The sequence below is a fragment of the Cyrtonyx montezumae genome, unplaced genomic scaffold (assembly GCF_038088225.1).
Source record: "Cyrtonyx montezumae isolate F1298 unplaced genomic scaffold, pur_monq_1.0 scaffold_0, whole genome shotgun sequence".
Classification (NCBI taxonomy): Eukaryota; Metazoa; Chordata; class Aves; order Galliformes; family Odontophoridae; genus Cyrtonyx; species Cyrtonyx montezumae.
This window is the reverse complement of record NW_027071824.1, coordinates 35,544,219-35,667,198: the sequence shown is the minus strand read 5'-3', so window position 1 is coordinate 35,667,198 and position 122,980 is coordinate 35,544,219. Positions and strand designations below refer to the sequence as shown.

Sequence of the window (122,980 nt, the reverse complement as noted above, 5' to 3'; positions counted from 1 at the left end):
AGCTGGGAATGGACTTGGCTCAACTCTCAGAGTATATATCTAGAAAGTTTTTGTTTGAGAAGATACAGGAAGTACAAACATCTAGGATCAAGCCCATCTAGTTATTTCCCAGTGGGAAATGCTTGTTTAAGATGCTGCCAAAACACAACTGGGTGTTAACTCTAGAAGAAGAAGTAGTGACCACAGTGGTGCTCTTCTGCTATCATGCAGGAGAATGAAGCATGAAAACCTGTGAAGGTTTTTTCAGGAATGGGTTTGATTTTTCACTATCCAGTGTGGGTTTGTGAAGGGCAGGTCCTGCTTGACCAAACCGATCTCATTCTATGATCTAGTGACCTACCTAGTGAATGAGGGAAAGGCTGTTGGTATGGTCAACCTTGACTTCAGCAAAGCCTTTGACACTGTCTCCCACGGTATTCTCCTGGAAAACTGGCAGCCCATGGCTTGGACAGATATGCTCTTTGATGGGTAAGGAATTGGCTGGAGGGCCTGGTCCAGAGAGTGGTGGTGAATGGAGTTAAATCCAGCTGGTGACTGGTCATGAGTGGTGTTCCCTGCGAGTTGGTACTGAGGCCTGTCCTCTTCAATATCTTTATTGGGGACCTGGATGAGGGCATTGTGTGCACCCTAAGTTTACAGATGATACCATGTTGGCAGGAAGTGTCGATCTGCCTGGGGGTAGCAAGGCCCTTCAGTGGGATCTGGACAGGCTGGATCACTGGGCTGTAGTTGATGGGATGAGGTTCAACCAGACGAAGTGCCCAGACCTGCACTTTGGCCACAGCAACCCCAGGTAATGTTACAGGCTTGGGGCATAGTGGCTGGAAGATTGTGTAGAGGAAACAGACCTGGGGGTGCTGGTCAGTGCTCAGCTGAACATAAGCCAGCAGTGCACCCAGGTGACCAAGAAGGCCAATGGTATCCAGACTTGCTGGTGAGGGGTCTGGAGCACAGGCCTTATGAGGAGCAGCTGAGGGAACTGGGCTTGTTCAGTCTGAAGAAGAGGAGGCTCAGGGGAGACCTTATAGCCCTCTGTAACTACCTGAAGGGATGTTGTAGTGAGATGGGGGTCGGCCTCTTCTTTAGTGTAACTAGTGATAGGACTTGAGGGAATGTCTTCAATTTGCCCTAGAGGAGATTCAGGCTGGGTGTTAGGAAATAATTATTCTGAAAGAGTGGTAGGTGCTGGGAGGGGCTGCCCAGAGAAGTGGTGGATTCACCGACTCTGGAGGTATTCAAGGAACATTTAGAGATTTTGCTGAGGGACATGGTTTAGTGAAAACTACTGGTGACAGGCTGGATGATCTTGTAGGTCTTTTCCAGCCTTATGATTCTATGATTTGTCTGAGTTAGGTGGTCAGGTAGGGAATTTCCTTCCATCCCCATTGCTGCTGTTTCGTGTGCTGGGAACGAGGTAACCCTCACCCCTGCATACCAGTAGAGGAGGGAAGAAATGGGAGTGATGGGCTGGGTCATACACCTTGTGCCCTGCAGTAAAAATATGATCATTCTTGATGTGAGTGTGGTCCCAACAAACTGAAGATCAGAAAGTGTTTGAGTATACTTCAACAGCAGATGAGTCTGGGAAACTGAAAACCAGAGTAAAAGGCTAACCTGGTTAAGAGGCACAAATTGTGGAAGAGTGAATGCATTTTGGGAGATATTCTGCATCACAGCATATTAACACAGGCAATGTTAGGGAAACAATATTCTAAAAGCAAACAAAACAAAAATAAATGGATTAGTCAACCTGTGCTTTTGGTTCTTAGTACAGAATGAGCTTATTTTAATTTAACTAGTATTAGGTAGAAAGACTTTTGTCAAATGAAAGGAGACAGGGAAGCTGGGGTTGGATAAGCAACAAGATGTTGCAAAGCAAGGCACAAACACCAGTGGGTACACGTGTGAATGAACCTGGCCAGAGGAAAAGTGCTTGAGTTGCTTCTGTTTAAAATTTACTGTTGTGCTCACAATGAATATGATCTGTGTGGGGGGAATCCTCTAGCAGGATGTGGAAGAGGCTAAAATTTCAGTATCGTGATTCATTTCCCCAGTGGTTGACCAAAGGTGAGAGTATGGTGGGAAGCTGCCGTGAAAAATACTTCCATTGCTGCTAATAAATGGCAGGGAACAAAAAAGAAAAACAAAACACCACCAGTATTTCAGAAATCCTGAACTAGCTCTTTCGACTGACATGTGAAACCTCCCTGAGTTCACTACTGCAAATGTGAATTTCACTCTTTGTTTCCAGGGAAATATTTGAAATTTTTCAAATTTCAGAAGATTTTGGGACACTCTGTGGTCTCACAGCGTACTTATTGCTCATATATCTGGGTGAGATGGGGGGTGTTTTGGCAAGGGTATATTAGTCTGACTGTCTTGACTCAGGGAAGGAACTGCAAGATGAGAGTTGCACCAGCCTAACGGGTTTGACACAGGCTCTTCGGGTTGCACATGTATAATGTCTGCATCCTTAGATGAAGCAAAAATCAGTTATGAGGAAAATAAAAAGCAAAAGTATGGGCTGCAAGTCATTAGTGGAAGAAGAGGTGCTTATTTCTCTGATGGCTCTCTGTTACTTCTACCTACCTTTCAACCTTCAACCCCTTGCCACCTTCTCCCTTTGCTGAAGCTCAGTGGCCTGGGTGCTGCATGTGCACTCAGGCAGCAACTGGATGTCTCCCCTGGTGAGCACCTTGGGTGGGTTCTACATTGTGGAATGCACTATTGTGTTGTACAGGCTCATGCTGCTTTTGTTCTCTAGGGCAAACAACCATTCCTTATGTGAATTTAACAGAGCAAATCTGATGAGAGATTCTTTCCCAGTCAACAGAAGGTTTGATTCTTCTTTTTATTTATTTACTTTTGTCAAATCTGATGTGTTTGGTTTAATAGAGCCATTCTTGATTTATGGCTACTGGGGTGAAATAAAAATAGGAACTTGTTGATGAAGGGGATTCAACCAAACTTCTGAACAAATGAGAAAGGGAAATTAGAGAAGTAAAAACAGGCACTATTTCTTCATCTCTGAGCACTACACTAAGTAAATGTACATTCATTTTGCTTCTGTGTGTTCATTTGCTCTCAGCATACATCTGGAAATATTTAATATTATTCTCCTACAAGTTACTAGACAATGAGAACATCTTGAACTTTCAAAATGTAACTGCAGTTAACCATGTGAAATGCTTGCTAACAAGCAGCTTCTTACCGTGTTGTGGTATCTGAGGAAGTAACATCTAGCTTTTCTGTTCCTTCCTACCCCTCCCACTCTAAAACCAACACACATCACATCAGGTGGCTTTCAAAATGATGAGCTTGCCACTATATTCTCTTGTCATTGCCCTGTTCACTGCAACTTTTGAGAATAATTTTAAACAGATATATAAAGGCTGGAGATGCTGGAGTATGTAAACATAAGTCAATCTAGCTGTTAATAGGTTTGAGAACTGGAAGTCCATTGTGAAGTAACAGATACAGTGCTGCATTTTAGATGGAAAGTTATTCTTCGAATAGAAGTTGTTTTGATATGTACTCGGACTATTAATTATGCTTTCAATTCAGAAATGCACAAAGCACCATTTGTGTGCATCTTCAGTGAACTTCATGTGGAAACACTGAATCATCCAAATCATCTTAATGATGCACCCTATTCAGGGGCTGTTTTCTTCAGCAGGCAGCTGGTGATCTCTCTTCCTGTATTCATGGGGCAGTTTTGGGGGGGTGGTAAGAACAGGAAGAGAGGAAGGAGCCTTGAGTGTCAGGGCAGCCCTCTTGGTTCACATATGCAAACTTCATGAGCGATCTCTAGACTTGTGGTAACTTAAAACTATATTCAGAGGACTGAAGAAACAGTGTACATTGCAACCAAGTTGTACAAGTTGTTTTTTGTTCTAAAGTAATGTTTTATACATCTTTCAGTCATGATCTGCTTAGTGTAAGTTGTTTTAAGCAGTGCTTCCTGAGGAGGATGTGGGAGTTGTGCAAAGGCAGGAGATCCCTCAGATGGGATGGGTTCTGTGTCTCTTGCTCCCATCCTGAAGTCAGGAGATTTGGCACTGGCTGGGAAATGGAAACTCAACCTCTTGTGCAGCTTTAGTTGTATGTGTTCAACATACTAATTTCAGTTGTTAGAGGAGAGTTATTTAATACAGGAAAAACTAATGAGAAATAATTAATGAGACAGAGACAGAAATAATTGTATTGGTTTTTGTTTTGTGTTTTTTTTTTTTTTGGAGGTATATGGGTTAGAGGAGGCTGTAGTTTTGCAGATACGCTCCTTCCTATGCATTAGACAGCTTTAGTTTTCTAGATAATAGGATGCATCTAGTTTTCTCTGGGATATTTTTTTTATATTGCCAAGCAAGCTTGCTATGTTTTTTTTTATGTCCCTTTCTTACACTTTCTTATTTAGATCGTGCACATTTTGTAATAAGCAATATTGTACAACTATAATATCCACAGCACACTGGATCCATGATTTAATTAACTTCTAGACACTTCATACAAAGAAAATTTAAAAAAATCTCCTAAATGGGAGAAGTGTCTGGGTTTGAAATAGAAAAAGCAGCGCAGAAGTGCTTTACAGAGAATGCTGGCTTGATATATACATACATACATACATACATATGTATACTTCTAAACAAAGAATGGTGAAAGGATATGGGGCTCTTGTTTTCAGCAGGTTCTTCCAGAAAATCTCTAATTGACCAAAGTAGTGGAGAATTTCTATTCCTTTTGGTTACTCATTTTAGGGCCAGCAGAGCCCATCACTTAAGATGAGTACTTGCCACAGCTGATAATTCTTACAAGGTGGGGCAACAGCGTTTTTTAAGGCTTTTTGCTTAGGGAGTGTCAGCATCTCAGGAAATGTTGAATAAAATGGTCTTAAGTGACTGATTTGTTGTCATAAGAATAAACATGATAAAGATTACTGAAAATAAATAAAAATTATAGGGCAGACTTTTGTACTTCAAGAGTCAATAGGCTTACATGGAACATGGAACTGAAAGTTAGTAGAAAAATCTATATACTAGGAGAATTAAGCACTGAATTAGAGATCTAAAGGAAGCTGTGATGCCTCCATTACTTGGTGCCATTAAAAAACAGGTTAGATGACCCTCTATCAGGAATAGTCCAAGTATAACTGACATGATGGGAGAGACAGACTTAATGATCCCTTGAAGTTTCTTTCCAGGTTTACACATAAAGCCTGTGGTTATAAACCATATTGGTGGCTTAGATTGGTTAGATTGGTTAGATTTGAGGAAACATTTTTTTCTCTGAAAGAGTGGTCAGGCACTGGAATGGCCTGCCTAGGGAGGTGGTTGAGGCACCATCCCTAGCGCTGTTCAAGAAGCGTTTAGATGAGGTGCTAAGGGATTTGATTTAGTAGTTGGGTAGGGATAGTGATAGGAGGATGGTTGGACTAGATGATCTTGTAGGTTCATAAGGTTGGAAAGGACCTATGAACCTACAGTGCAAGTAATCAGTGACCAGAATCTCCAGACAGCAGCATCAGATCCCCTGAATTTTTGGCTTGAAGGTCTGTCAGAACCTCCCAGAGAGGGTATGCATGTCTCTTGAAAGCAGTTTTAGATCTACAGAACTCTATGTGTACATGAATGTGACAGTTTTCTTCAGTAAATAACATGAGATGGACTGCCTTTTCCTTCTCTCAAAGGAATGAACCATCTGCTATTCAGTATCACTGAACACTGTCTAGTTGGCCATCTTTATCTCTTGTATGGACCATACATTTTTTCCCATGAGTATCCCATGCTTCTTCAACTGTTACCTTGACTGTGATTCAATGCACGTGGGAAAGCATCAGTTATTTCAGGAAGTAGTAGAATGTGTGCATATAATTCCAAGATTAGTTCCAGGATACATTTTCAGGTAATTTATGCAATTAAAATGTTTGATGATGTGAAGTGCTAAGTTACTGATAAACAACTATTAGTCATGCAAATAAACACAAGTATTTAAATTAGAGCAATTTCAGTATGACTCATATTGTGAAAAAGAACCTGTATAAAGATACGGAATACGCAATTTCTTAGTGAGAACAACATTTGATGAGGAGAGTTGAGTTTTAAATTTATTAGGGAGTATTAATACACAGCTGAGTAGCAATGTAAAAGAATAATAGTCTAAGTTAAAAAACAATGATTAATAATCCCTGTATTTCAGACACGTAGGGAACTACAAACAAGATACTTATATCTTCTCATCTATACTTGAGTCACACCACAACACAGAGTATCTTGGGAATGCTCATATATGTACTGCCTGAAAGATGGCAACTTCTTCGGCTGGTTTGAGTCATGACCTATGGTGGTATGGTAGTTTTGTGTTAGGATTTACCGCCACTTTTCTGCCAAGAGCCTACTTTCTTAAAAAGGTTTTCTGTGGATAATCTGCCACCTTTCTGACTGTGAGTAACAGAAAGTGGTAGGAACATTTGGCATGAGGCCTTCTGCTATGAAGGAGATAACTTGGCAAGATTTGACACATAACAGTCACTTTTACATCTATATACCATTATGCAAAAGGTGAGAAGAAATGAAGTGCTATGGTCAAGGCTTTGTTCTGCTGCAAAGAGAGAGCGCTTTGGGAAGTTAGAGCCAGATCTTTAATGCTTTTGGTTACGGTGGTATCTTCTACTTCCCTTGGAAAGCAGGATCAGGCACCTCTTCTGTTATTATTGAATGTTATTATTTATACATGCATGTTCATCACCTTTGCCAATATATCTAGACAATGTAAGTGATGACTATTTGATGGTCTACAGGAATGCATTAATGAAATTATATCTTCTTGTTTCTGGTGCCAGTAGTTGTTTAAAGTGGAGTGTGCCAGAAATCAACTAACCTTCAATTAAAAAAAATCAGGAGAAGGAATGATTTTCTTCTTGGTTTATAGAGGCACTACGTAGTGCCTCTATTTACCATCTGCAAGTCAGCATACCCACTGTCTACTTGCTTTATCAATAAAATATGAAGGATCAAGTGAACTTTCCAGTCTGGCTTCTTAGTTTAAGTGGAACTTGCTGAGCAGTATGAGTGCATTTACATGTGTATGTTCGTGGGTGTTTGTATACCCATATTTTTTTAATCCTGCTCAAATTTATACTACAAACTACTCTGCAGTGAGTTCTTAGAGATGAAATTGCAGGACTTGTCAGCTCTTGCTACACCTCTCCCGGAGAGCATATAGTTGTAAATTCAACACACAGATCTTCCAGTTGCCATGTTTCCCTGTCAGCACAGCAACTCCTCTCAACACAAAAAGAAAAAAAGTCAGGCTCAAGTCAAACTCTTGGTGCAAGTTACACGTGAGATGCAACTTTATGCCTGTATGAAAGAGAGATTTCTCTTGCTTTTTTTTTACCCTTCCCTTTGAACTGAGAATGTACAATAAATTTTCAGTCATTGAGATTATGATGCCAGGAAGGAATCCTGAAAATGTTTTTTGTGGTTCCCTTCGCTGTCCCATTGGCTGACTAAAAACTTGCAGTGTGAAGCATCACGTTAATCATTGCTGTTCTTTTTCTCTGAGTGCAGCTGTGTCTGTCTCTGCTTTTAAAAAGGGGTCAGATTGACTTTTAAAGTTGAACTTCAAAAAAAGCCTGTTGTGACTTCACGACCTTCCTTAAACTGGTATTCTTTGCATTTTAAACAGGAACTTTACCTTGGAGGAATTTACAACTTATTTTCCTCTCAGTCCTCCACTCCTAGGTCCTGGCTCTGTTCCAGATAGTAGAAACTAGATTTGCAATTGCCTTATTTACAAGGCAGAGTTTCTTTCCCCCCCTCCCTTGTTTGCCTAACTTGACAAATTGCAGACTATCAGGCGCCATTTAACCTTTTAAAAAAAAAATCTTTCATTTCAATTTTTTTTTGTCTTTACAATGCATTCATCTCTCAAGAAATCCTAATCAGAATGAATAGAAAAAAAGAATATTTTGGATTAAAGTTGTAATTATCAGACAGCAAATCAAATTATGGGCTTACAAGAATTAGTTGAACTAGGCACAGTTTGACTCAAAATTTCTGCTTATTTTTTCCAATGAATTTTGCAGATTAGGATAAAACTTCACGACAAATCATCTGATTTTTCCAGTCCGAACTTAAAACAAGTCTCACACACAGTATGTATTTAAGGTAACAAAACTCTCACCCCAAATAATTCCTTGTTTGAGTCTGTAATGAGAGACAGTGGATAAGAGGGGGTCTACTCCAGAGCTTGGCTACAGGAGGGTTAGTTGTTTGTCCTCCCTATGTCCATAGATCTTTGCTGGGCTCTTCCCTTTCCAAGAAATGGTTGCAGCAGCTGACAGTCCCTGTTTGCATGGCTGGAGATTGTGACAATTCTTGCACTAACTGGTTGAGGTTGGGAGGGACTTCTGAGTCTATCTGGTCCAGCCCCACTGTGGCTTATGAAATGTCCAAGGAGGACATTCCACAGCCTTTCTGGAAAACCTGTGCTCTATCATCCACACAATACAGACGCATTTCCTGACATTTCAGAGAGAACCTCCTGTGTTTCAGTTTGTGCTCATTGCCTCTTTTCCTGGCACTGAATACCACTCAAATAAGCCTGACTCTGTCTTCACCTCACCTTCTCTTCAGATGTTTGCATATGTACATAAGAACACCTTGAATCTCCTCTTTAGGCTAAGAGCTAGTTCTCTCAGCCTTTCCTCATAGAGTTGCATCTCATTTGTGGCCCTGCTCTTTGTAGTACCTCCTTTTTGCTATGGCAGGGAAAGGACTGTGACTGGAGTGTCTGTTGGGTAATTCAGCAACTGTACATGCAGTGTGCCAGGGGCACTGGCTGTTGCTGGAGATCCTTGATGATCTGTAAACTACAGCAAAGAAGGCACCCCACACCAAAACCTGTTTTATGTGTGCAAGGTTCAACAACACAACACCTTATTAATGTATGGGAAGCCAGCACAGAGGCTGAAACTTAGGCTTCCTTACTTCTCTGACACTGACACCAAGTGATCTTTCTGACATTGGTGCCCTTTGGCACTATGCCTATGATGCTAGCCTGAAGAAAAAAGAAAAGAAATAGTATACTCCGCAAAGAAATAGTATAAATGATGGTATATTTTGAGTAGTTCTATATAGATAGGATACAAATAATACAAAAGAGAAGATGGCTCACCTTCAGAATGACAAGGCTTGCAGGGGACTCCATGTGGAAGGGATCTCCAAGAAGAGATCCTTCCCTGGTGGTGGTCAGCCCTTAAATGGGGTTTGGGAGAGGTGGAGCCAGGCTCTACCCCTTCCAATCACACAGGTATATCACCTTCACCTGTGCCCCCATGGCTGACTCAGTGCTCACCTCAGGTGACCAATCAGTGGTTCAGGCCGTGATTCAGCAGTTCCCATACAAAAGCTGATTTATTGTCCTTGTGGATGAATGCAGATATTCATACAAAGAACACAAGCAAAAATCCACTCAGTATAATAACAGTGAGAAATAAACATTACCATGTGAAGTTGAATAGATAATCTTTCGTAAATCTGGATAATATAATAAGGCTTATGGCATCTACTAATTGAGACCTTGGTCCTGTAAGCTTTTGTAAGTGTGTAAACACATTTATGTAGCCTTACTGACTTCTAGAGGACAACTAGAGTTCATAAGATTAGTCCAAAGGCTCTACCAAGGGATACTTTGTTAAATCTCATCTGTTTTTAATGTGTTGATATCCTCAGGCTATGGTCATACATATTTTGTATTTCTTTAGTAGTTTAGTAGTTTGACTGACCTTTGACAGCCAGGCTGCATGTAGCCTATTGTGTGGTTAGGGTGCGAAGCTTGTTATAAAGAAATACCTTCGGGGTTTGCCATCAGGAATAACTTTCAGAAAGACTTTTTGGCCTCATCCACAAGCTGAAACAAAATGATAAGAAGGGCTTTGTAGTAAAAATGACTGTTAAAAACCCTATGGTGGACAAGATTAAATTTATTTATTCATTTTTTTGAGGAAAAAAAGATTTTAAATTTATGATATGATAAATACGATGTCAACAGACATTGACAGTCATGCATAGTTATACCTCTTTTTGATAGACTGAGGAACTTTCAGCTGTGATTTCTCAGTAAGATACTGAGCAGAAGGATAATACTCACTCCTGCACAACCAATGCTGTTGAACCAAGTAAAAAATGAGAGTCCAGATGTCTCTTAAGGGAGTAGTCTTGTGCTTTATCACACATATGTGTATTATCAGAATTCACGTCTGAGTTGATTCAATGCCAGCGCAAAATAATGTACAACTGGATCTTAATGGAAAGCTGGATACAATGAATAATGAGAGGAGATTCCAAAGGAGAAAATGGGAACAGGAAGTCTAAGCTTCAGCTTTTCTATATATAGAAAACACCTCAAGGGTAACCACATACTGTTTTGTATAAATACATTTAAAATGTGTTTGGTAGGCACATATTTTCAATGTGCTGTAATGATCGGAAACACATGTCCACTCTGAAAAATTATGTGAACTATGCAGAACCCTTTCCCATGCACATAAGTAAATGCTATTCACGGGGTGTGTGTGTGTAAATATTTAGCTGGAGTAACAGCCAAATGAGAACTCTTTTAGAATAATCCCCAAGTCAGAAAGCCACATATTACAGGTCTGAAATTTACCACACTGTGTGTCTACATAAATAAAACCAACTGGAAAGATAGGAGGGAAGAAAAATACATTTAAAAAGACTATCAGATTAGAGAAGAAGAAAAATGCTAAGCCATTTTCTTGGCTGTAATCAGAAGGCAGGAAGATTAGTACATGCAGGAGCTTAGACTTTGCTAAACATCTTCCTGTTCTGAGTCTTGATTTTTATTTACATGTTGCACACAGACAAGGCTTTAAGCATTCCCCTTCACATAATCATTATTTTGATAGAGGCCAAGAAGGGGCATGGTTGGATTTGTTTATTTTCCTTCCAGGAACAACACTATCATCTAACTCCCTCTTTATCTTTGCCAGGTCTTTGGGATGGGATGATGTCACCTTCTGTACTTATCTGGTATCTACCCTGATGAGGCCTTGATCCTGGCTGAGGGTGTTGGCTATTTGATGAATGCTGAATTGGGAAGCAGCCATAGGAAATCTGAATTTCTGATGCACTCTGCAACACTTGAGCTAGAGCAAACACAACTGATACTTATTAAACCACCAAGACATTTGCTACTCATCACTAGGTCTTAGACAGTCATTGGTACATCTGTTCTCTTCCAGTCCTCCCACCCTTGGCCTGTGACAGAGCAAACTCCTAGTGCAAACTCCCTGCTTATCTGTCACACTCACAACCTGGACTGAGATGCTCTGGGCTTGGAAGGAGTTGGTCAATTCTAAGATCAAGGATTTTCTGACTCTGGAGGAAGGACAGCAAGTAAAACAAAATCCTTTAAGCTGAAGAGTTTGAAAGGGAATGCTGCTAGGTCCGAAGAGAGAAAATACAGCATCATCTGTGTCTGTCTGGAGTTGCCTTTTCCTTCTGACTCTCTAAAGAGAATTGCCAAGCAGAAGTATAATTGCCTGTGGTGCGGAACATCCCCAGGCAGTAGAGGCAGTCTGGCTCTTGCCTAATCTCTCAGCTGGGTCTGGGAGCTCTGCATCACTGCTGGCAAGCACAGAGTAAGGACTGGTGTTCTTCCTCACACAGGCTTCCTGGGGCTTCATCCACATCTCTTGCTCCATCAACTCAGAGGATGTAAGGGAAAAGAAGAGAGTGCAGTAGGTGAGTTGGGGAAACTCCCTTATTATCTAACTATGTCTGAAATTAATAAATGGGAGGTTGTGGAGGGGGAGAAATGCAAATTTTTTCTTGAGACAGCATGTTGTGAAAGTAGAATTGGAACATGCGGGCTGGGCTGTGCTACCTGGCTTCTCTAGAAAGGGAACATAAATTTATTCTGTAAAGGCTTGGAAGCTGTTGAATTGGTGTGGGAAACTCATTTATTAAAGAAGAAGAATCGGTACATTTGGGATGTTTACATTTGTCCTTGGGCTCTGCAGTCAGAGGTTGTTAAGTGGACACTGCATAAAACCCTAAGGAAAATTACTGTCAGGAGTAAATTTGTATTAATGCTATTACATAGCGGCTTGTGGCAACTGGAGCACAGGTACCACCTGGACCAAAGGGACTTATTTGAGAAGATGCCTTCTGGTCTCACACTGAGAGCTCACTTCTGTGTAATAGTAACTGTGGCTCTGATTTTTACTAACTTAAAATCATGAGAGTTCAGTCAGCAATTAGTGGTGTTTGCCTCTTTTTAGTTTATCTGGTGGAAAGGTTAAATGCTGATACTAGTGTGGTGGATGGCTTCTGTTGGGGTCTAATAGCACATACTTGCTCTTGTTGGTGCCTGGAGGCTGCACTCACAACAGCTGGGGAGCCCAAGTTCCTCATATCGTTCAGTGGATTTACATTTGTTCTTCACAATGTTTCCATACGTGGGAAAGAATCTCTGTTGCACTGGGTGATAAAGGGAACTGAAATGGAGGTCAGCTGAGTTTGCTCAGAACTGCAAAGCGAGTTCAGGAATGGAAGCTCCTAAGTGGTAAAGTAACGCTCTCATCCTTATAGGCTATCTTCTCTGCTGTCAGTCTCTAAACTGTTTAGTGTTTTCAATCACTAGTACATGGTGGGACATCTACTAGCTATCTGGTCACTGAAATTACCTTTGCTTGATTTGGTTCTTGTGCCCGCAGAAAATTAATCAGAATTGTATTTAATGAAGAGTACTAAAAACACTGAGAAAAACATCTGGTTTCTCTGTCCAAAATAACTTCTAATTTTCTTCCAAGGTTTTTAGTTACCACTTTGATCTTTTAGAGTGACTCCGTTTCTACAGAAAAAGAAACTGTCAGGGTCTTAATCTTATTTCTGTTCAATTCTTGGATTAGAATGCCTTACTGAATAAGAGGAAGTAAATGGTTTAATCTGAGGTACAGACAAGTTGTGTAAGAAGAGGTACATGATTAGCTATTTGTGATGTTTCCTCTGCCTACCTCCATTGTGTGGTCTCTCAGAAGGAAAGGTAAATTTACAGTTGTCTTCTGCTGCTGCAGAAGGCTGAGTAGGCTGCTGCAGGAGGTAGAGGCTTTGCTGGATTGTAATGCTGAGAAAATTCTGTTCTCTTCTACAGATTTTGGTTTACTTGTTTGTGGGACATTCAAAATATCTTTCTACTTATTTCTGAAAATATATTTTGTTGGGTGTTGATTTTGTTTTTCCCTGTGTGTGATAAGTCAAGTTTGGGAAAGGACATCTAAATAACTAAGCTGACTACTGTTAATGGGATATTTTAAACAACTGAATGCTGTTCCAGCATGACCATCTTCTACTTTGCTTTCGTTACATGGAGTTTATGCACAGAAGCTAGATGTCTCATTAGGGCCTTACTGTCCTTACCTATGCCCTGAGTATCAAAGGTTCAAGGGAGCCTCTCACTGAAACCTGAGCTCTCCACAATGTTAGCACTGCACAAAAACGTAGGTCCTTGTTGTCCCTTTTTCTCTTTTCTAGGAGGTCACTCTGCCAGCTGTCATGTCTTGAGAATGACTTCTTTAAAACATCACTATTCCATGATGCAGTGGCTGGAACAGGATGTGTGCTATCAGTGTGCATCTTCCATGGTACAGAGAGGATCTAATAGTTACATGCTGCATGGCTGGAGGGTCACATGCTGGTTCAAATTTTTATGTGGGCTTAGACTAGAGAGAAATCTTGAGCTGGGATTCTGTATTTCTGTCAGACAGCCTAAGGGAAGGGGTAGAAAGATTTTTGTAAGAATACCACTGCACAAATATATGTTTAATATGTGTGCATACATAATATGTATTAAACAAGTAGCTTTGAATAATAGGAGAGCAGCTTTTGTGCATGTAGCCGGGGCATGGCACTTCTTCCCAGATGAGTAGGGCCCAGACCCTCACCTGCTGCAGGGTGAGCTGTGCTCCAAGCCTTGATCCAGGATCATGTCATTGCTGTTCTTGTTTTTATTATTGTTATTATTATTTATTAATCTTCCCGTTTGGAATTTCCGAGAGAACAAACAGCATTTAATCAATATTTTCCTTCAAAGGTCTGTAAGGGGTGGATAGGAAGAGATCACCAGGCCATAAGAAAAAATGTTAAATGAACCCTTATAGTAAATTTTCCTAGAGGAATTTTTTTGTGTGTGGGCGAAATTGGTGGAAGTATCTCAAACTGAAATACTGTCTGAGAAAGATGTGGAACTGTTGGAGAGGGTCCAGAGGAAGGCCATGAAGATGATCAGAGGTCTGGAGCCTGCAAAGACAAGCTGAGGGAACTGAGTTTGTTCAGGCTGGAGAAGAGAAGGCTGCAAAGAGAAATGGTTTCACACAATAGACCAATCTAACATCATTCAGTGATAGTATCCTTTGAATAAAATTAAACTAGGTGTGCTCCAGGAGTGTAGTGCTGGTCAGTACTTGAGACTATGGCTACTACTCATCAGCAATACTTGTCAGATCCTTGACTTTTAATTTACTCTACAGACTCACTGTCCTATTGCACTACTTGCTGATGTACACATAAATACAGCAGACTTGGATTTCCAGACATATCAAGCAGAGATATTGCAAAAAGGTTTGTGGTGGCTAGTCAGCCACAAGATAAGAGAAGTGTCTTTTGTGGGTTAACAACTAATTAAAATATAGGAAACAAAGGTCAGAAACAAGGTACAGAAAAGAGGAGCTAGAGTTTTAGTGCACTGGGACTACTCAGTTTCAAAAAGAGGACTGAGATGTAATTTGATAAAGGACTGCCAGTTATGACAGGCACAGAGAAGGTTTTCTGGCTATGAATGTTCAATTTTCCTCACATGAAAATTAACATATTCCACCTAATTAAAGAAAAGCAAACAGCATGTTTAAATAAAATGTAAATACTTTTTTTTGCGCTCCACATAATTAAATTTGGGGACTTGGTATCAATTTTCTTTTGCTAAATGTAGAAATCTTTCCAAAAAGCAAGAAGTATAATTTAATGGAAAGAGAGGCAGTTGAGAGTTGTTATACACAGCAAAGCTGTGCTAAAGTTCTCTCTTTGTGTTTTTCTTTGCTCCTTTGCTCTCTGCTTTGTCACCTGCTGTTGGCCACTGTCAAAGAGTGGGTTTGGGATTACTTTGGCTCTCATCCAAATCAGAAGTTAGACTAAAAAACTGTTTTTATTTCCTTTTCAAACCTGGCATGTGACTAATTTAGGAAGGAAGAAAAAAAAACACCAACAAACAATCCAAAACCAAAACACACATAAAAACTCAAACCCATAGGATCTGTTTTCTTCATTTCTTTATTGAAGATACAGATACTTCACCTCCTTCATCCCCTTGGAACATTCACATTATCCATACTTCTTTTTACATAGCAACCAAGTTTCTACAAAAGAAAGTGTTGGGAATGAAATCTGTTTCTCAGTCTTCTTCTCAGTCAGCATGGACTAGCATGGACTTGACAATGTTCAAGGAAATTTGTTTTAATTCTGGCAATCATGCTGATGTCATAGAGAATTGCAGAAGGGCCTTCTCTACCTTCCTGTGCTGTTTGTAATTGCTGCTTGTAATCCTTGCAGAGCCATGCTGTAGCATCCAGCTGCACCAGGTGCCTGGCTCATGGTGTCTCTTTTGATCCCACTGTCTCTTTTCTGATTAGACAAAAAACAGCAACTAGTGAAACTGAAATATGTAAGGTGATCTGGATGTGTTTGCTGAAGTGCTGTTATGCCCAAAGCCTTGCGTCATGAGGTATTTGGGTCTCAGCAGTTGTTTCTAGTGGTAGAATGGTTCTGTAGGAGTGGTGGTGGGATGGAAGAGCTTTGAGCCCTGTTTGAAATGTCGGGGACAGTGTGTAGGAACAGCACTGAGTCATGATGGCTGCGCGGGTGGACAGCAGTGGATGGGCTCTTTGTCTTCTCTTTGAATTGCTGCTTTCAGATGAGCTTGCCCAAAGAACGGTCCATTACGGTACAAAAGGAATATACATTTCTGCTGGTGGTGACGAAAATGAATGAGTTAACAATAGTGTAGAAAACATTGTCTCCTTAATCAAGGAAGATTTGGAGGGCTTTTTTGAGAGTTGGTTAAACAGTTGCTCCCCTCTCACTATGCAGAAACCAGTGTGATATCTTCAGTGTGCCTGAATGGGAAGGTTTCTGTGTTCCTGCACTGATTTGGTATCATTAGCAGTATGGAAGTGCTGGTAGAGTTACAACACAAGTTCTTGGTTGTTTTGTTGTTGTTGTTGTTTTTGTTTTATTTTTACCTTGCTTGTTCAGTTTAACCACCAGGGTACAATCTTGTCCTAACTTTATACAATTGGCTCAACGCTGAGCTGTATTCCTCAAGTAGTTTGGAGATCTGCAGATGTAGTACCACGGTGAAGTGCCATACCGAGGCACATGTGAATCTAGAGAAGAATCAATTAGTAATATTTAAAAAAAAAAAGCAAGTTTTTTTGAATCTTACTGCTTAAATACTAGCATAAGAAGCTTATGTAAAATAGAGAGGGAGACTAATCACTAGACCACAGTGACTCAAACATTTATGATGATGTATCACAAAGTGCTTTAATTTTCTTATCTTACCTTAATATGACTGGCTGTTGGTGATGAAAAACGTAGATAGGGTGAGAGAGTGGAGGAATGTTAAAAGTTGTAGCAAGATAGGAAGAGTGACTTGGGAAGCAACATTCACCCTTCCCATGCTGATAGATGTGTTGCTGTGCTGGGGATGACTGCTGTGGGGGTGTAGGAGAGAGAAAGAGGAAGTAGCAATTGCAACTGCTCTGCAGCCTCAGCGCAAAATGCCAGTGAGAAGCAAGCACGCATCTGAGGTCGGAGCACTTCCTGGTAAACACGTTGGCACTGCTGCGTGACACCATTTGCCTGAGAGTCTGGGGGCTTAGCAGCTGGCTCATAACAACTCACAAAAAGTGTAAGATTTGAATTTGATTCAATCAGTCTAAATTATAGAGATGGTGTGTTTACACCAAGGGACAGTACCATTTCTAAAAGCAATTACTTGAGAAATCAGTGTGCAAGCAAAAATATGGCAGTAGGTCAGCCTTTTCTTGCTGCTATTTCATAAAAGAACTTTTTGCAAGTTAAGATCTTTAACACAATGAATAGGCTTTATGTTTCATTTAGCTGTTTAAGGACAGTATTTGCCTTTTAAGTGCAGCAGATCCCTAAGGATGATGGAATTCAGTGCACTCTGGGTGAGTTACATCCAAGTTGCTTATTATTTATTGATAAATTGCTGGCAAACTGTTAAATATGATGATAAATAATCACACTGGCATTTTATGTATTTGTTGATCTTACACTTGGGATGAAACATTCTTCTTCTGTGTTCTTTACAATAATATAGATGTGCTAGCCTTAGGAATTTCAGAGTACAACTTTATAGTATGTATTCTGTTGGTTAATTTTTCCTTTTATTCCCCTCTCGAGGAATTATTACATTTGTTGCATTACATCCAACAAATCCCCTCTTATCCCTAATTTTTTAGAATGAAAATTTATATATCATTGTTACTTTTTCTTTCTGTTCAGCTGAAATATTAATACTGCAACTGCAGGAGGCTATTTATCAAGGATGAAAGGAAAGTGGTGCCATAAAGTTGTGCATTGTGCAAGAAATGACTTTGAAGCAAAAAGTAGGATTTAGAAATTTGTACATATGCTAAACTCCTTGATTAGTATAGTGCTGCAATAAAACCATTGTATAATGTTTAACTTTGGCAACCATCTGTTTTCGAGTCACTTAAACAATTCTCTGGTCACTTTTCTGGAAACTGTTCTGTTTCTCTTTTCCAATAATGGTGTCATTAAGAATGCAGAAAATATACTGACCTCCTGTGAAACATTTATTTTGGGGAACTCCAAACACTTCAGAGGTATTAGTGAATTTTTTAACATTCTTCTAATGTAGGTGATTACTGTATGCTGCCCTTAGAAGTGGGAGGTAGAGATGTGGAAGTGTCGGTTTATAGGCAAGAGGTGAGCCAGTGCCAGAGCTGGGTAGGAGCTTCTCAATGCTTGTTTCTCCCTCAAAGTCAGCAAGTCCTTTGGAGTCCATCAGCATTTTATTCTCAAAGTTAGAAGTAAATACACAGATGATTTCCCATTTCCCTGTAATTCTGCAAAATCATACCCCCGCAATATTGATGTCGTCCTGGAGAGAGAGGAATAGAAAGCTGGAGTGATATGCGTGATATCTCACTGTTCTCTCAGCACGAGTGCTCAAGGGCTTCCTAGTTCTCTCAGCTTCAAATTCTCTTTGTTATAGAACTAGTTAAAATAGAAAAAAAACCTTCACAGAAGTTTACTGCTTGGGAGGAAAGCTTCTTGGTGGTGGGAGTTGGTAGCTTTCTGTCATAGATGTTAAGCACTAGCAACAACTGGTTTGCAGGTAACAGTTGGGTATGGCAAGTATGAATCATACTACTTGACAGAGACACATCTCTTCCCACTTGTGGTCTCAAGCCTGAGGCAGACATCACACAACCAATATATATGTGTATATTTTAATAAGAGAGATGTAATCTGCTTTCTGTGACTTTCCTGTACCTTTTTGTACATTCATCATATACTTGGCTGAATAGGCAAAGGAAGGCTAAAATTATACCTTATTTTCCTACCTGGTAAGAAACAGAATTTGACAGAGTAATTTTAATGAAAAAGATACAGTATCTAATGAGGTTCTATTGCAAATAATCTGTTACTTGGGTCACTTTTATTTCCTGATTCCTTTGCTGCTCTTCCCAAAGAGAAAAATAAAAGTACCACATCTTGAATTCTCAGCATGGTGAACGTTTCCCCTATGCAATATCCTAATCAAACAAATTTGAAATCTGCTGCAGGAAGAGAAGTAGATTAATCTGTGGACTGCCCCCATGTTCCTGGCACACACAATTTTGGTCATTCTGCTTCTTCAATCCTTCATTTCTTCACAAGGAGGTTGCCAGATTAATGAGAATTGGGAATTCCTACATAATGCCCTTTTCAAGTTTTTGTGTGTCCTTATATTCATATTGGCATGGGACTCGCCATGGGTCCCAGGATTCTAGAAATCTCCCATCTGCCTCAGTCTCCCCCACTCCCTCAGACAGTAGCCTAATGATTTCTTCAACATATGCATGCACAATTTTCTGCATCGCTTTTTAACTCTTTGTGTTACTCAACCTCTTGAACTATTTCTTCCTGTGACGTGCAACACAGTTAGTGATAGTAATCACAGTCTCTTCATCACCACTTTGTAAGAAGCTACTATTACTACTACTAAAAATTTCCTATGCCATGTTTATGTCAACCAAACTTTTCATGGAAATAACATTACTTGTGTACACAAATGTACACAGTAATTCAGTGTTTTCTCTGCTTCACAGAGTAATAACTTCAATTCTGCACCAACTTTCACACTCAGTTTACTGCAATGATGATTTTTCAAACTATGCCAAAATCCCCTTCCTTCAGTCCATCTTGCTCATCACCTTTAACTGTTTGTTCCTTCCTCTGCCTCCTTTGCTTTTAATTTCATATGATTAGGAAAGAGATGTATTTCCCAGTCTAAATGATATTTTAAAAATATTTGTTAAATCTCTTATCAGTTGTTCCACATTACAAAGCACTGTTGATTTTTAAGTTCATTTTGATACAAGACTTTTTTTCTGACAATTCTTGATCACTCTCTTCACTGAAGTTTAGTCTCACAATATTTTTTTCCATTATATATTGGTGAAGATTATTTTACATTGTATTCTACAGAGGGCTGTGTCTTTGATTCACACAAAAGCATTCCTACACTGATTATGTTACTTACCATTCCCTCCCTTGTTCGTCTGAACATTTTGTTCTGCTTTTGACTACAGTTCCACCTTAAGAAGAAGCTGTCTTTGAACATGTTCCACTCCTCTTTTAAGTTGATGTTTTCAGCAACAGAACCATTAAGTTAATCAGTTGAGTATTTTCCACTTCAAATGTTATTAATGGAAATTTAGCAGCAAAAATTCATACACTTAACTTTGTCTCACTGTGTATCTTCACATGATACATTGGAGAGAAGTTTTTACAGACATCATCTTAGCTGTTTTGTGTTAGAAAAATTGGAAAATGAGTGGTAAACCGCAAAGAAAAGAGAGAGAAAAAAATAAAGTTTATTAGTGTATTCTGAAGGATTAACTAGTGCTTCCCAAAGTTGAAGCAAAGTACCGTATGCATATAATGAAAATATCAGTCACAAAAGTATGTAATGCATATGGTTATACAGTTGACAGCTAAAAAGTAGATTTAAAGCAAAATGATTTATTTGTGCTTTGTAGAGGGGATTAAAGAAAGAGACAGAATGCTTGCAGCCTTAGTGGAAGCTTTCCTAAGATTTGTGCATTTGTGATTGGTGCATTGGCTGGATGCTATTGAAAATATGGCAGTTCTCTTTTGGCTAGGGAGGCACAAGGTTTTAAGGTGGATAGTCAATGAGCTAGTTGCTTTGGTATGTTCTCATCCCACAAAAAATTAATCTTTGTGGCAAAATATCTTTGTCTGGGTATATACTGGGGGTGTATTGAAAGCAGTGCATGTTGCCCAGTGTGAACCATGCTTTCAAGTTACTCCCTATAGACTGACATGACTCATCTATTTTCTATCTACTTATGCTTTTGCCAAGACTACTAGAAAGCCTTATAATTATAACAACTGGCATTTGAGGCATTAGCAAGGCCCAAATTAAATTTCTTAGGGGTTTCCTACAGGTGGCACTGTAATTTCACCGTGTTGAATAGTAAAGCAGTCAGACCTCTGGGTGGTTCCTATACCTCCCTGTGGACCCTGGAATTTGCCTGCTACAGCAGAGAGAGATCTGAGGAAATCCTGGGCATCCCTAGACAGCAGAGCTCTGTGCTGCTTTGAAGAAACATGTCTGTAATATTTTAGAGAGTAGAAAGGAAATTTACTTCAAAGCATGAGACAGTCTACCTTATTTCTAACAACGTTCATCGCTTTGAAAACTTAACAGTATACATTCTGTCATTCTAGACCAATTCAATACGTGAAATAGGTAACGAGAGGAATTACTTTTTGTGTGTGTGTGTGTGTGTGTGCTACAGTTAATTGTTGATTCATTCTGGAAGTCTACATATCAATGACTGAAACTATTGAATGCATAGGCGTGGAAAGACAAAAAAGCATCCTGATCTGTAGGTCCTGATTATTTTCTTTGTCTCCCAGGACTAATAAAAATCTAACTTACAGAAGCAGCTGCCCCATATTTTTTTGGTAGGGTTGTTCATTTTGATTTGTCAGTGCATCAGGTACTCATAAAGGGAAAATAGGAAATAAAAATAATTGGTGCAAAACTGTTATAACCATGTGCTCTTCTGCAGACCTTGGTGTCAGCCCCATCCCTATTTGGATGCTGTTTCCTGGGACACACCTTGTAGGTGACCCAGAAAAGAAGAACCGGTTGTGCTTCATGCCCAACCTTTCTTTTGTCCTGAGGGTTTCTCAGCATGTCTGGGCTTGGGCCACCCTGTGCCCTCGGCACCTCTGGGTACAGGGTTCTCCTCTCCTGGAGGACCCCTGGGAGAACAAGGCTGAAGGGGCACCTGGGGAATGGGTCAGCTACTGAGTCTCTACTGACTAGCACAGTGGGATTTGTTACAGAGCACCTACGCCATGTTCTCCTGTCTCCCACAGTCCACTCAGAGCCTCTTCTCAGAAATGTTTGATCCAAAGCTTTTAACCAATATCTATTTGTGAAACAAAATATTTAAAACTAGCTAACTGAAAATATTTCTAACTTTTTCATTCCATCCTCCATTCCATTTCTACCTAGCGTGGTTCCAGTGTTAATGGCTCTGACAGGCATGGCTTTTAGTGCTTACTTTGATGCCTAGCTTGTGGTTTGCATAGTCATGACTTGTAAAAGACACACCAGTTTCCTCTTGGGCAATTTCAGCTTTGCAACCAATTCCTGTAAGAGTTTCCTCTCTGCTTTGTGAGGGATGGGAGTTGACAGGACAAGTGTGGCTCTTCGTCAGAATTCCCTGTTGGTAAGGCTGTGGCTACTTTCTTTCCTTTTAAGTGGTGAATGTACTTATTTCTAACTAGGTTTTTTTTTTTTTTAATCCTTTTTAAGAAAAAAAAAACAAAAAACCAACATCAGTTGTTGTTGATGAGAAGTAACATTTACTTGATACAATAAGGGAAGTTCACACTGGCACGTAATTGCTATTCTTTATAAATGGCTGTGTAAAAGATCTTATGCTTCCCCTTTTCCTCTGCTTTAATTTTAAAAAAGCAAATAGGTTACCTAAACATGATGAATTCATCAGAAATTACAGTGAAGATTGTTTGTGGGGTGAGGACAAGTGTCAGGATGCATGTGAACAATTTCTACTGTGGACAAGTTCAATTCAGTTATGTTTCAACAAGATCCAGCAAAGGTCAGAGTGACAGCAAAGTCATTATTGCATCAAGTAAATCAGATCTTTGTGAAGAGAAGTACGCAATATGGAAACAGTAGTTCCTTTACTGATAAAGATTCTTAAAGATGTACAAAGCTAGTATCATTTTAAGAATCTTTACTGTGCAGTACAGGGCTAGAATGTAATGTCTTATAGTGACAACACCGGGTAGGTTGACTTCTATTTTCAATATGAAAAGATTTTGGAATACATTATCATAGACAGATGCAAAAAAAGTAATATGTGAATAGGTTTACTCTCACTAGGAAAAATAGGGCATTTGGAATTACCATCCTCTGTCCTTTGCCCTGAAGCACAAAACCCAAAACACTGACTATGTCTCCGGACACCAGTTTTCCTGCACAGAATGTGCCTTTGGTGTAGGCTGAGATTAACACTTTATTTAATTATTTCCTTACCTGTTTGCTTCCAGTAAGTCATTTTTGGGGTGTGGGTTGAACCTTTTTTATTTATGTATTTATTTATCTATCTATCTATTTATTTATTTATTTATTTATTACTGAGGTCAGTTATATTAACTGGAGTTCTCAGGAGGCTTATTGTCTCTGCTCAGGAGCTGCAATTCAATTCAATAGGATTTCTTTGTCTGCTAGTTACTCCATTTTTTAATGACTTGCAACTACTCATAAATGGGAGAGGAACTGTTTTGGCATCTTCTCATGAAATGTTCTTTCTGTACCTTCCCCCTCTGTGGTGATTTTTTTTACAGTTTCTAGAGTCTTTCTGGTAAGGAAACTGTGCCCCTCTCTAGGTGCTGACTTTGGTGATATGGGTGCGCATCATTTGAGCAGGAGGCAGTCCTGCCGTGTGCCTCCAATCAGAGGTTTTGAATCTCTCTGCTTTCAAATGCTTCATCATTTTGACTTTTCCCAGCTTTTTGTCTCACTGCCACCTCAGAGAGAGCAGTTTGCTCCTCAAAGCAGGAGTGGGGTACTCACCTACAGTGCTCCAGCATATGCTTTTCATTTATAAGTCATCCTGATTTAATAGCAGGGAAGGGTGAAATGGCACATTAAAATGTATACTGCCTGTAAATGTGTACTCCAGGACTGCACCTGCATGGGATCCTGAAAGAAATAGGGTGACAGAAAGCTCTGTTTTGTTCCATAAATTGCATGAGCCAGTTATATCAGGCTCCCAATGTTCTCATGAGCTTCTTGTGCAAGCTGCCTGTTGCTTGTCCCAGTGTTTTCTGGGAGATCTGACTTCTTATAAGGCTGACCAGTGGTCAGAAAGCAGCATTTGCTTCTCAGTTGTGAGTGTTTCCCCAAGTGGGTACAGTAGCAGGGTACTGCGTGCTCAGCAGGACATGCTCTCCACTGTCTGTGTGTTTGCTATACAGGCTACTGGGGAAGGCATTGAGCTGACATGGGCTAGAGAGCTTCAGTGACAGTTAAGCTGCTCTGGTCTATTTTATCCTTGTTAATTCCAGGTGGCAAAGTGATCCCTCCTAACCCTTTTGTCCACCTCTTCTTCACTCCTATATGTGCTAAAAAAGTATATAGTGTCTTGATTGTGAGAAAATGGGATGAGGATTGGTTTGGATAAAAATGCAGTGGTAGCACAACAAGAAACTGTATAGAAGAAGCATTATGCACTCCCTCTAATAAATGGTATGGGCATGAAACATGCTGCAGATCAGCTTGCCATGATGAGGTTTGAGCAGACTCTCAGTTGCTGTTGGCCCTGGACATAGAAGCAGTAATGCAGAGGGCCTTGCAGAGGGCTGTGCTGGTAAATGGCAGGTTGAATAGTTTCATTATTTTGTGCAAGATGTCTTTGAAGGATCACTCAGCCATCTGCTAAGGTTCCTAGTACTACTTATGGCTAATGTAGCTAGTACTATTTATGGGCCTGGACAAAGGGTCCTGCCTGCTGCACCACTTACTGCTAATGAAATCATGATGTGTATGGTTATACAATCACTGCGCAGGGAAATGGTCACTGAGGTGTAATATATGTATATTACCCCTTTCTGCATCTCAGTTTCTCTCTTGGTTGAAGCACAGCCATGTTTCTGTCTTTTAAGAATTTTTCTGAAAAGCCATGTATGCAGTTAAAGAAATAGCTCATTTATCTGTCATTCTCAGAGTGTCTATCTATATGTGTTTATGCCTCAGTGACATGCATTTCTAAAAATATTTCTCTTCTCCAGCCTCCTCTGCTCTCTAATTGTTCCCTTTTCTTTCCTATCATCAAGTTTCAGTCTGGCTGCCCTCCAGCATCTGCTTCTTCTGCTTTTGCTGTGGGGCATCTCTGGATATGTTCCATGAATAGACTGAATTTCTCTGATAGAAGCATGTTTGTTCTCCTTGAGCTTCATCCCCTGCCTCTGGCATAACCAAGTCGTACTTGGTTGTCTATATGTACTTTTCTTTTTCATCTTCAAACAGGTCTTGCTGATTGCTTCCAAGAAGAAAAAAATCAACCAAGTGGCATAGCCTTGTTCCACCTACTAGCACCCCTTCATCAACTGCTTCACCTGCAGATATGGCATCCCCATTTGGGGAAGAGTTAATCTTCCCTACCTTCCTTTTCCCTTAGACTTCCTTTAATCTTTCTTCTTTTTCTCAACTAGTCTATTTTTATTTCTTTAATTAAATACAATCAACAAAAAAACCTCTGCCTTCTGTCATCATTTTATCCTGGCACTTATATTTTATTATTTTTCTGAGAATCTCTACTTAAAATTGTACTGTCTGTGATTCTGTTGGCCATTGCTTCTCCACCTGTTTTTTGAGACAAACAAATTATCTTTCAGGAGATGCTGATATAACCCAAAGTATTGTCTTTGGTCTGCTAAAGATCCTGACCTCTGATCCGTTTCTCCTTTGCACTTTGAGTGATTTTGTTCACAAAGATCAGCTTGGATTCTCCATCCTTACAGAGAACATCTACTCCTATAATGCAAAGTTGTCTTTTTTTTCTGAGAGAGTTTGGCTTGTCTCTCTGGTATGTTGTGGCTCAGCCCTTAGCTGGAATGAGCATGATCAACTGCTAAAGCATCCTCTCACTTCTGATGATGAAATTATGTTTCAAGTGCTTTTTTCAGTTTTCTTTCTTTATTTCCGAGCTATGGTTAATTTTGCACACTCTTTCAACTATCTTTACTCTCCATACCCACAAAGAAACTGTCATCTAAGTTGTCATTATTTCATGTTCCATTTACTGAACTCTCCAGTTCTCTGGTCTTGACATAAACAGTTTCCCCTCCTCATATAAACTTAGAAACTCACTGCAATGGTAATTTTCTTCTCAGCTTCTTTGTTTAAGGACTTCTGTTTGTAACTTCCTGTGGTAACCTGTCAGACTGGAAGCTGCTGGGAGCAGAATTACCTTCTCTTTTCCTCTGTGTTCCTACAGTACCTCACACACAGTCTATTATAATGGAAATAAGTAAGTTGCAATCCTCTTTACTAACTATTCACCAAAAAAGCTGTTTTAACAATATTTTGCGTGGGAAAACTGTAAATGATCTTACATAGTTCTCTTATCTGGTACGTTGTGTAGCTGCTTTGTTATCCTCATTTCTTCTTGCAAGGTCTCAGGAGAACTCATTCTTCGGTGTGTTGAAGTCTATGAGTTTCCTCTAGGAATAGCTTTTTGGTTAAAATCACATCAAAGTACTTATTGAGCTGAGTCATGTTAATTGTGCTTATTTTCTCTTAATCTAAATCAAATGCTACTGCTAGGTAATTTAGTTTAGCTTAAATCTCTTCCATAGTTAATATGTCTTATCAGAAACATACTAATTTGCTTGTGTGCGTGAGCTTTCTGTATCTTCCTAGTACAATCAAATTATTTGATTTCAAGGAGAAAAAATATGATGTCAAATAGTCAGATTTTCTCAGAAAGAAACAGTGTGAAGATGTTTGTGTTAAGGAGGAAACTGCATTTCCAGAATTTGTTGCTGAATATCTTTTCAGTTAAGAACAAATAGGAAATTGGGAAAGGAGGTAAAGGGGGTGGAATGGAGAAGCGGAAAGTGTTATTATAATTATGTACTAGCAATTTAATGCACTGGGGGGGTTCTTTTCAGGTGTGATTTTTGCCTTGTGTCTCTATCTGGAATCTTGTGGATTGCACCCAGGGACACAATCAGAGCACTTAAGCACTTTCCCTCCTGCTGAGACTAAGATTGAAGCTGTGCTCTGAAGTGTCGCATAGCATGCTCAATTGCAGGGGGATGCAAGGCTCTCCACTATTGTCTGTATTCTGAATATGTTCTCTGTATGCAGAATAAACTGAGTTACCAGTGAAGATGCATTGTGGAGCTGGAAGAGTGGATGACAGCAAAAGAACTCTGAAGTCAGGTTTTTGCAACAACAGAAGAGAGATCTTGTTCTTTTGTCAGCTAATTCCTGAGTCCATAGGGTTTTCTCCAGTTCCCCTACTTTAATGATTTCTGACAAGATCCACTTTCAGATAATGGTTGTGTGCTAGCCTGTTTGTCTCCTGATGGAAACATTTGCACTGCTTTAGAGAGAGCTACTCAGCACACCAAATTATTTTGTTCCTGTTTTGGTCCATTACATTGCTTTATAAAATATTCCACTGCATTACATTTGGGCCCTTTATTGCTGTCTGCAGTGTATGGATACTGGTTGCTCAGTTAAAATCTCTTATCTTTTCTCCACTGTTTCTCGCACCTTCTTTCAATTTTAATGAAGTCATTCAGTATGAACATACTGGTTGCATGTGCAAAACTTTATGAAATGTGCCAGAACTTTCACTGATGTCCAGTCTAAACAGCTATTAGAACTACTGACCTGACTTGCAAAACCCTGTGGAGTTTCAGTCTTGGCTACCTTGAGTTCAACCTTTCAGCATTCCTTTTTCTTAATACTTGTGGTTGGGGTGTTTACTATTCTAACCTTGTGAATTTGTGTTTTACAATATTGATCAGTTGTTTTCAAGTTACAAAATATAAATACTTCAATAGATTTTGAAGTACAAATATTTTAAAACAATGACATAATGAAATTTAGTTATGGTATCAGCCCTAAGAAGAGAAGACTCCAGGAGAAGGACCTTACAGTGGCCTTCCAGTGCCTGAAGGGGGTCAACAGGAAAGCTGGGGAGGAACTTATTTTATAAGTGCATGTAGTGACAGGACAAGGGGAAATAGCTTTAAACTGGAAGAGGGCAGATTTAGAATAGACATAAGGAAGAAATTCCATGCTCTGAGGGTGGTGAGACACTGGAACAGGTTGCCCAGAGAGGTTTTAGATGCCCCCTCCCTGAGAGTATTCAAGGCCAGGCTGGATGGGGCTTTGAGCAACCTGGTCTAGGGAGAGGTGTCCCTTCCTATAGCAGGGGTTTGGAACTAGGTGATCTTAAAGGTCCCTTCCAGCCCAAACCATTCTAAGACTGTGATTAAAGTTTGAATCCACTTAATGTTTTTGTCATCCTATCTTGGGTATAGATTTGGACAGGAGGAAAGACAAAAAGGAAATATATTTGTGAAGAAATACTAGTTGGAAATGTTTATTTAGACTGTTTAATCACTATACAGTTTAATCAAATCTATGTTTATGGATGAAACCCCACCGCCACCAACCCCCCTTTTCTTTTTCTGTGTATTCTCTTATGTTAAGCTTATTGTTTTTTAAGATTTCAGATTTATTCAATGAAAACTTTGTATTCTCTGAGACTCTGTGGAAGAGAAGTACCAGGACTAATGATATCCTGAAGATGAAAAATATTCTGTTGTCATTGTTACGGTGTCATCATTTTAGTTTAACAAAACTTTCACGTTAGTTGATAGGATTTAAGGTTGTCTTTTTGGCTTGTTAAGTTCTCTTGAGTTTGGAGCTTATCTTGCTCTTATTTAGACTTCTTTCAAGTCAATTCTCATTACTGAATGTAATGTATTGTGTGTAATTTCAGATTTTAAGGAATGGGGAGTAATGGATTTCTCAAGAAAGAGAGTGTTCACTGGTATTGTGCAAGATTCTACATTCAGATAGCACCCTCAGAGCTGTGTCTCCTTGCTGAGGTGTTTCTGATTGTGCCCATGTACCTGAAAAGCACCATCACCCATTTTGAAGTAGTAACTCAGTTGTGTTTTGACAGTGATGTGCATAGAGGAGCTGTATACAAATCTTTTGGAGGCTTTTCAATTTTTTCAAATCTTTCCAATAACTTTAACAGGGCAGGAGAGTTATAACCATGTTGGTCTTGATAATGATTGCAAAATTATGTCCTAAATTGTGACATATAACCAGAAGGCACAAGAAGCTATTTAGCTGCCAGTGCAAACAAGATGTGCTGTGGGACCTGAGAAAAGCATGAGAGATCAGAAAAAGTGTGTGTTGAAAGTTGTGTCATCAAGTGAGTTGATTGCCAACGAGACAGTTTAAATTATGGACTTTTAAAATCCTCATATTAGGCTCAGACTCTTCACTGGTATAAATTATAGCTCTGCAAAGGAAAATACTGAGCATGTGGCAGCTTTTCTCCAGGCATTTACTTCTCACTAATTAGTTATTCAAACATGTTTGGTTTAGTTACCAAAATGGCACATGGCATGAGCAGGAAAACTCAAGTAACAGTTAAAAATAATTTATTGAAAGAGGATCATAAAAGTAAGATTATCATTGAGGCTGCAATTTCTGTGAGCCATAAACTGTCACTAAATATTTGATAATGCTAATTTTATTTTGCATTTATTAACATTTGTTATCAGTGGAAAATCTAATAGTTATTTTGGCTATTTACTTTTCTTCTGTAAAACTTGAAATATATCTGTATAGGAGTAAAGTTTTTAAAAAATAAAAATGAGATACTTTACATCAGACTATGCTCATCCAAATTAAAAAAAAGAGATGAACTGCATGGTACTAGTTCATCAGAAAAACAGGAGAAAGAGAATCCCTCCTTTGAAGGAAAGAGACAGGGACTTGAAATGGCCTGAAGTATTAGGAGAACCATAATGTGGTGGAATTTAGAGGGAAAAAGTTTGGCTGAACACAGATTGTGACACCTTAAATTCAGAATCTTCTGAGAAAACTTAGAGATTGTTCTTGTGGAAAGTGCAGTTTTTGTTTTGCTGTAGACAGTTCTGCTGCAAACAATTCTACTGCATTACCCACTCCTTTAGAAAAGTGCTCCCTGCTTTACATTCACGTTTTACTGCATTTTAGGCATATAGCCCCTCAGAGAAGTAGTGTGGGTGTGTTCACTTGTGTATGTTTAAAGAAACAGAAGCAAGTGTCTAATATGGTCAGGCTTACATTTAAGGGAGTATCAAACTGTCCTTTTTAATGATGCATTTCTGTGTGCAGATGTTCTGGCAAGGGCTATAGTGTTAAAGAAGCAAGAGTGACAGCAAATCCTGGATGCCTAGAGATGCTGATGTCTGCAGAAAAGCACTGTAGCAAGCATTTGCACCCAGTAATATATTTTTCTGAATTTTATTTCATTTCCTGGGGCCACTTAGTCATGCTACTCATGGTGGACAAGGCCCTTTTTTCATGCTGGTGGAAGGCTATTTCTAGCAGATATTTGTTACTGTGCTCTTCTTATGTGGGTTTCTCCTATTGCTCACTGCAAACATAAGTTAAGTTAAAAAAGAGATTATAGTAATTTGAGCATATAGTGGGAGTTCACATTATTAACAGAAAATGAAATCTACTACTGTAATAATCTAGAAGCAGGGAAGCCACTGTTGGTTAAGTTGTATTTGCAGGACAAAGGGTTTGTAAGAGCATTTTTCTTGTAATACCTTTGAACTTTTATCCCAGAGGTCCTTTTTTCACCTCTCATCAGTCTATATTTGATCTAAGTTAGAAAAATACACGGGTCTCCCAGCCTCACACCCAGCTTGCTGGCCTCCCTTTCCTAGAAACTCTGTGTTACAAGCTGGCATGTGGACCTGAATGTTGAATTTAGGAATCAATACCAGTTAAATTTCTCTGGTAAAACATGGATTTGAGCAGTCCAAATTTTTTTCACTAACTTATTTCTGGAGAAATGCCCCTCACCCATTATGAAGGTAAAGAAAAGAGCATACACATTTTTTTTATGGCCAACCAGTCTTCTTTGTAGACCAGGAGCAATTTCATTCTCCTGCGTTACAGTCTGTCAGGACACTTTGCCATTGCTGTACCACTCATTAGGATTGCTCTATTGCAGTACTGTGACTTGAGTACCGCTTGTGTATGTTGTGTACTGTGAAGGGTGGAAGGAGTATAAATGCTTCAGTGCTCCTGACCCCTTAATGAAAAATCAGGCAGGACTCATGATGTTTTTTTTTGTTTGTTTTTTTGTTGTGAACTTTCAACATGGAGTGGAAGTCTTTGATCTCCTGGAAAGAGTCCAGCGCAGGGCCACAAAGTTGATAAAGGGCATTGCTCTGATGAAGGAAGGCTGAGAGATCTGGGTCTGTTCAGCCTTGAGAAGGCTCTGATGGGATCTGATCCATGCCTATAAGTATCTAAGGTGTGGGAGTCAATGGGATGAGGCCAGACTCTTTTCAGCTGAGCATGGTGATAGGATGAAGGGAAATGACCACAAACTGATGCATAGGAAGTTTCACGCAAAGTGTACCTAAGAAATTCTTCACAGTGTGGGTGACAGAGCACTCATACAGGCTGCCCAGAGGTTGTGGAGTCTCCTGGAGACATTCAAGACCTTCCTGGGCATCTACATGTGCAACCTGGGCTAGGGAGTTGCTTTGGCAGGGAGGTTTGACTTGATGATCTCTAGAGGTCCCTACCAACCTGTACAGTTCTCTGATTATGTGATACTGTGATACTGGTACTGAATGTCCTTGTTTCACCTCTTGTCAGGGCTGATCATATTGCTCAGGTAACTCTGGTTTTGGGACATAGGAGAAAACTCCATCCGTGGTGCCCTAGAGAGAGAGGAGTTTCGTGCATAAAATGGGCCGGCTGGCTTCTACCCTAGTCTTGGCTCCTTGTCCAAAAGTCAAATGATGGTTGCCCACACACTTGCTCTGCTGGTACTAGAGTGGATCTTTTATGTCCTCAGGCAGTCTTGCATTCATGGCAGGAGCATCTAGGGGAATCTGAGCCCTCTCCACAGCATTTCTCTCTGAGGCCAATTTACACTGACTTGGGGTGAGGAGAAGAATTAAAAATTATCCAAAAAAATATCCCACCATGTTCTAGAGGGAGGCCCTAAAGCTGCTTTGTCTTTGGGGAAGCATGGGGCAGAGCAGGAAACTAGGATGTGCCAAGTAGACTCTTTTCCTGTTCCTCATGAAAGGGTACTGAAAGATGATGGAAGCACACCAAAGGAAATGATCAGCTCCACTTGGAAGATTTTTTTTTTAAACTATTCTTGATTTAGCAAATTTTTTTCATTTTGATGAAAATACCTTTACATTTTTTTTCCTCTGAATGTTGACCTCCACATTTACAAAATGTTTTGCATAGACTATTGCTGTCATTTCCTATTTTTTAATTTTTCATTAAAAAAAAGTGCATAAAACCTTCTGCAATGCTTTCGTAGTAAATGTTTTTCAGAACACACTTCAGTAAGGATGGCTCAGGTTACTGCCACTGCTACCATTTACATTTAGCATTAATGCAATTGTTCTGGGCCTTTCTGTTGAGGAGACACCCCTCTTGTTTTCTCTTTAGGTGCTGGGCCTTGCCACATTCCATCAAGCCTGTGTTTGGTGAATGGCTGATCTGAAAAACAGAGAAGAGAATGATGCTCTCTCTTCTGTTTTTGTTTGTTTGTTTGTTTGTTTGTTTGTTTTTAATATTTGGGATTTCCTTGACTTTCCAAGAGCAGAACAGCACTAGGAATCAGCTCAATGTTGTAAGGAGTATGCATGCAAATTCCTATTTGTGACATAAATGCTTTACTAATTTCTGTGTTCTCCTTTTTCCACCTGGGAGGCCCCAGAGGAAGCTGGAGCACCTCTCTTCTATCCAACCTTGTCTCTCTTCCCAGCCACCCTCCTTCAGAAGGCAACTGCTTTCTTGGAGCTCTCAGTGCCTGTCCCCCAACACTCACCCCTGGCTCCCTGCCTAAGCTGACCGAGGTTGGCTGCCATCCCATCAGACTGATGTCTCAAAATTCTTTTTGTCTCAGAGGCAGGAGCAGTGAACTTTGTTCCAGTTTGTCCTAGCTCTCACCCAAACAGAGCCAGAAGCTGTCTTTTTGAATTGCTTGCAAGTGGGGGGAGTGAATCATTTTCAAATGCCTTTAAAAATAATATTATAACTGATAGGATTATCAGGTGGGAGGTGCATTTCCTTACTGCTAGGCCTGCTAAGAAATTATGCATCTTTTCAAAGGTTAATTTTTATTTAAGATGCTTAAATTTATCCATTGTGGACAATACTGAAAATATTCCCTGACAGTTAGGACTTCTTTTCTAATAATTGTACTTTAATAGATTTGTTCTTTTCAAAACCAACGGTGTAGTTTCATCTACATTTGGAAATAATGTATGTAATGGAAACTCAGCTGAGGTGGCACTGTCCACAAGCTTTTGTGAAAAGTGCCTCAGTGCCTGTTTGTCTTTGTCCTATTGCACATCAGCAGCTCAATACCTGACTTTCCTCACGAGTTGGGAAATGAAAAAAAATCTGTAGATCACAAATCAATTGTGCAAGTAGGACAGTTGATTTAGACATTTAATTAACCAGTTAAATAACTGACTAGATCTGATTAATTAGTAGCTAATGATAAGGTTATGTCAGATTAAATTGATCTCCAGTAACCCAAAGGACAATTACTAATCATTGTGATAATTTTTCCCCTGCATTGTTACAACAACCTCAGTTAGAGGTAGTGTGATAATTTAGGTTTATTATATAAGGCTGTCTCCTTGACACAGGACAGTGCTTCGAGCGCTGCTATAATTAATTTGAGGCAATGTTATTGCTAATGCTTCTGAGTGAGATCAGTGGTTAAGTAATCATTGATTTTCTAGGCAAATTTTTGTAGTGCTATTGCTAATTTCATATTGCCTGCCAATTCATTGCCCATTGAAGTGCAGACTGGGGCAGGCAGCCAAACAGAAAGACAGCAGATATGTTAAAGATGGAGAAATAGAAGGCAAAAAGTTTATTTTCCAGGTATTCTTATAACCTCATCACGGTACTTGGTAAAAACAGAATTTTTCTGAGGAGTTTGTGTCAATGCCATCTGAATAGAAACCGAGCTATGTACATTTTGGGTGCTTCTGTAGTGCACATGGTTTGATATTGCATATCGCAAATATTTTTCTCAAAAGCAGAAAAGCATATGCCTGTACTGGATGTCATCTGAGAGATGTTTGGAAGGCATATCTGGCAGATTTATTCCAACGTAATTGTAATAACCACTAAGACAGTGCCAGGACATGTAGATTTTGACTTCCACAAGAAGAGTATTACTAATGGATTAAGATAGCTTATTATTATTATTATTATTACTTTCCCAAAATGACAGTCATTGGAAATTCAGTGGGCTATTTTTCTTTCTTTTTTTCTTTTTTCTCTTTTTTCCCACTTAACTTTGCCTTTGATCTGTAACAGCGAGATTTCTATTTATTTCAGAAGAGATAATGTAGTCAAATGGAAATGTTTGCAAGATATTTCTGATAAGTCACTTGGTGTGTTTCCACATTCATTGCAAAATCTATTTCTCATAGACCTACTTGTTTACTACTCTTGAAAGAGCAGGAGTGAAGCTGTACTAATAAATAAAGCTATGCAATCTGATTTTGTAGTTCAGCCATTGAATCAAAACAAAAAGCCCTCAGAAAATCAAATTGGAAATCTTCTACCTGAAACCACTTTTTGACATAATTTATTCAATTCAGACTGAAATTAAATAACATCTCTAAGTAACACCTCTAAGTAAATAAATGTAGGTTTACAAACTGATAAAGCCATCCTATTTGGATTTAATCCTGTAGAATCATTACATTTTATCCTTCAGGATGTGGGAGATTAGCTTGTTCTATCCTTTATAAAGCCCTTTGAAGCGGGAGAACTTTTACTGTGTTTAGTTTTCTTCTCCCTCTCTTTCTGACTTCATTTTCCACCAGCATCCACCACAGCTGACTGCAGTCCTGGCGCATATTTTCAGTGTGGATGCCTCAATCTGCAGACTGTATGGAATTCCTCTCCTGTTTCCTGCAAACAGAGAGACTTAAGGGGAGGACTGGAACACCACGTCCTCACTTTGATGGTAAGGGTACCCCTTTGCAGGTGATAACCCACTTTGGATTTAATGTCCACATGAGTCAGGGCAAGGATATGCATATACATGTCTGTAGTCTTTAATGAGTGCTATGAAATAAGGTGGTATGGGACACCTGTTCTCCTGCTCCATTTATTCCAGTTAGGAATCAGGGCAGCCTCATTGCAGTCTGAATTCCTACTGTGTTGTTAACTTTGTCTCCTACTGGCTTGTGAAACTCCTGGAATCAGAGGTCTTAGTGATCTTAGTGCTCTGGAAAGCCCTTTTAACAGCAAAACCGACAACTTCTGGCATGCTCCTGGACTATTGTAAAGCCTGTGGAATGGTGTGACCCCCTCATATTATAGGGTATGTTTATGGCTCAGCAGGCGATCCTAGCTCTGTTGTGTGTGGGAGGAAATTTTGGTGGTGGTTTACAGTTGCCAGAGACATCCCTGGCAGGCTTGTAGTGGACTATCCAGTAGGGTGGATACGACCTACCTCTTCTTGTGTGGCTATATTTATCCAACTCCTTCTCTTAATCCATTCATCTATTCAGAAAGGATAGGTGCTTCTCCCATAGCACAGCTGTGAAGAATTGAAAAGAAACACTTTGCTATACTGCAGAGATAAATAGGGCATGCCCTTCTCAAATATTGGTTTAGCATCAGTTGAGTACACATGAGTAGGCATAAAAATCTTAACACTATTTCACAGTGTAACTTATCTCACTCAAAATAGGTCTATTTAGGGAAAATAAATTTAGGTTATCTGTGTGAGAACCAGTCTTCAGTGAACATATTTTTATACCTTTCCATACACAGGGAGTAATAAATTTTATGCTTAATTAGAATGAGTCAGAAGTCAATACTGCTTTTGAAATCTGAATTCTGGCTCAAAGGCTGCTTAGTTGGTTTCTGGAAACCAAACAAAAGTTTGAGTAAAGTCACTGAGAAAGATCTGCTGGAAGCCATTGCAACTCCTCTGGCACAAGTCACACAGGCGGAAGCATTTCCTTGCCAGTTAACCACTACTTCTCCTCTCACTCCTTGTATAGTGTTCAATTCAAATTTGTGCAGTTTGTGTAATTATACACACTCCCCTTACCCTACAAAACCCCAAAGCATACATGAAATGAAAAATTGACAGGAAAAAAAGCCATGTCACAATAATTAGCATAATTTGGTCTGTTATCCCACTGCTTTTTGGCTCAGCATTTGAAGTTGATGTTAATTTGCTTGTATAAGTAAAGGTGTTTCCTCTGCTTGTTTATAATAGCTATTATTTCTTAACATCCTTGAAATTATTTGCAATAAAATCTTTCCTCAACTTCATAATACTTCAGTTTGATCCACTTTTAGAAAGTGTGTCCTTCTATTTTTGAATAGAAGCAGCTGGGAGCCAGAAAAAATGTGCATTTGTTTGTACTTCTATTTTTGGTTTGAAATTGCTGGAAGCCAGTAGGTGGATTTTTATTTCCTAATATTTTATTTTCAAAATAAAGCAATTATTATGTAGGAGGAATGGCACATATCTTGAATTATTTGTTTTAATAACAGGAAAATATTGTTAGAAGTTCTTCAGAAGAGTCTCTATATCTAGAAATCCATTCATGCTCATCTCAGCAGTATTCTACTCTCTTCTGTTTCACTCATAGACACAAAGATGAGTTTTATAGGAACTTTACTTGCAGCAAAGCAGTTGGTATGTTTTCCTTTACTATCTATGCTACACAGATTCTTTTGTTATATATTCTTTTTACCAATGTAAGGAAAATCATGTAGGGAATTGACTACTGACTGTATATTCTTAATGAAATTATAATCACAAAGTCACTTGTTACCTCTTTATCCTTGGAGTACAGCCCCTAGCATATCGGACTACACAGAGTTTGCTCTCCAGGTTGGAAAGCTGCAAGTTGTTATAAGATAGTGAACTATTAAATCCCCTGCATTCAGGAGAGGAGAGAGCGCAGATTAATCGATTCAAATTCTCAGTAAACACTGGGAATAACTCATCTGAAATGGCAATAAAAATTCTTTTGATATCTTTCACACTAGGAAGGGAGGGAAAGACACTCCAAGATTTACTTATTTTCTGTTCATTTTCTTAAAAACCACCTTAAACAACCAAACAAAAAGACTCTGAAAACAAACAAACAAAAAAAAAACAACTCCCATCCAACCATATTAATGAGGTTTAGTATGTTTATTTAATAGAAAAACTTGGTTAATATTAAGTTAGTGGTTCTTATTGGTACTTGTCTTCTACATCAGTAGAATTATTTCAATATAACATAACATTTCCTTATAGAAAGGTGTATTTTTGAAGGAAGGAGGAAAAATTTGGCAAGTCTAATCACATTAAACCTCTTTTTTTACTCTGCTGCCAAGAGTAATATTACATGAAAATATGATGAGGAACTAAAATAAACAAACCTTTTCTTTTACAGCTTTTTCTCTAAACTTTGAAACCATTCATGGAAGCTGATGGGAATGCCATTGTAAGTATATCTAAAGTGATGCCAGTTCCTGATTAGTTGAAGAGGTCATAGGACATCAATATTCAAACAAGATCTTTCTAACGGGCCAAGTGGTGAGATGGTCACAGGCTGCTCCACTTTTACTCTTCGGATGAAATAGAGTCTGTTGTGTAGGCCTGAAGCCAGGAGTTCCTTATCTTTCAAGTAATTACTTAGGGCACGCGAGCTTAGAAAATTATTTTTCTTAGACACACACCTGGAGAACCCTTGAGATTTTAGGAAAGTATAGCTCTGTAGAAGATTAGCTGTTGGTTATAGCCTTCTATATCTTCTCAGGCTCATAATTCATGACTTGAACTTCAGGAGACATGAAGCCTGGTCTTCACTATTAAAGCATTGCTCCATATTTTACTCATAGAAGAAACTTTTCTTTCCCCCACAAACATCCTCATGCAACCATTTCACTCCACTTCTTTCTCCTGGAGCATTTGCAAGCTGTAGCCTGCATGGTCTCTAAGAAGTATCTCCAGGACAAGAACTGATTGCTTCTTGGAAGTTTCCCAGAGGGATTCTGCCCAACTGAGTTTCATTCCCTGGGATAATTGCTCAAGATCACCTATTTGGAGAATATGCTAGGAATATGTGACAGGGTGCTTTATACTTCAAATATTTTGATAATTTCCAAACAAACACAGGATCTCTATACAGGCAAAATCTCTCATTTAAGGTATCACTTTCCTTTTCATTTTTTGCTTATCGCACAGAACTGGTTGAGAACAACACCCAGTTGTTTGAAGATGGCCCCTGGGTGTATTTGCCAAGTGGAGAAGCAATGGGCAGCAAGCTTAAAGCCTGTGTTTTCATGCAGCATCAGAATCCTATCTTGTTCCAGCCCTTAGATATTACTAAATAGATGAACAACCCAAAACCTACAAAGAAAAAAAAAAAAAAAAAGGATGAGATGAAAAGATACCCAGTATATTGATAGCCTTGTATAGAAATTGCAACTAAAGTTACACTAACTCTACTGTTTTGCATTTGTTTTGCACCCAAATGAGGATTATTGTTTTCAGACTTTTCCTGGAGATGTAGATTTTTTTCTTATTTCTATTTTGCCCTGTTTAAACTTTAATAGTGAATATTATTTGCCACCAGGAAATTGAGCTTCATAGAGAAACATCAATTGTTGTCAGAAGTGTGGTAAAATCATGATATTTAGTTCAGTTACAGTTCGTGTTCCAGTGATAATATGTGCCTGGAAGTCAAAGTGTGTTTGCTTCTGAGACTGCTGTTATACCCCTTGTTGGAAGCATTGGTTTTACTGGTAACTCTGTATTCCATGTTAAAACTTTTCTCTTTATCCTGAATTGGTGCTATATCTTGCTAGGATTGAAACTTAAATGTATCTCTTAACCACTGTTCATCTGGGTTCACTGAAATGATTTTTGCCAATTTTCGGAGGAAGAACATTTAATTTACATTTTGGGGAAAGTTTTTCAACTGCAGATGTATTGATGTTCTTATGGAAAATTGAATCTCACTGGTGAAACATTACATGAACTTTATGGTAGATTTATGTAAATATATATTTTTTCTGATTGCTTAAGATAAAAACATTCTCACTTTTTGTTTTAAATCTTTTTAATTTCATAAACTATCTATTGAACCTCAAACACTGGTGCAGCAGAGAAAAAGATTGCTTTAGGTTTTGTTTTGTTTTGTTTTTTAAGATCTACAATGTTTATGATGGCAATTTGGATGAATAATACTCAATTTTGTAGCCTATTCCTTTGTTGCATTCTGGAACTAGAAATTCCACTTGTGAAGAACAATGGATATTTTTTCTGGGCAGAACTAGAAATATCATAAAGTTGCTGAATTCCTATTTTGGATTAATTCATTGAAAATTTATTTTCTTCAGGAATCCTGTAAAGAAAAAGATAAATTGAACTTAATTCATGAAATTTCACTGATCAATGATTTTATTCTGGATTTGTCACTGATTTTATGTAAGCAAGCTAAATATAATGCTGTCTTGAGAAACAGCCCTTCCTCCTCTGATTAGTCTCCCAATTTCTCCAATGAAATGTAAAGAGACATAGATCTATCACCCCTGTCAACTGCCAGGAGGAAACAATCATTGTCACTGAGTAATTAATGCAATAAAGATATGAATTATTTTTCTACTCCAATCTCTTACTGAGTAATTGTTTTCCTCCTCAGACTACATATAAAGTGGACTCTAGCAGAGATTTAGGTAATATGGTTGTTAACCTTCTCTTTACTAATGATCCATAGGCCATCCTATGTTGTGTTAGATCATCAGTATGGCTAGTGAGAAGACATACTTCTTCCTCAGTTTACAGAGAGCCACATCCTGTGTCAGGGTTTCTTTTACAATTGTACAATTTTATATTGGTTGCAGATGTAGTGACCCCTCTGTACTATATTGACAAAGGAAATATTGACATATCACTCTGCTTTGTAGCTTTTGCTCAAAGATAACTAACTGTTATTTGCTTTCCTTAATGCCACCTTAGTAGCACTGAAGGAAAGTGTGATTAATGCGACTGCATGACCTACTGATGCACTGAGGCTGTGTGTGATTTCCATGTACCCTAAAATAGAGCATTACTTTTTTTTGTACTGAAGATATGAAAGTTGGCCCATATAGGATAGGAAAATAATGGAGGTTCCAGTACAACTGATGTGTTTTCTCACTGCTTTTCTTTGTTGTCATGGAGAATAGTCAGAGAGACTGAGAAACCATGGTAGAATTAAGAAAAAAAAATAGACAAGCTGGGAGAAGAATATGTGATGATTAAGAAGGAATCTGAGATTATTCATTTCTGGTTAAGCCTCAGGTCATCTCAAATAAGCAGCAGGTAAGCACAGGACTTTGCGATATGCAGTTCTGTGCTCTAATATATGCTGCAAGGAAAACTGATTAGAGAATGCTCCAGCTCTTGTAAGTACTGATACCAGTGGTCTCTTATGATATTGTCTCCAGATAATGTAGCTTTACTCACTTTTAACTCACCTGTGAGAAGCGCTATCCAATCCTTCAAGAATAACACAAAGAAGCTTTTTGTTTGCTCTAAGACTGCTTGTTAGCTTGAGAGACTGCATTAGGAATGTTCCTAGCGTAGCTCTGCAGCGGATCAGGTAGTTACCAGCTTTGCATAGCAACGTTGTGGCCGAGCATATTAAAACCATGCATCACCTTATCTAGTGTTCATCATCTGGAGGTTTCAAAACCTTTCTGAAAAAATAAAGAGGTTGAAAGTTTTTGTTCCTGTGCGGGAGATGGAAAGGTTGAGGCCAAGAGAAGTGCTTTGCTCATAGTCAACCAGCCTGCTGATGGAGGATTTGCTCTAAAAAACAGACCCAAGATTTCTGATGACCTCTTTTTCAGTCTCTGATCTTTTGTTTTAATTTCATTTTCTGTGTGATTACATGGGATGAAGTATGTACACTAGAAAAGAGTAAGTGTAATTCAATTATATTTTTGCAGTGAGAAAGGTTCTTGTGAATGGTGTGGCAAGACCCTGGTGTATTTGTGCATTATGATTTGGATAATCTGCCAAACTCCTGATTTGTTTACTTTTCTTTCCAATATCATTAAATTCTTACTCATGTAGAGAGAAATACAGTCTTTTTACTAAAAATATATATGATAAAGAGGAGTAAAAAATGATTCTATTTTTCTTTTTCAGGAGTGCTTAGAAAGTGCTAAAGGACAATCGAATTCCTATTATGTATTTTTTTTTATCACAGCATATTGTAAATTCCCCTCATTGTAGCATTAAAATGCTGAAGTTCTAACTTTTATTTTTTAACTTTGCATAGATTACAATTCGGGCAAGAATATAGCAAAGAAGCTGCCTGTGAGTGTGAAATGGGAAGCACTAGCAGACAGACACGTGTAATAGAGTTACATTTGCTTTTGTTCAACTGCACATACATCAATTCTAATTAACACGTTTTCTGCTTCAGCTACTAACATCCCTTCAGCAACGAGTTATGTATTTCCATCCTGCACACACACACCACCAGCATCACCACCACGTCCTTCTCTAGCATCCCCCTCCCCTTTCTAGACAAATGTTGCAACACAATCTGATATTTCCTCTTTTCTTTCCTTCCTGCATTTCTTACAGGTTCCCTTGCGTCAGAAGACAAAAAAGAAAAGTCAAGGTAATTAGACTTTTTTTTTCTATTCTCTTCCTCTTTTGTTATTTTCTTAAGTATATCTTGATCTTGGGAGGGTGAGGATTTTATACTGCTGCTCAGCTGCTGGAGGGCTGCTTTTTAACTCCACTGTTTCTTGAACCAATTCTGGAAAAAAAAATGACAACATGCTGTTCTTTTGGACAAAATCCTTGTGGTATGTTAATTGATTCAAAGCTGGAAATCAACGAGGTAGAATCGGGCAGATGCATGCATGCACACCAGCGGTTTTCATGTACTTGGCATAATAGTTTTCTCTGCTGACTTAAATAGATGTATTGCTTTTCAGTATAGCTGTGTGGAGAGGAATACATGCATGCTTTTCTTAAAAGGATCAAGGAGTATATATATGATTTACAAAAACTTGAATATGGTTAACTTAACATTAATTAGTATCTGTATCATCTATGGCTTACTATTTTTTTATGCACATCATAATGCTTTTTCAAATGCATGTGTGTTACTGTCACAGCTGTTACAAAACAGAATGACTTCTAAGTATATTTTAAGATATGCTTGGATGACTTGTTAAGATCACTAAATAAGCCTGGTATCTTTAATTGTCAGCAGCGTTTTTCCTGGTAATTTTCTTTTAAACAAATATAATACTGTATTTTTACTGGCTCAGGGTTCTTTATAATGAGTCGACGGAGGATATCGTGTAAAGAACTGGGGCAAGCAGATTGCCAAGGGTGGCTCTACAAAAAGAAGGAAAAAGGAGCTTTCATTGGCAACAAATGGAAAAAGTTCTGGTGTGTGCTGAAGGAGTCATCACTGTATTGGTACAGCAGTCAGCTGGTGAGTATTTTGTCTAGTGAGCTCTGGGGATGGACAAGAGGCATCTTCTGGGACCAAGTTAGGGGTGCTGGGGTCACAGTTTAAATAGTTTGTTTCTCAGTCCTGACATTTCTTGTAAACTAGGAAGTGTCTATACAAATGTGAAACGTTCAGAAAACTGCATTTTCTAGTACAGTGAGTACTTGAGAGATGTTAATTTGCAGCTTGCTCTGCCCTTTGAAGAGCTGATCTTTGCAGGCTCTGCTGGCATTTGAATCTGGAAAGGTTTTCCTGGGTCATGCAGTTTGTAGACACTTGCTACCAAGACTCAAAGCAGAAATGTTTCCTGACTTTTAACTAGCTTAATTTTCAGAAATTGATCTCCTGCTTCTTTCTGCATCTGATTCCATGCTGAGATTAATTTGTCTATTTGTTGTTTTATTTTTTGCTTTTTGTTTGTTTGTTTGTAATTGCTTTTGTTTGTTTATTTGTTTCTCTGTTTGGACTGATAGGGTTGCAAGTATTTGCACTGGCACTTTGTAGTGACTTTCAGTCTCATCTGGCTGATGTCTCATTCAGTACATTATAATTAAAGGCACTCATATTCTGCTGATTTTAACTTCCTGCTCTAATGAATCAATGCTAAAAGTCAAATGTCAAAGAGGAAAGAGTATTTTGAATGAAAGATCCAGCTTAGGGTTCAAGGGATGAGCTTTCCTCAGGACAGCTTGCACAGATAACATTTCTCTTCCTGATAACACAGCCTGAAGAGCCTACTCCACTTACAGTATGATAAGGAAATAGACTGAGAAAAAGAACAATAGGCCCTGAATGTGTTTAATCAATCAAAGAAACTAAGAATTAAAAACTAAAACGGGGGAAAAAATGTCACAGTGAAAAACTCAGTTACTGGAGTCCTTTCTGTAGGTGGCTGTGCTGTGCACCTATCTGCAGCACTCAGAGCACTCTGCAGATGTGTTACTGGGTTTTCAATGGGAAGTTATGGCTGAGTGTAAGAGCCAGTGGGTCCCAGGGATCAGTTTTTTTTTTTTTTTTTCCAGGCTGTTTACTACACCTCAACTTGCCTGGGCAGAGATGGTGTCTTACATGCCCTAGGAAGATTTAGACGTTGTTTTTCATTTCACTTTCTTGCACTGTTTCTTCTAAAAAAGCTCCTGTTGTATTCTACGGATAGGCTGGCAGAGCCCGGAGTTGAAGTGTGCAGAACATTATGGGGATGCTAACATTGTTGATTGAAAAGTGGAAGATTCAGTGCAGGATTGTGAATATTAGATTTTGTAAATGTATATAGGCTGCTCTGAAAATCAGGATGTCCCTGATCTTACAAAGGATGAAAGATTAAATAAACCTGCGTTAGTCCTAGAGCATTTTAATAAGTTAAACACAGCATGGATCTTTCCACGTGTTTATTCGTATAGCAATAATCCTCACCAAAATCTTACAACGTATCTTGTTCAAGGTACAAGTAAAATAGGAAAAAAAAGAGAAAAAATTAAAACTTCACTCTGATGAAGGGTGTTTCTTATTTTCCCTTTAACTGCAACTTTAATGTGGTAAAATGTGTAACATATTTTTTAAAAACTAAATAGCATTTGAAACTGGTATGAAATATTCTTTTGGGGGGTAAAGTGAAAGCAACTCTACTGGTTGTGGGTTGTTGTTAGTGGTGTTTGGTAGTCTGATTAAACTTCCTTTCAAGACCAAGTGCAATGGTTATAGAAAGGTGGGCTGGCTGGCTGACTGGCAGGCCTGTTTGATGTGAGAAGTGTTGAACTGAAAATAAATGATTCTGAGTAATAATCAAGATGGGAAGAATTAAAATGATGAGGCAATATATAGCAAATATTCAGTTCTGGAGGAAAAAGGGGATAAAAGTTTTCCGCTTCCTTTTCTTCTAATAAATTTGTATCTCGGGATACAGAGAAGACAGAATTATGCATACTCCAATGCTTTAGGGCTGCATTTGCCACTTAGGTGAACTCATCCTTTTAGTCCATGACTTCTTCCCCATTGTCACTGACTGCCCCAAGATAAACAAGGTCGAAGAGCAGGTGGCAGCCTCTTTCCAAGCAGCTACATTCACTCTGAAGAACTCATACAGCTAAAAGTACTTTTGACTTCTCACCTATCACTGTACTTCTTGGAAGCATGCTAGCTGGTAGCACCTCTTTGCTTTCTACTTCTGCTGACGCTCACGCACTATTTTATGTTAAAAATCTAAAGGGCAACTCAAAATAAAACCTCTGCATGAATTTAGATTCAGGCAACATTTGCAGAACCACAGTAAATGTAAGGTACTGAAAGTAAGGGAGGTGTCCTTTGCTAAAATACACTTACTTAAATTGATGAGACCAGAACCATGCTTAGTACCACTGCAGGAGTTACATCTAAGATGAATTTGACACACTGTATTTTCAGAAACGTTTTCCCCTCTAGATTTATAAAGCAAAAATATTGTTGACATTCTCACTGGCTTGTTTGTTATTTCTTTTTTACTTCTGTATTTGGCCTGCCTTTCATACCTTTATCTTCAGTGGAGCTAATCCTCAGTCAAAGCAGGGCAACCAACACAACACACCAGGGTATGTTGAAGAAGGATCCCTGTAGTGGGCCTCACAGTCTGAAGTGAAAGGCAGTGATGAAGGACAGGGGCTGAGGTCAAGTGAACTGGGTTATGCTGACTGCTTGTAGCTCTGCCTGACCAGTTTCGTTTTGTGAGAAACAGGAATGTTTTGTTAGTGCCTGTGCAGAAACTGCAGTCAACCAGACACTGGCAACTGTAGCATAGCAACAGGGTGCTGGACCTAACCTTTTCTTTTCTGATGGAGCTGGAAAAAATAAGGAGTGGGTGGAATTTTTAACTGAATGCGTGCTATCTCAGATTTGGGTGGGTAACCTCAGATGACATCATGTTCTTGGTGAAGTCTGTCTTGAGGCTGTCTCTGAAAATCTTGAATTTGCCTTTGGATTACACTGATTCTGGATCTTTCATATTAGGCAGAGTGGAGACGCTTTGGGTGACATCTGCTGACAGCAACTCTTTCAGATTAACATAAAATAATTAACAGAAGCCACAGCCCAAAAATAAAAATAATAAAATGCTGAGAAGTGCCAGAAATCAGATACCACCAGGGTTCAACCTTCTCATCTACTGAAAGGAAAGCAGAACGCATAGAAAAATCCAAACAATCTTTTCAGTGGCTATCTGAAGTATTGAGATTCATTAAGTTAGGGCACCTGTGGGCTCAGCAGACTTGGGCAGACTGCTCAGAAGCATCTTCCCACACAAACTTGCTCTTTTTATGATGCACAGATATCCTATGAGATAGATAAACTCATTCTGTCATTTATTTGCAGCATGGATATTCCCACAGACTGGGCAAGGAAAGCTGTATGGTGTAGGGGAAAACAAGGAAGGGCTCATTTTGCAAGGGAGATACAGAAAAAATCAGAAAACGAATTTGAGCAGACTTTTTGTATGCATTCAGGAAAACCAGACTCCTTGGAGAGCTGCTTTCTTAGCGTTTGCTTCCCTTTTTTCACCACTGTTCTCCATAGTCATATGTCTCGAAAAAGGGTTTAAAAAGGATGGTGTTTGATCCTGTCCACCCTCCAGTGGTTTTAGTTCTTTCCTGTTGACTCATACTGAAAACCCTGAAGAAATTGGTACTTCTGCATATGAAGAGGGATGACGGGTGAAGTTTAGCCAATATAATCCTGGGTTCCTGGCTGATCTTGTACTTGTTGCAGCTACCTGAATAAAGCTGACTGGAAAGAGACAGTGGACCAGACTCCTCTGCTCCACGTGGCTTTAAGACAGCTCAACTGGTTTTCCAATTGAGCTTGAACACAGTTTTGCAGGATGTGTTAATGGTGGTTGTCATGGGGATACAACTGAAAAGAAGTATAAATATGAAATCAAAAGGTTGCAGGCTGTGATCTACTGTCACTACTTCTCTTTGTTTTCCCGCTGCATTCACTGTGTTTAAATTGGTCCCCACTCACAGAGCTTTGCCAGGAGCTGTATAATTGCAGTCTTTTGAAAACAGGAACCTTTCACCTTTGAGTCACAGTAACTGCTTGCATGTATGATACAAAGCCACTGATGTCAGCTGATTGTGCTAAGAGCTTTGGGGACCTACGATCCAATATGTTACACAAATTATTCACAACTCTGTAGGTTGCCTCACTTGGCAGAGTTAAAAAAAAAAAGACTAAGTATGCTTGAGGACTGAACTGCTCCTCCAACCACCATGAGATCTTCTGTGGGCAGTGCTGAAACACTGTAAAGAAGCCGCCAATAGTACCTTGAATTGCAGCTCAGAACTGTTCTTCAATAATGAGAGATTTTCACTTTTCAGCACTATTTATTTTTAAACTGCTATTACATTCTTTTTAAATATTGAAGATGATCTATTAAATGATTTACTAAACCTCATTAATCAACAAAAATGCATACATTTTATTTAGAAGCAAACCAACAATGACATTTCCTTCATTGTATTTCATTAATATAATTGTTTTGGGTTTTTTGTACTGAAAAAGTGTGGGTTTTTTCCTCTTTTTGTTCCAGGCATTTGCATAGACAGTTCTTATTACTAAAATTTTGCTTTCTACAGTGGAGCATAGCAAAAAGTCTAGCCATGTATGTTAAGCCAATGTTTAAAAAACAAACATCAACAACACAATATCTAACAGCTTATTCTTTTTAAAGTCCTGATGAAATAGCAAGCAGGACAATGTTCTTTTAATTTTAGCTTTTATGGTGTTTTTACCAGTAAAATCCTAAGGAAATTTGAGTGAAATGTGTGAGTTAAATAACAGCATGCTTAAAATCACATGAAAGATAACATTTCAGGTAAAAGTAAATAATTAAGACTTCTCTGCACTTTCAGTGTTTTAAAATGTTATATTTATCCCAATGACTACCAAGATGGTAATCTTATAATGTTAATAGAAATTATATTTTCTGACCATAATGACACATAGGAAAAACAAAAATAACACTTATAACCTTTTTTTTCCCCTCTCCTTCCTTTTTCTGATAATAATGGAGCTACCTATCCATCAAACACCTGTTTTCTATTACAATGATGGCACACCTGAGGTGTAATCAATAGTGGAAAAAAAAAGGTTCCTACAGTTCATGCTGTTGTCTTCTTTCCTTTCTCCCATACATAAAATGAAACATTAAATTTTTCTTATAAATAAATGTATTGCATTAACATAAAGCCAAAATACGATGCATTAAACATAATCTATTTTTTACTAAATGGAAAATCCCAGATGCTACATAAGATTGGAGATTTCTCTACAGTAATACTGTCATACGAAATCAAAGCCTACGGGTTTATTTCTACCAAAAATTTAGAAAGTATTCTTTTAAATTAGATGCTAATTTAATGTGCCAGTGATTCAAGTCCAAGTCCCTCCTCTGCATGAATGGAGCACCCCAGGTGTGTCTCCACACTGAGTTACTCAATGCAGTTGATTTAATGGCCCGATACATAATCTGAGTGCTCTAATTCTTGTATAAAGTGCTTATCTAAACTCCTCATGAGTTTCTGTTCAACATCCTAAGAAATTTACAGGATGCAGCCTATGGTCTCTCAGGAATAATGACTAGAGTACCAACAGTAAAGCTAGCTTGGCTGCAGCTGCACATGTATGTCAGGCCAAAATACCTGAACCCGTGCTCATCCACTCTCACATCTGTGTAAACTATACAGATCAGCCCATGTGTGGATAAGAAGGTGGCCTGGTACATTCCTTTTCAGCGTTTTTTGGATCTCTGTGTTTTTATACTGGACACTACTAATTGATATTCCAGACTAATAACTTGCATTGCAGAAATTTCTCGTGCAGTAATACAGACTTTGATACCAATAAGCTGTTTTTGAGGCTTGTATCTGCTGTTTGTAGACTGGTCTTGGGAACCAAATAGGGATTTTAGTGTTCTTGCTGCACTTGGTCTGGTAAGTGACCACTCTTTGTGATGCAGGAACAGGATAGTATGTTCTTTATCTTCAGTGCAGTGTACCTCGCGAATAGCATTCCTATTTATTCAGTTACTCACCCACTCATCCCTGTATGCTTGCTGTACTATGGATGTGGGGTGGAAATAATAGCTAAAGGTATAATTGATTGAAAGACAAATGTTTAAAGTAAACAAACAAAAAATTTAACTTTTTTTGCTTAGTCAATTATTATTTTATCTCCATGAGGTTAGCCTCACTAAATTCCAGCCTGTGGAATGGAAATTAAAGCTCCATAAGACAGGCACTAAACAAATCTGACAAGTACAAAAGTAAAAAGTTAAAGAGCCACAATAAAATACAGGCACTTTTATGTACAAATGAAGCCACATCAAATTTCTTTTTCTGCTCATTTGCAGATTAATGTTTTTCTTTTCTCTGTACTGAAAGAAAATATAAAAAAAAACCTACCAAAAAACAAACAAACAAAACAAACAAAAAAACCCACCTTCCACTGCTTTTGTGTTCCTGGTGCAAGCTAAACTTTTTAGCGGTGAAGATGTAACATATAAATCTCTGATATGAATATTTAATGTATGTAAACTGGATGAATGATTGTTATATTGTGATTTATCTTGTGGAAAAGAACAGATATACAGAAGTACTTGGAAGCAACTCAATGAAACACCCATTCTGTATCCATATTTAACTTTTCAGAGATTTTCCCTTTCAGGAGTTAAAAATCTAAGACTTGATGAATATCTTTTTATAGTCTTTTCATATTCATGCATAATGTAACTTCAGGTGCTGTCAGTCATCTCCATTTATCCTCTGTCTTTGTAGTTGTTGTGTATATTTTACCTCCGTTAATTCAGTGTATATTTTCAGAATTATAATGTGGCCAGGGATGAAGGCTGGGAGCAGTAAAGAATTTATTTAGGAGTTAATGTTGTCTGTATTTTGAAAGTATTTTTTTTTAAATGTCATTATATGCTACAGAATTTTGTCTACATTATTGCACCTCTTAGGAGCAGTCCTTGTCTCTTGTGACTGATTAGGTGAATGTAGATGTAGTAAAAGAGAATGTTTCTGCTGTAGACAGCAAGAAAAGTGATTAGAGGCCTACAAATAACTTCAGAATTGCTGAGGCTGCTCTAACAGAGTCCAGCTGAAAGGGACCAGAGATGTTAGTACTTTCCATACGTTCACAGTGCTTGGCTGGTCTCTGTTGAACAGTATCTTGTGATTATGAATCGCTGAAATGTAGTAGGTTTTCTCTAACTGTTACTTTTATTCCTGATTTGATCAAAACCTAGATTTTGCCCTTCACCATTTCAGACTCCACACTTGACTTACAACTTAATTGTGCATCTTAGGTAAGAGCATTCTAGATTAACAAACAAGCAAAAAATACTCTGTGGTCAGGACATGGGCTGATGTACCTCAGGATTATTATATGAACTGAAGATTTATCCTTCTTCAGATTATTTGATATTTGGAGGTATACAACAAACCCTATTCTCACATTCTTACACAGATGGGAGCAGTGGCTTTCTAGTACTTAGACTTGCATGAAGAGTATCTGGTATAGGAAAAGTTCCCCAAATATCAGCTGATTGTTGAGTGTTAATGTATCCCCATGGTGATGAGAATGTATTTTTATAGGATAAAAAAACCTGTTAAAAACAGGCACTTTTATGTTAAATAACATTAAGCACTGGAGTCTGGTAGTTTACCAATTGGTTGATCTGACTTTATTTATTTATTTACTGCAGGCTGAAAAAGCAGAAGGATTTATCAGACTTCCAGACTTCAGTGTGGACAGAGCAACGGAGTGCAAAAAAAAGCAGTAAGTTTATCTTTTAGCTCTGGTTTTGCATGATTTTTAATGCTGATGCAAAGTACGGAATTTCAGTAGTGCCTGACAGTGAAGCTGTGGGGAGCTCTTCTGTGTTGTATAAATAATGAGATGCTGAGTGTGTTGCTGAAAAAAACCCCACATGTAACAAATACATTTTTGAAAATTCTCTGGCAGATGTGTTCTATTAAAACTGCTATTAAAAAGTAAAATCATATGCCAATTTATTACTACTATTATTTTTGTTTTCTTCTTTGTTCACTGCTCATGAATAAATGACTATGTTAGATGCCTTCTCTTCAGTGGGGAGTTCAACAGTGATTCAAGTAATGATGCTTACATTTCAGTGGAGACTATTTGTTGGACTGCTATGGTGAAGCTTTGGGCTGTACTTAAAGTCTCTGTGCAGGGAATGAAAACTTCGTTTAGCAGTGAGCATAACTAAAAGTATTCCCTTCAAACTCCACGTGCAGCATTGACTTCCAGCTGCTTCTGAGTACACTTGAAGAGTTGGGAGGGGTGTTGCTGCTGTCCAAAGCCTTTTTTGTTCTGGTCACATGCTGTGCTGAGCTGTATGTGTTCCTGAGTTGAAACGAGTCCCTCAGGGAAATGAGTAAACGATTTTGAATACTAGGAGCACCATTTTGTTTTGTCAGACAGAAGATGGTTGAATCATAAAACACAGGACCAGGAGAAAATGTTTTCCCTCACTTGTGTATCTGTTGGCTCTCTGTGACTGAGATGAAGATATGTTTATCACTTTCTGTGTATGGAGTAAGTTAGGAGAGGACTGTGAGGACTGATCTGGGCTGCTTGGTCAGGTGGGACCCTGACAAATAGTGTGTACTTCCACAAGGTAGTGTTATGTCACAAGGAACGTAAGAAGAAAGCTATACAGTCTCAGAGCTGATTGAACTAAAGCATGGTGCAATGCTGAGACAAATGGGTCATCCAAATGAGCATGGGACATGTAATTCAAAAGCAGTGTTGTCTTAAGGGTCACAATATCTATAGTCACAACAGATCTTGCCCCCCCACTGGAAATGTGTCAGTGAAAATAAAAAAAGCTAAAGACCTCTTTCATTCTACATTGCTAGAATGTTTCAGATGGCTAGCCTGTTTTCCACCATCTTCCATCATCCTCTGTTACAACTGTTCATGATTTTTTGTTGTTAGGGTTTTTTAATTTTTTTTTAAGGTGCACATAATAGGGAGTCAGAGATCACTAATTCTGTGTACTGCAATAAATAATTGGTTATACTAAGTTTCAGTGGCTTGAGGCATATCTCTGTGGATCTTGTCTTTCATTCAGGAAAGTTACTCTTGCACTTTAGTAGAAGCTTGAGTTGTGGCAAAAAAAAATACAGGGAACGAAGAGTGGGTTTCTGGGATATAGGACTTTTGATTCCTAAAGGAAATCAGTCCCGCTTTTTAAATTTATGTATTCATTTCATTTCCTTTAGCATGTCTGTTATGACTGTCGTTGTGCTCTTCCAAGTATGTTCAGTAGCTGGTAAACTACAAAGCAGTTGAAATCAGAAGTAAATTTCCTTTTTTCTTTCTCCTTTTCTTGGAGGAGTCAGCTTCAAAACACTTGTTAGTATGTTGGAACAATATATAAGACGTATATATATGTCAGTATTTAAGGTAAAAATGTTTTTTTCTGAGTTGGTGCTTCCCTCTCAAGACAGCGTTAAGAATGAGCACACTGGATCAGATCAAAGCAGTCCAACCTGGTATCTTGCCTTCTGAATTGGCACGAAGCAGGTGCCTAGCAAAGATTAAAGGGGAAGAGAAAACATACAGTGCTATTTTCTTAAAATGCTCCTCCATACTCCAAACAATGAACCAATTGGAAGCTTCCTGAGTCAGAAGTAGGTCAGTGTATTTATTAACCTTCTGTAATTTCCAACAGTTTGAATTCATTCAGGCTGATTTAACCGTATTCATGGGACAAGGATCTACAGGCATGTAAAGTCACTATCTCCATTTGATTTTTTCAAATCAGCCACCTAATTGCCTCTTTGGTGACTCTTAAAACTTGTAATGGAAAAGGCAGCAAAGTTTCAGTCCCTATTTACCTGCTGCATGCTATGAGTGATGTTACTGTATCATACCTACCTTATTTTTACCAGTAGTTCTATATGCTGTTGTAAGGTAAATAACTCCCAATGATGGTACTCCACAAGGAGATAGTATAGAAGGTGGTATATTTTAAGTAGTTCTATATAAACAGTATACAGATAATACAAAAGAGAAGATGGCTCACCTTTATGATAACAAGGCTCACAGGGGACTCCATGTGGGAGGGATCTGGTGGTGGTCAGCCCTTAAATGGGGTTTGGGAGAGGTGGAGCCAGGCTCCACCCCTTCCACTCACACAGGTATATCACCTTCACCTGTGCCCCCATGGCTGACTCAGTACTCACCTCAGGTGGCCAATCAGTGGTTCAGGCCATGATTCAGCAGTTCCCATACAGCTGTGCGTTCTTAGACTGCTTAGTGATGCACAGAATATATGCTCTATCTTGAGTCATCTCTGGTGCTTTTCCTGAACCTTTCCTAAGTTTAATTTATTTTTAAGTTGGAATATAAATATTCAAGTTATGGGCACACAACAGACATATGGAGTGACATAATGAAAGCCTTTGCTTTATTCCTTATTCCTTCATTTTGTATTCATGCATTTTATACTGAATACTATGTGGCCTAGGAAATGAGCTAAAAATAATCTTGAAATAACTGTATGGATGGATAAGCTGATCTAGATTAGTATAGTGGAATGAATAAATATTTTAAATATTTAAAATCATTCAGCTATTTTTTTTTAAATGTAAACTAGTTCTCTTCATCTCTCTTTCATTTTTTTTTTCTTCAAGTGCTATTAAGATCAGCCACCCACAGATCAAGACATTTTATTTTGCGGCAGAAAATGTTCTGGAAATGAACACGTGAGTAGAGAGTGACTGGCCCTGTTTCATTCTGTCTCACATCTGAAAACACTTTGAGAGCTGATTCTTTCACTGTTAAGCAGTTGTTGATGAAGTTCTCCAAGTTATGACTAAGACTTTTTTTTTTTAGTTTAGTTTACATCACTAAATAGAAGGAAAATACTACTATTTGTTCACTAATAGAGTTTAAATCAGAATCTCATTATTAGTGTAATTTTGCTACCAGACTGGAAATATTTGAAGGAATTCTTTCCCAGTAAAGAGGTGCAAAAGTTTTCTAGCAAGTTCATCACCTAGGGAGATGTGAGGAAAAAGAAGAAAAGTTTCATGCAGCTTTGTTCCAGAAATGATATAGTGCTTGAACATAGTACAGTTTTCTTTCAGAATAGCATATCAGTTAACAAGGAGAGTTAAAGGGATATAAAGAGCTGCTTTTTTTTGTTTTAATTAAACTTTTGCTTCAACGCCAAACTATGTTGCAGTTAAGCAATCTTTATTGCACATTAGACATTTTCTTTCTACAAATGCCTGTAGGAAAAACAATTCATTCATGCAGGGTTTTTGTTTGTTTGTTTGTTAGTTTTGTTTTTGTTTTAATGAGAACAATAAAAATGGGTGGTTTTTACTGCCATTTTAGGAACTATTGAGCTGTCAGAAGTACATATTACTTGCAATCAGTCCAGTTTTATACATCTCATATCTTCCTTGTATTTGTTACCTCAGAATATAGTCTGTTCACAATGGTATTTCATTAAATGGCAAGAAACCATATGAATCAGTATAGCTCAAATAGGAATAGAGCTCTTATGATAGATAGGTTCAGATTTTAATCATGACTGTACTGGTGACCTTTGTGAGATTCTTCATAAAGAGTCGACTTCATCCTGGAGTCCTCAGACCTTCAGCACAACAGAAAGGAGAGATATTGAGAGAATGCGTGAGACCTTCTGAAATAATTACAGAGACAGAAAAGTATCTACTGTACTACAGTAGGATACATACATATCTGTTAATAAATTGGTACTGTATAGATACATACATGTAAATACAGATGTAGGAACATATTGCCCTTCGCAATTTGGAGAAGCCCAGAGCATGCTGTTGGGGAGATGACCATCTATTTATGGCTGCATTTCCTACCAGAGTTCCTTAACACAATGAGGGGAACATGGGCTGAGGAAGACTGAAAATGAAGGGCTGTTGGCCAGAAATACTTCTGTAGAGAAACTGACTGACTGACTGAGAGAGAAGGAAGGATGTAGAGAGAAAGAAAAAAAAAAAAATAGAGCTAATGGAGGACACGTGAGTTAACAGCTAGCTTGGAGGCCAGCTGGAAACTGTTGGTGTCTTAATGACATTTTGGAAATGTTTAGTCTTGTGTAAGTGAGTGATTGATATCTACACAGGTGTCTCCTCTCTTATGCCCCAGAATGATTTTCTTCAAACTCTGCTTCCAGAGTAAATTTCTTATTAGCAGAAAGCTAAGTAGCCTAGCACTGGAGCAGCTTGTACTATACTATAATACTCCTAATTCCTCACTGTTGTAACTGATGGTGTTTTCCTTGGCAGAGTATAAAATACATGGATTTAATACATAAAGTACATGCATACTCACGCATATGTCAAAACAAACTAAGAGACATCTGTTCTCCTGGCTCCAGTCCCATACATACATATGTATGTGAGTGGCTTCACTGAAGATGCTGGGGCACTCTTGTGTGTTAAGTTACTTGTGTACTTAAAAACTTGGTAGATCATGACCTTTTGTAACTCTCCATGCATATATATCTATTAAAATACAGTGAGTTTACTAATTTAATCACTTCATTAATTCAGGATTTGTTTCTCATAGTAATGAAAATATGAAAAGCAAATTTGTGCTGTTAACTCTATGCACTCACCTGGCTAAATGCACACAATTACCAGTGGTCTGACTTACCTTGCTTTAATTGAAATCTTGTATTAGCACCATTTTTCTTCTGTTTAGATTAAAAAACAGTAACAACAACAACATTCTGTTAAAGCTTTCTGTTAGAAGAAAGAAATTAGTCCACTTTTACAGAAATTGCACGTCTTCTTCTGAAATTTTTGTGCAGCTCTATTGTGCCTGTGTCAGTCTAAAAATCCAGTTATATTGCCATTGTTTTAACCAGAAAATTTTTCAATATTCCAATACTTCAGTATAATAAAGATCCAACACCATATTTTCTCCAAGTTATGCATTTTAATTCCTGCCCTTCTTACGTCCCCTATTTAGGCCTTGAGTTTTAACTTGAAAGGCTTTTTCAGTTATTAGTTTCTTAAAACCTGGATAGTTCCAAATGACTTAAAAGCAAACACAGTGCACAAAAGGTATTGCCAAGAGCAGCTGACATCATCTTCTATGGCTCATTTGCCTTTTGCATCACCTTGGATGAAAGATAAGTAAGTTGCTGATATTATGTTATAGCACCAATAGTTTTCCTTTCACTTCCAGAAATGCAACTCTTTGGTCATCAGTGGGGCTTTTTTTCTCAAGATCAGAAGGAAAAAAAATGTCCCAGGCAACTAGTCCTGCTTATCAGGTTTATCCTGAGAAAACACTAGGGCTGTAAAACAAGACTACACAGCTTGCTGTAGTATACAATTAACACTAGTTCAGAAATCCATACATAGAAAAACAAAGCTATTGGTTGTCTAGTATGTATTACAAGGTGACCCTGTGAGATGCTCAGTACATTTCTCCTTCTATTGGCAACTTAACACTACACAGTTGTTAAAAGGAATGGGAATGTTAGGTGTTTTCCTAGAACATATTCTGAGATATAGAAAGAAACTCTAGCATTCAGACCTTGGGTTAATGAATATATATGTTTAAGGGAGAGAAATACTCAAAACAGCTTGTACATATTGCTAATAATATATCCTCCCTGCTTCAAACACAGGTGGCTAAGCAAGCTGGGAATGGCTGTAGATCCTCAGGCACCCAATGGGAAGAGTGAAGAAGGTATTGTTCTTATGTCTAACCAGATAATGTCTTTCACAGTTTTTGATGAGCTGAATCTTTGTCAGATCTTTTCTTTCAAATTGTCACCTTGAGTCCATTTGGCTACAGAGCCCAGCAACACCACACTGACACAGCACAGAGGAGCCGTAGAAACACCGGTGAGATACAGTGTTGCTGAAAGAGGCCTGCTGATCTTTTGAGTTGTATTGACTGAACTGAGAGTTATAAAACCTGATGCAAAATAAGAGAGCAAAAGAAATAATTTAATAAAAGTAAAATATGACACAGATGTTTTATCACAGATCTTCCAGAATCTGTCATGTGTGGGGTTTCAGAAAACCACTGACGTACTTGTGTGGATGTGCCCTTGCAGAGGCAGTGCTGTTACACACAGCCACTTTTCTGCTCCCAGCAACCTGATTATCCCCTCTGTGTCACACATCATAACTTTTTGGGATGCTCTTTAGTGTATCAGAAACAGCTGTTACCAGGAGTTACTCAAGAACACATCATTCATAGAGTGTTAGAATTTGATATGGGCTGTACTGTAGCCATTCTCAGTCCTTGATGCTAAGATGTGCCAGCACATATTTTCAGTAAACAAAACTACAGCCATGCTCTTAAAAATCCTATGGTTCTCCAAACAGTACTGAGAGTTTCATTTTTTAATAACTTAGAAACTTTTCTCCAGTGTATGCAATTTTTCTCTCTTGCAACTTCTTTTTCCTCCTGACACAATGGTTATTATAACCCTAAAATTACATGCGTGTCAACATTAATTTAATTGGAAGACATAATAATGACTTACGATTGGATAATAATACAGTCTGAATGGTTGATGCGTGCTGGAAGATTTCACAGAGAGAAGTGATCTTTTCCAGTGGTTACAACCAGGTCCTGGGAATAGAACGCAGCAACTTGTTGCCTCTCATTATTGTGTGAGTCTTGTTTTATTAGTGATTAGCACTTCATGGGATCCACTGTTAAAAGCAGCTGAAAAGTGTTGGAAAATACCTCCCTCTGCTATACATGTAATTAAATAGTATGTCTGCCTCTCTGCCAGCTCTCAGGAGATTCCAGGTCTCTGACAGTACTGTGTCTACTTTTATTGTTAGCTGTGCAACTGTAACTCTGTGCCACATGGCATGCCAAGATGTGGTGACAAAAGTCTCCTGGGGGCACCTCATGATTTCCAAAGCATCATGTGAACAATCTATTTTTTTTCCAGAATTGTAGCCAAAACTCCAATGCCTGTTGCCAGCTTCAGAAGAATTTCCTGGTTACAGAGATTAAGAGGCAGCATCTGCTACATGCAACAGGTCTCCCCAAGTTCTGTCACAGATGGTGTAGCATTTCATTTTAAGGCTGCGAAGTGATGAAAAAAGAGCCACCACTTAGTAGTAAAGCTATCTAGAGCAGTGACATCTAATGTTTTCAGCTATAGCAAGTTTTGAAATAATAAAAAAGAAAAAAATATTGCTATGAAGCAGCAGAGGATTATCAAAAGTGGGCTAATTTTCAGCATAGGAGACAGTAGCACCTTGTAGTCTGTAACGTTCTACTTGGAGAACTTTGGTGAGCACAGCACTGTGAGGAATAAATGAGTTTTGGTTTAACACTTTGTTTTTGCTCATTTTCCATGTCTACCTCAGAATGCTATAGTGAAAGTGAACATGATGACCCAGAAATAACAGACACACCACCTCCCCCATACATGGCCCAGCCACCACCTCCTCAGCTGGTAAGTGTTACTGTAATTAGGTCTTACTTGCTCTGCAGTTGGAACAAATCATTCTCCACGTGGTGAGCTACTGGCTGGTAACCTATACCAGAGGCTGGAGACTTTCTCTCTGTATGGCTATGAGATATTGATGCACTGTTTCCCCTCTCCTCTGGCTTGTGATGGTTCTCACAAGTATTGTAGCCCACACTGCTGAGAGCCTTACACTGGCTCCTTCAGAGGAAGGCATATTTTTTTTTGTTTGAGAATGGAAGGTGTTACTCTGCTTCATACATAAGCTATGTCTTTATTAAGTTTTTAACATGCTGTTGTAGCCTAGTCTCCATAGGATTTATATTTTTTAGTTTCATCAGAAGTCTTCTTTTGTTTCGCGATGCTGGTGGCATGATACAACAGATTTTTGTTTATTTATTTGAGTGAGCTCTTTAGACAGCTGAATTTGAAAATGCTTTTGTGGCAAAGAAGAGAAGTGACGAGAAGTATCTTCTAACATGGACGATGTCAGTTCCTTTCCTTTATACCTCTGAAAAAGAGGTTAGAAATAAGAAAGTAATTATACTCCCAAACTCTATGCTGTCCTTCTACCTTGTTGTGGAGCATGTCCAGAATATTCCCTACTGCCTAGCTTCTTTTCATAAATTAAAATAAGCAGTATGAACACATGTGTGTGTAATCAAGTGCCTCTCCTATTTATTAGCCTCTTATTGCTCTATTAGTCTTGTTTTACTATTGGTGCTCTTCACTATGATCTCATCTCCACTCATATGAGCTGCAAGGTACAAGGTTTACCTAATTGTATATTGGGACATGAGTAATTCAGTTTGGGATGCTATTACAGCTAAAATGAGGAATCCTGTGTTGAGGATTTTCCTCTACTGGCTGAGGGTTAAATCTAGGTATGTTCATATTCAGTAATATACTTGTTACCGAATGATCTTAATGCATCTCATGGATGAAGAAAAAGTGCAGCAACTACTTTATTGGTGTAGTAGAGGTTCTTCCACTGGTGATACCTTAAAATGACATCCAGTGGTTTAGGTGGTCATGCAGGCAGTGAAGAAAGCAAAAAAACATATGAAAAAACATATATGAAAAATGTAGATGAGCTGGAGAAGCTTGCATGAGCACAGCCAATAACGAATGCACAGATCTGCCTGTCTGGCAATCTTACATAAAGATTGGAGTCTATGTCATATCGTCATCTATTTGCCCTGTCTGTTTCTGTCAGATAAGTCAGTCTTTACTTCCTCTCCTTAAACTGTTGAGCAGCATGAATCACTGTAAAACAGTCCACCTGGCACTCAGAGGATGCTCTACATAACAGGATTCTTTATTGCCTGTATTAACTGAAGGTTAAACGTGGCTGAGTGGCTATAAATATTGGAGAATATAGGAAACTTGACAATATATCTCCAAGAGTTATTCTGGGCTGAAGGCCGATTATGAAGCATCTTGAAATTTATACCTCAATGGCTCGACTTCAGGAGACAGTAGATGTCTTTCCCATCTGCTCACCTCAGAGTAGACACAGGCATTTTCCCAGATGATGAGTTTCAAGCAGATGCTATTTCTCAGTTTGCTGTTTTTCTGGCTTCCTGCTGCTTGTCAGTGTATTGCTGCAGAGGTGATCTCTGGTTGTCTTCCTCCTGTATGTTGCTCTTGAGAGCTGCCCTCAGTGTTTTAGCATGGGACACATGGGAGGCAGGCAACAGTGCAGGTGCTTGAGGGGTCCTTTTTTCTCAGCCCTTTCTATTGAAGGTCATCTTCCCTCCAGTCTCTATGTCTAGCAGCTGATTTCCTTTCTCCTCACCCCTATGGGTGAATGTTGGTAACTCCTCAGTAAATCAGTCAAATTTTCACCCCAAGGAATGGAAACTGGAAAGATCTCCAGCTGCCACTGGTCTGCTCCACTCTTTGAAGGTACAGCTTATTTGGAAGCTCAGCTTGGATCTTTTCAGTTTCCTACTGGCAAAGATACATCTCCTACACTGGAAGCTCAGACTAGCATCATAAATACTGCAGGTTCTTGACTGGAAATTTTTATTTATTTTTTTAATTTGTAATTTTGCCTTCCATATGCCAAAGATATTTTGCAAAATAAAAATAAGGAGCTATGGACATTTGGGAAAACCTAATCTATGATGTTTTAAGTAGAAACATCTCTAACATTCTTGAGATCAAGTCAAGATTGGAAACTTAGTCTGGAACAGCCACACAGGTGCAGATTCCGTTAGGCTTTAGAGCAGCAAACAGTTGGATGTACTTCCTGAAAGAAACTTGAGCTGCTGTTCAGTTCTCTGCTGATAAAAAGTGTTTTGAAACTTTAAAAGCAAAAGTGACTATGAGCTTTCAAGTTTTATGAAAGCAAAGGAAGAACAAATAATTTTAACATCTGTAGGACAAAAGCTTAACTGATCATCTGTGTTCATTTCTCTGCATGTGAATGGCTCAAAATCAGTAGCTATACTGAGACAATAGGTTGCAGCAATTCCGAAGTATCAATTGAGGTGTTTCACGATGATAATTTTTCTCTAGATAAATGCCTAGAGACACACTGATCTGCAGTGGAATCCTTATGATCTGCCAGCTCAGGCATCTGCTTTTGAAAGTGTTCCAATGTAGAGATTTATTATAATATGTATGATTACAAAACTTCCAAAGGAACCACTCTGTCACTTAGGTAAACATTCATCATATGAGGAAAAAAACATATGCATGATTGTTGAAAAAGAGAAATACATTGTGGCAGTCTGCTTTATTCTTTCACTGTTTTTTTATTTAACAAAAAATGAAAATGGGAACAAAATTATACAAAAGATACAAGAAATTCCATTCATTGAGGCAGTTTTCATTTTAGCATCACTTTCTTTTTCATGCAAGGATGCCATTAAAAAAAAAAAAAGAGATGAGATCTAACATCTTCCTCTTAAGACTTTAAATAACTGAAAATAGACTATCAACACCATATGAACAAGGGCTTTTAATTTTTGGTTCTTCTATTTGACTGTACAAACACTTCAACAATTTGTCTATTCAATATGAACTCTTGGACAGATGAACAGGTCACCTTTGCTCACAAGGGCATTTTTGTTACTCATAAATGTAGTTCAAGAAAACGCCTTCTTGCCCACTGCTTCAGGGTGAGTACATGAAGATTTCCTTTTTAAAATCAAACATGCAACTAGAACACAGTGATGCCCTTATTGTAATAGGGATGTAAATAAGATCAATCTGGAAGAGTAACTGAAAATTTAGAGAAATGAAGAAAGAGAAATGGTGAACCACAGTCACCTCATATTAAGTGATTAACACCTACATGAGACTTCTAGATTAGAAACACAGGGAAATGATCTTGCATTTCTTAATGTAGTAAGGAAGTAATATACATTACAGCAACACTGAATTGCAGAAGCATATATAGCATAATACAAAATAAAGTCACTTTTGGTTTGTTTTATATGCATACATCTTATTTCTGATTTACCAGTGGATAATTGATAGATATTCCAGGTTAATTTCTTAATTGTGTTTGCAGCTTGTTTGGGTTTCCCTAGCAACATGATTTTGTTAATTATCAGTACTTCCACTTTAGTTATCATCTATTTTAATACCTACAGAGATTTGTTCTGCATATGAATTGAGAATATAAAACTGCCAGAACTGCAGTCCATTAGGTTTTCTGATTCTGAATCCTTCTAGTAGTGGTTGATCTGAGTAAATTTCTAAAGCAGCAGGTAGAAGATGTTGGTCTTTTGTATTGTTTCTCCTCGTGGTTTCTGCTAAGGGTTGCAATCTGAATCTTTATCTTCTTATGCCTTCAATTGTTTTATTTGTTAATCGGCCATCTTCCAGTTAATTTGTGCATATATTTATGTGCTTGCCTGTGTGTTACTGTGAATTTGACTATCTTGGCTTATATTCTAGTGATTTTTAGTGGCTAGAAAGTGGAGTAGCACTCGTTTTTGTTGATTTTCATGATCAGGTAATAGTACAACTCAACCAATGCAAATGGCTACTGTAGGTAGAGATGTTAGCTTGTAAGCTTTGTAAGCAAAGATATATTTGCTTGTTTGGGAAACAATATGCTTCTCAAAAGTTTTTTTCTTGTCTAAATTTTCCTTATGTAGAATCATACATATATCATACCCTCACTCATTTACTGCCTCGATCCTGCTGGTGACAGCTAGCTGTCCCTAGGCCTGCATTAACTGTGAGGTGGGGTGATGAGTACAACATGGAGAACTCTAAGATGTGCTTAATTTTAATGCATCTCTAGTGAAATTTTGATCTCTTTTCAGATTCATTTGCTCAAATATGAATCTTGACAGATGAATGAGCAGGACAAATGTTGTACCATTCTACTTTTTGTGCCCTCTGCTCCACAGCTGCCTAGAATGACCTGATTGAAATGGCTTTGGTGGCTGAGATCATTTCAGTGCTGTTCTAACACTCCTTATGTTAAAACCACACCTCTGTGGTTATGACATTGATGGAATTACTGAGTACTTCAAAACAGCTTTATGTTTGATGGTTCAATGCCTAATTCTGGATTTTTCTTTTGTACTCTTGTTTAGAGAAACAAAGTACATGGAAAAAAGAGTGAAAATGACTGAGACATGAAAAGATGCATTCAGCATGGTGTTTTTTTCTCACTCTGTTGCTTCTAGACCTTCTAAAGTGTTTTTTATTTTATTTTATTTCTAATTTCCTTGTGACTTAGTTTCTGAAGTTGTGAGAGATTGGTTGCCTTGCCTCAGGCTTGTTTGAATGGATAATCAACCATATTATGTTAGTTTTTGGCTAGTTGTCAATTTAGTTGAAATTATAAGGTGTAGAGCCTAGGAAAAATAATAAATTGGAAATATTTATTTATTTATTTGTTTGTTTGTTTGTTTGTTTGTTTGTTTGTTTGTTTCTGGAAAGCAGGATCAACAGAAATCTTCTTTGACATCAACTCTGTCAAGCGAGGCATCTTGTTCTCTCTCCTCTGCTGAAAACACTTTCAATTCCCAAGAATCATCATCTTCCTTGACGTCCAAAGTGTTTTATTCTGAGAGGGAGTCCCTGCTTGACCTTGTTAACAACTCTGCCATGGAAGAGAGTGATCAGCCTTTGACTTTCTGTGTACAGATTCAATCTGATGAGCAGCCAGAAGTAGACTGTGAAGAAACAGCAGAAAGCCAGATCTGTCCCAGTGGTGGACTCCAAAACACGTTGTTAGATCTGGATACACATTGCCTAATTGTGCCAGATGCAGCAGGACAGAAATCACTAGCCAAAGGTAAGCTAATGAGAGATGAGGTTTTGTCTGCGGAACCATACGCTGTAGGAGTTTGGGATTTTCACTAGCTTTCTTTCCTCTCTCTTCCTTCGTGTTTCTGTTGAAAAGTTTTTAAGTGGCTTTTTATTTTCCTCCTTCCCTCCCTCCCTGCCTCCCAACAACAACAACAACAACAACAAATGTATGGTTTATTGAGTCTTAAATGTTGAACTTACTATTGAATTAAGTACATTTAGAGTTTTTTCTCAAATTTTATCTATAGGTTAAAATCATAGCCTCTGTATAAAATCTTAATCTATGTTTTTACTATCTTCATTTATTTCAGTGTAGCTGTCATTTATTTAGAGTTGAATTCAAACATTAAGAAAGTTTCATGACATAAAGGCAGAATCACAATATATGCAGTGTCACAAAACTGACACTCTAACCAAAATATATGTATGTAAGAACTGGTGGATATGGGGTTAGGTCAACTTACCTTTAAAAATGTCAACAGATGTGTTTACTTCCACTATATATGCATTATTCACTTAATCAAACTTCTTTGTAAAGAAGAGGTAACAAGTGCAATCCTGAATCAGAAAGTCCTTAAGGACTGGATTTTGTTTAAGCACTTGAGTATCTGCATAGGTATCTTCTTTTGAAATGTATTGTTAAATTAAAACAAAAAAAGTGGTAAGGTACCAAAATTTGGCTGTTGTTACTATTTACATGGCCATAGCAAGGCACTGTGTCTTGCCTTCTGAACAAAGCTGTATGTTGAAGTATAAAAGGTGTTTCTTGCATGCAACATGCTGAAATGAGAAGATGCTCAGTCCATTACCTAGAGAGGTAACATATAAGGAAAGAATGATGCACTTGGGCACTGCCTCTGATTCAAAATCCTTGTAAAGAGTTGAAGGAATTAAAACTGAGTGAACATGTGTCTTATTTCTATGTTGTTGAAGAAAGTAAATGTTTTAGAAGAGTTCTTTTGGAATCTGAATACCTGATTTCCTGATGGCACTGCAAGTAGTAAAAAGGCTGTGCATGGTCCCTAAAAGATTGTGACAAAGACATAAGCAAGTGTTCTGTAATTTGACTACTAGGGTTAAATCTGACCATTGGAAATTATTCTTTGAATGGACTGAGAGACACACAGGTTGTTTGTGTACACGGGAGCCTATAATCAGTTGCATTCAGGTGCATTGTTGGATTGTAAGCCATAGAGAGTACAGCAGTTTCCAGATCCCATTGAGTGATTGCTTTATATTAGTATAATCTTCAGGCTTTGCTCAGAATATGATACTCTGATACTGTCACCATTTCTGCAACAATGCTCAGGCTAATGCTTTTTTGTCATAACTGTAAGAGTGACAGGTACTTCTATGCATGGTGAGAGATTTAATGTGATGCAATCATAACCATTTAAAGCAGAATTTTATAGGTTTGTATGAAGATATAGTAATTCTTACCAGTAAAGCAGGATTAAAATGTAAATCAAGAAATATTTTGGTATGTTTCTGCCATTTACAGGATGGTTTAATTGTCCTGAAATTATTCCTGGGGAAACAAATTCCTTCACTGTTCACTGCTAAGCCAGCCCTGATCTCAGAACACATCAGTTTTAACCATGCTGCTAATCTGTGATGGAATTCCAGAAATAGATCATTTTAGTGAGACAGTCACTATAGAAACTGTATAACTTCACTACTTACTATCTGCATGATAACTGCTGTTGAGCAAGTAAGATGTATACCTTACATTTATTATTCTTTATCACTCTGCATAGTATGAAGAGAAGATGGAGAATGTTGGCAATCTTTTTTTTTCTTGTGATAGATGCTGAAATACTAAATGAGGAAATTTGTAAGGAAATTACTTAAGCTATTTCAATTTGGGATCGAGGTGAAAAAAGGATTAATTAAAGTAGCAATTCAATTCCAAATGGAAATTATCAAAAATAACATAATTCTGTATCTGTGGCTTATGCCTCGAGAATTTCCCTCTGCAGCTAGTTGATAAGGATGTGCACAAATGCTGTGAGATAATTTCATGTTGGGGGATAAAAACTACCTGTCAAACCCTCATGATTTACAGTAACTAGAAAGAACACCATTGTAATCTGATGTGGAACAAGAGGGCATACGTCAAAGACTTGCTAGTGTAGCCCATCTTACTTTGTAATGCTTCTAAATAGCACTTTGCTGGCAGCTCTTCATGTATCAGTGTAATGGGTAGGAGTTGGTACATCTTGCATTGGTGCTTGTTCTAAAAGTGCATATCTCATGGACATAAACTAAACCTGCTATTATCAGAACAACCCTATGGTCTTTGAACTCTCTGCCCACAGAGCCTTTGCGTGTTTATATACTGTCCTTTTCCTCATGAAGACAAAAATCACTTGTCATACATTCTGCTTTGCAGCAGCCTTGTTCTGCTTAGAAAAATCCCATGAGGAACTCTTGGTTGAAGCTGATAGCAGCCAAGACCTGCAGGAAAAGTTTTTCAAAAACCTAAGAGTGTTTTTCTTGGCAAAAGTCAGAAATGGAGGCTGATGGGAGAAAAGTTGTTACCTAGAAAAAAGAAGGAGTAGCTGTAACATTAGTGGGAAGAGGGAAAGTAAAGAACCTGTAGTGATGAGATAGACAAAAGTTTCTCAAAGAGGAAAATGGGTGAATCACTGTAAGGGAAACAAGTTCAGATAAGTGATTATAGGCTTTTTTTTTTTTTCCTTCGATGAAAATTTTTTAAGGAGAACTGCTAAGCAACTGTAAGCATCTTGTATGAGATGTACCAAATAATATTTAAAAAGAAACTTTCCAGCAGCTCTTACTGTTATGAACGCTCTCAGATTTACTGCTCTGCTCTGATTACTGGGGAGAGGTTACATACCACAGGGTGGCATAATAGTATATAAAAAGAGGATTATATTTCCATTTACTTAATGGGAATATTTAATACTTCAGTGTTACAGCCTCTTACATGTACAGTGACTGAGGATTCAGTACCGACACAAAGAAGCTGATAGGCAAACAAGAAACAGTAAAGAATACAAACAAGTATGTGACTACGTGCTCTGTGTCCAGAAGCTGTTCTTGTCCCATCCGGGATGGCTAGACACACTCTGCAGCCAAACTCCATCTTTTGTGTTTCTTCTGGCAAGTTTTGGAACAGAAATATCAGACCATGACCCAGCTACACCACCACTACTATCAAAAACAACCATATCAAAAGGAAGCTGTAGAAATTGAGAGGTCACTGCAAGTCAACAGGAATGTGTGTTTTATTTATTTTAGTATCTTCCACTGTAGCAATAACATCCTTCTTCTCTGTGGTTCCTGAGGGTTTTATAATCATTGTCACATGATCTTAATGCATCTTGGCAAGAAACTTTTATGGTACCACTTCTGGTTTACTCATTTCACTTTAGCCCGTAGTAGCTGGTGAAATGGCTGGTGTGCACTGATATTTTGGGAAACGTGGAAAGATTTTTGAAAACAATTTGAATTTTTTTGTGGGTTGTTTTTGTGAGTAGGAGTTGGTTAAATAGGAACTGGATGTGGTCAATTCCTTCTTTTCTCAGAATTAACATCCTTTTCCCCTCTTGAATCTGCCTGTGCCACTAATAGCCAGAACAGATCTTCTGATGTACTCTGACCCTTTTGTTCCTTCTGCAAAAGTCATAGTAAATGCTGTATTGTGGCTGAGACTATCCAAGAAATGCACTTATAGTGAGCAAGCATAACTGTGTGGAAGAACAACTGTATCTGAATGATTATTTTGCTTCTGATCAAAAAGGCTTTAGGAATCATGGTAAAAATTATGCTTTTCTAATTTTCTGACCTTAAAAAAGGAGATACTTGCTTGTGCTGTTTCCAGTTTATTTGAAGCTTGTTAAAAATGGCACCCCTCTCTGCTGAACTCACTGTTGTAATCAAAAGCTTCTGACTTTTAATGATAATGTAATTTTCCTGTTACTTCTTCCTCTCTCTCATGTCTCTTGGTTTTATAGTTCTGCATTAGCCAGTAAGGAGTTTGTTTTAAGACACATCCTTCTAGTTCATGTACTTCCTGGTCTGTGGTTCTGTCAGAAATGTGATTTCCCTTACATGTCATCATATTCCCTTTGGAAAGGCCACAGCTAATATGGAGAATGGATGATGATTGTGTGGGGGGTAGGTAAGGTCACGAGTGGGTTATAATGCTTTCATCTCCTCTCTCCAGACTGGGTCTATACAGTGCCCCCTTGCTATCAGAAGGTTTGGCAGGATCGGAAACAGGAGAGGTGGAATGAGAAATTTGTTTGCCAAGAGAACAGCCATGAGAAGTTTGTTAGCATAGCAATGACAGGAGGAAGAAGCAGTTTTTTTCTTTTTTTCGTGGGATTAGTGCACAGCTGGAGAGCTTTGACATCACAGAGAATGGAAGAATAACTTTAAATTTCTGTGGTTCAGTTTAGAGTTAGTAATAGATATTCCATTGGAGATGATTTTCAATGCAAAATATTCTTTATGCAAAACATTGGCAATTTCTATTTCTTCATCAATGGGAAGCAATCAGCTTGATTTTTCACAGCTGCTGCCTGAAAACTTCTGGATAGTTTCATTTTTGTGGGCTTAAATAGTCCTATATCCAAAAGTTTTCAGGCAGGCTCCTGTATTGCTGCTGCAGGGTTGGGTGTTTCTATACTGTAATGTCTCCCACCTGTGACAAGTTGACTGACAAAGATGCAGAAACCGAAAGCTGAGGAGGTGCAAAACTGATGTGCTGTGCCTCTGGCAACATGCTCTTGTCTGTGACATCTTCTGTTAGGTAGAGAGAAATTCCAGATAGGTCGCAATAAGCCCATAAAGATCTGTTTTACTCTTCCTTAAATGGAGTTGGTAAGAAGTTCTGTCCAGCTTGAAATATCACTTTATTTTCACTGTCTCAACATAGACAGTCTCTTTCTCTGCAATGTTAAAATACCTCAAGGTAGGAATTTCCTTTTCTTGGATCAGTACTGATTCCTTTCCGCTTTCCTCACTGGGGAGTTCAACAAAGTTAAGAGAGCTATATGTTACTGTATGACATATCCAGAAGTGCTGGGAAAATGAAATAGCTGTTTTAGAGGATTGATTCTTTCAGTGGCATCACACAGTGGAAGTACTTTTAGTTAATGTTGCCAAGGGAAGGGAAAAGGATATAACATATGGTGATGTACATGTTCCAGTGTGCATAAATGCACACAATATGTAATATCCTTCCACTGCTACTGCACGTTCTTTACCCCAATCCTTCATTGAGTCCTGAGAGAAAAATGAATGTATTTTATCTTTTAAAGAGGACAAAATAAGTAAGTGCTATAGTAGCATTTCAGTTTGCATGCCTGAGACAGGAAGTGTTTAGCTTGAAATGTGTATGTGGAAGTTGCAGTATCTTATTTTGAAGTGACTGTGAGTATACTTGATGTGTGAACTGGCTCTGGAAAGGCTTATTTCAGAGCAGTGCTAGTGGGGTCCAACTTGACCATTTTATGAAGGCTGCTCTGAAAGCAATGCCCCCATGTTTGCCCACAACATCAGAGCAGATGTTGGTGGTATGGCAGAAGAGGTTGAACCTTCCAGCAAATATTGCATTACATTTTGTTTCCATGCAATAGATGGCTGCAGAGGGACAGTCTGACAGAATGGTATCTGGCATGGAATTGCATATGAAGCAAAGGTGTGGAAATGTCCTCCTCCATGAGGAAAAAAAATTAACAGCTATTGACATTCACTGACACTTGCTGAACATCTGTATTCTAAGCAGTGCATGTGAGCGCAGTGAGGTGGTGCATGGTGTGTTTCAGAGATGGTGGCAGTAAGGTGAAAGACAAGCCATGTTCCAGAGAGCCATCAAGATTTTTATGAGCATAGAATACCAATTCTTGTTCATTTCTGTGAAAAATTGCTAATGGTGGTGGCAGTGTTGAAAAACAGTGTTTTTTTTCTGATAATATAATAAATAATGTCATTGTGCTCTTTGTATTACTTTCACAGCAGCATAGCTTCTTGTTTAGCAGACTGTATACATATCCATCATCATAAACCCTCTGAGCTTAACGAAGCTCAGCAAAGGGGTAGCTCATTTTTCTTTATGAGTCTGACACGGAAATCTGTTTTTACACTCATGTTTGAGCTTCAGTGCTATATGCTTTTTGTGTGAATTTTTACTTAGCGATGTAAAGCAAATATTTTGTAGCAATTCAGTAGTAGGTCCAGACAGGTAAGATTTCATAGGAGTCTGAATCACTGATGCCTAGAAATACAGACCATGTGAATTCCTGTGCTTCTCTTAGACTTGCTGATGGTTGCTGCTCTGTCTTGAGGTGCAGAGGGCAATAAACAATACGAAGTTCTGTGCAAATGAGCTTTGAATGTTTGAATCCAGAGAAAGAAAAAAATCCCAGTCTATGCTTAAGCCTTGAGTCATGTTACTTTATTTCTGTTATCCAGCATTAACTTTCTTTCAGGTGTTTTGCTGGAAAATCTATGGGTAATGCCTCATTAACTTTCCTCTCGTTAAGAAGCTTGTAAATTACTGCACTACACCATTGTATGAGTAAGAAGAAATATGTTTTTTTTTGTTGTTGTTTTTAATTACTAATAATTCTCTTGGTCTTGTTAATTGATTGCAGGACTTAATGCCTCTCTTCTTTCTCCATTAGCCCTCCCCTCTTCAAATTTTCACTATGAATGCTCACTGAGAGCTTCAAGCATGCAGAAGGTGGGCTTTTGCTTCTGTGCTTTGCTCAGGGGAGCACAGGGCAGTGGAGTTAAAAGTCCATGTATGTATCAGATATTCTGGCCTCTGTTTATTGGTGAATATACTCTCTGTCTATAGCAACAGTACCTTCATTATAGAAACACAATATTAAAATACCATTTTGTAATTCTTTACTTGTTGTGGAGGTAGCTCATCCTCATCAGCAGAAACAAAGGTGGAATCCAAAGCATTATATGGCTCACACCAGGCTGCCTACACATTTCACTCGCCCTTTTTTCCTGCAATTCCATTTGGCTACTTTGCTGTCATTCCCTTTATCAATAACTTATCTGAAGAATCCAGTGTTTCCTCTTCCTCTGAAATTATCTGGTCCTGATCAATCCTTCTGGTAATGGGAATAGTGGCAGAATAAGTAATTGGAGAGGAGTTTGAGGCTGCAAACTTGTAAGGACAAAGGAGCTAAGTGCACAGTTCTGATCACGAGCATGAACAAGGAGCCTTCTGCTGGGCTTTTCTTACACCAGCTCCTTCTTTTTCTGTACTGAGTGTCCCTATTCTCCTTACCTTCACCGACAAATGCACAGATGATATCAGTGTACTTAACACAGAAGACACATGTTCAGAGATGTGTTTTCTCTTGTTTGCCTCTTTGTAACATTTTTAGAGTTAGCATCATGAGTTAGACTAAAAAAATAAATGGAGTAGTGAATTCACATTCATCTGGTCCATAAATTATTTTCTGTTGGTATGCTCTTTCTTGGATATCTGATAAAGATCAATTTATCTCTGCAAGTGATGCTGTGTATAGTCTTGATGGGTGAGGACTGCAACATGGCTGAGCTAGTGCTGTGCAGGAGCTGGCTAATGGAACAAACAGCTGCTTCATCCCAAGTAAGTAGGCAGGAAGCTAGTTATAATTTAGTTATAATTACAAGTCTCATGGCATGAGCCAACAGTTTTCAGGAAATACTACTGCAGCATATTATGCCTTACACTTGCTTTTTTTTTCTTTTTTTTTTTTCTATTTCTCACAGCTTGTTAAATATACAACAGCTCTCCCCTTCTTCTCTCTACTGTACCAATGATGGAAGCTATATTTAGTCCTTGTCAAGTTACAGCAGTTTCTACAATCACAAAGAAGTGAAAAAAAGGCCAGCAACAGAGTGAAGACAAATATTTGTAGCATATCATAAACCTTTCCTGTAACCTAAATATTTAGAAAAAAGAGGAATGTAGGAGGATGCTGTACTTTTTAAAACATGGAAAAGATAAGGAGCAGACTCCTTTCTGAGTGTGCTGACAAGCTGGACAAGTTTTTTTCTGTAATAGGAGGGAGCAAGAGGACATTTTCCTTTTGTTTGCTAAAGATGATTTAGAAAAGTCAATATTTAACTTTCAATTAAAAGAAAAAATGCACTGTCAGTTCATTTGGCACATGGAGGACTGCATTTAAGAAGAGCTGCAACCACCGTCTCCAGTGTAATAAACACGAACATCAGTCCAGTGGCTTTTGAGGGACTCACTGGCATCCTGAAAGCACAGATTCTATTAAGATTTTCCTTTAGCAAAAACTGAAATAGAAAAGTCTTCAGTGTGTGGCCCGAGGAAGACGAAATGGCTCAGTCTTTTGCTGAAATGGCCTTCTGTCAAAAGTAGATCTTCCAATCTATGATTGGGAAATTTTGAGCTTCCGATTCTTCATTTTTAAGTTGTTTTACTCTGAAACTCTGAAACTCTGAAACAATACTGCGCAGAGGAAGCAGTCCTTGAGATTTCTAGAATGTGTGGATGATTGCTTCCTGACTCAGCTGGTGCAAGAGCCTACCAGGGGAGATGCCTTGCTTGACCTACTTTTCACTAACAGGGAAGGACTAGTAGGGGATGTGAAGGTTGGAGATTGTCTTGGCCAGAGTGACCATGAAATGGTGGAGTTTGCTATTCTGGGTGCCGTCAAGAGGGTGACTAGCAAAACTATTACCTTGGACTTCCAGAGGGCAGACTTTGACCTGTTCAGGACACTTGTTGCAAGGGTCCCTTGGGACTTGCTCCTGAAGGGTAAAGGGGTCCAGGAAGCCTGGATGCTCTTCAAGATGGAAATCTTAAAGGCACAGGAGCAGGCAGTCCCGGAGTCCTGTAAGTCAAGCCGGAGGAGCAAAAGACCAGTGTGGATGAACCGGGATCTTTTGTTGAGACTCTGAGAGAAAAGGAGAGTCTATGTCCTCTGGAAGATGGGTCAGGCTACTTGGGGTGACTACAGAGAACTGGCCAAGATCTGCAGGCAGAAAATTAGAAATGCTAAAGCCCAGCTTGAAATTAGGCTGGCTACTGCTGTAAAGGAGAACAGGAAACCCTTTTACAAATATATTAACAGCAGGAGAAAAACTAAGGAAAATTTCCCTCCTTTACTCAACGAGGCAGGCAATATAACCACAGATGATAAGGAAAAGGCTGAGGTTCTCAATGCCTTCTTCACATCTGTCTTTAATAGACAGGACAGTTATCCAAATGGTACTTGCCCTGACCTGGAAGTCTGGGATGGGGTGCATAATGCACCCCCTGTGATTCAAGCAGAGACGGTCAGAGATCTTCTCCTCCATCTGAACTCCCACAAGTCCATGGGGCCAGATGGGATCCACCCAAGGGTGCTGAGGGAGCTAGCAGAGGTGATTGCCGAGCCACTTTCTGCCATCTATCAGAATTCCTGGTTATCTGGAGAGGTCCCACAAGATTGGAGGCTTGCCGATGTGACTCCCATCTTCAAGAAAGGCCGTAAGGAAGACCCGGGGAACTACAGGCCTGTCAGCCTGACCTCGGTATCAGGGAAAGTTATGGAACAGATGTTATTGAGGGAGATCACACGACACGTGCATGGCAATAAAGGGATCAGACCCAGCCAGCACGGGTTCACCAGGGGCAGGTCGTGCTTGTCCAACCTCATCTCCTTCTATGACTGGGTGACCAGACAGGTAGATGAGGGAAAGGCTGTTGATGTAGTCTACCTGGACTTCAGCAAGGCCTTTGACACGGTCTCCCACAGTATTCTCCTAAGGAAACTGGCAGCCCGTGGTGTGGACAGGTTCACTCTTCTCTGGGTGGAGAACTGGCTGGAGGGCCGTGCCCAGAGGGTAGTGGTTAATGGAGTTAAGTCCAGCTGGCGTCCTGTAACGAGTGGTGTCCCCCAAGGGTCAGTTTTGGGGCACATCTTGTTTAATATCTTTATTGATGACCTAGACGAGGGAATTGAGTGTACCCTCAGTAAGTTTGCAGATGACACAAAGCTGGGAGGATGTGTCAAACTGCCTGAGGGTAGGGAGGCCCTTCAGAGGGATTTGGATAGGCTGAACAGCTGGGCTGAGAAAAATGGGATGAGGTTCAATAAGACCAAGTGCCGGGTCCTGCACTTTGGCCACAATAACCCCATGCAATGCTATAGGCTTGGGGCAGAATGGCTTGAAGAATGTAGAGAGGAAAAGGACCTGGGGGTGTTGGTTGATGCTCGGCTCAACATGAGCCGGCAGTGTGCCCAGGTGGCTAAGAAGGCCAACAGCATCCTGGCCTGTATTAGAAATAGTGTAGCCAGCAGGAGCAGGGAGGTGATCATCCCCCTGTACTCAGCTCTGGTACGGCCGCACCTCGAGTACTGTGTTCAGTTTTGGGCCCCTCACTACAAGAAGGACATTGAGGCCCTGGAGCGTGTTCAGAGAAGGGCAACAAAACTGGTGAGGGGCCTGGAGCACAAGTCTTATGAGGAGCGGCTGAGGGAGCTGGGATTGTTTAGTCTGGAGAAGAGGAGGCTCAGAGGAGACCTTATTGCACTCTACCACTTCCTGAAGGGGGGTTGTGGTGAGGAGGGGGTGGGCCTCTTCTCCCTGATAAATAATGACAGGACGAGAGGGAATGGCCACAAGTTGCGCCAGGGAAGATTTAGATTAGACCTCAGGAAGCATTTCTTTTCTGAAAGAGTGGTCAGGCACTGGAATGGCCTGCCTAGGGAGGTGGTTGAGGCACCATCCCTAGCGCTGTTCAAGAAGCGTTTAGATGAGGTGCTAAAGGACTTAATTTAGTAGTTGGGTAGAGATAGTGATAGGAGGATGGTTGGACTAGATGATCTTATAGGTCCTTTCCAACCTTATGAACTTATGAACTTATGAACTTATGAAACAAACAAACAAACAAAAAAAAAAAACCTTTGGTTAATTTTTTATCTTATTTTATCGTCATTAATTCTCAACTGCTTGACAACTTTTCCTTTGGTGTCCTCTCTGACATGGAAGAAGATGCTGCAGCTTCAGTGCCATATAAGCAATTAAGTGGGGAGTAATTAAAGCTTTACTCTGAGACAGGACAAGAAAATGTTGTGCTGTGCTCTCTGAAGCTTGGGATTTAGGCATCAGATGATCCAAGGCATCCTGTTCTAATCTGCTTCCTATGGACCTTATCTTGTAGCCTCTGACATATTTCTGTGTTTCATTTTTTTGCTGTATTTTCAGTAATTATCAATATCTGCCAATAAGTTGGTACACCAAACAGAATTTGGCCTGTGTATTGTCAGGCAGAAGTGTGATTAACTGTGTGCACCAAGAAAGGGAAGGGTGAATGAGTGTAGATGCCGTCAAATTAGTGTGCTACTTAAGTGTAGCATTTCTGCCAATTATTCCAAGTCTGTGATATCTTTAGAGCATATAAGAAACACTTGGAAGGTGGAAACATATGCTCACATCTGCATGGCTCATAAACTGACTGTTAAAACAATTGAGTTTGGTTGTTTGCCATTCTCATCTGCATAATTACCCTAAACATTGCCCTTGGTTTTGATTCTAGTACCATCACTTCTTGACTTGGCTGAGTCTTTCTGATGGCTCAACATAATGTTTCTATTATCTGCTGCCATATTCATGTTCTCATACACTATTTTTTGCTTTACAGATAATGAAAAATGTGATGATGATGAGATGGAGAGACTTTACAAGTCATTAGAACAAGCAAGTCTGTCTCCCATTGGTGATCGTCGACTGTCAACCAAGAAGGAGCTTAGGAAGTCGTTTATCAAACGCAGCAAAAACCCCTCCATTAATGAGAAACTCCACAAAATTCGAATGCTGAACAGCACATTAAAGGTGAGGTCACAGACAGAGACAAGGAAAAGCCTGAGAGAAAGAAATAGCTTGGCTGAAAAAAGAAGCAAGCCAAGCTCTAATTACAGAGAATTTGTTAAGTTTTTGAAATTGTTTTTTATTCAGAACTGTGGTCTGTGTTTTGCTATTAAACTTGAACTGGAAGCAGAGGCAATAGTTCAGAAGGGACCTTTTTTGTAGAAATTCCAGCTTGTTTGGAATATTTAATAAAGAACATCTCTTTTAGCTAGCTGGGAAACCTGCAAGCTCAGCTGAATGTCCCAAACAAGGGAGCCTTTAAAAAGGAGGAGTAGAAAAAGTACCTTGATAATCAGGGACACAAAAATGACTGTGAGCCAGAAAAGTTTGCCTTATGTGATTAGTGGGGAATGTACAGGATGTGGCAAAGCTTTTGTAAAGACCTCCTTTAACAAATATTTTCAAAAACAAAAGCATACTGCTTTTATGTTGGAACTGAAGGAGTGTAGAGATTCACGGGGACATCCCATGAAAAGGCCAATAAATTTGTCTGGAATATGGGGATTTATGAGACTGTTTGCTCACACAGAATGCCATGGGAATTCAAAACCTGCTTCTGAATGGTACTCAAACAGAAAACATAATCATAACATGTAAATTCTAAAGAAAAAGAGTAAATGACAAGTAAGGGCTTTGCTAGGAACAGGATTTGATTGTCCTATTTCAGGTAAGTGTATTTGGCTTCAGTCATAGTACTCTGAAGAAGGGCATGTAAAAACTTCTCTGATTATCACAATCACAAATTAGCTCCAACAAGTCTTGGCTTTGTCACTCAGGTCTGTCTTAAACTCTCTGAAAACAGAGTCTAAAAGACAACTTGGAGTGCAGCTGTCCTTCCTGCTGCAGGATTTACAGCTCCATATAAGACCTGGTGAAGTTTCTCCTCAGGATGAGACTCCTGTGACATGGTACTATCATATTATTCTACATCAGCAATATAATTGAGCTCATTATACAACAGAAATTTAGTTTAAAAAACACACTGATTTTATGGCACTGGAAAATAAATATGGAAGCTTTTATCTAGATCTTTCCCTGATATAAACCTCCCTAACAAATCTAAGAACCAGTTAATACACAATGGTGTTGAATGCTATAGGGTAATCTATTTTATTACTTTGGAGCTGAATGCAAGCCTAGAAACCTTTCTGCCAGACATGAGCAAGGAGGATAACTTTGCATCAATTTAATCCAGGAGTATCGTATATACATCGTTATTAGCAGTGATTATAAACTTAGACTTGGCTAACATTTGTATTTAGTATGGAAAAATCATTTTTGGAATGTTCATAATGCATAGAATATATTGATTTTTTTTTCTTTCTTCATATTAAGGAATTGAAGTATTAACAAGGCAAATATAGCACAGACACTTTCTGACAGACACCAACAGAGTTCTATACACAGCAATGTTTGCCTGTCTGAAAGGGAAATGCTTGTAGTGGGAATGTGCTATAATCTTTGCATCAGTGGGAAGATGTGCTTTTAAAGTCAATTTTATAAACATAAAATGTGAGACATGAGAGAATTTGAAATAATCTATTGGAAATTTCAACGTCAGAGAAGTTTTGCATCTGATCCATATTTATTCTGCTTTAGATAGAAACCTCTTAGTTTTAAGGCAAAAGATTTATGTAAGATTCAGTGTGATTTTGATTTTGGTCTTTTGATACTGTTTCTTTAACAACAGATTAATGTACCTGCCATGATATATCACTAACAAAACATACTTTGGATTGTTAAGAAGAGAGAGAAGCTGTGTGCAAATGCATCATGATATTAATGAATGTGGGAATTAGATTTAGTGCTGAGAAGAATTCCACAGCATGGCTTTTTGCCACCATGTCTGTGCACTGTAAATACTCCCGTCTCCCTCATATTTCCCAATTTCCTCTTCAGCTCTTATGCTATTAGTGTATCTCCACACTGATACCAGGAGCCCTCATACAAGGACTGGTCTTGAAGATAGGACAAGTGTAAACTAACAGTATAATAAGTTTTTGTTTTGAAAAGTTACTCAAAGGAGTTAGAGTTTTTGACAGTTAGCAGTGGGATATGGACGTGACAGCAGCCTATTGGATAATATCAGGAAGTACTGTGAATGTGTGTGATGACAAGGTGCTTTGAAGTCAATTGCAAGCACACTGTCCTCAGGTATGATGAAACACATGGCAGTAGAGAAGAAAGGAATGTGTAAAGAGGATAGAGCCAGACTTTTCAGTGGTACCCAGTGAAAGGACAAGAGGTAGTGGACACAAACTGAAGCACAAGAGGTTCCATATGAACATCATTTTGGGTAACTGAGCACTGGCACAGGTTGCCCATAGAGATGGTAGATTTTCATCCTTGGAGTTATTCAAAAGATGCCTGAACATGATTCTGGACACCCTACTCTGGGTGCATCTGCTTGAGAAGGAGTTGGACTAGATGACCTGCCAACCTCAACCATTCTGTGATTCTGTGACATCAAGTCTCTTAGTTTCCGTATCTCATGACATGACTGCTCCTGTCCTACAGCTGAACCAGGGTCTTTATTCACACCATATAAGTCTAACCTGCTCCTGTCTGGAAGAAGAGACCAGATTTCTTAACATCTGGTGACAAATGTATTAGCACCTACATGTACACTAACTACTTATAGGCTATACTACCAGTACATTAAATTAATTAGCTAATGTCTAATTTTCTCAACTTTATGAATGAAACATTTTGCTAAGAATTCTATAAAAACAAAACAAAAAACTGCATAAAATCATAGTCTCCCCTTCAATTGGGAGGAATTTTTGCTGTGGACTTGACTTCAGTAATCTTGATTGTAAAAAATAGAACAAGTTGCCAAGAGAATGGATAATTGGTTGTCATCTCGTGGCACGGTTCTGTAATGTTCCCAGGGTGATCTTGTTATGGATGGTGATCTTGACAATGTTTATGGGAAATAACTTCTTTTTCTCTTCCTAGTGTAAGGAACATGACTTGGCTACAATTAACCAGCTGTTAGAGGACCCAAAGTTGACTGCAATGAAGTACAGAGAGTGGAGGAATACAAACATCATGCTAGTCCAAGACATCTATCAGCAACAGGAGGTCCAGGATGTGTCCACAGAGAACAAGGAGGAGCATGAGACAACTCCACTGCCTATCACTGAAAGTGCTATCTGAAGCCATGGATTGACAGTTGATTGCAAGATTTTTTTCCCAAAAGGTCTTCACATACAGGCACTTTAAACTGCTGCGTTGTGAGGTTTGTTTCTTCCAAGTGTTCTTCATAAGGAAAACAACCCTTTCTCCAAAAGTTTATTTCCTTTTGCAAATTCCTCCAAAAAAAAAAAAAAAAAAAAAAAAAAGGATGCCTGAATCTGTGCTAAGAAGAATATTTTATGAGGCAGCAAGGAAATATTTTTCCATACTGGGAGAAGTAAGTGGTATATGTGCAATTCCTTGAAGTCACAGTGCTGTATAATATAAACTGTATAAATGTCAGATCCTTGGAGTTGTATTAATCATTGAACTTATCTGATAAAAGAAGCTATAACAATGCCAAAAGGATGTAGTCTTCTCTCTACCTTTTGACCCTGTAAGGTACATAAAATGTATATATTTTTTTCATCTCTACATTCATTCATTTTGCCTGCTCTACCAGTCTAAACCAAGACAAATTGAGTAGAAATTATGCATCAATTTATACTACACACCAATGTCAGACGACCAGTTTTGTCATGCCTGATGTTTTATGACATTGACGTTTATTTATCTACCAGACCAAAGTACTGCCATTCTTCATCAGGAACAGAAGGTCTCTCTGTGGTTGGTAACACGTAAATTTCTCTTCAGTGAGGCACATAATGCCTCAACAAATTTCAAATTTTCTTATGGATTTGGCAGAACTTCCTGGAAGGTTATTTGCTTCTTTCATATTTTAAAGAAACATTGAGTATGTAGGATACAAGTTCATTCCAAACTCTCAAAAGCAGGATGATCAAGTTTGCAAGGCAGAAGATAAAAACCTGAATTCCTTTGTGGAACTGAAAGCATAAAGCATAGCTGCAAATGTTTTTGTAAATATATGTCATTTTATGGCTTATATGAATGTGACTATGTACTGTATATATGTTTTATTTATATATTTATATATGCTGACTTTCCTAATGTTGATAGGATTACATGGACCAGCCCCATTTAGGTGAGAGTGCTTGCATGTTGACTTGAAATGTCTTTTTTCCAGTAAAAATCACTGTAAGGGCTCTTGAACCGAGAGTACCATGGGACTTCCACTGTAACTTCTTTTTTCTTTTCAACCTAGCTTTGTGATTTAGACGAAAAAAAATCTGTGTATTTTAAGGCAGGTATATAAGTTTTATAGAAAATGTTGGGATTTCTTTTCAGGGATAAACAAAAATGAATACATTAAGAGATTTTGCTACAGGATCTACAGGCATTACTATTTTCAGTATGGGGTTTGTTTTTTGCCTTTCCATATTCAGCATGTGTGCAAGTGTGAGGAACTTTTCTGAGTGCTGAGCTTTGAAAAGCAGGAGTTAACCCACCATACTCCAATTAATGCCACTATAAGAACTGTGGGAATCTGGACTTCTATTTGGTATCTTGTAAAGATATTGTCATTAGCTTTTAATGGGGTTCATCTCTGAAGCAAAATATAGCATATTCTATTGTTCTTATAAAATATGTATTTTATTGTATCTTGATGAAGAAAGCAAATAATAGTAACATGAAATCTTTTCCACCTGCTAAGCAATACTTCCAATTTTTGTAGTTGAATTGTTAACAGCAGGTTTCCTTCGATACAGAAATCAGTGGAGAAGGGTCAAGCAGATGATAGCTGGATGAATGCAGATTTGCACTTGGTAGCATTATTGCCTCAGTTAAAAAAAGGTTTTAGGAGTGCAACAGTCAGAACCTATGTTGGGATAGGACTTACTAATTGGAGTTAGTCTGCTGATGGGGATCAGAAATTAGATAACATCTAGAAGTGTGTAGCTATGAATAAGTGGGGAAGCAGGTAAAAAACCTGTGGTTGTTCGAAAGCTAATATCCATCATAAAAGTTATAATTCTATTATTTCACTTATTCTAAGTGGAAGTTGTTGGAAACTAAGAACAATATACGGTGAAGTTTGCTTAGCAGTAATCCTATACTAAACATGAGTCCATTTTACAGTCTTATCTTTCATTATTCCTAGAAGACCTTCTTAACAGTGGGCATTTTTGAGCATTGAGGATAGGAGAGGGATAATCCTTCCCTGAATTTGACATAATCTCTCTGAACTGCTGAGCACACAATGAAAGTTAGGAGGGTAGGATTTAATTGACTTATTTCCTCTCAATTTTAGCAATATGCCAATAAACAATAGATGAATATTGGAAGTCAGTTTGCCTGCACACTTCAAATTTGCTCTTGCTAGTGCAAACCGTGCAGAAACAAGGCATATAAATACAATTTCTCTTCAAAAGCATCTTCACTAGTTAGATCTCAAAAACAAACACATGCTTAACTGTTCTGTTAGCTGTGCCAAGACTAGTCAGTGCCCTGCAGTTCTACATAAAGTCCTAGCCAACTCCATTTGCTGAAGTAGGCTTGAATCACACAAAGGAAAGCACTAGGGAGACTATATGCAGTTTTCCATACAGTTTATACCAAGATATACAAAATAGATTTCTTAAATGCAGAGATAAATGTTTTCAAACTGCTTGAATTCTGCTATTTGATTTCATTATATAAAATAGGCTAAAATAACTTTAAATTTCTCTCATTCCAATGGTCAGTAAGTAATTATTGTTGAATTACTGAGCTTTTGGAAATCTTAGGATGGGTTATAACAGAAAGGATGTCTATATATTTCCTCTTAGAAAAGAGCAGAAAGTTATTGATGAGGGTTATTTTTAATTCTGTTATTATTTTAGAGAATTACTATGTATTCAAGAAAAATATATGGGTTTTATGCAAGTGCAATGATGAAAGCCTATCTCTGTTCTCTTCAGCTGCTTTTTAGACCCCAAACAAATGGAAAGCATGGGAAATAAGAAGTGAAAATGTTAATAAAATAGGATTAATTTTCAAGAATTTTTAATTAATGCAACAATTTTCACCTGGATTCATCAATCAGTTCATCCATTCAGCAATGTATAAGACACAACTGAAGAAGAATAATGCATGGGACAATGTCTGCAGCTGGTGGATGCAAAGGGGATCCATGTCAGCAGGAGAAGCTTGGACAACTGTTTGCTCTGCTCTGTCATATTTAGGATAACTGGTACCTTATCCTAAAAGTATAAATTCTGTTGTTCACAGCTTGGAAGGACTATATTATTGTCTCATACTATAGGGAAATGTTGTGTCCCTTGTTACTGTCCAAAAATCTCATGGGAATTTTGTAATATATTTTTCAGGAGAAAGTGTGTGTATGAGATGTGCACACACACACAAACATTCTTCTGTCAGTAAAACATTTTTGCATTAGTGCAGTAAGTCAGTTGATGCAGATTTTGGAGTGACTAATTACAATATACAATTCCTTCTGTTTCTGCAGCCTGTCTCTTGTAGCATTTCTGGAAATCAAATCTCTCCCTGTTTGGGGGCTGTAGATCTCATGAGCTACCAGAGTGAGATGGGATCACATTTCTTTGCCTAAGATGGGAAAAGTGTCATTCTGGTTTTGCGAACTGTTTCTGCATACAGTTGTGATGATTTACTCAGTACTGGATTCCACTGGAAACCAGAATAAATTATGTAATACAACCTCTTTCTCTGCAGATAATTTTTTTTTTTTTTTTGAGGAAGCCTTCCTAAGGGAGAAAAAATTGCCTTAGGCCAGCAGGGGTGAAGGGGAAAATAAAGAGGTGATATTTGGCTTAAAACTATGTAGAATGTGGGAATTTAAAATTAGTTATAATGAGAAAAGAAAGTATAGGCATGCTGTGTCGAAAATGGAAGCCTGTGAGCTTATTTGTCTACTGCAAATTTAATATAAAAACTTGTATTTTATTTCTCTTAGAGTATCAAGGATGTCCATGTAAGGAAACTTCTTGAGCTGTGGTGGAAATTTAACTCCCTGCCTCCCTATATATTTTGGTGGTGCAGGAGTGTCTAATTGCAATGAGAGCCTGTGCTAGCCTTATTTATGTAAGAAATGCCTTTCTGTTAACAGGAAACCAAAAGTGGTTTTCTTGTAGTAATAGTGCCAAAGTGTTATTTCCTGCTTCATGTGGGACATTTTGAAGCAGCAGACATTTTAAGATGTCATTCAGCATTTCCTTGAACATTTGATTTATCCTATTCTGATCTGCTCCAAGCTTCCATGTTCTTGCTTTTTCAAGTGCTAGCTCCTCTACTAACTGAAATAAAAACTGAGGTGAAAAACAGAACCAAATTCTCTCATCTATGTTCTATGAAATTCTTGTTTCTGTGCATAAGAATGACAGGATCTAAGTTTGCCAAAAGTTAGGTATTCCAACACTGAAAAAAAAAAAGGTTGACAGGTGCTAAGGGGAGTACTAAATTTCTGGAAATTTGCTGTGAGTAAGGATGCAAAATCTGTCTACTCTGGAAAAATGATTGGTTTTCTACTTCTCTGTGGTAAAAATGTTGGGGAGCAGCAGAAAGTTAAAAATAGAATTAATTCCTTGAAAGTTCATCATCCTTAATACGTTACCATGAAGCGATTTATTTTAGGTTACTCAGTGTTTAGCACTGAAAATCCATTTCCTTGGAAAACCATTCTAGCTATCACAGTGACAGGGGCTTATGTATCCCACCTGGTACACATGAGGTCCATTTTGAGGATATAGGTTTGCTGCATTTCTATAGAGCAAATAGTTTATATAGTTAGACCATATTGTAGGAATTGTATGAATTCTAGTGCTCCCTGAATTCTAGATGCCTTAGGACCTGCACACATTATTCTGGATTTTGAAGTTACTAATGATTGCTCTACTTCTCCCACCTTAAAATAAAGAAAGGAAGATAGGAAAACATTGCCAACTGTCATGTGAAAACAGACTAATGATAGCCTAGCAAATATTCAGGTACTTTACTCATGAAAGCTTCACATAATAACTCTCCTGATGAAATGCCATGTGTGCATAATATTGGCAGTGCTGTTGTGTAAAGCTTTCAGTGGTGAGAACTAGCTAAAAAGAGGAATCAAGATGTCTACTCCATTAAACTGTGTAGACAGGGAAAGCTATACTTAAAGGAATATCTGCTAGGGTATCAACTATGCAGGGGCAGGGCCTGCAGCAATGAGGTGGTATTACAGTGTACTAATTTAGTACTCTATCTGCTAAATCTATTTTATTCGCTAGTTGTGAACTCAAGGCACAGTGTTTGCACTCAGCACTGCCTTTTCACTGCTTGTTGCCCACATGTGCGACTCGATTTTAATGTGATGATACTCACAGCTTGGGGAATGAGAGCCTTATGTTTCCACTTGTCAATTAAAGTTGAAACGAGGGAGAACTTAGCCTTTTTTTTTTCTTCTACTGCAGATTTTTCAGTTTGCTACTACACAATAAGATAGGACCTGCTGGTTCGTAAAAACAAGTAAATTCTGCTTGCAGCTATTATTAATAGTAAATTGAGTAATATGGAGCCAGGAAGAATCTAGGAGTGGTCTGAGTGAGGAATGCTTTCCACTGGCTGGCACTGCAGATTTGGAAGTTCTGCTTTTAAATTAGCTAATTCTCTTGCATTCGTTGCTATAGCCACCCCTAAGGAAGGATATCTCATGCTTTATGGTTTCTTCTGAAAGACATGAGACGTGGTCGGATTTGTTCAACTCTCAAAGCAATCAGTTTCAGTTAAAAAGGAACTGGGATCTTTGTCAAAAGTTTTGGTTTATCTGGCCAGGCCAAACAGACAGAAGCACCACAGAGGTGTTTTTTCTACGAAGTGAGCTCATCTAAGAGCTCAGCTGCACAGAAAAATGTGCACCCTGTCTTTTTCTCTTCCCCCAGCATCCTACCTGCTCTCACTTCTTGCCTCATTCTTGCTCTGTTTATCACTTGGCACCTCTGTTAGCTCAGTAGAGTCAGGCAGCAAGGATCCAACAAGATGGATAATCATCTATGACATTAGTGAGTAACACTGGCTTTTGGAGAAGTTCAGTGCCTGCCAGAGCTGTTACAATGGAGGAAGATGAACTGTGTGGGCAGGAGAAGAAGGAAGAGGGAGCTGAGTAAGTCGGAGAAAAGAAGGGGACCTCTTCCTCTTAGGAGAATAACATTATCTTGGGGTAGCTTCCCACAGAGCTTCACTTTCACCAAGTGATGCTTTTGTTATTCTTTTACTTTGCAACTTGTGGTTCTGAAAACAATATGAGGCATCAATTTCCATGTGAGGTTTAACATGATCTCAGCCTTTGCTTTTACTTTCCCTGCTTCATGCAGAGCCAAGTGTTTCTGCTACCTCTTTTATTCCTGGGTATGTAAGCCAAAATCCTACAGAAACCAATACTGTTTCCATAGGATCTTTCCTTAATGCTTGCTGCAGGAGTTCTGTTGCAGGCTTGAGAGAAAGTAGAGGGGGCTGGAGCACTATACATCCACTAGTTTATGCTAGATAGGAATCAGAACTTTAAAGGCTTTAAACATCTGCCAATATTTAATATGTACCCTCCTGCGGTAGCACAAAGTATACTTAAGTTTCCAAAGTTTTATAAAAAGAGAAATAAAGTTTCTCAATATGATTCAAGTACTTGTTTTCCACCTGCTTAAAAATAAAAAGAATAAAAGCACTGGGCTTTTCTTGTCACTCAGACATTCCCAATGAGATTGGAGATGGCACATTTTCCAGTGACAAAGAAGGGATGTGGCCGTCTGGTTCTGCTCCTGGCATCTGACTTGTGTTTCATCATTTCATATTTTGGAAAGGTCTCATAATTCTTCAGACAGTATCATAGGCTGGAAGTAAGTGCTTACTGCTAGCTATCAAGGGAAAATACCTGTATTATCTTCCTGTGATCAAGTTATGTTTTAGTTGTTTCTGTTAGGGGATATTTAAAATTGTGCGATACAAACTCTGATCCCTGGGATACTGACCACGGTAAGATGCTGCTCTTTTATTTTGATGTGAAAGTATATATTTTCCCTCTTCTCAGTTCTGGGTAAATGGGTGCCTTTCCCTGACAGGCACGTGGGTTTTCTATGTAGTGTCTTTGGAAAAACACGTTGCCCTGCAAACAGTTCTCAGCATTTTTCTGATAGAGAAAACTGATCCCTTAGCACAGCCTGCTGGCTGTTAACGAGACAGCAAGCAAAATATAAAATTACACAATTATATGTGAGGGTGGAAGTGATAGTATTACTGCTGTAGGTGTGACGGTCTCACTCTCCTGTAAAGCAAGTTATAGAGTGAGATGAGAGTGGTTACTGCAGGTGGGAAAGTGGGGGTGCTGTCTGGCACACCAGCCCACTGTAGAGCTGAAATAATAGCAGTAAATTCAAGCAATGTGCAGTCTGAAGAGGAAAAACATCCTGTGCAGAGGTGGATGCTGGAAGGAGAGGGAAGGTATATCTAGGTGGGGAAAGGAAATGATTGCGTTCAGAATAGGAGACAAAAGCTGTCATTAAACTCATGTATCAGAGCAGATGATTTTTATTATCTGGTTATTTAACATCAATGAATTTCAGCCAGCTCTGTAGACCAACCTAAAAGATCAGAGTTGAAAAGTCACAGGTTATTTTATAAAAAAATGTTCACATGGCATGAAATGTCTGTGCTGTATAGTAAAATCCAAAACTATGGCACATGAAGACAGCTGAAAATTCGGAGGCATCTCCACTCTTGTAGACCACAAGAAAGCCATCTTCCAATAGTCTACTGGATTATTGGTGCTCTTACAGACCTGCTGCTAAAGTATGACATACATTTCTAAGGTGTACATTTTCTTAACTCCTATTTTTATTACAGGCAGTAAATTCTTGTCTAGCACAAAAGTTCATAAATTATAGCAGCGGTGAAAATGGCCCATGTGGCGGTGTTCTTTTCTGTGTGATTTGAGAATTTCACTCTACAGGTGCCAGAAGGAGCCATGAATAAAATTCCATACTGCTGTAAAACACATGTATCACCTTTCCAGATTGATGTGATAGTTCATCAAGAGCATCATTTGTTTGCTGTGAAATTATTTATTCTAGTAAACTCACTGATGACAAATTGAAGAATTGCAGGTGGCTGCACCTTATGTGTTGGTTCCAAAATAGGTTTCTAATTCAAGAGAAGGGATGAATTATGGTGCTGACACTGGCTAGAAGAAACAGGTGAGAGTACTCAGGACTGAGGCTGCAAGAAAACACCTGCACTTTGGAGGCAGTGACACAAATGTCTTGAAAAAGGGGGCAGGTATCTTACTTATTAAATGAAGGAAGGGAAATGAGGGATTCAGCGGAGTGGTGAAGACAGAGTTTGTGTGACAGCACTATTCATACAAAAATTTGAGTCTGAAATACCCCTGGGGACAAAGTTCAGATGCAGAAATATATTCAGATACCTCGTATTGGCTGGTTTGGGTGATGGTTTTAAAGTTAAAATGAGAAAGTCTGACTTAATATTTGGTGTATAAGAGGCCACAAATATCAGCAATGCATCATGAACCTATATTTGCTTTGCTTCTAGCAAAACCTGGTGTCTACTAAGAAGGTACTCGTGATTGAATGTAGCCTTACATAATGTCAGGATTCAGGAGAAAAATAACTTAGGATCTCTATTACTAGGTCCTCCATGAACAAATGGGATCAATTCCAGGTAGAAGGTCCAGGGGTAGGCTGAAATTCGTCTCTACAGTTGGTTTTGGTTTGGCATAATCAAAGTGAAGTGAAGTGGATAGTTATATGTTTATCTGTATTATTATTTTCTTAATGTCCTTTCTTTCCTTGATCTGTATTATTAACCTGTGACAAAGCTTAGAGGATAGTTTGAATGTACATTTGAGGTAGCAAACTCATTTTCCATTCACAGATAATACATGATTTTGATTAAATCACACCTATCCAATGATTCAACCCCATTTTTAACAGGGTATTGAGAAGTGCCTGCTGCAGAGAGCTGCTATGTGAATCAATTCCAGCAGTCCACTCCACTAATCAAACCGATAAGTTGCCAGTGTAGACTGTGGCAGTCAGTGATGAGATTGAATTTTTCATATCTTGAGGATTGATGGTGAGTTGCTGCTGGAAATATACTTTCAGGAAGGGTGTGTAAGGGAAGAAGAAAGTTAAAGAGATTTCCTTAAGTGTCCCTTCTATCAAGAGGAATTTCATCCTAGACATGAGGATAACAACCGTAATTGAAGAGTTAGATTCCATAAACCAAATATTCCTTCTGTGACTTTGTCTCTTCTCAAGCCAGAATATGGCTGTGTGCAATTGGATACACATTTGCAGAAAACATGCAACTATATGGGTGTAAACCAGCCCTGTCTCAGGAATTCTTTGTGATGACAAATTAACACATCGAGATTCAAGTACTCTGAAAAACAGCTACAATGTCCCAGCAGCAGTGGTCCAATACTTCTGTGGTAACCTTGGTTGTTTCTCTGCTTGTATGTAGGTTGCCTACAGTCACAGCCTCCTAAGGGGTGTTTCTGTCCTTGCTATTGTCATTTACTGCTTTTTGAACAAAAGGAGATTTCAATATAGGGCCAGTGTTTTGAAAAAAATAATATGAAAAAAGATTAGCTATAGTTATACAAAGACAAATCAATAATTTTAGTGGTGACTCACATCTAAGTTATTTGATTTTCTCAGAACTATAATAATAATGTCCTGCTGAGTTCTCTTGAGAGTTTTCTTCTACAAGATAACAAGCCCCCTTTCAACATTTGTTTTTTATAAAAAATTTTTACCTATATGATCTAGGATCAAACTGATTGCTCATGTGGCAGGACTGATAAGTGATTGGAAAATATATTATACAGGCATTGTCAACACTGAAGTCTCCAACCAAGGAAACAAAAAGGACACTTTACTCTCTTTGGTATGCAGCTTCTAATTTGACTCAGTTGTTTCTCCTGAACTTCAAAATATTCTCTTCTTCTAATTGTTTCTTGCATGTAGAATGGAGATGAAACTACTTGTACTTCCATATGTTTTCTCTTAATTTTAACCAAGTAAGGGCCATAATTTTCAACTCCCCTCCTTTTGGAGTTTTCTTCCAGTTCTATCTCATTCTATCTGTTCTGCCCTGGTAAGGCCTCATCTGGAGTACTGTGTCCAATTCTGGGCTCCCTGGTACAAAAAAGTCAGGGATCTCCTGGAAAGAGTCCAGCAGAAGGCCACAAAGATGATAAAGGGTGTGGAACGCCTCCCTTATGAGGAAGGGCTGAGAGACCTGGGTCTGTTCAGCCTTGAGAAAAGAAGACTCAGAGATCTGATCCATGTCTATAAATATCTAATGAGTGAGACGCAAAGGGATGAGGCTGGACTCTTCTCACTATTCTCAGCAGTGTGTGGCAATAGGAAAAGGGGAAATGGCCACAAACTGAAGCATAGGAAGTTCCGCATAAATGTGTGTGGGAACTTCTTCCCAGTGCAGTGACGGAGCAGTGGCACAGCTGCACAGAGAGGTGGTGGAGTCTCCTTCTCTGGAGACGTTCCAGACCCGCCTGGACGCCTACCTGTGCAACCTGGGCTAGGGAGCTGCTTTGGCAGGGGGTTGGACTCGATGACCTCTAGAGATCCCTTCCAACCCTTACAATTCTGTGATTGTTTAATGGGTCTGAAAATGCCCATACCCAACCTTTTTACTGAGCATTTGCTTAGCTTATACAATAGTGCAGATGTGATGCAGGCTCCTAAAATTTAATTATGTTTTACATGCTTTATTTAGAGTATTTTCTTGTATCTATCTTTTCAAAGAAGTAGAATATAAAAGAATGGAACAGGAGGGCTCAAAGTATGCATTTATTAACAGTTGTTTCTGCATTTTTATTTTCTCTCAATCTCTTTTTCTGTAAATCTCCCTACTGTAGTGCTATTAGAAAGAAGCATTCCTCCCAGTTCCTCCTAAGGATATAAAGCTCTTGGTGGATCAATGTATGCCAAGTGTCTGATGACTGGGACAGTCAAACTCTCTTGCTCTAAAATATGTACCAATTAAGAAATGGAGAATGATGGCATCAATTTGTGATGGATCAGAGTTTCATGGATTAACATGAATTTCTTGGTAATGGAGAAGGCAAATGTCATTGCTACATTAATTCTGAACAGGAGACATTTTATTGATGATACTAATAACTGTAATCTCCCTCTGAGTTGATGGCCTCTGGCATAATGCAGTTCATTACAGAGCAATGCAAGACTAATGTTTTAAAGTACTTTATAAAGTGTTTACATTGCCTTTTAATATTTCCATCATTATCTCTGTTGTTTGGAATTCAGATGTGGGAAGGCTTTTTTTCACTCCTAAATAAACTATGCCTTAGAGGTGGCATAGACACTGAGCATGTCTTAATGCACATAGATACCAAGTCATGGATTTGCAAACAAAAAAATGTGCTTAAGGAAGATAACTGTGACACCTCTGCAGACAACAGCAAGCAACTGAATGAGTAGGATTGAGTAGGATTAAGTCGTATGATGCTGGTAGAGTAAATAAAGCCCTTGGAGAATGTGATCCTTGCATGAACATTGCCCTCATAAATGTTTTTCAGGAAGGGCAGTGGTCAGTAAATGAATGTATTAGTGAAATTACATTCACGTGTCTGGAACTTTGAGTCTAGTTTTCATTTTTACACCAACACTGAGAAGATGGCTAGTTAGCAGTTAGTAATGCACCAGGAGAAGAAATGTGGAAACTGTGTCTTGAATGGAGAATACTGAGAAGTTCAAAATGTCTCATTTAATATCTTCAGAGGATTAGGAAGATTTTGAAATGGTCTGCTTTTTTCCTATTGAGGTTGAACCTCATCACGATTCAGATGAAGTACACAACTGGTAAATCTCTGGATTGTCCTGGAGGAACCTGTCTCTCTGTCATGACTTTACTTAAGGGAAAAATTGGAGAATGAATGCTCTAGATCAAATTTATACCTGTAAGAACTTGTATGGGAACTGCTGAATCACAGACTGAACCACTGATTGATCACCTGAGGTGAGCACTGAGTCAGCTACAGGGGCACAGGTGAAGGTAATGTACCTGTGTGATGGGAAGGGGTGGTGTCTGGCTCCACCTCTCGTAGACCCCATTTAAGAGCTGACCACCACCATGGAAGGATCTCTTGTTGAGGATCTCTCCTGTGTGGAGTCATTGGTGAGTCTCAATCATTGTAAAAGGTGAGCCAACCTTTACTTTCCAGTAGTCTGTGTGCCATCTATATAAAGCTTTATGGAAATATACCATCCTCTGCAATACCTCTTCTGAATTCCATTCTTTTGAATTATCTGCCCTACAGAACTGTACAAAACAAAACAACAAAACACTTCCCATATGAATGGATCTGATTTCTAACAGCAGGGAACTCTCACAGAAATCATTAGAACAGATTGGAAGTGAATAATTGACCAATTCAAGTAGTTTAACTTTTAAAATGTATGTAGTAGATACATGTTTTGAACCAAAGTGTCATGGGTGTGTAATAGGATTTTGAACTTCAAACTCATTGCTGCAGGAACAGCACCCCTCTCACCCCTAAATTAAAATATAAAATAAAATCGGCATGATTACATCATGCAGTGGTCTTAATTACATTACACAGTGATCTAGAGTACATCCACTAGCAGAGTGGTTATGTAAGAAGTCCTAAAAGAAGGTTCTAGCATTTGTTTTTTGCATTCAGATCTATGGATTGCTGATTCTACTTATAAGAGATGATCAAAACAGTGTCTGATAAAAATCTTCATCATGTGGTTGTTTTAAAGAAATAATACTAGTAGCAGTATATTTTAGATAATCACTGTAAAATTTCAGCAGATCTCTCATGGATCCTGAACAAACATATATCAAGAGCATGATGTAACTTAGAAGTGACTAAAGGAAAAACAAACAAACAAAAAAAAAGATAAACAAAAAACCAACCAACTAACAAAACAGAACAACCACAACAGTGTATGGAAATTCAGTGAAATCAGAATTGCCTACACTTGAATAAAACCCATCATGGAAATTTTCAGATGTCATGTAGGGAGTTACCTCAACGGGCTGTTTTAACTAAGGTTCCCCCTCTCCTCCAACAACTCCTATGTTCTCCCCACCTTTTTCTTTAAAATTTCTGCCTTTGCTTTGTAGTTGCTCTATTATCTGCTGTCTGGTGAATCTACTGCTGTTTCTTGCCCAACATAGCAATGATCTTCTGTTTATTCCATAATGTTATTTTTTTTTTCTTTCCATTTGTATTCCTTTGTAGAAATCATTATTCTTTTTAAATGCATAGTTTTTACGAATGTAATTGACATCCATTTTGGAGATTTTGCAGACAAGTTGATAAGTGAACAGAGAAGCATCATTTTTCTCCTTGTAACAATGACAATAATAACAAGGAAGTAAAACATTATCTAAAAAATATAATACAGCAAAAAGTACTGTGAACGTTCAATATTTTCACAGGCTTTCATGCACTTTTATTCAAGAATCTGTGGATATGTGCAAATTGGTGTGCACTCCAGAAAACAATATTGAATTAGAAGTGCTTAATTGGAGTAATGGACAATAAATGTCTGTCTTTCATCTTCAACTATACTACATTGTCCTCGCAAAGGCAGCATTTAGGGATTTAACTTGTCATTTCACATCACTCCAAAACTGCATCTGTTGCTGAGAAATTACTGATGTTGAATCCAGAAGCTGAATACAAGTTTACCTATAGTTGTGTTGATCTTTTCTGTGAATTGTAACAGATAGAGCAGGAGTATAGAATGGGTGTAAAGATTCCTGTGCTTAGAAAAGCATCAGGTCCTGCCCTCAATCTGATGAGTCGTTTTGTTGTGGTCTTTTAGGGACTGCAGGTAGCTCTACATCCCAGAGGTCATCTATGTCTTATAGAGGATCTGTGCAGAGTTTTTACCTTTTACCCAGGATTATAAACAGAATTAGTGCTATTGCCTATCTGAGCTGAAAATAGTGCATCAGGGAAGCTCTACATTGGCATTGCGAAGATTCCTTTTTCTTTCTGGCTGACAAAATCACAGGAAGTGAGGATTTCCCTCTGCTCTCCTTGTCAACCTCTTACTGTAGACAAATGACTATGCTGGCTGGCTCATGGGCCTGAGCCTTTCAGCACAGGAGGGATGCATGCAGTTTGCGTCAAAACAGAATTCGATCTGTATGTCTCTTATTAAAACAAAATGAACTATCTGTATGTCCTCCTTTTTAAATAAAACATTGTAGGTGTTCTTCAAAGTGGCCATATAATTAATCTGAGAACCTCCAGGCTGATGTGTTGGTATTGTTTGATAGCAAAGCATTTCCTAGAGCTGCGCTACTAAAAACAGCCATGATGATCAACATGTGCTGTGATACAAATACAGTATGTGCAAGTACACAAGAAACACAAGCATTTTTATTAAAGGATTGCAATGAAAATACATAGGTTGTGTAACAATATGATACTTTCTCCACAGCACTGCCAGTGAACATTCGTCTTTTGGCAAACAAACAGGGCATTTAACTTACTTGTGTTAATGTTCTGCTAATAAAATTTGCTTCCTCATATCCTTAAACCATTATGCCTAGGACAGCATTAGTACTACTAAAAATATTTATAGTCAGGTTGTTCAATTAATTATTGGAATGTAGAAACCTAAAATATCTTTAAAAATTTTAGGCTGTTGGCAAGTCATAGGATTTTACCCATGAGCTTTGTTACATTCAAAGCATAGAAATGATGTTTTCAGTTCATGATGCAAATTCTGTGACAGCTAAGGTACTTCAAACTAGCCATGAAATAATGACCTTTGTTTTTTTTCCTGAAAAGCTGAAGGCTTTTCCAATACTTGTTCAGTGTACTTCAGCTTGCTATATGTTAGCGTGGTGGACTGTTCAGATCCTGCTAGACTCAATGCTGTTGGACAAGGCTAATTCATTTGCATCTCTGCTTTAGTTTTATGTTCTCCTTGCTAGTTAAATAATACTGCTGTGTAGTGCAAAAGAACATGTCCAGTTTTCTTCAAGTTCCTATCCCATGCTTTTTTAAAGCTAGATGAAAAACCTCTGTCTTAAGATGATGACAGATCTGGTTTAAATCTTAATGATGACTATGAGGAAATCTTGCTAGACTAATACCAAATTAGATATGGAATCTCTATGACAGAATGACAGAATTTTCAACAGAAAATGGAAAAAAGGCACTTCTGCTATGTCTAGTTTCATTTTATGGTGATATAAAGGTCTACGTATCTAGCTGCATCACACTGATGAAACACGTTACTTCAATTTACAGCTCACAAGGATTTGGCCTTCAGTTTTATTACACAGTCCAAGGCAGAGACAAATGATTTCACACTAAAAGCATATTCTGTTACACAGATTTTAACAGTGAAAGTAAGAAATAAATAAGAACAAATAAAAAGAAGAAAATCCTGTTCCATAGAATTGTATTTTAGTATACTTCACCCACCCCCTGCTTAATTACTGATGATTTATTTACAGAGCAAGTAACAAACAACAGCTAGAAAATACTATTGCACCACAAGATATCTACATGAATATCTCTATTTTCCATACTAAAAACCAGATAGGATGGTATTTACTTCAGTATGATGTTTCATTCATAAGTCTTCTTGTGTTTTACCAACTAATACAAAATGGAAATGCAGACTGTATTAAGTTAGAAAAGCAAACATATGGGTTTGATTAAGAAAAGAAATAGATTTCTATCAAAATGTAACTCTTTCTTGTTCTTTTTCAATTTTTTATTTTTTACTTTTTTTTAAGCAGCTCTGATGTGTTGACTCTTCCAAGTACTTCACACAGAGGGACTGTTGTTGACTTCCAAGTTTGAGATATAGCTGTCAGGGCAGCTGAAATTTGGGAAACCAAAGAGAATTCATTGGTTGCCGTGCCAGCTCTGACAAGCTTAAAGCTGTACATCTATTCACACTGGAGCTTATAGTAAAAGAGTCAATGCTTTTCTGGGGATAATTCTACCAATAACACCAAGGGATATTTTCATTTACTCATCTCTATTAAGCAAACTGATACCTCATTGTTTTGATTGTAAATGTCTAATTCTTATGTGAGATGTGGAAGAGAATGGTGACACTTGGACGTTTTTCTTTTCTGTAAATAATCACTGAAGGAATTATTTTCCCTTTGAAGTTATGGAACATACAATCCTTACAAGAGAACTCTTGAATTTCCAGCGTGTTGTTCTAGATGATCCTGTGAGACTTCAACACACAAATAACCTGAACAGAAAACACCTCTACAAAAAAAAAAACAAAAAACAAAAAAACCGTATATGGCGTACTCAACAGTATTACAATTTCATTTTTCCCATTATTTCCTGTCATTAAAAGCTCAACTTGTTTTTTCAAAAGTTGTCTGTCTTTTTGAGCTTTTGTTTCCAACCTGTTTAACGCCATTGTAATTTGCCAGAGCATATTAGATAGCTTTGCTTTTACACTAACAGATGTATTCCTGGTTAATATGAATGTTTTGAACAGCGGAGCTTGGAAAGGCTCCATACTTCTTGGCTCTGCTTGTCATTGAGTTTCATGCTTCTGTTATGAGCAACGTAGAAGTGCTGCAGAAGCAGTTTTTGACAGACTGGAAAAGCAGGCACTTTCCTCTATGTTTATTCTTTTATCAGTTTTTTTTTTCTTTTTTGAGGGAAAGTGTATCCTACACCTTCCCATAGTGGATTGCACAGAAACACTGTGGCACTGGTTTGTAATTGCTTTGAGAGCTATACTGCAGGAGACCCTGTCACGGCAGTGGGGTGGTTTCAGCTTCTTGGAGTTCCAACTGAAAGGAAAGAAATTGCAAATACAATGAGCAATTATTTGATTTATGACCCCCATACCCCCCAGCAATCTGTACGTATGAATTTAAATGCGTGTGTGTTTTTTAAGAGGAATTTACACGTCAATTGCAGCTACCACCGTGCCTGGTAAAGCTGAGCTGGTAGACCAGACAGCAGGGCAAGGATTAGTGTTTGTCATAACGCAACAAGGTAGAGAGAGAATGGTAAGAGAAAAATCTAATGTCTGACCTTTTATGACACAGAAACAGATCTTCAGTGTTGTCGTGTTTGCATGAGAGTCTATTTCAAAGGAAGCCAGCTGTTTTCCTTCTAGATGGGAATCCTCTATGAGTTTCACTTGTAGAGGATTTCACTATGTCCCTATTTTTTTTTTTTTTTGTAGAAACTGGAGGGAATTTGGTATTTTAGATGCTAAATTAGCATGCTTTCTGTGTTCACATCAGCAAATCGGCTAACTCCTCGATTCAGATTTAAAAATCCAGTTTGCATTCTGTATGATGTGGAATTACATCAGGAAACAATCACAAGTGTCCCTCTGCCCGTAGTGTCCATATCATGTGTCCATCACATGTAGATATCAATATCATACAGGCATGATATCAACACAGAAATTTTCATCAAGAAAAATACTATGCATCACATACTGAAAGCCTGCAACCCTTTTTACTGCTCAGCAATCAGAAATTGTTGAAATTAGGGAGACTAAGGTGTTTATTTATGGAAAGCAGAATCACAGATGAACTGTGAAGAGAGGGCAGTGTTGCATCTGTTTAGGGATTTTGGAATGAAGAGAATGTTTATTTTCTAACTGCTCTGTTTTCCAGGCACTTTCAGAAGTGACATCTGTTAGGAATACTTATTGGAGATAAATTTATCCAAAGCCAAAACATAACTTAAATGCTTGTTCAATTCAGCATAATATTTTAGGCATTTTCTTTATTCTGTGTTGAAAACTTTCCTCCTCAGCAACTTTATATTAGAAAACGACTTGATTTTGAATCTGTTTATTTGGAGAAGTTGAGATCCAGAACTGAATTTTGAAGTTAATTTCACTTCTGAATTGAATCACCTCCTGGAATGGAATGCAGGAGAGAAACTCTGCAGAGAAGGACCTACGTGTCCTGATGGACGATAGGTTGGTCATGAGCCACTAGTGTGTCCTTATGGCCAAGAAGCCCAATGGACCAGTGCAGCGCAAAAGTGAAGCCAAGCAGGTTGAGGGAGGTGATTCTCCCACTCTACTCTGCGTTGGTGAGGCCATACTTGGAGTACTATGTCCAATTCTGGGCTCTTCAGTTGAAGAAAAAGAGGGATCATTTATTTAGATAAGAGTCCAGCAGTGGTGGTTGATGATGAGGGGCCTATAACATTTCCCTTATGAGGAAAAGCGGAGAAGCTGGGATTGTTCAGTCTGGAGATGCCCTGAGATGGGATCTTATAAATGCTTATAAATATCTAATGTGTGGGAGTCAAGTGTAAGGGCTAGACTCTTTTAATTGCTCAGTGACAGGACAGGGAAAAATGGGCACAAACTGGAAGACAGGGAGTTCCATATGACTATGAGGAAGAACTTCTTTACTGTGAGGGTGATAAGAGTACTGGAATGGGCTGCCCAGGGATGTTGTGGAGTCTTCTCTGGAGACATTCAAAACCTTCTTGGATGCTTTCCTGTGCAACCCTGCTTTAGCAAGGGGTTGGAGGACTAGATGATGTCCAGTGATACCCTCCCAACCACTATGATTCTCTAATTCTGTAACAGAATATTCAGTTCTCATAGAAAAAGTGAAATGTTCTGATCTCTGTTTATTCTAACTTTCAGTTTAACGAATGTATAAAAAATATATGCAGCCTTAGGATGCATTTAGTTTCAGTCAGCATAGCATTGTTTATACTTGTTACCTCCTTTAATTAAATTGTCTGGAAAACATTCTATTTTCTCTGCTATGTAGAATATTTATAAGGGTCCCATGCCAGTGCAAGTTAGGCACAAAAGAATGCATAGTTTTAATAATCTGTTAAATTAATACAAACTTTTTGTAAATTCTTGTCAGAAAAGGTTTTTATAAGAAAGCAATGTTTTATAATTAAGTACCATATTATATACAGTGGTGATATGCCAGCTTTCTAATTACACACAGAAGGGTCCTTCTTGATTACAACAAGTAGATGTGGAACCTGCAGAAGATTGGAGTTACAGAATCTGTACAGCTCTTATCAGGTTTCTGAATAGGACTCACAAGTACTCCCTATATTTGTACACTGTCACAGAGTGCTAGGAAAACTAAATAGTAAGAAAGTACTTTTTTTCAGTTAGTTAAAACCAGCTTTTACTTTTTTCTTGTTTCAACTTTAACTTTTCTTTACTCCAAGATTCTTTTTATTTCTGCATATGGATGCCTGGCTAACCACTGGTCTTCTCTCCCTCAGAAACAAGTTGCTTCACTGAGCACGTATAATTTTTATAAATGCTCACACCATCAGCACTGCATTTCTGGGGAATATCAGAACTTGTTTTGTACTTTTCCTAAATGCCGACAAAACAGTAATCAAATTCTTAATCTAGACCTTTTAGTAATCTCAAAGACCCATGAAATAAGTCAAAGACAAATATCTAAACTCAGAGTAATATGAATGTTTGTGTTTGCTGTTCCTGCTTTTGCACTGATAGAAAACACAATTGTTATTTCCACAAGTGAATGCTTATTTGGAGTGCTTTAAGACTGTGAGGCCCCAAGCTGTTCTGCAATTGAATGCCTGCAATTCTCATTACCTTTAGCAGGAATAAGAATTTTCACTTGGCAAGAAAGCAACTTGTAGAACAGCTGTTACTTTGAAAATAACCTGAACTGTGCCCACCACTATACAGCTGTGCAATTACAATTCATAGCAAATGTTCTCCAAGGCCTTATCTATAAAAGAAAGAGCTCGTCAGTATACTTAGATCAATACAGATATGCTGGCTAGGCTTGCCTATACAGAAAGCACTTACCTGTGAAATGAATGTCCTGTCAATAGAAGCTCAACTGTTCGAGCAAAGTGCTTTTTTACATTTTCTGAGAGAAAAAAGCTGCATTTACCCTAGGGCTTTTTCTGTCTAAAATAAATAACACAATGTTACATTTGTCAGTATTACTCAGAGAAACTCCTCAGAGTATGAGAGTCCTACAACTTTTCTGTCATTTTGATGGTAAGAGACAGCAGAAATGTTGTATTTTATGGAAAAGTTTGTTGTAGAAGAAAAAATAAAAATGAAGCTTAATATTCAGCTGTGAACATGGCTTGCTGTGAATGCATTCCAGTGCCTCTGTGGAGGATGAGAAAGCTGGTGCGCTGCGCTCAGGGAGTGCCACAGTGAGAAGGTTCAGGTCAGCATCCACATAGTGTGTCTGGCAGAAAGAAAGCAGCAACAGCAGCTGCCAAAGCAAGGACTGCTGGACAGTGGCAAGGGAAACGACTGGGCCTGATTATGGCCTCTTCAAAATCTCTCAAATACCAGACTATGCAAACAAATCTACGAGGACAGGAGTTTCCAAGTAAGTCTTCTCCATGGCCTCAAGGAAATCTGCTAGCAATTTGCTAGGAAGGGTTACAGAAGTAGCGATGCTGGGAAGTCACACCATTTCTTACAGTTCTCAACATAGTTTTGTTACACGTGCAACATCTCTTTGCTTCAGTTTTCTTCCTCACTGCCTCTGACTGACCTTATTCCTGATATTCTTCTTTACTCTTCATCTTGTCAGCTCCCTTTCCCTTCAGCACCTTCCTTTTCACTTCTCTTTAATAAGCTTTATCTCTTTACTAATTCCACTGCTACTCACTGAAGGTAATGAAATAAAACCAATCAGCCAAAATTCCAACTGTGTGACTAGGTTGCTCCCTGTTGCCATTAAGTCACAAACTTCTGTCCCTACCTCATGCGGCTCTCTCCCTTGGGGTAGACTGTAATATCTTTTTGGAAAGGATCACCTTCTGTTCTGTGTTTGCTCTGTTCCCAGTGAAATACACTTCATTTTAATCAGCCATTGGGCAGTACAATAATCATTTTTGCTAAGGGTAGAAATTTAGAAGGCTACAGTTCTTCTAAAATTTATAAGGTCTTTAAGTAAATGTTTAAGATACATGCCTACAAACTGCACTGTGAAATGATGGACACTTACTAGCAGAAACTGAACTCTGTTGTCAAACATGCACAAAATTGATTCCGCTGAGGATCACAAATGCACTAGATAGAGCTGAATCTACCAAATAATCTTTTGCTTCATATAATGAATACTATATACATACATACATGTATGGGCCTTTCTGCTCTACCACTGAAGTGTGGGTAAGACTGATAACACAATCACAGCTTTCCCTTGTGAGATCCACTCCACTTCCAAGTGAGAACAAGTTCCACGTCAGAAAAAATTCAAGTCTGCAACTGAAAGCAGTTCTTTAGACACTGAAGTTGAAGTCTTAATATTTTCTGTTACACTCCTGCAGGTGCTAACTGACTTTATAAGCCACAGCTTAGTGTGTACATGCTTGTGAATGACATCACCAACTGTAGATGCTTAACACACGTTATTCTTCAACCTTCAACCTGCTTCTTTCTCTTTTCTGCTGCAATTACTACTGCACCATTGGCTTCTCAGTAACTTGTGTTTGGCAAATAAGCTATTTCGTGCACAAGAAGCCACTGACTTCTGTACCTCAAGAAGGTGCTTAGCTTGTGGCTGAAGGGGCAGACAAGAAGCTCGTATAGGAGCCACTCAAGTATATTGTTGATGTTTCAACAAAAGGTGATGTGGCCAGGAATGAGCTAGGCTTGTGCCATTCTTTCTTCTCTTTAGTGAATTCCAGAGAATATTCTAATCTTTTCCAGCACTTACTATGCCAGAATGCTATAATTTGCCTTTATGTTTTGCTTGATGTTCACTGAGGAATGTGGTTTGGAAACCTGGGAATAATCATGGGAACACGGATGTTAAGTATGTAACAATAGGACTTTTTTGCAAAAGCTAAGAAAATACAGTCTGAGTAAAAATGAGATTTTTGATATTTTTCTCTTGGTATATGCTGTGCTACAAAATCTCTACACCCCAAAGGCTTTTTCTATATAGAAAGGGAATGCTCTGTACAGCTTAAATGCCAAAATGGTACAACATTACTCAACATGTATGTATATTTATATATACATATATATATCTCAAAACTCACACTAGCCAACACAGATAATGATCTAGTACAAGAACTGCATGCAGAAGACTTTTGTCTACTTCTTACACCCTTTCCAGCAGGAACAGGGCCTTGTAGGCCTTCCTTGTACATCAGTCAAAAAAGGATATGCACAGCTTTTTTTCTTTTCAATTCACTGATGAAACAGGAGAGAGAAATAGCAGTCTTGTAGGAGCAAACAAGGAGTATGAATAGAGAAATCTATGATTACTCTCCAACCTGTTTAAAACATTCACCTGTTGTAAACATTCCACAAATGAAACACTCTGTTTTGGATGTTGTGTATATACATGCACACTGGACCCAATCTTGCACGGTACCTTTGCAAGCAAAGCGCTCAGCTTCTCAGCATCAACTAGACTAGGAAAGAACTAGCACCATGCAGGACTGGGTCTCTGTGTATGAATACACCAGCTTCAAATGTAGCCTCAAAGGTACTCAGACCTTTAAACAGCTACAAATCAGTATAAACCGTAACTTCAGAATACATGTCATCTCCAAGCGGTAGACCCGGATCCAGAGATGACATCTCCACTGCTAGTCATACCTGATGGTTAGTCCTGTCCACAGTGTTGGCAGTGGAAGCATGGTCACGGGTATTTTGTCGAACCCTGGTGGAGTTTTGCTGATCAATGGTTGAGGAGGTGGGGATGCAGAACTCTCTGAAACACCTTTTGAAATTCTCATCTAGAAATGCATACAGGACTGGATTAAGGCAGCTATTTATATACCCTAGAGCAATACAAAAATGCCAGGAGACAGTCTGGAAAGTAGTTTCTGGGATGTTGACCAAGGCTTTAATGATAACATAAATATGGATGGGAGTCCAGCAGATGATGAACACTGCCACCACTACAAGAACCATCCTCGTGATCCTCCGCAGGTTCCTGTCCTTCTCTTTAGAGCCAGATAACATGCGGACACTCTTTAGACGTAAAATCATCAGCCCATAGCACACAGTAATGATCAGGACTGGCATAATGAAGGCAAAGATGAACACACAGATCTTCAGTAGGTTTTCCCAGTACCAGGCAGGGTGAGAGAATGTAAGTGTGCAGTCAATAGAGCCTAGAGAAAGAAGAAAACAGCAAAGAGCAAAGAACAAGATAGTCAGTTTCATATTTTTTTCCTTTAAATAGTTTTTTAAAATACTGTAAGCAAATACATGAATTTTTATTATGTAAATAACTAAAACAAAACAATCTGTAATCTGTCATTGGCATAAACAGTGATAAAACAGTGTTGTGAAACACATAGGAAGCTGCAGTTAGAAAAATAAAAAGTAACATGTTCTCCTTTGCATTACATTGCTTGGAATTCTGTGTAGAATTTCAGAAGAAAAGTAATTAAATTGTTATAAATGTTTAAACTTTGGGTCAATTCTGATAAAAAACCTGGTGATAAGATGATTTAACCACTCTATCTGCAGCAAATTTGGGCATTTCAGGGCAAAAGGGAAGAGGATGATATGACACTTGGTGACCATGCACTATGGGAGTGCTTTTGATTTATGCTGATATGTTGTCATTTGAAGGAAGATCTGTGAGCTCTGGAACATGTTCTGAGTTCTGTAGCATACGTGCCAGGCAAAGTTGAAAACGTATAGACATTATCTGCAACTGCAACTTCAGCAGGAACATCTCAGATAAAACAATGTGTTCTGTGCAGTAATTATACAGTACTTCAGATGCAGCCATACCACGGCAGAGAAGAGGAAGAGGGTAACTTCCCTTGGCCTGCTGGCCACACCTTTTTTTAATGCATGCCAGGATACCACTGGCCTCCTTGTCCAGAAGCGCAGGCACAGATGCTTTTCCAAACACTGTAGTAATTGTGTGAAGCAGAAGGACTCTCGTGGATCCTAATGGAGCTGCCAGTCATCAAAGACTGATCACATGCAGAGCTGTGTCTAGTCAAGTAGGGCTAGATGCAAAACTGTTAAAGATGGATTTTTGGCATAACTTTATACAATCTGAAGGTCAGAAGTTAGTTCAACATCTCTACAATAAAAAGAGACAATGTAAAAAGGAGTTAAAACATTGAAATATTCAACTTGAGAATGAAAAGCAAGACTTACCATGTCTGTATTTAGTAGTTGCCATGAACATAACTGGCAGACCAATGGCAGAAGAAAGAATCCAGTTGCAGACATTGACAATTTTGGCATTTCTGGGGGTACGGAAATCAAGGGCCTTAACTGGGTGACAAACAGCTACATAGCGATCCACGCTCATGGTGCAGAGTGTAAAGATACTGGTGAACATATTGTAGTAGTCTATGGATATAACAATCTTACAAAGGATTGTACCAAATGGCCATGTTCCCATCAGGTAATTCACACTCTGGAATGGCAAAGTACTTGTTGCTAGTGCATCTGCCAATGCAAGATTGAAAATATAGATATTGGTGGCAGTCTTCATTTTTGTGTATCTAGAAAAGAAAACAATCAGCAAAGAATGTGAATAACTACAACTAACAACATTAAAAAAATTGAACCTATAGGAAACTTCTCTGAAATAACATGCTAGATGGTATCAAAGATCATCTCTTATACTGTTCACCTTCAAATCAAATTATTTTGTTCTCGTTTATCTACAATAATGTTTATAAATCAGTCAGACATTATCTAACAGGTATAAGAAGGATAAGAAAACACTAATTTAATTTGTGCAGAAAGGACACGTAGAAGAAACAGTAAAAAAGTAAAAAAAAAAAGTAAAAAAAAAGTTTAAAAGTAAAAACTTTTGTACACATCGGTCACTGTACTACATGCACAGATTTTGTGTACCTTCTCATGCCATGTCAAGAATCAGAACTGTGGTCTATAGCAAGGGACAAAGCATTTCTTGGTTATGGAGCAGTAACAATGCAATTACTTAGGGTACAAGAGTGAAAATTCAGGCTTTTGTTTTAAGACTAACTTACCTGCTTATAATCAAATAATTGTAAAATAATTTGTTATGCTTGTTCCTACATTGCATTACTGATCTAGTATATACATGCAGAAATTGGATAGATATTCCAATACAGAAATTGGATAGATATTCCAACTGAATGAGAAGACAGATGCTATTGACCGCATGAACTGAGCATATAAATAAAACCACAAGCCCTTGGTGAATGATCAGCCCTGCTGCCTAAAGTAGGTATGCATGCTCTGTTCTGCTCCACAGTGTCTATTTCGACAGGTGAGACTTCATACTACTTTGAATTCTGAAGTCTGTGGCACTAACACAAAAAACACTTTCTGAACTTAAAGTATGTCACACCTACCACGGGGAAACTTCATACATTTTGTGTTTACATTCCTAGAGCTAGAATTAAAATACTTCCTTTGTTTCATCCACCTTTTTTCAAGAGCCTTTTACAGTTTCAAGCTCTTGTGTCACATTGGTAGCACCTGACGTCCACTATTCACGAGGATGATAATTTTTCCAGCAGCACAATGAACATTTCACTCCAAGTAATCACTCCTGGCTAGTTTGTCCTGATTGCTGCTGATGTTGCTAGGCACTGGGGGGTTAGATGGCTTGCTTTTTTATGAAATTCCTCTGTGATTCTGCAAAGTAACAAGTACCATATTTGATCAGACCTTTTATATCATATAGACTGATTTGCAAGTGGACCAGCCCTTTAAAAAGACCTTTTGGGCAACTTGTTGGTGAAGGCAAAATGTAAAATGTAGATGTTTTTTTTTAATCTCTGATCTCTTCTGAACATGAGTCAGCTGCAAAATGCCCATGACAGGGCTACAAATGGAACACACCTTTGGAACTTTTTTATTTGGGGCTGGAGGAACGCAGACTTCTTCCTGAATGCAACTAGTTAACTTTCATGATGAACATCTGATGAAGTTCATGCTGTTTTTGTTCTCTCGTTTCATCACATTGTGCATGAAGATCCAATAACAACCTAAATGTCAATCCAAGGTGTTCTTTTAAACATTTTTCAAGTAGACCCAAGCTGTTACTTGACTGCTGTGTTGAGAACTATGATCTGAGTATGACACTTCCAAGTTTTAAATAAAATCTATTATTTGAAGTTAATGTACCCTACAAACTTTCCTTAAGGGAGCACTCCCTTTATTCAACAGACTGTAACAGCAATTTAGGAAGACATAGCTGCTACAAGCATCTGTGCCTCTATCTGCTGGGAATAATTTAGGAAAAAAATGCCCAGGATTGCAGTTTGAGAGAAGCACAATGAGCTACAGTTCTAAAAGCAATTTGGAAGGTGGAGAAAGTATCTGCTGAGTAATTCATTGAAGAACCCTGGAGAGGAGAACGAAAATAGGAATATTTCAATAGTGACTTTACTGAGGAAAAAATTGTCGCACTAAACCCTCTCTTTGCTATCTCTCTTGCTGTTTACCAAAAACCAATGTGTTCTCTACAGGTGTTACAACAGTTTCTAGATTAGCCAACACTCTGTCCAGGGAGTAAACTTGGATGTTTGATGCCGATGTGAGCAGATATGCACAGCTTGCTCCAGCCTGATTGGCTCAGGCAGCAATAGCAGTGATGGCAGAGGAGGGGCAATGGCTCTGAACTCCCAGCAGCTGAGAAAAGGCAGTGCAGACTCAGTGCTCTCACCCATGTTGCTTGTCCATACTCAGCTCTGAAGTGACCACTCTGTCTTCTCAGCTGGAGAAGAATATAAAAACTTAGGTATGCAGCTCAGTGCCACTGCCATCATATCTGATTCTGTAGAAGTTCTGTCCAGAAGGCATATCATCATCAGCTCATGATAATGATTTTTTTTAATCTCTAATTAAAACCATTCCAATACTTTGAAGACAATGCTTGACGTAGCGAAGAAATACATCAGCAGATACGTAAATTACTTTCAGATTAGCATGCTGAGGAAGGGCAGAGAAAAGCTCTGAATAAATGGAATTGCATTTCTTCACTGAGACTACCATGGACTGCACTTAATGCTACAAAAATGTAAGCCTTAAATCTTGGACATTCCATTATTTCATGTAGCAATTTCATGTAACAGGCTCTGGAGACTACTACTGAAAAATTCTGCTTGATGTACTCTTGTAATCTATGGATTTATAATCATGCTGTTCTTACAAAGAAAGGAAGTAGAGCTTTTGTGGTACTAGAAAGTATTTACGTCTGCAATTGCTTCATCAACAAAGGCCTATTGAAATTCACAATATTCTTTTCAGTGACTTTTATGGGATCTGGGTATTTCTCTGTACCAAATATTTCAAGATTTTATAAAGACCTTATTGCTAAAAAGTACATTTTGTTGAAGGCGTGTTTCTCCAAATAAGCAGATTATCAGTGTCACTAGGATTGTTCTCTTTTGTATGAAAAAATAAATATCGTCAGAATTGATTTTAACAGCATGAAAAATAACAGTCCTGAAAATGAAGCTCTTCAAAGTCTTGCTCTTAGCTCTGATTTTACCTTTTGCTAAGTTATCAGTCTATCTATTTGGAGGAGCAGAGCAAACATTTCCATCATCCAGACACAGCTGCGAATGTGACAAAATATACTTCAGAGGGACTGGATTTTCCATGCAATTGAAGTCAGGGGCTACCTGTAAAACTTTCTTATAATATCAACAGCACTCTGCATATAAAAACAATCTTTCAATGGATACTGCTTTTGCAGTGTGATTCAAGGCCACCAGAGTGGCGAAGTTTCACCTCAATATTGCTCTTGACATTCAAATTAACTACGCTCATTATAATACAGATACCCACTAGCACACTTTTTCTATATCAGTGTAGATTTTGTGTCATAAAATATTAATTTTTATTAATTTTCTTTTAAAAACATATATGTTATGAGATGACAGTTTACATTTACAATTTCAAGTCTGTCTAATTTTGTAGATCATATTCAGCTTTACCTTATTTCTGCTCTATCCAGTAAAGACTTATAATGGACTTAGACTTAGCTGTAGAGATCCACTCAACTGGAATTTGCTTGGAGTAAGAAAAAAGCAATAAGGTAAACACCAGAATCCTTCTGAAACAGTCACTAAGCTCCTGACACTCAAGGATACATAAAAGGATACATAAAAGGATACTGGCAGGCCATGGGTCAGCTGTAGTCTGCAAACCCATAAAAAGATCCATCAAGCCAGAATTATAGAATAAGAGAACCTAAAAAGACCCTGCTTCAATTGCAGAAAGTATAATACCACCTTGACCGGGGGCCATGAGCACCTCCCTCTCTAGCTCCCATACACACCGGAGGAAAGAGATGTGTGTACCCTTGCACTTCTCTCTCTTACTGCAAAACACACCACAGCTCTGTTTCTGGCCTGCCCACTCCAACAGTGACGTCTTCAGCTGATCACCTTTGGAGGTGATTGATTTTTTGAGAAGTGTTTTAAGCCTCAGTAGCTCAAAAGAAAAGAATTAAGTAACATGACTCACATTTTCTTAAAAAAAAAAAAAACAACAAACAACACATGACATTTTTAGTACACAGTATGCTTTTTCTAAGCCTAACAGACACAGTTGATATACTGCTATCTGACTCTTGTTGCAGAAGCCATTTACATCCATACGGACAGATGAAATATGTTCTCTTCCAGATCCTTCAGTCCTATACACATCAGTCTTACACCATCTTTGTACCACTAACTTGGTACAAAGAAGGTACAGACACAGTTCACATTTAAACCAATTAATATAGCAATATGTGCCATTACAAATTAATTTGAAAACAGTGAGGAAAAAAGCAGAAACAGTCTTTTGCACTTAGGAGATAGGTGGGCCAATGATACACTGGTAATAACCACTTTCAGCAACACAAAGGCATAAAAGCTTTTGTTCATGGAAAGCTAAATTGGAGTCTAAAGCTGCTTCAATTGATCTATGTACTATGCAAAATATCTGAAAAACTAGCTAATTACAGGAGATTTATTGCAGAAACTAGTCCATGAATCTGGCTTGGCTGCTCAAAGAAACAACAGCCAGCAATTAGGTCTTGCATTCAGACAACCTGACATAATTCTTGTTGATGCTGGATGAGATTAAGTTAGTGTTTAAATTCATATTCTTCTTGTATAAATGACTTGTTAAACAAATGAAGAATCATTATGTGCATGCATTAGATTTGTTGAGGTCTCCTTGAGTGGGAAGATTAAAACATGTAAAGCATGAGTAGTTAAACCAATTTAAATAAACATTTATTTCCAAGGCTCTTCAGGTACATTTTGTATATGCAACTCAAAAACAGTAAGAAAAATAGATTTTTTCATGTGTGCTTTCATAATATATCAAGTATTATCAATTTTCACTGAGCCCTTAAGACTCTGACAATGGTTCGGGCTGGACAACTCTTCTGCCTATTAATCCAATGAGTATATTTGACTGAAATGATGTCTCTGTGCTAGGCCATAGCCTGGAAAGTACCTTTGGTCTCAAGTTATAGAATTTACTGATGGGCATCCTATCTAACTGTACTTTATTTTTTTTTTTTTGGCATTGTAGTGCAACTTTCTCTCCAGAGAAAAAGACCTGCACAGGATCTCAGACACAGCTGCTGTACTGTAACAGCCTGCTGCTGATTAAAGCTTTGAAAATCATGTATATTCCAAATGAACCTAATCCTACTGTCACAGAGCCCACAGTTTATTCAGCTTGAAGATATAGTTGTTGATTTTTCTATTCGGGAATACTTCCACAATGCTGTAAGCCATTGAAGTCAAGCTCTAGATACAAGCACCATAAATTGGTGCAAGAATATTACTATGCAGTCAGGCCACCAGGACTGCAAGTTACACACTTGTTAACAATAACTTGTTCTTTTGATTTATGCTCTCAATAGGAGATCGTATACATAGATGTAATTCAAAAATAATAGATTCTCAGGAGAAGCATGCGGACACTAAACAGAAAACAAAGACAACTCCAGCAGGTACAACAATTACAGCAGAAAATATTTCATGCTTAGTTACAGTGAAATTGTGCTACTGCAAGCATATTTGCTTAGTTTCTGTACTCACTCACAGATTGAGGCAAAAACTAAACTGGGTAAAGGACCAAAATTTACTGATGTTAATACAGACAAGAGGCAGAAGTTGCTCCTGTTGAAGCCTTTGCTTCACTGCTGTTAAGGAGATTGGAGTGCAGATGTTGAACTCTGTGAACACAGAGCAACAGGAAGCTATCTGTTGCCTAAAGACAAAATTTATCTGGCTTATTCATCAAATTTCACATTTCTAAGTGAGCAAAAACTACCAGAGCACTGAAGTTGTGAAGAGCGTGTTGGTGGGTTAGTTAGAAGGATTTAAAAAATATGAATACCATGCTTCACCTCATGGCATACTTGGGCAGTGTGCTAGGCCTGGTACTGCGGGGTCTACCCATTTGACATACATGGTGGGGAATGTAGCAAGGCATGCTGCACTATGCTAGAACAGCTGTCCTCTTTCTTCCCCACACATCTGCAAGGGGATGCACATTTTCTGAAGAAGTTTAGTGGTATGTGCTGAATGTGGATCTGGGTATATAACAAACAACTGCTGAACTGTAGCTGTTTTAGCTGTTACTTCTTTCATCTCTCATCCTTTGCTTTCCCAGTGTTCAGTCCCCATTTTACTTTATTCTTCTCCATAGCACAAATGAGTGGAATCCAGAATTTCACCAAAGTTTACTTCCCTCAGGCTAGCTTCCTATCTTTGTCATCCTACTTTGCTTTTTCTCCATATCCATCTGCGTTAAGGCATTTGCAGATCCACCATTTGGTGGTATTTGCTTACATGTGCCAGGTAAGGAAGGATTGATGCAGGAACATCTACTCAGGTTTCTTCTGTACTCTGAATCAATTAGCAACTTCACTCAGATCTCAGCTTTGGTGTGGGAAAGCTGAACAAAAACATGTGAAATTCCAGCACCAAACCTTTCAGGAATGATGTGGTGCCAGTGACAGAGAGTCATGAGGGCATTTGACTCATCCTGTTTTCAATTAATTACAATAATGTGTTGGGCTTTGAGCAAAAACTCACTAGCTGCTTTCTTTAATGGCTTTTCCTGCCTTTTTTTTAGTTTTTCTTTTCCTTTTTTTCTTTTTTCTCTTTTTCTCTGCAAAGAGGGATCATATGGAGTTCCTTTTTCTGCTATCTAGTTTAAATTAGTGAGAATTTAGACCCTCCACAGAAAAAAATAAGCTTCTATTTTTAGGAAAAAATAGCTACTTTACAGGGAAAAGCTGGTCCTTTCCCTTCAGGTGTGACTGAAGGGATTTACTAGCAAGGAGATTATTCCAGACAGAACACACAAATTTTGCAGTAGTTCTAACAGCTAATAACTTTATTATTACTTTATTATCACTTTATTATCATAATTCTCTCATTACTTTCCTTTTTTTTTTCTTTTTTTGTATTGTTTGTTTTTAATTACATGTTTATGTAAAATATCCTCAGAATTAGCCAGTTGGTCTTCAAATATATTTTTACGTACTTGCCAGGCAAACGTTAAAGATGTTGCAATGTCTTATAATCCTTATCAACCTAATTTCTTTTTTCTTTTCCCAGAAGCCACAAAGAGCTATATAATGATAAAAAGAAATGACAGCAAATGTGTGTTGCAATTCTTGTGCAGTCAGATGCTAGTATACTGAATTGTTCCCCTCAATCTAGTTAAAGAAAGGAAACATTATCTGCAAATTATTCCTGGACTCATTCTGGTCTGTTTGTTAAGCCATCTCTAGCTCAGTCTCTGGTAGTTTGACACTGAAGCACGTATAAGTCTCCAATAACGGCTGCTGTTTTTGCAGCTATTGTGTAACACATCTCTGAGAAATAAATCAATGGTGTTAAAAATGGTAACTCCCAATATCTTGCCATTATACAGCAGCAGATGCTTATTGCTGAAATTTTTGCTTTGCCTGAAGACATGCAAAGGAAAGCTGTCAGCATCTTAACTTTCTCCCCTGTGCATTCAGGGAAGTGATAATAAGGACTACATCAGTGATGACTGAGGTTAGATTTTTATAGGAGAGGCAAGTTAACAGCTATTTTGCCTATTTTCAGAACATAAAGAGATCTTCCATAAATCTTCCTGATTTGTAGACTGATCTCCTCAGGTGAGGACTGTACATGAAAGATCCCCTGCTTGGCACAGAAGCTGGTAGGGAAGCTTTTGAAGACAGTTTTATTGCTAGCAGATGTGAAATCTGCAAAGAAGTGATGGGGAACAGCAGCGGCAGTCCTCCCTGGTAAAAAGCTTTCACAGCAGCAGCATGGGGCTCAAGGCAATGCCAGAGAACATACAGAGAAGAGTTTTGCTAAATATTCAGGGTACAGACTCTTGTGTGTAAGAGATCAGGACCTTTTTGTGAAAGTGTTGAGGGTGATCTTAAAAGGAGCAATAAAGGTGAGAAAGAAGGACACGAGGGAGGATGAATACGGAGGAGTATATGGCTGTGAAGCGAGGGAAATGGGGAAAGCTGAACGTAAAGAAGGAAGGCATGACACAGAGAGAGTGACTATGTTTTGAGAAGACCAGATGTAAAGTATAAGCAAACATGGATTTGGTACCATGTGACAAGGATGAGTTTGCATCTGAAACTCTGAGAGAGTTTGCTCTGAGAGAGGCATTGACATCATTACTTCAGGAGAAGAATTTGGGAAACTGGCTTCTTAGATATTTTTCTACTGAAGCAGCACATCCCAGGGCTGACATGGAGGTCAACAATGTGCAAGGGGGAACGGGAAAAGGCTGCAACTACTACTCTCTCCTTCAAGAAAGCAAATCCTCTTACGCTGGAATTGCTCTTTGCCACACACCCTCATTACACAAACACTTTTGTTTTGAAGTTTTATTCCTGATCTAAGACATAAGATCTCGTAACTGGTAATTTAACACTTCTCAGTGAGAAGGTAGAAAAACATGCTATTTCATGTCCTTCACAGTTACTTGACTAGCTATAGCCTATCATCTTTACCTTTTTTCATTCTGCAAATTCAAAGGGAAATATAAAGTATTTAACATTAAACAGATGAATCACTCTTAACACAGCTAGGCTAAGCTGTGGAATGCTAGTGAATACCCTTAAAAGACAATTTCAAGGGGAGCAAGGTCTTTGAAAGACAAGGATAGAATCCCTCCTAACACAATAATAAAGCCGAATTCCACAGTATAAATCAAAGAAGACACAGATGATTGTAAGAAGTTTGCTTGAGATGAGCCTAATAATTCACTAAGTAGTTTCTCTGAGATTTGTCTAAAATATAGATATAATGAGTAGATTTGTATTTTGAAAAGAACGATCAAGGATAGGAAACATATTTTCACTGAGAATCCCAATAAAAAAATTCTTTTTCATGAAAGTGTCCATCAATCAGGATCTTTACAACTCTCTCTCAGAGCACCCATCTTAAAAATAACTAATTTAGAAACTTTTATAAATTTCAGAATTCTGAAATTTCAATTTAGAAAATGACTGCTTCAAAACAATGTTGTTGAAAAGTAATAGCATTTGTCACATATTATTTCCAACCTCACTTTAGATTCAGATATTTTTGGGACTACAATATGCATAGAAAAATGTCCACAGAAAGGTATTGAAAAAACGCTGATGCAAAATGCAGCCCAGAAGGTCTGTCTGCACTACAATAGACTGTTAGAAGGAGTCTCACACAGGGATGCTTCTGTTTCTTCTTCTCTTTGTCTAAACACCAGTTACTGTCTGTGCCTAGAAAAATGGTAATGATTCTGAGACTCTGAGACTGTTTGGCTTACATCACATTTTGAAATTTTTGTATGTCATAAATTTTTTTTATAGAAAAAATTAAAAAGAAAAGCATTTTGACAGTATTCATTAAAAGCTACGACTGATGAGTAGAAAACTAAACAATGCAAGTTAAAATGGAATAAAATAGTATTTTAGGATTACACTAGCTCATATTAACTCATCATTAGTTTGCTAGTAAATAAAATATGAATAATATGTGCTTATAATATGTTCTAGTTTTACTGATACATGAATAGTCAGTGCAATTAGACTTATTTTTTATGAGGAAATCGAGTGAGGGGAGACGTTTTCTGCCCATCTCTGCCTGGGATGGAGATGCTGCAGCATCCACCATGTCCCACAGGTGGGAGCTGGCCGGCCATTCTGAATTTGCCTCCACCTGAGAGAGACCAGGGCCATTCTGAGGTCGTCAACCATGGTGTATTAATAGAACTTAAACAAAATGAAAATACAAAAGTATACAGGACATTTTATCTAATCTACTCCTCTTGATTCTGGAGGAGAGGGGAGAACTTCACTGATCAAACATTTACCCTCCAGAAGTTGGTGAACTTCTGTTGCAAGCAGTGCACAAATGAGACATTCCATCTTTGTGTGATGCGGAGTGCTGAGGGTTATCCTCTCACTGCACTCCTCTTTTATCTCAACTTCTGGACTAGTCTTGCCTAGTCAGATTCCCTCAGTTCAGTCCCTGGATCTTCTCTGACTTGTCGTCAAAAGACATCACTGGTTGCAGCTGCTGTTAACAGCTCTTATCGAGGATGTGGAACATTTTCATTGTGGACTGCAGAACAGGGAGGCCACACATTAGATTATAGAATCATTTGAGTAGGAAGGGACCTTTAAAGGTCATCCAGACCAACTCCCCCATTATGAACAGGGACACCTAGAGCTCGATCAGGCTGCTCAGTGTCACGTCCAGTCCAACCTTGATTGTGTCCAAGGATGGGGCCTCCACCAGTTCTCTGAGCAACCAGTTTCAGTGTCTTATCATCCTTATTGTAAAAACTTCTTCTTTACGCCCGATCTAAATCTCCCTTCTTTTAGTTTGAAACCATTTCCCTATCACAACTGACCCTGCTAAAGAGTCTGTCCCCTTTCTTATGGCCCTCATTAGATACTGAAAGACTGTCATCAGATCTCCCTGGAGATGACAGATATAGTGCCATCCAAATGAAGAGACATTCACATTGCTATGGGCAGGAAAGAAAAGAGTGAATTTTATGGATTTCTAGGTTTCTAAATTCCCTGCTACAAGACATGCCATGGATCTGCTTTCACACATCCTTAACTCCATATTGCTTTGCAAAGAAAAGCTCCTGTTTCTTTTGGAAGAGAACTTTGCTTCAGCCTCTTTTAAGCTTTTTCAGTTGTCCATTTTCAGCTTATTTCTCTAATGAGACTCTCTCCATCCCACACACTATATCCTTTTTACAAACTCCTCACTTTTCCTTTTCTTTCTATGTGTCAGAGTATCCCTCTGAAGGCAACCATTCTTTCTACAATTGAAATTAAATGCAAAATTCCTTTTTTACTGAAAGTTTTCCCAAAGTGTGATTGAGCCATGCTGAAGTAAGTAGGGGTTTCAGTAGTATGCAGCCTTCCCAAACGAGATGACGATTCAGTCATATTTTTTTTCTCTTTTCAAAACATTGTCAAGATACTGTTCTGAGAAATGTAAGAAGCTCTTTGCCTCAAAACAGGCTTATTTCCTTGTTTTAATTTCAGGATTTTTTTTTTATTTAATAAAACACTAGTGTAATCATTTATACTAATGAAATGAGGCATTTCCCTCATCCTGTGAAGGACCATGGGGCACCTCAGGCTCCTTTGTTCATGATATGTGACAAAATGATTAGCACAGCAATTAAGGCATTGCTCTTGCCTTGAGTACTGGCAGCATCTATTGATGGCTTTGCAGCGCTCTCAAGGAATTTCACCCAGTGCAGAGCTGAGGCTTCAGCTTCTTTGCCCTGGTGATGCCAAAGATGTTCACCTACGATCTATCACAGCTTTCTAGCACTGTGCATACCTCCTTAATCACAGGGCATATTCTTCTTCTCCCTCTCATCATATTCCACTGACTTCACTAGAAGGCAGGAAAAGCCTATAGACTGATGTGAAATTAATTCAGTAGCACATGATGGTACTAACTGTACACTGTCTTGTACTCTGCAGCATCTGCATTTGCTGTTAATGTAGCTGTAATGACACTATGTTCATATTACTAGTTCATGCTTAAACAAAACATGAGGAAAATAGATAATGAAATTCGTGGCTGGCAGTAAAACCTGACTATTATTGCTGTCACTCAGAAGGCATTTTTTATACTTCACAAAGGAAACAGCTCAGTGTTGGTAACATGGGGTTCAGCTTCACACATTGTAGATATAATTCGTTGTAAATATTAATTCAAGGAAGAAATAATTCAGCTGAACAGAAACCATTTGGGAGAATGAGGAGGGTGGTTGAGATTATGTAAATGATAAAGTACAGGTATACAAAGCCTGTGACACTGTAGATTGATAATGATAGTTCCACATCAGGCAAGTACTTGCACAGCCCTGGCTTCAGGATCTCATTTATTCAAAGGAGATGGAATGACCGAATGGGGCTCTAAGGTCACTTGTTTATAAAAATAACTTAATAGCTATTAAAAAAAAAAGTTTCCAAAGAAGCTGAACACAATGTATTAGCATGCAGCACTTTAAACTTTCACAGGACTCTGAGAGGTGAGTGGAGACAGTTTCAGACTTCCAAGCATCTCCCTCCCAGCTCCTGGCATTTTCAAGGTAAACAAGCTGACAATATCACTTTTAATCTTCTTTTCTGTGGTATTAATTGATCTCAAAATTAACACGAACATCAAGACTTCATTTTTCTTGAGCAGTTACTGTACAAAAGGTAGATAAAGATGGGGAGATCTATAGTATGTCAAAGGTTTCAAAGGGAAAGATTTGCCTCCTATCTTTAGCAGGATCTAAGGTTTCATGAATATAGCACATAAGGTCATTGTTCCATATACACACTCTTATTTTAGTACAGTCTGCCACAGGAAAAAACTCAAGAAGTCCCTTACTGCTGCCCAAGTATACCAAACCTATGTAGAAGCACAGAAGGGAAAGGCATTGTTGTGATGCTTAAACCACAGATCCTATTCAACCATAACATGCAAGCTTCCAAGGCAATCCCAAATCTGGAAATAGATGTATGATATCAACTGAGAAGGAATACATCATATGGAAAGCTTCTTGCTGTGAAAGCATAGGAGACCTGGGTTCAGTCCTATCTTTGCTGCAGAATTCCAGGATGGCTTTAGGGAAGTCATTTAACTGATTTGTGTTTTCCTCTGTAAAATTAAAACATTTTTTTTGCCTTCTATTGCTTCTGGCTTTTGTGTTAAGCTTTAATCTCCGGGAAAGATGGTCTCAAGATAGAAAGCTGAATGCAGGTGCCTCATTCAATTTGGCTTTGTGGTGTAAGTGTAATTGAATTAATTAATGTAAGAAAGATGAACCCAGAACAGGTTATGGCTGGTATAAATAAACAATTCCATGGAAAACTTGTAACATATGCACTGCTGACAGCCATCCTGGCTCTGTTACATTGTGCATCTGCTTCTTCTCCCAGAGGAAGGCATTCACCGCTTGCTCAGACTATTGCACTCATGTTCAGGAGCACTTCTCACACAGACAGCTCGGCTCCCAGTTTGACCAAAACCACAATGGTCTTCCCAGTTCTGCATGGCTAAAAACAGTAGGATTCTTAACTATTACAGTTTGAACCATCGGTGCGTATGAGTTGTGTTCCCATAAGGTTTACGAGTTGCACGGGCTTTGCAGAGACATCCCTAACAGCTGCTGCTATGTTGTACAGCGAAGGAATCAACAGAGCATCAGCCCACCTTGTTACAGCCACCGCAGAACCCCACGCAGAACCTGCCCAGAGGGACAGGAACTTCTGGACCCGGGGGAACTGCAAGTCCTTCTGCGAGGAGGGAGCGCTTCTCAGGGGCAATCCCTGCAGAAGCGTGGCTCGGAAAAGAGCTGCCCTGGGGGAAGGCGGTGCCGGGCCAGCACCGACCCGGGGCATTCGAGGGCAGCTCGGTCCCGTTCGGCCCCACCGCCCCCGGGAGGTGGCACTGTTCCTCCACGGAATCCGACCACCCGACCCGGTCCCCGCCGGAGCCTGTTTGAGCTCGCTGCCACCCGCTAGCTGCCGGTTTAAGGGAATGAGATCTCTCGTGCGTGAAAGGCACATTTGTGAGGGACGTGCGGGTGACAATGCTGCTCAGTGCTGCAGCGCAGCTGGTAGCCTGGGGAACTGAAAGGATCCCTGCGTGTACGCGTGGATGTATATACACGGACACAGATGTATACAAGCATAAACAGTCATACTGGCACTCGGAGTAGAGGATCTATAAATCCAGGTAGAAAGAAGCACTAAGCCGCGATGCCATTCATATTTTCCTTTTGTGTTGGCATAGGCTTGGGGACAGACGCGTGCTGATTGCTGTGCACGCACACCCACACACGCAGTGGCTCCGGTCCTCTTCCACCCTCCCAGAGCAGCGGACAGCTGCGAAAGCCGGGCTCCGCGGCCGGAGCGCTGCGGGGTGTTGCGACCCTAAGGGGTCGCGGAGCACCTCCGACGGGGCGCTCGGCCCTGCCGCGTTTTCCCTCCGCGATCTCTCGCTTCGGCGCTTTCACAAAGCCTCTTCCCCTCATCCAGCCCTCACCCAGAAGGGGCAGAAGTCCCTCGCACCGCTCAAGGGAAGCTTCGCAGCACCCCGCCGCCGCTGGAATGCCGCTCCGCAGCCCGACGGCGGCACTCACCTGATGATGACGTACATGACCAAGAAGTTGCCGAAGAGCCCCACGACGCACACGACAGAGTAGAGGGCCATGATAGCGATAGCCGTGACCACAGAAGGGCCGCCGCCTCCCGCGGGAGCGCACGGCCCTCCGCCCGCGCTGCCGTTGGCACCACCGCAGGGCTCGGAGCGGTTCCAGCCCGCCGTGCTATTACCCCAGGCGCCCGGCAGCGCGGCCGCGCAGGGAGGCACGGCGGGGCGGCAGGCGGCGGAGGATGCGTTAGCTCCGAAGGGGACCTCCAAGGCGCCGGCGAGGAGCGGCGCGGAGCCGTTGCCCAGGAGGTAAGCGACGGCCATGGTACGTGGAGGTATCAGAGCGGCCACCGGCTCCCCGCGCCCGAGTGCGGGAGACGCGCGGTGCGGGCGGTGCCAGGGAGACGGCGGCGGCTCCCACCCACCCCGACGGCGCGCCCCGCCGCTGGCTGCGGGCACATGTGCGCGGCGGGCGGGGAGGGTAGGAGGGGCTCCGGCTGCGGGGAAGGCGCGGGGTGGAGGGAGGTGGGGCTTCGCTCCCCTCTGAGGTCTTCATGAGGCGTCAAGTGGAGCGCTCCTGGGGGATGTGCAGTTGTAGCAGCCAGTCCTGCGGGTGCCTCTGAGGCTGGGGAGCGCTTAAGGAGTTTATTTCCCCAGAGAAGTGGGGGTAAACAGTAGGGAGAAATGGCTGGCGATGCTGTCCGAGTGGAGCAGAGGTCAGTGAGTGACTGATTAATGCAGTGAATCAAAGATAACGACCAGGCTGCGCCCTCTTTGATTGCATAGCTTGGTGAAGGGGTAGCTGACACTAGAAATAAAATGTGGGAAACTGTGTGGTACCACACTGGCCAGAACTGTTCTATAAAAATGACTGATCTCCTGTATTCTCAGTTTTTAGACATATTTCTGCTCCAGACCTATAAGAATCTTCTTCCCTAGAGTCACAGAATTGTAGGGTTGGAAGGGACCTCTAGAGATCATCGAGTCCAACCCACCTGCCAAAGCAGACTTGCCAGAACAGGTTGCACAGGTAGATGTCCAAGTGAGTCTTGAATGTCTCCAGAGAAGGTGACTCCACAACCTCTCTGGGCAGCTTGTTTCAGTGCTCTGTCACCCTCACTATAAGTTCCGCATTTGCGTGGAACTTCCTATGCTTCAGTTTGTGGCCATTTCCCCTCAACCTATCACCACACACTGCAGAGAAAAGTCCAGCCTTGTCATTGACATTGGTGTTGTTGCTGTCAGATATGAGAACGTTCAAAAGAAAGATATGGGCACCATTCTCTGAACTGGAAGACAATATCCATACACTGTACCAGGTGCTTGACTTTCCCACTGCTTATTTGCACATTTCTGTGTACAAAGAGATATTGCCAGCAGGGCCAGTGGGGTGGCTGATCACTAATTACCAGGACCTGTTTCTTTTACTGCTTCATCAATAAAATCAGAAGGGATCCTTGGTAAGGCAGAAGAAATACCAGTGATCAGGAGACAGATGGAGTGGCAGTGATTGCCCCTGTTACCTCTTGCAGACATGTATGCAGTGTCTCTGCTTACCACAGGCAGAGTGTGTCCTGCTACTTTGGGAGTGATAATGGCAGAAGTCAAGAAGAGATGAGTTGCAACCTGCCAGAAAGATACAAAACTACGGACAATTTAATTTGAGGATTTCCTGAGCTTTCATGTCAGAACTAATGGCAGCCAGTGCTGGTTTGGGTGGGTAAAGTATAAGACCACACACTCTTCCACTAGCAGTGAGGCAGAAGAAGAGCGAAAGCTAAAGAGGGGTGTCACTGAACTTTGAAAGGGACGTAGATTTGAGTAATAGATGTCATTTTTTAAAGTTATGTATTTCCAAATCTCACCAAGATACAGTGGAATGGAGGAAGAAAGTCAAGTAAGCTGTTAATAGGTTCTTTGCATAGATAGCACATTCTACTTGGTGGCCATAGAGAGTATTTTCAGCATTTATTTACGGAAGAGCCAATTAGCATCATATTCAGAAAAAGAAGAAAGGTTTAGAATTGAAATCATTTGTGGACAGGCCGAAATGAAAGTACGTACTTGAAGATTTCTCATGATGAAATTCACTGCCTCTTATCCTCTTATGAAGTGTAGCATATTTAGTAGTACACAGAACAGAAGGAACAGGGCTTTATATCTGGGCCATTCCTGAAGACTTTTATCTCTGGGTATGTGCATAGTGCTGGAGCCTCTCTCACTGCTTCTCCTTTGTTCCACCAAAGCTATCAAAATAGTTTAATATGTGCCTAGGCACAGTCAGTGTTTGGCCTTTCGAATACACCTCTGCATGGCTGTGAAAAGGGGTACGGCAGATGGGAAACAAAAATCAAGGCTGCTACAGTGTTTTTGATGTATCCAGCTTTGTATCATTCCAGCTATCAGAAAAACAAACAAACAAACAAACCAACAAACAAAAAAACACCCTGTGATGGATTAAAAATGAGTGTCTTAAAAAAAGTCTTAAAAATGGATGCCAGGTAATTCTATTGTTATATAGAAAACTTTATTATTAAAGACAGAAGAATTATTATTCCTGTTAAATCAACCTTCTGGAAGGTGCAGATGAAAACTCAGACCTCAGAGAGAACTGGCAATAAGCCTTGGGAGTTGAGCCTATTTATGATAGGCCTCATTAAGCGACATTTCAAAGGTAAGGGAATGATAGTTAAACGCATCTCTTTGCAATGTTACTACAAATGTTATTGCTCAAGGACAAAAGCAGCATGCAATAAATCTTAGCAATGATGCTTTCAGATGGTAAAGGACATTTTAAGTATAATAATGTATGAGAATATTTCTACAAATATCTTTAAATCATGGAAGGCTGCATAGTGAAGATTCTGCTGAAAATACATTGGTATAGTTCCAGATCAGTAATCTTGTGGGTAGTAGTGTGGTGCATGCATAAATGTCTTAAGTGGCTGCCTCAACATCAAGTTGGGGTCAGAATCATGACTTCCAACACAAAACAGATTTTGTATTTCTATTTACTGCCATAGCACTACAAGATGTAAATTCCCAAGGCTGTAACTAAAAATTGATGGGCTCAAACTTTGAGAAAATCTCAAGAATTGAAGAGAATTTTAGGGTGAAAATAGTACATCAAAAACCATCCTAGGAATAGCAATCGGAGAGAGCACTTGAATGCAATTATAGATATGTCTGCAGCAAAGCCAGAGTTTCACTTCCAGAGTAGCTCTGTGGAACCTAAACCACAAATGGAAAACCATCATGGTTGGTTTTCCAATCAACTACATGGAAACCATGTTCCTTGCATACAGTCTATTTAGCAAATAGAACTGGGAGATTGGCTCTGCACTATATAAAGTTAGCCTGTATTTAGTAGCATGGCAGAGAGACTTGTTTCTTACAGAATCAGGGTGAGAAGGGGTCTGGAAGCAGTCTTTGCCCTTCTCTTGCCTTGCTGGAGGAAGGATTCTCTCTCATTGAAGAATGTCAGCCAAGAGCCTGTGCTCATCCACATATCCCAGCCAGAGTAAGGAGAAGAAGTTGGTCTATCTCAGAATGATAGCCTTTATCTGGCTGTGAGCTCCATCAAAGATAGATCCTTCTATTTCCTGGTAAGGACATTCTCTAGGTGATGTAGTCATATTGTTTTGGTAGTAGTTCTGTAAAGACTGTTTTAAATCAATGTACCATACTAACGGGCTGTGTGACCTGGCTTCATGTGTGGCTGGTGTTTGAGCAGAGCCTGTTTATGTGTAGAACAGACCAAACATGGTCTTTATCTCTTAATTCCTTATTTATGTACCTTTGAACTTTGCAAAATTTGTGTTGGAATTCTACCATCTCAAAATAATGTCAGAAGGTCATGGACAAGAGGAAGCTGAGCTCTTAAATCTCCTTGCTTTGTCAGACTAGTCAGCTCTACTCATCATGCAATTCAAGGAATGTGTGGCATGGAAAATGCAATTTAAAATTTATGGCTAAGCCTGCTAATTAATGTTAGCATTTCAATGGCCAGAAGGGGCTACTCTGGCGGTATTAGACATTATTTTATCTAACAGCTCAGATAACTTCTCTGTATCTTTCAGGTTTTTTTTTTTTTTAGGCTATTTACCCAAAGTCATACTAATTGAGATCAGTATGTTTCCATCTCCTTTGTTTCTGTTGCAATGTTTTAGACAAAACTTTTTTATTCCCTGAAGTAATCTAAACCTCCATTGTTCAATGCATAAGGATTTTAAGTATGATTTTTATATAAATACTGCAAATACACAGAATTTAGAATTGTACATTTCAACACTTTTATATAACTTCAGGATTTGTAAAAATGTTTAACATGGGCCTATGTTCTCTTGAAAATTCTGCTTCTTATCTTTATAGAAGAAAATAGTTCAATGGAATTTGGCAGCAGGTCCACAGATAGCCAGCAGAAGAGTTGAAGGCAAATGTTAAGAGGTGATGATGGCTGAAGGAGGGAGGTAGTATTAAAGGAAATATCCTAAAGACATAAGAGACTTGGGTAGGACTGTTATTAAAGTCAAGATGGACAGGTGCAAATGGAGTGAAAGAAAAAAACAACTTGGTTTAAATATTTGGTACAAGCAAATGTCAGAGAGGTTAGATGTGAGGCAAATAATTAGTCTGACATTGAAGGGCATTTCCTTTGTACATAGGGAGATAGGCCTTTGGTGGGATGGCCTCCTCTTCTGGCCATGGGAGTAGACAAGACAAAGTATTATTTCGGATCACTCAATTTCTGTTGTCTTTCTGTGCTCCTTGTGGATGTACAGACGAGCTTTTATCACGTAACATAAGAGCTGGTTTTGGTAATCTAAATACTAAATATAGCTCTGAGATACAAGAAAGACAGCATTTTGTATGTGATAAAACAATAGGCTTTTGGAGAAGGGAGGAGATTCAAATAGTCACTTTTTAAAGAGTAATACGATTTTAGGAAATCCTTAGAATAGGATAGTAAAGTACTTGTTACAGGCCTCATAGGTTCCACTAAGAGTTATGAATTAACCAGAAGACTCTTAAGAGCCATAATAAAGTATTTTGTGACAGATAATAACTTCTGAATCACAGTGTCATTTTGGTAGCACTGAAAGTTGAGCTTGATGTAATACTTAGCAATTTTTATGCATTATTTATGTAACGAAATTAAATAATGCCTTATTGTAGAATAAGGAGATAAATTTGATTATTGATGTGGAAGAACACTAGTGAAATTGCTATGGAATGGGCATAGTGATGCCAATTTTTTTTTTTCTTCATGTTGTTTTGTTTTCAGAAATAAATTCATCAGAATTAAAAGCAAAGGAAATGCTTTTACTATATATATATATATATATATATATATGTATATATATATAGTGTGTGTGTGTGTGCTTTCCCATGTTTGTTAATTTTTGAAGCAGTTAAAAGCTACAGAATTCAAAATCTTGCAAGCTTTGCTTATTTTAGATGAGAAAGTGGTCTGAATTTGGTCCTATGTGAAGTGTGAGCTTATAATTTCTTATGTAAAACTTACTTCTGATATTTTCTTGCCTGAAATACCATTTCTATAAATCTTTACATTTAATTGTCTCTACCTACTTATATTTCTGACTTTTTTTTGCCTGAGCACCCTTTATGGATCAGTTTTAGGACTGCACGACCCATTTTGTCCTTCAGGTTCCTGTCCTGTACACTTTCAAATGCTTTCTTGTTTTTCATTTTTCCTGTAACACTTATAAGAAGTCGTAAGAAAGAGTATACTTGATCTAATATGGGGAAATCTTGTGCTCAGTGTAACTCTACTGATAGAATTGTTATAATTCCCTTTCCAATATGAATAGTCTTTATTTAATACTAGTAATAATAATAGGTAACCTAAATACATTTATATCATTTTATTTCTAATAATTCTTTCATATAAAAAAAGGTCAGATGTTCCTTGATCAAGAGCAGCTGTCCAAGCACAGTTTAATCTCTGTATTTCGTGACTAGGGAGCCTTGTTGCACCAGCTGTTCAGACCTGACTCCACTGTTGGCCAGAGGAACATGCAACTCTGCTCTCCCAATGTCCAAAGTTGTGATTCTGCTATTTCCCTTGCATCCTCCTCTCTGGATCATGAACTCCAGCATCTCACGGTCACTGCAATCAATACAACCCTCTGCCTTCATATTCCTAACCTGTTCTTTGTTTGTTAGCGTGAGGTCCAAAAGTCTGCCTGTCTTCACTGGATCTTTCATCCAAAGAAACTCTCATGAATTCACTCTAGAAATCTAGGTCAGGTTGGCAGCCTCTGTCTTCTGCAACAGGGAGTGATGAAAGTGCATATGCATTTATTTGGAATGTTGCAGAAAAGTAAGTCCTGCTCAGAAAATAAAGGATAGGAAGACACGAATAAT

At 38.8% G+C, this 122,980-nt stretch overlaps 2 protein-coding genes across 9 annotated transcripts; one reads left to right on the top strand and one right to left on the bottom strand.

Moving 5' to 3' along the window:
• The first annotated feature begins 16,305 nt into the window (after positions 1–16,305).
• On the top strand, positions 16,306–80,650 carry IPCEF1 (interaction protein for cytohesin exchange factors 1). Of its 8 annotated transcripts, none has more exons than XM_065732501.1 (11): positions 17,220–17,269; positions 37,140–37,190; positions 41,330–41,366; positions 42,028–42,197; positions 49,948–50,021; positions 52,910–52,981; positions 55,906–55,967; positions 57,620–57,708; positions 62,632–62,989; positions 74,645–74,835; positions 77,830–80,650. In XM_065732501.1, exons 2-11 carry the CDS (start codon positions 37,167–37,169, stop codon positions 78,028–78,030), a joined length of 1,278 nt encoding a protein of 425 aa, XP_065588573.1. In that variant the 5' UTR covers positions 17,220–17,269; positions 37,140–37,166; the 3' UTR covers positions 78,031–80,650. The 8 variants fall into 8 exon arrangements, with proteins under 8 accessions (XP_065588590.1, XP_065588573.1, XP_065588556.1 ...); XM_065732493.1 differs by lacking the exon at positions 17,220–17,269 and adding an exon at positions 22,061–22,102; XM_065732509.1 differs by lacking the exon at positions 17,220–17,269 and adding an exon at positions 34,363–34,696.
• A 13,671-nt stretch (positions 80,651–94,321) lies between these two features.
• OPRM1 (opioid receptor mu 1) lies at positions 94,322–116,917 on the bottom strand. Its single transcript, XM_065736638.1, has 4 exons — positions 116,583–116,917; positions 102,096–102,448; positions 100,566–101,086; positions 94,322–94,782 (listed from the first exon to the last, which is right to left on the bottom strand). Exons 1-4 carry the CDS (start codon positions 116,915–116,917, stop codon positions 94,744–94,746), a joined length of 1,248 nt encoding a protein of 415 aa, XP_065592710.1. The 3' UTR covers positions 94,322–94,743.
• Between the last annotated feature and the right edge of the window lie 6,063 nt (positions 116,918–122,980).

Bases quoted from the DNA above. Each gene is read 5' to 3' on its own strand.
- IPCEF1 (XM_065732476.1), top strand. From the start codon at position 22,055: ATGGGAGTTGACAGGACAAGTGTGGCTCTTCGTCAGAATTCCCTGTTG. The intron at 41,367-42,027 runs GTAATTAGACTT...TTACTGGCTCAG, and splicing joins GACAAAAAAGAAAAGTCAAG to GGTTCTTTATAATGAGTCGA. The intron at 50,022-52,909 runs GTAAGTTTATCT...TTTTTCTTCAAG, and splicing joins ACGGAGTGCAAAAAAAAGCA to TGCTATTAAGATCAGCCACC.
- OPRM1 (XM_065736638.1), bottom strand. From the start codon at position 116,917: ATGGCCGTCGCTTACCTCCTGGGCAACGGCTCCGCGCCGCTCCTCGCC. The intron at 102,449-116,582 runs GTGAGTGCCGCC...TTTCTTTTCTAG, and splicing joins GTCATGTACGTCATCATCAG to ATACACAAAAATGAAGACTG. The intron at 101,087-102,095 runs GTAAGTCTTGCT...TTCTTTCTCTAG, and splicing joins AACTACTAAATACAGACATG to GCTCTATTGACTGCACACTT.